This window comes from Dryobates pubescens, chromosome 5, assembly GCF_014839835.1.
Source record: "Dryobates pubescens isolate bDryPub1 chromosome 5, bDryPub1.pri, whole genome shotgun sequence".
Lineage (NCBI taxonomy): Eukaryota > Metazoa > Chordata > Aves > Piciformes > Picidae > Dryobates > Dryobates pubescens.
This window is the reverse complement of record NC_071616.1, coordinates 28,118,219-28,225,155: the sequence shown is the minus strand read 5'-3', so window position 1 is coordinate 28,225,155 and position 106,937 is coordinate 28,118,219. Positions and strand designations below refer to the sequence as shown.

At 40.4% G+C, this 106,937-nt stretch overlaps 1 protein-coding gene across 1 annotated transcript; it reads right to left on the bottom strand.

The window, feature by feature from the left end:
• Nucleotides 1-28,680: 28,680 nt before the first annotated feature.
• CLMN (calmin) lies at nt 28,681-101,135 on the bottom strand. The gene is made up of 13 exons (XM_054161886.1): nt 100,929-101,135; nt 48,851-48,912; nt 46,289-46,384; nt 44,869-44,952; nt 42,190-42,282; nt 40,727-40,917; nt 38,750-38,943; nt 37,690-37,772; nt 34,985-36,289; nt 33,314-33,495; nt 31,955-32,015; nt 30,394-30,455; nt 28,681-28,873 (listed from the first exon to the last, which is right to left on the bottom strand). The coding sequence occupies exons 1-13, from the start codon at nt 101,008-101,010 to the stop codon at nt 28,720-28,722; spliced, it is 2,649 nt and encodes an 882-aa protein (XP_054017861.1). The 5' UTR covers nt 101,011-101,135; the 3' UTR covers nt 28,681-28,719.
• Nucleotides 101,136-106,937: the final 5,802 nt, after the last annotated feature.

Below are 106,937 nucleotides of genomic sequence, written 5' to 3'. Positions count from 1 at the left end.
CTGCCATAAAAATCAATTGTGCCATGTGGTAGTCTGTTTTCTTGCATTTCAACATTTAGCTCTGTAGCAACAGCACATGGTCCTTCAAAATCTAATTATCATATGTCCTTTTTTGGCTAGGGATACAGACAGACAGTGTCTGAAAGATCAGCCTTAGAGTACTTAGGATATATTTGCATATTTTATGTGCCGAAGTAACTGCTAGCTGTGTCCAACTAGATTTACAGTTTTTCTTCCCTGTGTTCCTTCCACATATTTCACCTAATACAGTAACCTTGAAAAAAAGGTATCATTCAAGACATCACAAATAAAAATAATAAAGAACGTAAGCATTGTGAGAGAACAAAAAGTGACTATTCTGCTCTACAAGATTATGTAGGGACTGCAGCACAGAAAATCTGATTAGTACTGCATTCATGCATAAAATAGGCCTACAAAATTTTATTCCTAGGGCTACCTTTTAAATTAATGCTTGCAACCATACACACATCCCCTTGTTACCTGCACAAAATACAGCAAATTGCTGCTAAGATGCAGTGACTAGAACTAAAGTTTATTAGAAGGTATCTCTGTTATGCCTAGGTTATTTATTCACTGCCTCTAAAGCATGAACCAGAATACATGCCATTGAATCACAAAACAGTTTAATAACAGAAAACTGACACATCTTCAGTGAAAAAAAAAAAGTACAGAAATATACTCCACATTAGCAGGAAAAGTAGAAAGGAAAAAGATAGCATTTAATTACCCCATCATATAGCAAATATGAACGTTAGGAAAAAAGTTCCATTCTATCAGTATATCTAATGCCATCTATGGCTTCACACAACAAATTTGTTTTATTCCCTTGTCGTAGATGGCAAACAGAAAGTATACAGATCAGCAGGTAAGATCTGGGATGAAAAGAAAACACATAATTCTCCACCAACCCCAACAATTTCCTTTGGCACATCAAAGACATTAACCAGAAGATTGCAGCTTTAATCGATTGGCAGACATGAATTACAGTAGGCCCTTTGAATGCTGAAGCCACCATAAAACCAGACAGGCCACATTCCTAAGATGCAGTCAAGTTCTAGTACAAAACAGGGAGCTTATATCACATTAGCATCTAAATGGTCTTGGTGCACCCACTTAGACAAAAGCCTGTTGGGGTAGACGACCAACCTTTCCCATCTGCAGGCCAAAGGCATCTGCAGCTTGCCATGATCCTAGTCAAACAATGGACACAGCTAGGGTTTACCACAGCAAATAACACGACGAGCCCCTCAAGCACTTGACTGTATCACTAGAGTCCAAGCTGAAGAGTTTTTTGTTATTGCAGGGATTTTTCTGTTGTGTTTTTTAAACAACGTTAAAGTAAAATGAATTATTTTTTCTTTTTACCAAGACTGAGGATCTCGTTAAAATACAGGAAAAGGGACAAAAATCAATGGCACTGACACTGCTAAAAACTAGATTTGTAGAATATCTTCTACTGAACAGAAACACCACCATTATTTCTTTTTTAAAAAAGGGTTTCTATTAGAGGTCAACATTCACATCTTTTACCTAAAGGCAGAAGGTGAGAATTCCAAGATAACTAGCCATCCAAAGTGTCTAACTAAACACACCACAAGCACATCAAATACTCAAAGAATAAAGCAGCAACATTAAAAAGAAGTTCCTATAAAGACATCAAGACAAGCATCCAAGAAGTAACATACCGGTCACTTCAACAAACCTTTAGTGCTCTGGAAGTCTGTAAGTAACCTCTAGTCACTTCTGCAAATCTCAGCCAAGATATTTAAGCATCGTGGCGATTTGCTAATACAAAACACAAATATCTATCAAATAACATACAGAAGAAGAGATCAACAGATTTTTTTACTTCCTGGTTCTGTAACTCAGCAGTTGAAAATAATCACATGAATATGATACTTAACTGATGCTATTAAAAAAAGATTGTCAGAAATCAGAGGACTGTAATTTACAGTTAAAGATCTACTAACATACTACAGGCTGAATCAGAAACAGACTACCAACATTCTTGCTTTTCAGCATGTTTTACCTTCAGAAACTCTTCCCTCCATCCCAATAATTATGTTAATATTTCATTAAACCATTATTCAAACTGTTAACTTGGAAATTAAGTTCTTGTCTTGCAAGAAGATCTATGCAATTGAAGTCTTAGGCTCACAATAGAGCTATGGTGAAGTGAATTATCTTCATGCAATTGCAAATGAATTCCATCGAATGGAACAGCAACAGAGGGAGTAAGGTAAAAATTACCATTATGACTGGGAGGAAACATTCTGTCTGGGTTGGCATCCTGTCTCTCTCCATAATTATAGCTGGTCGAAGATGCTGGGGGGTGGGAACAGGCAACTTTAAAACAGGACTTATCCTTCTGTTCCATGTGTTATTCCAGCAATCTTGTATTTAATTTTTTTTCCTTTAGTTTATTACGGTACAAACAATGTTAGTCAGAAATCACAGTACAAACTCCTTACTGACTCAGATTAACTCCAAAACAAAATATTCTACATATCCAAGGAACTAAGCCTTTTCAATGGAAGTCAGGGGGGAAAAATAAAATTAAATTACACTCAGAACACACCTCTCTAAATTAAAAAAAAAAAATAAATAAAAAAATCCAAGCTACATGAACACTCTGAAACATACATACTTATTATTTACTTTATATAAAGGTTATGTTCAAGCTTCTCAAGTACCTAACTGGAAGGCAATTAAGCAAATGCTAGGCTAGGGCATGGACTTCTCTCTTCCCCAGTCGGGGTACAAGCTTGGAGGCAAGTACAGTTCCAAGGCACCAATTATTGTTGCTTATATAAGTAGCAGCTGCCCCCTGAATATAACCCCATGTGGGGATTTAAATCTCATTATTTCCATAAACATAAATCCTCTCTCTCCATGTGGCAAAAAGTCAAGCTTCCCAAAATATGGATGTTTGACAGTTTCCTATTATCTCTGTGCCAGAACATCCAACATTGCTAAGAATCCCACATTACAAAAGGGCTTTCTCTGAAGTTAATAACCATATTGATGCAAGACCTACAGATACTTGGGTTAAGTTACTCTCTAGAATTTCAACCAAGCCTAAACCAAGAGTTTATATCTCCTATGACTAGTCATGATATTAATATATGTATGATGCAAGAACTGGTGATAGGCTAAGTTTCACCAAAAATGTATTTATTATTAACAGTGCAAACAAATCCACTGTAATACAACCTAAAATACAGAAGTGTGGTGGTTTTGGGTACCAAAAAAAAAATTGCACACCATGAAATACTTCACGTAGTTTCCAGGTATTTTGAATTTTCTAACTCTAATAAATTAAAATAACCTTTAGCATGAGTAGTAATTAGCACTTTCTGTCTGAAACAAACTAAAAAAACCCTGCCATCTTCAAGGCAGGAGCTTTCTATCCTACTGAAGAGTTATGGCTCAGCATAGAAGCAGTTACTTTAAATCATACACACCTAGCTGAATACCATTAACATCGTGCTAAAGAGATACAACACTTTATAGATACTGTTATTTCCCTCTGTGTAAATATATTCATTTAGAATAGCACATGATCCTTCTTTAAATTCTTTCCAGTTAAACTAATACAAGACTTCAGCAGGTCATATCAATTAGCAACGTCTATTTATTTTCACAGAATATTAGGGATTGAAGGGACTTCAAAAGATCACCTAGTCCAACTCTCCTGCCAGAGCAGGATCACCTATTTTGATGCATAAATCTTCATTTTTCAGTATTATCCAATAAAGCACACAGATTTGAATACTGCCTGAGATTCCAGACTGTTAGGAAGCCACAAATATTACAGTTTAACAGTGTAAGTTTCATGTAGTGTTTTCATGCCACAGGTTATTACTGTTGACCTTTGAGAAGAACTGACATGATACTGAAACCGATTCAGATATATTAAAAAAATTTACTTGGCAAACAAGTAGTGATGGGAAAGCTGTAGTCCTTATCTGAGATGAAGTGTCAAAAAATAACAGCATGTTATGAGATATGCCTGTTTTCGATATTCTCAGTCCTGAACTGTACATGAGAAAAACTGGAATGTCTAGCACTGTATGCCTTAAAAGTTTTCATTGAATAAAAAACACCTACATTTTTAACAAATGCCTTAAATGGAAGTCTTAGGTTTAAAAGTAATTGTGGAATCATGATTGACTTTGAAAAATAAAAGTATTCAAGAACCACATAATACAATTGCAACACAGCTTCCTCTTCCCAATATGCAGAATCATAGGTGTCTAAACACTGGCTGAGAAGCTCTAAATTTTAAAGCTTTTATTTCTCCTTTAGAAGCTTTTAATTCTGATCAACTCTAAAAGACAGCACCAGGTCAAATAGTCTAACAGGTTATGGAATTGTGAAGTAATCCGTTCATAAGGGTTCCTCAACTCCAATACTGGTGCAACTGTGCATCAGTAACATTTCCAGTGCAGAGAAAGAAATTAGACAACAGTCATTCTTGATTCAACCATTGCCCAGTCTTACACAGCAGCAGAATAAATGCAAGATGAAAAAGAGTTAACTGGAGATAAATATCCTTGAGAAATTTCTCTGAATGTATACAAATATTTACCTTTGCCTAATGCTAAGTCTACATTAGTTAAGAATCTTTCAGTCTCATGCATCATTCATCCAATTTTTCACAGTAGCTCGGCACACTACATATGTTGTAATGAATACTTGTAATATCGGATAAAACCAAAAATATCCAGTTGTTCCTTCTTGTTGAATGAATTTTTAAAAGGGCAAAAAGCTTCAAAACTCTAAATAAGCCATTTTGCTACAGTCATCACTTTAAAACAAAGGGAGAGAGTGGCGAGAATTTTTTTACTGCTTTTTTCTCAGAGTGGAGTGAAAGCTATTCTTACATAAAAGCAAAAGCATTCCCAGCTATGCAAATAAAATGAGGGTTCCAGACATCAAAGCAGTTGTGGTTTACTGAATACATCATTAATCATTTAATTATTAAGGCAAGTCAGAACATATTGTTAAACAATTTCACTTCTATATTATCTAAGACCAGCTAGGACTGAGAAGTAATGCTTTAAAGGAGTTAAATCTCTTTAAATGGTGTAGTTAAGCTTTTTACACAAGTTTGGAATCTGGAAGCAATATAACTAAATTAATATAATACGGCACCAGCCAATTAACTCTTCTGCAGAGCACAACTCAGAACTCCTATGGTTCTTTAAATTGCATACTGTCTGAATGACTGGCACAATACTGCACTGGAAAGAGAGACATACACACAGGAATATGGTCTGCAGTCATCAGTTGAAAGGAGTCCCTCTTCTGTAACACTAAAATGTAGTCCTGTGATTCAGTCAGTCCTGAACTGCATTTTCAGGGCAGAACACAAATACACTAGTTTCAGTAGAGTCCCTTTTCTAAAAGTATCACTTTACATCTTGCTTTACCCGGAATTACCAGCTCTACAGCACTGGTTGTCATAACGGTGCTATCAAAAATATAGAAAATATGAAGCAAAAGAAAGAATTCCATCCTGTTCTTACCACATCAGTTGTACTTTGTGCAATTGTCAAATCACATGTCATTACGTCTAATATCTAATTATCAGAAGTGTAAGAGTAGCCATTTTACATGTTGATTGTAGCAACATTAGGCAGCCAATGTCAAGCAACCATCAGCAAAAACTCTCTACTTCAGTAGTTCTGAGTTTTCTGAAATAATGCAGCCAAATTCTTTGAGTTCTCTGACAGCTATATCAGCAGAGCTGGGACTACCTTCCATTTCTGCAGATACCCTCGCATCTTACTCTGGATACATTATGATCTGAAAAGAGAAAGTGACAGTGTAGCAGGTGTATTCACTGCAGAAATCCTGGTGATTGACAAGACTGGGGAAGATGACAGAAGAATCAGTTAAGCAATAGAACACATCTCCACCATTTTGAATTTGGAAAAAGAAAAAATAAGTACAGATTCATGTATGATCATATAATTTTTTTGATCTGGGCAGCTCTACGAATGCTTCAATACTTTCATCACTCAGTGATGATGTGTAATGGAATAGGAGTATTTGCTCCTCATTTATTCTCACCATATCCCTGAGGATACTCAATTCCAGCAGGTAGTCAGACCAACTGGTTCTCCAGAGGTCAGCCAAATCCAGACTCTCTGAAGAAGACATCCATGAAGCAATACAGAAGGGAATGGATCAGAAGAAACTCTGTCACCACTTAAATGACAAAAGAACTCAATCTAGTTCTGAGGGAATCAAAGAAAAGGAGCAAGTTTCTAGAATCACACCAGAAAAACATGAATGCAATCCATGTCTTGGAATGATTTTAAAAATTCCGTCTCATTTAAAGTCTGAAAGTACCAAAACATTCCAAGTAGGGAAATAATCAAGCATTTTAAGGTAAATTACGCCACTTTTACCTTCACAATAATAAATCTGGTTAAACCAATGGTGTTAATATGTTTTAATTTTGATTTATATTGGGAAACTATACATATAATGTTTTTTACAGAACTAAACTTTCTATTAGTTACTAACTTATTTTGTTGTTACAGTTGTCTTAGAAACAAGTCTTTCCATATTGATTGTTATTTACCTTGGTTTGCAACTATTAAATATAGGCATCTGATCAGTTAGGAGGGTAGTGTCACAGCCATTATTAACATCCAAGTAATTACACCATTCAGCTTATTAACCGGTATGTTCCATTACATAGAACAATTTCCCCTCTGCCTATCACACACATTACCACATATTTTAAAAGAATTTACAGCTCAGTGCAAACATCTCTAAAAGTTGGGGGAAAAAAAACACACACTTTAAATTATGCAAAATAAATAATTAAGTACAACCAGCTTTCAATTTCAATGACAAATAATCTGCTTTTATCAGTTAATGAGCTGACTTATTTGAGCAGGCACAAACTGATGCACTAAGATGCATAAAGAGGCAGATAATTGATTTGTATGACTTGCAGAATGGTTTAAGCAGATTACACGCCTACATACTTTCAATGAGATTGCAGAGATATGCCACTTCTGCCTCAGCACTGTTTTCTCAACTCTGAACAACAGGAAATCTCTCACTTCTCCTTCGTTAACAGATTAATTACACCTCCTTTCTTGCACAATAAAAACCAAAAGTACTGTTTGGAAAAGCGCATAGCTAGCTTTCACTATTTAAAAGACTGAATAGGCAGAGGTAAGATACAATTCCAACACTCTAACTGGTTAAAAACAAAAACAAAAGCAACAAACGAATCAAATGAAAAAAAATCCCAGGCGATGTAAGCCCAGTCCTTTTAAGATCATAAAATGGCTTTGAAATGAAATTTAGAAGGCATATAATTTTAAAAAGTTTCACTGTGAGGTACATACAAGATCTCAGAGAAATTGAGACTTATCAATCAAGGAAGACAAGTTTGCAAAGTAAAAGTGTTTCTTAAACCCTTATTGGTAAGTCATCTCTAAGAAGAGTGACCTTATTACTCCACTTCCAGTAGGATTACATACAAGGCATTTTCATATAGCTTAATACACCATAATTTCTCTAGATTGGTATTTAGTTTTAGTTCTCTCAAATATGTTTATAAAAATCTATGCACAGTAATGAAAATATGAAATTCCTGATGCAAACTACAGGAAAGTCACTTCATATTTTATCACTTTCCTTTCATTTTCACTCAGCAAGACAAAAATGCTGTATGAGAAAAGCTCCAGGATCACAGCTTAGCATGTATTTAATACAGTGCTATCATACGTACAAGAGCGTCACTCTTATTAAAGCTATTCACTCCTCAACCTACATGCTACCTCTAGCCCTCTTGAGTTAGCACAACTGCTTCCAAGTAATTTGTGAACACATCTAGAGACAGATTGTAAAGAAATCACACAGAATAAACTTCCTTCTTTGACAAATTAGTCTCTTATGCCACTTTACAGTACAACCTCAAAAGACCTTGCACCAATAAAGCTTTATTAAAAAAATGTATCTTAACTGTACTATCACCATGCAATTACATGTTTTAACAAAAACTGCAGTTTTCACCGTAAAATTGAGTTTAGCCTATTGGGAAGGGGACTGGGGGGGGGGGAGGGGGCAAGGGGGTTAGTCTAGAAAATGCGTATAGCCTAACCCTGCCCTCAATTCTATGCTGAAGGCAAGTTTATGGGGTGGGGACACACACCTTTACTCAAGGCATGGGACAAAAAAAAAAAACCACACCAAAAAAACCCAAACCCCCACCAAACCTAGAAAGTTTCCCTGATTTACAAAAGTGACTTGCCTCTCTCAACTAGTCCAACTTGTTACTTTTGCATTTCCCAAATAATTAACGCATTCTGTTGTGGATAATATGGGGTCTTAATGCTTTGATTTTAAATGAAGAATTACAAATCTCCACCATGTTGACTACAAACAAAGTAATTGTTTGTATGCTTTTGTTTTGGGTTTTGTTTGTGTGGTTTTTGGGTTTTGCAGGGTGTTTTCTTTGGTCGGGGCTTGCTTTGTTTAAGATCAGGCCAACGATTTGCCTTTTCCTCACTGAAGGTTAACCACTCCGTTTTCAAGAACTTCTAAAGCAAATTAAAGTATGCTGCAGAACTTGATCACACATTACCTAAAAAACCTATCCCATCACTTTCAGAAGAATGGGAAATTGGATAGGAGTACATTCATTTTTACATTATTTTTATTTGTATTTGACTACCTTACTGCCTTGGAATACATAATTACTACATTTGAGCAAAACTGGAAAAGATACCCTAAGATTTCAATTGGTTTCTTCTACAGCCATCTAGTAAATGGATTTACAACTACAAATTAATGATAGATAAAACCAGGAGGTATTAAACTGGGCATAACTTTGGATCCAAATTTTCCAAGGTAACAGCTAGGGTCTAAATGTTCCACATTGAAAAATGCATTTTCTGACAGTTGTTAAAAAACTGTTAAAACCTTTAAAAACTATACTCATGAAACAGATGTTGTTAAATCCAACTGCATTTTTATTCTATTTTCATAAGACACCATAAGCTTTCCCCCCACACTTTGGTTCATATTATGGATTTACTACAGCTGATTTTCATATACAAACCCTCAAGATTACTGTGATAATACACCTGTTTATAACATCAAGTCAAAAAGTAGATGATCAAGGAATTAATAGGTAAGAAGAAAAATCAATACTCAAAGGAAGACAATGAAGTGGAAAGCAGCATTTTGGGATTATATTTGATTCAATCCCCTGGCAATTGAGGGCTAAACCCACCCTCACAGCTCCTTTCCCTCTCTGAACAGCTTTGATGCTTGTCTGACTGTTTGGGTGAAAACCAGTTTGGCCACTAAGTGATTTTTTTTTTTTACCTAGGTAAGTTTTTTGCTCATTCAGCAATATTAAGTCAGTCATTGATGGGGATCAGATGAGTATTAAGAGTCAGCATGCGGAGACAGTTGTCATTCCTTTTGACAGCCACTAGACTGCCTGCACTATGGGATTCAAACGGTTCCGACTGTCACTCAAACCCAGACACCAGCTTCTGTTCTCTATTGCTAACTCTTGCTGAGCTGTGTTACACTAATGTTAATAAACCTAAAAAATCCAGAAACAAAGAGTTCTTGCTGTCTAGTCCAAAACTATTTGAATGCAGCAAAAAAAAAATCCCCAAAACACCTAGTGGCAGCAAACAGCAGTAACAGCATAAACCAAGATTTTAACAACTGTTAGTATAATCATAAAATGGTTTGAGTTGGAAGGGACCTTAAAGATCATCTAGTTCCATTCCCCTTACCAGGGCAGGGACACCTTCCATTAGACCAGACTGCCCTAGGCCTCATACAGCCTGGCTTTGAATGCTTGCAGACAGGGGACAACCCCAACCTCCCTGGGCAACCTGTTCCAGTGTCTCACCACCCTTAGTGTAAAGAATTTCTTTTGAATATACACTCTAAATCTACCCTCCTCAAGCCTAAAGCCAATCCCTCTCATCCCTGTAAAAAGTCCATCCTATCCTGGCTTTCTTGTAGGCTCCCTTCAGACACTGGAAAGGCCACTATAATGTCTCCCAGGAGCCGCCTTTTCTCCAGACTGAACAGCCCCAACTGCTGGCAATAGTTGGCAGTCAGTGTATACATTAGCAGTATTACTGGCATGCTACTGAAAATCCTGGCCAAAAATCACTACAGGCCCTAAAATCATTCACTAATTCCTTGCAAACTCTCATCCACTGAGATAACTGGCCAATTACCAGTTTTAACAAATAAATAATTTTGTCACTGAAAACTCACTTTCTGTTCAGTTTAGACAACACAGTTTTGAGAAGACCATTTTCCAGACAATTTAGTATTAATCAAGGCACATTTCACTTCTCAACTTCTACAAAGAGCATTAACTATGCAAAGATTACCATAGGGAAAATTAAAGTCCTGGAAGTTCATTTCACGTTTTTCAAAGACCCAGGGAGAATATAGATGTTTTTGGCAGTCTTCCAGTCCTTTTTCAACTACCTATTTCAAGGTAAAAACGAAGGCCTACGTTGCCCGTGATGTTCATAAACCTACATCACCTCCTCCAGAGCTTTGTCATCTGTCACAGCTCAAACTCTTTCCTCTCAAATCCCTCAGTAGATGATATAGACACTTCTTCAGAGGAAAATTTCACTAAATTATCATATTTCTGATTACAAAATAAATAAATATCAACTGACTTATTGAGCATATAAACTTATGGACTTGAGTATCTGGCTATACTTTTATTTATTTATAGTGCCTGAAAGTATACAACAGACAGCTTCTACTTTCCCTAGGAGTTACAGCTATGTTTCTTTAGTGTCAAAATAAGTCTGGAGGCTGCTGCTGACAAGAGTTCAATATTCTTTGGAAACAACAAATAAAGAAAAGCTCCCCTCCCTCAAACCTCCCTCTCCCCCTTCTGCCCCCCCACCCCTCCTTTTTTTCTTTTTAAAGTAGTAAACAATTATAAGGTGGTCCATAGGATTTTTTTTATTTTCATAAGCTAACCACAGAAGTTGCTTACAATAACTGTAGAAATAATGAGAAAGAACAGAGGAATAATCCCATGGCTTTTTGTAACATGCCCCTGTCACTTCCTTGTTACTGTCTCTGTCATTCATGCTGAGTCTGTTCACTGCAGCAGAAGGAAATATTTATTTCCTAGGGTCAATTTTCCTCTTATTTTGCCTCACAGCAACAGGAAAGCAAAAGTAGAAAGAATAAATTAAGACTACACATAGCTTCCTGGGGTCTCACAGCAGTGAGTACTAGCAGTAGTGCACTTTTTCATTACAATTACCTACATACAATATTAATTTGGTTTCTAAAGTCTTGAAGATTATTCAAACACCACTCTGTTAGACAGCAATAGTAAAGAAAAATTATATTCAGGAACTGGGGAGGATGTGCTTTATTTCCCCCAAAAAACTAACAGATTTCATAAACTTCTTAATAACTGTACAAAGCAAAAAGACAATATAAGCATTTAACTTTAGTGAAAAGATGGCAAAAGATCACTGAAAAAATGTGAGGCCAAAGCTTTTAGTAGTACTATGTGTGCTTACTTTCTTTTTGTGTCCTCTTTCAAAAGAAAAAGCCAACTAGCCATTGACCATGAAGGTAGTAAGGCAGAAAAGTTCATGTGCTCCAAAATACAAAGTGTGGTACTAAAAGTTTTGCTATCAGTAAGTGGGTAGTTTTAAGATTCCAAACCAGTTTTCAAAACCAGAAAGTTATTAGAAAAATCCTGACTGATTTGTTTTTATACCACTAACCATCTATCAGAAATCAGATTCTAAAAGAGGAGACAGGCACTGGAAACCAAGTTTTAATAATTAACAGTGTGAGTTTGACTTGGGGTTGGGGTTTTTTGCATGTACAAGGGGAAAAAACACCCCACACCAAACAACAACCACAAAGATATTTACGACCAATTTAAAACAAAGCAAAAAGTAAATCCCAATGCCAGCTAAAATACCCCCAACCTGACCATCTCTGTCTCCAGTAATCAGTCTCTCAAGTCAACATCCACCCCACTGCATCTCAGATATAAATACACACTTCCTCAGTGAACCCGAAGGAACTCATCCTTTAGGAAGAGTAACAGAAGATGTAAAATATCGACACACACTGACCATGCCAGCTTGCACAGCTTGCACAGCACAAGACAAGCCACAGACATAACAGAGAAAAAGAAGAGAAGCAGAGAAATGCAGTTCTTCTACAATGCTATCACATATTAGCAAGCACCAGAATAGAACACTTTTGAGTTCCTTTGTAAGAAGGGATCCAAAAGTAACACGTGCCAACCAAAACAAGGATCACAGATTCACAAGTGTGTTGTACAACAAGAAGTACTAAAGTCTCTTGGATTTGGGAGTATTTACACAAGGAAAAGTTTGAGACTATTGCTCTCCTTTTCTCACTGAAGATGAGCATTTCAGCACCTCCAGCTGTGCAACAATGCAAGTAATTTCTTGATACTAGTTTCAGTTCTCTACTTCATGTCTGTAGGAATTTGAAGGTGGTGAATGTTAGGGTAAAATTATTTAACTAATGCGATCTGTAATACAGAATACAAATAATAAAGGAGTTTGAGATATACTACCAAACATTCAAACTTGAAAAAAAATGACGTTACTAGGTAAGGCATGGAAGAGCTATCAAAACAAAGAATTCATCTAATAAAATACCATGACATATATTAAAGCGAGCACTGTTTTGTCCTGCAGGTTACATCTTTTAGAACAGTTATTTTAATTACATTCTTACATCCATCACACCCTCAACTGAATGCCAAGACATGAAATCTTCACCAAAGATTCCAGCAGCCAGCTACAAAATGAACTTTTATTTTTCACTATTAGGTTTCTTCTTTGCTGGTTTATCACAATATGTATGGAAGTCATGAAAGGCTAAAAGACAAAGACATCTGGATGGTGTAAAGAAAAATCATGCTTTGTCCTCTACTCAGATCATTCTGAGCCTTCAGGGCAGAGTGTTCTGAAAGCATATTGAACAAAACTATATAGAAGCTCTTGTTCTATAATACTGTAATTATACTTCTGCTTTCTTTAAAGGCAGCCACTTCCCGGAAAAGTAAATAAATAACATTTCTGTGCTATTAGTCTGAAAACATCACTGTTGAACACAAGGTGATGAAATACATCACTGGTGGTCATTGGTGGTCACTGGTTACATAGGCATTAAGTCATAGGAACCATCTAAGCATCACAAGAACAATCTATGAAATTCAGTATAGTCCCTAGTTTATATGGCTACAACAGAAGAAAAAAACACAGGAATTCCTCACAGAAAATTATGGAATAATGGAACAACTCATCTCAAATAATGTTTTAATGTTCTACCTGCTGACTGATAGACTAGACTGTGCCCTGAAACAAAACTCCTGGCAGTAGTTGAAGCATTTACTACATTTATTATCCCTGAAGTGTAGAGTTTTTTTTCATAAACTTCCTGAACTCTCGCTCTGGTTTATGTTCTATCCCTTACCCAAAACGAAATCAGAATATCTAAACTCCAAGTTTACCATATATATTTAACTAAATAGCTTCTTGCCCCAAGAAGGATATACATGGTTTTGTACTTGGTTTTGCCAGTAACTTGTATGTTCTGTTAGTTCATACTGAAAGCAAATGCAGGTGACACAGTAATAGATTCCAATCAGCTGTGCTAAAGCAACTTTGTACAATCCATTAACCTTTCTGAAAAACAGGGAAAGAGCTTTATGAATTTTTTTGAAGCAGGAAATGAGAAACATCTATGGGGTAAACAAAAACAATGAGAGCAGTTTTATTTAAGCTGCAGGTTCTGCTTTTTTTCCTCATGGCCTAGAGGGATCAAGACATTTCTAAAAAAAAAAACACCAAACAACAAAAACCACACCACATAACCAAACCAATATGTAATTTCTATAACATTAATGCAGTATTATGTCTGAAACAGCAGCTGTCTAGCTTGTTAGCTTCCCTCTACCACTAACCAATGGAGGCCATTTATGAAGGAGTGTAATAGAAGGGCAAACAAGAATACCTTCTACTCACCAGTCACCTTGCTTTTTGAGTCTGAGAAGACACTCCTGTATTTCAGTCAGAGTCTCTGACCTTTCCCGCTACAAATTAACTGTTTCAATTTCCTTGCAAACTTCTGGTTAGACACAGTGTAAAGGAGTATCTAACTTGTTCTGAATCTAAGTACCTAAGTTTTTCGAAAATAAGAGAAAGAAAAACAAACCTCTGAACAGCTCCCTGCCTCCTTTCTTCACAACCAAGTTTCATGTCTCTTGGGCCTCCACTAGTATGTCTTTCTTTGACTAGGTGAAAAGCCCTAGTCAATTTTCAATATACCTTTCTCCTGGGCTAACAAAACCTTCTTGAAATAGAAAGGAGATACAGAAGAAATACCCAAACTGCATTTAGTATTAAATATATGGCCCCAGGAAGGATTTATACAATAGCATACTGATGTCATTTTCTTCCCAATGGACTGTTAATTCTAGCATTATTCATTTTCTGACTGCTGAATACTGAGCTGCTACTATCAAAGAACTGTATCACCAGGATGCTTCACAAACAGCAGTAGCTAATTCATAGATCAGCACTTCCAAGCATGTATTTTTTATTATATATTAATCCATACAACTAAAAATGATTACACAACTAAAAGCACCTTCCAGCTGAAATTTTCTAGTAGCATCTTCTCAGCTCTTTTGTAGTCTCAACAGACTACAGTATTTCCTTTACAGATGGACAACAGGAAAGACACTCTTAAATATTTAGAATAATTATGGCATAATAGAAATCAGTTTCAGTATGTGTCCCAGATGAACTTGTTAAAACAAGCACCACCCAACCTACTGAACACACATAGTTTGCACTTCAAGAGGCCATTCAAAATGGCTTATTAATTAAAAGAGGTAAAACAGTACAAAACAAGCATCTGCAAAAATGGTTTGATTTTCCTTTTTGTTGTTTCTTTAAATGTGATCATCTCCCAGCCAACAGAATTTCACCACTTCAGCCAAGTAACGTTAAGTCTTAACAACAAAAATACTTCTAACCACCTTAAGCACCAAATATCCTCCAGATTTCTTGCAGCTGAAGTTAGCTGAATCTCTAAAGAGATTCGTTTTTAAACAATAATTTCTAGTTAATGATAATACGTAACAGATATTCATTTTTCAAATGTATCATAATCCATTTTCTACTCATTCGGAAATTTTTTAGATTACCCAACACTGCAGCAAAGTCCAGTGCAAAAAATATTCGTCCTTTTAACCTTTTTTTTTCTTTTCAACTTGCGATCACACAGCGCAAGGTCTGCTTTAACAACACTGCCACTACATTATTTTTTTTTCACTCCATGCACTGCCTTCATTTGAAATTGGAGAGAACAGAAAGGAAGCAAAGAGCTAAGTTCTTATACAACCTTTAACATTAGCGCTTCAGAGCGGTAACTCTTTACTACCTTACCCTGCTTCCCACAACCCCATCCGACACGGCAGAGGGGCTCAAGAGACCCCCAGCCCTGGGAGGCAGAGAGCAGACACTCAGAACGCACACCCTGGCAGGCCTCCGGCGCAGCTGCCCGGGGGGCGCGGAGCCAGAAGAGACAAAGCCGAGAGGGGCCAGAGCGCGGCCCCCACCGTACGGGCTCTCCCGCCACCCCACACGCTGGGTTCGGGCCTTGCCAGCGTCGGTGCCCACAAGAAGTTGCCGCGGCTGATCCTGGGGCATGGAAGTCAGCGCTGGCTGCTCCAGGACCCGTAAAGACAGGGCCGGTCGCTGGGACGGAGGCAGGGCCCCAGCAGTGAGAGGGCAGAGAGGGAGCCACAGCCGCCATCCCAGCCCGCTCGGCGGCGGGGCCTCAGACTGGCGCGGGCGGCGGGCTCCAACACCCGTGCTCGGCCTCCATGCAGATCGTGAAGCTAGGGGCAGGCGTACGGGGGGAGCCATCTCCTACCTGCTTGGACGGGACCCAGCCCGGTGCTTCCCCCCACTACAGGCCGCGTCTCATTGTGGTGGTGGTGCTGCTGCTGCTGCCGCCGCCGCCATTTCGCCGCTGCTTCACTCCCCCCAACTGTCAGGTTCCTCCATTCACCTGGGCCCGGGACAGCCTCCTTCCCCCTCCCTTCCCCCTGTGCCGCCAGCCCTACGCAAACGGAGCACTTCCCCCACCCCTCCCACCCATACCAACGAGGGCCGCCCAGCGCCCGCAACGCAAACCTGCTCCGAGAATTCCACTCTGCGCAGCTCACACGCTTCACATCCTCACGCTATGAAAGGAACCAGACGATTGGCGGCGAAGGCCGGGTAAAAGGTGAAAGGTTCACAAGGCAGCCAATACACTAGCGGGATACAGCAACCGCCAGGGAGCTGCCGGGTGGTCCAGAGTCTCACGTGTGTGCGCCCTCCCCTCCCCCGCGCCGGCGGATTGGGAGGCGCTCGGCCCCCTGCGCTACCCTGCGCTCACGCGTTTGGGCGGGTCTCGCGCGCGCGGGACGCGGCGTGAGCGGCGTGAGCACCCGCCATCTTGGAGGACGGGCGAGACTTTACTGTGTGTGGAGCTGCCGACGCCACCGCAGGCCTACGGCCTCCTGCCTAGGCGAGGCTGGTCATGAAGAGACGGATCTAAGGGAATAGGCTTGACCTGTCGTACAGTTCCAGGCAAGCCATCATTTTGGTAGCATCTGCCTCGAGGAGCACTGAGCTCTCTCATCACTCTGTAACTACATCTCACCATCTTGTACACACAGTAATCATTTCCATCAGAAGTAGCATTCCTTACAAAGGCCCAAGTGCACCAGGAAGATGGCGCCCTCACTATTTGCAGGTGCTAGGCCCGGAAGGTAGAAGGACTGCTGGAGATGGCTGAGTTTATGTGTGCTCCCTAAGCAGCATCTCCTTGTGCCAGTGTAAGGCAAACTGACTAGCTGGACCACTGGTATAATTTATACCAGTTTCTTGTCAACATTCACTGGCTTGAGTGATGTTACTAGCTACTACTGATAGACTTGTTTTTTTAAGCGCCCTGAAATTTCTTGGATTAGCTGCAGTAAGGTTAACTTTTTCATCATTAAAACCCTTTAGCCATAGAAGAATAACTGAATGGAAATGTGTGGTGCTGAACCACGGGAGCAGTGTTGTGTCTTGCATAGTGCCGTTTTAGTTTTCTTTACAATTGATGTAAAAATCTGGAAGGTGCTTGGAAAGCTCTGGGAAGAGACAAGACAATGAGAAAGCTCTGAAAAAACTTATCTACCTAAACTGAAATACAGTGCCAGATGTAGGAGAAGGTTCTGTTGTAAGTGTGAATAATATGTCAAAAAGGTAGGGCACAGAGCTAGAAGGAATCAAGTTTATGAGAGCTAGCATGGTTGGAGCTGCCTCCCATGGCATCACCTGCCAACACCATTCTCTGTGTGACTGGTGAGAAGATCTGATCTTCCTCACAAAGATAGAGCTAATAACCAAACGTCCAGAAGTAATTACTGCATGACTTAGATCCATAATCGCAGCCTGGACCAGAATGATGCTTAGAACAAGTAAATGGATAACTCTTGTAAATTCAGATTGGAGTTTGAAAGTCCCTTGGCATAATCTAAATCCTCACAGATTGTCAGAGAGGTGCAGGCATCACATCTTATTTGCAGCTGGTAACATTCCCAAATGGCAGTTCTTTGGAACCAGGGAGGAATTACCTTGCTCGATACCTAGTCATTAATTATAATAATGGTGCACAAACCTGTGCTTCATTTCTGAAGAGCTGTGTCTGAAAGTGACCATGAAAAAGCTGTGTCTGGCTCAGATCACTCTATCTGTTCTTCAGTGCATTGTGCTCACCTTTTTGCAGTGTCAGTGAATGTTCATCAGTGTCAGTGTTCAGCTCTTAAGGTTATCCAGTTACTCTCCATGGAGTTAATAGCTCATCCTTTTTACCTTGATGTCTTTTTTTTCTTAGTTTCATTTACATTACAGAGAAAGGAAATTGCTGATCAACAAGTAAGGATTTGGTTGTGGCTTAGTTTTTTGTTGGGTTTTCTTTTCAGAGCATGGTAAAAAGAACTGTACCCAAAAAAGGTGGTGAAAATCTTTACTGTTAGAGACCCCGGTTTGCTTTGGTGTCATTTTAACTGCTAAATACACAATTATTCACTTTTCAAGATGAGCTCTTCCTCCCAGTCTTCCTCTCGCATATAGGTCCAGAAGCTCCATTACTTTTCAGTAGTTTTCTTACTTTTTGTGCAAGATAAAAAAAAAGATAACCAACTTTACCATAATTTACCGTTGTGATGGGATATACATGCTTAATCTACAGTGCTAGGGAGCGGTCAGATCTATGGACTGACTGCTCAAATAACCACACTGAAAATGTAAAGATACATGTAAAGATGCATGTAAAGCCTCCTGTAGGCAATGTGATCACTCTCGTGGAAGGGTATCTTTAAATAATGTAAATATATACTGTTGTCTTCATTCTGCTTCCTCCTGGCACCTTTCCATGGTGGATGGATTTGGATGTGTTGTATTTTGCTGATCCTGGTTGCCCTCTTGCAAAACCTGCAGGGCGTACAGCTACAGAAACAGTTACTCTTACATTAGCAAATGACCGAGTTAGAGTCTCCTAACATCATATCTACTTCAGTAAAGACTGGAGATCATCCTTGTTTCTTAGTGAAGAAAACAACCATAAATACAGTGCAGAGTCACTTCTGGCCAGCCACTGAAACAGTGTGCGTGCAACAGAAGATGTGTCATTGGAGGTCCAGCCTCTATCATTCCATCTGCACTCTGTCAGGGACTGACCATCTTCCTTAGTATAATGTACCTACATAATTGGTACAAGAAGACAAAGCTAACTGGAGCACTCTCAGGTTCATTTAAACCAAGGTTAGTACAATTATTTTAGATTAAAAGTGATACAGAGGCCTAGGGCATTATCAGAGTAAGTGTTTTCTTATCTCAAACATCTGTTGCCATGTATAGCACATCTTTTTTTAATATCCATGGTGTTAAATAATATAATATTAGAGATTTTTATAGTATTGAATGGGAGTCTTTCTGATTTTTTTTTATGGTTGGAAGAATAATTATATCCTGTGACAAAAGCTTAGGAAGAGAAGCAGCTGTTCTGTCTTATCCAGTGGGAGCTGTCAGAACACATGGGTCTATTTTTCCAATTTTAGCTAAAGTACTGAAGGAAATTGGCATTCTTGATTATTTCTAACATAAACTAGAGCAGAAAGAAACCCTCCTTAATCCTGTGCAGGCCATGATTAAATAATGAATTTTATCCAATTCAAGTAGGTTCAAAGAGAAGGCAAGCAGAATATTTAAAACACAGAAAACAGACCACATGAATTCCAGGAGAATTCTGGAAGTTATTTTCATATACAAAAGAGTGTCTTTCTCCACAGCTACTTCCTCCTAGAGCGTGCCTGCTGACAGGAGTTTTTGATTTAAAAGCACAGTTATGGTAAAATTTGTGCTACTCATTATTTATCACCACTATCCTCTTTCCATTGTAAGAATTGGTTATTTCATGTCATATGCTTGTATAATGAAGCTAACCTTCAGACTTTAAGACCAAATAAAAATTTGACTTTTATATTAATTTCACAAATTTCTTACATAGATTTTAAGATTAAGTCATCAATGTGATACACAACTCTGAAATTCCATGTACTTCAAAATGCTTGCCATTCAATGTTTGGTAAAAACCACACAATCAACCATAAAAATGAAGCCAACAGGCCATTGGATGAAAAGAATAGAATAGCTCAACTAATTAAAATCCAGAACAGAATAAGTAACATTGTACTGAATTAGAACTTTTCCCATGTGTTTAGCACTGGAAATACTGTGATGTTTTATTCCATAGGATAATTGTAAGGCAACAAGAAAACAGAAACATTTATCAGTTGTTGCCTCCTGTTGATACCTTCTGTAAGCCTATTTTGTCCTTGTATTGCATGCTTTTTCAATAGCACACTTTGAAATGAGCTGGCAGTCATTGTGAAAATATGGGCCAGAGTGTTGCATTTAAGTTTCTGGCCAGGAAAGGATGTGTCTGTTCTGCACTCACTTGAGAAAATGTAACTTGAGACTTTCCTCTCAAACAGCCCCTAGTCTGGCTACCAGATTTTTCAGTTCCTAGCTGTGAATCACTGCAGAAAGAGTGTTTGCAAACAATTTAAACCACAGTGCTAATAACACCTGTAATGCATTATGAGAAAAAGCTGCAGGTATGGTTATGGAGGAGGAAACTGGAAGAAAGATAGACCCTATTTTGAACAGATTCCATTCCTAAAACTGGAGCTGAGATTTCAAAAAGGTGCATCAACAGATCCACTCTTCCTATGCAGGGACTTGGCATTGATGACTACTGCCTCAAAAAAACGTTCCCATTTCTGATTGTGGAAAGCTGTCACTTACCAGAAGTGTAACTGGGAATCTCTTCCCACTCATCACTGACTAAAGTCAGTCATGTAGTATCTGCATTTCACAAGCAGCTGCACTGAGAGTACAAAAGATCTATTGTACAATAATTAACAAGACTTCCCACTGTCCTTTGATATGCACTTTTTTATGCTCCTTTCTGCCCAAGAATTAAGAAATATAATTTTGCAACACATGAATGTACTTAGATGCTGTAATCATGCTGATTCTTGGTAGCATGCAGAAAATATCCCTTAGCAAAGTGATATACCAGTTATCCAGGGTACAGATCAGCCATAAAAAAGTAATGCCAAAATGATCAGTTCGAAGTATTTACAGCAGATGGAGCTACACATTTTGCTCTGATTACATATTACATGATATTCCAAGGTGAAGTGTACTGTTTGACAAGGGCAGAAAACTATACCATCTAACCAAGGAATGGAGTTAGTCAGTACAGGGTATTTCATGAATTACTGCAATTGACTCGATCAGGAATAATCCATGTAGCATCGATAAAAACAGCAATTCAAGAAAAGACTATTGCTGTATTTTAGTGTCTTAATAAAAATCACATCTCGATTCAAAGGGTTGGTTGTTACCTGTTCAGCAACTTGAAGTTACTCCTGCCTCTGCTGGCTTTTGTTTACAAATCAGGGAAGATAAGCATTGAAGAGAGAACAAAGGTTTCACTATACAATACTATCAACCAGAACATATGCATGATGTCCAAAGGTTATCCACTGGGGGTCTGGACTCCCACCCAACTGAAGAGTGTGTAGTTTGTGTGCCTGTAGTTCCTTACCTGAAATGACCCTTGTGCACGTCTCCATTGCTGTCATGATCGAGAGGGGTATGTTTCTTACGCTACAAATGCATCTCCTTTAAGATACTAAAATACTGTTTACACAGCAAGAATGAGGGAGATTATTTTTGCAGTTTCTATCAGAATTATTTTTATCCCAGAGCAGTTAAAAATAAATCAAACCCAACAATTCCTTTCTTACTGTGTTTGAATTTGAACTGAAGTTTCAATCCCGTACTCTTGTAAAAGCTTGCTCCCACATTTTGAGGTCACCTGTCTTGCATATTTGAAATTCACCTCTCCCTCCCAGTCCACTTGCAAATTCCTAACCATATGGGCATTTGCAAAAAAAAAAATAAATATTACACTATTTTTTTTAAATCACAAACATTTTGTGCTCCACTTAAGTATTACTCATGATACCAGTAAAATTGACTGGTTTCAAATTGTATCTAGAGATTTTTAAGTAATGGTAATTAAGAGGTGGTGGATGTCCCATCCCTGGAAACATTCAAGGTCAGGTTGGGCAGGGCTTTGAGCAACCTGATCTTGTTGAAGATGGCCCTTCTTATTACAGGGAGGTTGAACTCAATGACCTTTAAAAGGTCCCTTCCAAGCTAAATTATTATGTGACTATAGAGTAAGCACTGCTAATGACTGGGCCCAAATATTCCAAATTCTCAACAACATCATGAATATTCTCTTACTGCCTACGAGGTTTGGCTGTGGGGGAGAATGGTTCAATAGGCAGGTACCAGCTACTCCAGTGGTGATGAGAAACCCAGTGAAGGCATGTGAGACTGATTTTATAGAAGGACCAGAGGAACGATTGCAGTTCCTAAGGCGTGATACCCACCAAACTTTATAAAACTGGAGAAGAAGTTTATTTTCTTTCGCTGTGTTTCTCACATTTGGTTTTTCAGGAGCAGGATTAGGGGGCTGATTCTGAACTGCACTGCATCTCTGTCATACTTTTGTTTTCCTTTTTTCTCATATACTGCAGAGACAATTAAGGTGTACACAGGGGAACACAGTAAAAACAAATCAGTACTGCACCCAGTAATTTACTAATCCACAAGTATAAACACTTACGTAGAAGCAGGCCAGATAAACCGAATTGTAAGAACAGTGACTAATTCCACACAACTGTTTGGTAAGCTTGCCCACGGCTTGTCTATAATGCCAATTTCTGCGCATTAGTAAATTAATAAATCTTCACTTTTCTAAACATTAAAAATTCATTCTGTTTATTGACTGAAAGAAAAGCTTAGATTCTTCCTTCAAAATTAGAAGTCACTTTTTGGGTAGGTGGGGAAACACTGCACTTTATGAATTTGCTGTCTTTACTGAGATCTCCTCTGCTTAAAAGGTAATACAGTTTCTAGGCATGAAAATCAATCAATAATATAATATATAATCTATAATATGTAATGAACAAATAAATTCAATAACAACGTGGTGATCTCTCCTGAAATTAGGTGTTTGAAGATCTTTTCTGGGAAGGACAAGGACAAACCCACAGATAGCAGATTATGTACAGGAAGCCTGTCCATTTATTTCAAAATTGGACACTTTATAAAATAAAGTGGAACTATTCACTAGTAAATACTATTCTTATTACAGCGTAACAGTTTCTAAAAACATTTTCTTCTCTAGTGTACCAACTATACAGAAGAATATATTTCTTTCTCACAAACATTAGCTTTAAGCAACAAGTGCAAACATCCAGTGCATACCACTGATTGAAAGCATTCAGAAGAAATGTATTTGAAAGTACACAAAAATGCATCTCCTTCAGTATGTCTTTTGATACCACTCAAATTCCTGCAGCATTTGTTGTTCAAGGAACCATCATTCCTCACCCCTTGCCAAAGAGAACATGTATTTTAAACATTACATTCTTTACTTGCAAATTATTTCTACGTGATGTAAGTTTCTCATTAACTCTTTAGCAAACTAGTACTTTACAGATTGTGTTTTAAACTGAAGAACTTTAACAGGAAGGGTAGAACACTTTCTGCAGCTCTTTACACATCAAGAGTAGAATAGCACAAAATAGTATGCCTGCTAAACTATGTTTTGTTTGAGACAAAAGAAGTTGAATTTTTGTTAAAATAAAAATCCTCATTTGAATTGTCTATTTGGCATTAAAACATGACTGCATTGTTTCTCAAAAAAAAAAGAGCAGCATATAATTTGAAAGTCTGTGGTTTCAATCAGACCAGTCATTTCTAACAAAACAATGGTGATTTTATGTTACAGTCTAGTAATGGCTGTGGATCGGATCCCCCTGTTTGAATTTGCCCTTAAACACTGAGCAAATGTATTCTGCGAATCAGAGATCCCAGGAAGGCCCAGTGAAAGGAGTGAAATCTATTCTGGGAATAAAATATTACCTGACCTGAACACAGCAGCGAAGGTCAGGATCTAGCCTTTCTTGGAACGGTAGGTTTCACCATTTCTCATCGAGGTAAAATTATTTTTACTGCCCCTTTTAATCTCTTCATGAAGAATGAAGTGTATGAATGACCTAGAAGTCAATCCTGTGTTTCAGACACAAAATTAGACATTCTCTTTATGGTGAGAAAGTAACACAGTTCTTGTTTTCCAGCATTGGCAGTAGCAGCTGCCTGGAAAAGTCATCAGAAGTGTCACTGAGTGGAAGAGTCGAGTCAAGTGATGGACAGAGTAAGTAAGCTATGCCATTCAGAATATGACTTTTCCATATCATTTAATGTGCAAACGCACTTCACAATCTTGGGACAAGCCACATTTCAAGTCCTGTTTAGACACAGTAAGTTGGGCAGTTGTAAATTACTGTTATTGGTGGTATGCTGACAGGATGAATTTGATTTACCTCACAAAAAACTCCACAATGTGGAAATACAAAAACTTCAGGGTTTTTTGCCTCCTTTCAGATCCACTACCTGTTAGCTCAATGGAAGACAGTGGGCAACCTATTATCAGGGTAAGAGGTTTCAGCTGCAGTGGTTTGGGAACTTCCACAGCCACATCTCAGCCTGTAATCTCACCCTTGTCTTCCAGCCGTTCATTTCCCACTGCTGTATTCTTAATCAAACATGGAAGTGAATGTTACCTTCCTAAAAGAAAGAGAAGGTTGATCCTGCAGAATTTAGGCAAAAATGTGCTATGCATAGAATGGGGTTTACTGAAGTCAGTGTAATTGTGTACATTGGATTTGAGGGGATCTGGCACTAAGGGCAATGCATAGGCTTCAGCTAGTTCCTGGCCTATGGGATTAATGTCAACTGAAGTGTCCTCAGGGCCAGATCCTGTAGTGTGTGCTTAGCACACAGATGTGCTGTATTGACTTCCACAGAAGTAGAGGAACTGAACACATCACTGGATGCATTAAAGTTTGAGCTCGGCAAGAAGGGTATCCAAGTACTTAAAGCTAGTGGTAAGTGATAATGCACTATTACAACTATTACCTTGTTAGATACCACATACAGTGGCCAAAATAATCTTCTAAAGCTTTGATACTCTGGGGACCGGTGCAGAAAACCCTAAAAATACCCGCTGGGTATTGCATGCCACCCCCATAAACTCAGTGGAGTACTTCTTAGGTAAAGAAGTCACAGTCATACTGAACTGGAATGAATTGAGAGTCTCCAGGTGATGTAAAGGATTTAAGTGTGTTTAGACACCAAATATCAACATATAGAAATTTCAGCCTCAGGAAGTTTTAATGGAAGAAAATAGCTTCATCACTCGGAATATTTTGCAACTTCAGCTGAAAGTTTAACATCACAAAATGACATCCTGCTATGCAGCTTTAAGAATCACACAAATGCATTCAATCGCTTCTGATGTTTTTCAGTCTCCTGTTCACTAAAAACTCTTTTTGATCCCAGTTTCCAGTTTTCAAATGGATGACACAACAGATGCATAGCTGAATGTTCATTCTCATGAGTCATAATTAATAAATAATCCTATCACATACATGGATTTTTACAGGTACTCTTAAAATCTTTCTATTAAATATATAGATAAAATAATCACTGCTATATAAAAAATCATTTTAAAACAGCTGAACTCTCAAGCTTTGCATAAAATTCTGTAGACACATTCATTACAATCTAGAAACTCAATAAAAATACATTATAGAGCTCAATCCATCAAAAATATTCATGGCATTAAAAAGTGATTGTCATTTTTTTACTGTAATCTTTGCTTGCTCTTTTTGCACTGATCATTTCCTACAATTTAGGAAAAGCTATATTCAATTCAGCTTGTAGATTATGTGACTGTTTAACTCATTTCTTCAGCTCTAAGACATCTGCCCCATATATATTTAGCAGGGTTCTGTTTTAATAGAGTATCTTTTCTTTGCACTTTCTGTAAAATCATAATGAAACACTTTGCTTTTAAGTTACACTACAGTAACATTGAATCATCCTGCTACAGCTGTCTCTCAGTCTTTAATGGTGCTCTGGGAACACCAAACATCCTTTATCCAGTGATCCTCAAACACTCCCTGACACTTGCAGTTGACAATACTCTGCTACCCACACATTTGGCCAAGAACAATGGGGGTTAGAAACGGTCTTAACAGATTGGTACCCTTGTGTATCTGAATTCTGCTAAATCAAATGCAGTCAGCTCAAGCTCAGCATTTTTCAAAAACCTAGGCAAAAAATGAGGAAAAGCTTCCATATTCAGATAGTGCATGTTTCTCTTGGAAAATGGATGGTAAGATTCCCCACCAATCTTTAAAACCTCTCCTATTTCAAGGCAGCCCTCTAGCCAGCAAGCTAAAACAGGCTTTGCCATAGCAAATGCTTCAGAGTCAGGTTTTTGGACCATAAGCTCAGAATAGGACACAAAGACCAACAAGAAGCAAGGGCACTTGCACTGAGGGATTGGATCTTGCAGCGTGGAAGAGTTTCAGGCATGCACAAGTCCGTTTAAATGGACAAAGCTGCTGCTTACGCAGATGTAATTTTTTGCAGTTCCAAGTAATGGCAAGCCTCCGGAAGAGTTCAGGCTCTTTTCATGCACAGTTGACTATACCAGCGTAAATCACTCTTAGCTCTCTACCTTGGATTGTCTTACCCATGGAATGGTTGAGTAAGGTAGACTGCTTCTGTTACAGCAAAAACACAAGCAACCAACCCCACATATGGCAAATATCATGGACTAATTTAGTGTTTTTTCATCTATTTGGCACGGAAGAAACAATGTCCATCTCTTAATGGATTAGACTGGAAAGTGTTACATCAGTTTAAGCACTACACAAGATGATAAAAAAAATTTAAACTGCTCATTTTTCTGTTTCAATCACTGTTCATCAGTAGGAGATAAGAAAGAAAACCCTGGGTTTTCTCCCTCTTGGAAGAAAATATTGTATAATGAAGTTGTCAGTATCAGTGCATTCCCATTTATTTGTCCATTATATATGGATCTCAGTTGTTTAGATGAGACATCCAAAGACCTCTTCATTGTGATTAATTTTGTTATGAGGTAAAAGAGAAGACAGAGGGATCTTACGTTATTTTGATTGCACTTTGACAGCTGTAAAGTTTTATGAAGAGACTGTAATCCAGCTCCAGATAATCTTTGATGGAGACTAAGAAACATGGAAGAACAAGAGAGTAAGATACAAAAGCTCAGAAAGAGTTGTCATAAACTAAATGAGCCTATAAAGAATGGCACCTATTAAAGAGTTACCAACACTTTTGCTCCAAACTAATGTACCTTGCTACTTGCTGCTATTAAACAGCTGCCATAGCTCAGCCTGGTATTCACTGGTTTTCAGGATAAGGATATGAAGTGTCTTGTATTTTGTTCTATTCTTTCAGAGAAAAAGCACTAACTTTGCAGCATGAAAGTTTCGCCTACTTCATGGAAACATTTTCAAAAATTCTACTAAAGATTTTCCTTTGGAAGGAAGTATGACTGACATCAACAAGCACAAACAGATTTATGTGTCACAGATTTAGATCACTCAAAATGCTGAACGTTTTAATCAGCAAGATGAAAGACTATTTTTTTTACTTATATTGATTTAGACTGAATTAAGTTGGGAAGATTGGATCCAATCATTACCAAGCACAAAGGATCTTATTTTTAGGTTCATGGGGTGAATCCATCTCATGTCAACAGTGACAGGACAGAATAGGAAACGTTTCAGCTGTCTGTTGACTGAAAGAGGTTCAGAATTTTATCTTCAGTGTTTAAGATCTCCTGCTGTGCACTGCTGAATTCTAACAACTGCATCTCATAAGAAAAATCCCAGGGAAACAAAAAGCTTACAAAGAAGAGTGAAGTGTGATGGACAGTTAGGATCACCCCAGCAGATAACATGCCTATAAACAGGTTTTAAATACCTGCAAATAAATTGCCCTATATGATGATGTGTCCTTATGTTTTCATAAATGGAGGAATTTAATAATTTCTATCAAATGAAAGTTAAATGTTTTGGTTTAGCATAAAGTGTATCTTTGCCCTGGCTTAGTTTTCAGCTGAACTAAGGAATCTTCACGTGATCTGGTACCTGAGAGCAGCATAGAAAAGGAGAAGCAACCTCAGAAGTAGTGAGTTACTTTTTAAAAAAAGCAAGACCAAAATCAGAGTATCTGTTTCTGATAGAACTATTAACCTTCCTGAACATCTTTTCAAAGATGGTCACCATTAGCAACATATAAAAAGTGTGTTTCTTCAGTATTCCCTAGAGAATTTTCTGGGATGAGATTTCTTGTATGATCCCTCCTAAGAAGCAGCTAGCATGTATGTTCCTCATGTTTCTCCACACCCAGCCTATTCCTGAAAATCAAACATAACAAAAGGTGTAGGGTGAAAAGTAATTGAAATGCTAAAAGCACCAGCCTCCCTTACTGAAATAAACCCCTCAGCTTGATTTTGTTGCTCTGCTGGATTGCCATAGGAATTACGATCAATTACTGGGGTTCCAGTACCTGCAGCTCTACTCTGCCTCCAGCTCTCTCAAACAATTCCATCGAAAATGGAATTCCTATGGCATTCCTAGCCTTGCAAGTGTGTCACATTCATGGACAAGTCAACATCACTGCTCTTCCACAGCTGTCAGACCCTACACAAGTAAATGAAGCCAGAAGAATTATTTTTGAAGACTAGAGCTCTGAATTGTTGATATTTCTACTGATAATTATCTGGTTTTATTTAGCATCTTATAAAGCAAGGCACAAATGTACAAAATTGCGTCTACTAAATCAGGTAATTTTTATATATATTTACAAAATTATCATCATATAAAATGTGCCTAGACACTGTCAGAGCACAGCAGTAGAGGAATTAAGGGCAACCTGATAAAAGACACAAATACCAGGTCCTACATTTCTGTTTGTGCTTCACCTGAAGTTACATACTCATATGCAGATACACAAAGCAATCTAGCCAGCATCCTTTATTTTTCACACCTCACAGAGATCAAACTTTGTTGCTAAGAAGCTGTGGAAGAAGCAAAAGGCAGTAGACCAGCACCCAGAAGAAAATGATGAAGTAAAATAGCTCAGGCTGCTCAAAAATCATAATCTCATGAGTTGGTGCTGGAGTCTCACTTGGTTCCGAGTCCTTTCTCTTCCTGAAAACAGGAGAAAATTTCATAAGAGGCAGGAAAAAGATCAAACCCCACTTACTGTTAATATTTACTGTGATGAGGGTGGACTAAAAGACAGCAGTTTGACAAAGCATTTCAGTCTAGTCAGTTGGAGTCCAATCTAGTCTAGGAGGTGCATAAAGGGCTTAAGCAGTTTGTTCTCTTAGGAGTAAATAACAATAAATCCTCTGAAAAGTCTGGACAAATTATCAGGTAGTTTAACTACATGCCTTTACAGTACAATCCTTTGATGTAAGGTGATCTCCACTAGTCAAAAAGATGCCATTTGATACTCAGATATGTGTTGATCTGGGGGACACATATCACATTTCCATGATTTTACACACTATATCTGCCTGATAGACTTTCCGCAAATCATCTGCTTTCAGAGCTTCTCATGTCAAATGCTACAACACTGAACAGAAAAGGACCAAGACTCCAAGACTCCAGAATTCCAACTTTCCAAAATTCCAGATTCGGTTCATTAAGGACAAAGCCCAATGAATTCTGCATGGACCACTGAGCTCTCACAAAGACGAGAGAAGGTCTTCTTGGGAAAGGTACATGATGGTGCACTCATGTTATAAAATGAGTTATAAAGTTATAATGAGTTATAAAATTACAACTCATGTTATAAATTTATAATACTATGTGAATCACTCTCTGCTAGACTTTGTTTTTTTTTTAAATCTGCTTTTTGAGAAAACTGGGTTTTGCCCTGTTTTAACAAGCCTTTTTTTCTGGCTTCTAGCATCCTACTTGCTCAGATACTATACTATACGTGAGCATTACATAAAACTTGCTCAGTATGAGCAGTCTGCAAATGTAACTGTGACTGCTATCATGTATGTTTTTTAACACAAGCATGAGACCTAAACACTGGATCCCAGTAATATTTTGTGTGTTTTTCATATTAAAATGCAACTATCATGTTAACTAGAAGTAAAATAGTGGTATTACTCAGTATCACAGAGAGGGAAAACCTAAAGCAATCCTTGTTTTGTGTAGATATTAAGACCCTAATAGCAAAGGGATACGCATTCTGCATTCAGGATCTAAACGCGCACTCAGATTACAGAAACTCGTGGGTGCTCTAAGAGAGGCCATGACTTCACCAAAGTATCATCTTTCTCCAGCACTGACCACACTGAACAGTCTTGACAGTCTTCCAAACCTGTAAAGTGCCATCACTACCAAAGGACCTCAAATTTGAAGTTCTCTCACTCTTTTCTTGGTCTGAAATATCCAGCATGTGGGCAAAGTGTTCACAATCTTGCTTAGGAAGATGAATCTTTCAAATCAAGGAAAAGCATTTTAGTCAATGGGGAGTTCAAGCAATAAAGTTTTGTATCTAACAGCTGTGGGAAGTATGGACTTCAAGCCATTACACAAGATATCCTGTCAGCCTCTACCATTATAATTCATTTTAATATCCCTTTATAAAATTGTTAGAAGTACCTAGGAGTTAATGGATTCCTTGCTTTGTTTGAATAATAATGACTTACCTGACGTTTAATGGATTTTCACCCATAGCTGTCATCTTCTGTTCACTTGCACCATAGGTTTCCTTAAAAAAAAAAGGAACAGATTATATTAGAAAAATAAAATGTGGCATCTCACAAAAGTGGTAACTGTGTGTGTATTTCATGTAATTTGCTCAAATAAGATGAAAGTGTGCTTACAAACTTATTCCCTGCCAGCACATTGTAATGGGTTGGGGCAGGTCCCCTCCCCACCACAGGCAGAAATAACGACTCAGGCAAACGGATTGCAAAAGTGATGAAAGTTTAAATGGAAAGCGGTGAATGTTACAGAACACCCAAAGCGCAGTGACAAAGATCCCATCCCCACCTGAGGGTGCATGCAAAACCCCCAGGGCTCCTTCTTCCCCCTCCCTCTGCTGGGCTAGTCTCAGCTGGCCAGGCCTGAGACTGCCCATCCCCCTGTGGCCTTGGGCCCAATCAGGCCCATGGCCGGGAGATCTCTCCCCCAGTTACCAAGTCTCGGAGAGGGAAGGAAAGAGGAAGTGCCAGACTCCGCACTGGATCTTATAGTGGTGCAAAGAATTATGGTAGGAAATACACAATTTCCTGTGTCCATCCCTCTGGGCTGGACTTCTGGACACAGGAAGTGAATGCACCAGGGGGGCACCCAGCTCAAACTACAACACACATCCACTACAGTCTGGTATGCACACAGAAAAAGAAAGAATTGTGAAATCAGAAGAATTTTTTGCTTTCAACTGCTGTCATTCAGTTGAATAAAGATGCCCTCATTCATACAGATTTCTAGTAGCACTGACAGCATTGCAAAAAAGCATCTGTGTGAAACTTGTTTCATTGAACATTGGTGGCAGCACTTCTTTAAAACTCCATGACAATCAGAATTCTGTTTTGTGCTGGAAAGAGCCATATTCCTGTTCTTGCTCAGCCTGCCCAGATTGCTGCTGCTGACTTGAAAAGAAAAATCCAGAGCTAAGTTTTATAGTGTGTTCTCAAGAAACCAGTATGAATTACATCTGATATTAAGGATGCAGCTTCACCCAACAACTAAAATTCTTTTAGGGTTAGCTGCTGCTGTTGAGATAATGTAATACATATTACATAATACACTATAATAATACACCACTAGTATGGAGGGAAGGGAAAGACCCAATCTTTCATAGAAAGTGCACTTCAGGAGACACCCACCATTTTTGCAGGGCTATGACCAGGACACCGACATACATACAAAGAATACACAAACTAAAAAAAACTGGAGCAGAAAATAAAGGCAGCATCAAAGAACTGAAATATTGCAGCCATATAGTTATGATGAAGCAAGCCTCAATAGATTGTAGTATTAGGTAGTCCTTTGTGGATTGTTCAAGGTTCAGTATGGTTCCATTCCCTCTATTTAGGAGAGCTCAGTAAAGCTTTTCAGCTGTGCTTGGTTTTGGCACTAAAATTATTAGAAATCCCAAGCTTTCATATTATTACAGAGAGAGTAGACCCTTCTACAGTATGTGAACTTTTGGAGTTTAAGAGAAACAGAGAAACAATGTTAGGTGAATTTCCGCATCCTTACCTCTTCAGAAGTATTAGGAGATCTTTTCCGGAGATAAAGGTTGGAATCACTGTCACTGTTTCTGAAATGGATGTAAAAGCAATGTTTTTAATGTCATAAAGCTACGCTTCGTTTTGACTTCAAAGAGAGCTCCTGTGATTAAACATGCTGGTTTTAAGCTATACAAACTGACAAAAATGGATGTTTGTATGCGTGGTCTGGAATTTATCAGTAAAAACAGGTTTGGGAAAATCAGACCCACGATGAAAAAACTGATAGGCTGAAATTGGAATCTTTTCCCCAAAAATGGTACTTGATAGGTTTTTTGCACCTTGACATCATTGACAGACCCTGCATGGAACAGAAAGTATGAAGGAGATGATGTTTTTTTAATAGGGAAAATGTTTATCAAATTCATTCGAGCGCTAGTGATAGGAACCAATGAATTACTGTTCACATCCCACTCAAGTACAATAGCTGAGAACATAAAAGGGAACAGAAGTGAAAGGAGTAAAATTAGTCCAGTGTCTCTGTCCTGTGTCTGCAGTTACCTCTCCCCACAGCAGCCCTATTTACAGTGCAGTGTTTTGTGCTTGTTACTGGAGCAGAGCTGGTAACACACCAGTGTTTCAGTCATTGCTCAGCAGTGTCTGAACAGCATCAAATCCTCCATGTCCCAAAGGCCAGTAGGCTGAGGCTGGGCAAGAGGTTGGGAGGAGACACAGCTGGGACGGCTGACCTGAACTAACCACAGTAATTTTCCATACCCTATGATGTTGTGATCAGCCATAAAAATAAAAGAAATGAAGAAGCTGGCTGAGTGGGACACACATGCTCTTCACTAAAGCATTTGTCTCTGGAGCAACTGTCATGCTTGAGTTCTATGAGTTTTTCATCTTCTTTTGTCCCTGCATCCTGCTGAGGATGGGGAGTGAGAGAGTGGCTTCATGGGCACCTGGTGGCCAGGCAAGGTCAGCCTACCACAATCTCATTCAATTCTTCAGAGACAAAAAAAAAATCCAATGTCTGTTGGAAGGAAGCATTGTCACACTTCTACATGGCATCACAATGCACATGGATTACTTCATCTATACTACAAAAAACTCTGTTGGAAAAAACCAATCATAACACTGCCACATTCAAAATGCACTGTGGTTCCACTGGATTTTGTAAAGCAAAATTGTGCAGTAAAATCAAATGAAGTCCCATTGGCACTGAACCACTCAAAACATTTATGAGAAACACAGGAAGAAGCCCATGAGTCCCAATACACTGCTCCTAAAAGAAGCCTACAAGAAACATCCAGTGGGTAAGACACACTTCAAAAGACTAGGCATTCACAACAATTAGGTGTATCTAAGAAAATTTAATGTGGAATACCTGGTAAATTCCTGACAATCAGCAATTTCTTCCAGTTTATCTTGTGGCAGAGAGGAAGTGGCAACTTCCAAGATCTGCAAGTCTTCTGTTTTGATCATATTTTCCCCTTCTTCCTCCCTATTACTATTTTTTTCTGGTCTCTCTATGGCTATTGATAAATCCTCTAGATGTTCTACTGTGGCCTGTTGAAATTAAGAAAGATTTAAATTAGATTCTGATTCTCCACTGTTCCAAATGTCTTCGTGGTGCAGCCTACTGAGATGCTAAACTGAATTTAGTACAAGATTTAGAGTCTTACTAAAGAGAATAAACAGCAATTAATTTCTTGAAAATACTTTTTGATACATTGAGTGATAATAGTATCATCAATTCAACATGCAATTAGTTGTCAGTTCTTTTTTAGACAATGTCATGACATGACATGGCCTGCATTAGGAATAGTGTGGCCAGTAGGAGCAGGGAAGTCATTGTGCCCCTGTACTCTGCATTGGTTAGGCCACACCTTGAGTACTGTGTCCAGTTCTGGGCCCCTCCATTTAGGAAGGACATCGAGACACTTGAATGTGTCCAGAGAAGGTCAACAAGGCTGGTGAGAGGCCTCGAGCACAAGCCCTATGAGGACAGGCTGAGGGAGCTGGGATTGTTTAGCCTGGAGAAGAGGAGGCTCAGGGGTGACCTCATTGCCCTCTACAACTACCTGAAAGGTGGTTGTAGCCAGGAAGGGGTTGGTCTCTTCTCCCAGGCAACCAACACCAGAACAAGGGGACACAGTCTCAAGCTGCACCAGGGGAAGTTTAGGCTCGAGGTGAGGAGAAAGTTCTTCACTGAGCGAGTCATTCGTCATTGGAGTGGGCTGCCCAGGGAGGTGGTGGAGTCACCATCCCTGGAGGTGTTCAAGAGGGGACTGGACGTGGCACTTGGTGCCATGGTCTAGTCATGAGGTCTGTGGTGGCAGGTTGAACTCGATGATCTTTGAGGTCTCTTCCAACCTTGGTGATACTGTGATATGTGAAATTATTCCCAATCACTCTTTGAAGCTAACAGGAAACTGACTTCATTACTCTAGTGTCAGGACCAACATGTCCAAGCAACATGTAGAGCAACATTAAATGGACACTCATTTCTGAAAAACACTGCAAATTGCCTAAACCAAACACACAGAATAATTATTGAACATCCTCCCTTTATCCTCTTTCAGTGTAGACAAGCCTTCATTTTAGCCATGTAATTTATGCTACTCAAATTGGTTTAAGTTTTTGTAGGCAAGCTTACTTGGATTCAGATAAAAAGTAGCTTTGCCTGTATCTTTTCTGTATCAGCAGTACTACTTTCTGTTAAGCTCATTACAAATTATTAGAAACACCCTCTGTGATAATCTTTTATGCCTAGGGATTATACAGGAGCCTCAAACTACTTTAAAACATAATTAAAATTCAGATATTTGCAGTACTCTTAGCATTAGGGCTTATTTTCTACGTTAATGTCAGGGATCTGCAGTTCCATTTATTCCAGTAGAGGGCTGTGGCAAACAGCATTACCCGATAAGAAAACAAACACATTCTACACATTTCTCCAAAGTGCTGCAAAATGAAAGCAAATGAAAACCTTGAGGTCAGATGCTAAACCTCCATATATATAAAAACCAATGCTTATAATCAAAATATAAAATACCTCAGGATGCTGTGGAATAGAGGAATCTTCAAGGTCGGTGGCCTTTTGGCTAAATTTTTCAGTTTCTAACTCTTCCCCTACTAGTAATGGCACTTCTTTTTCTGCAGAAGAATCCGTGGGACTGTCAATATCTGTTGTTTCCTCCTCATCATTCTCAGTATCCATTTCTGATGAAGGGACACCTAGTTTATCCCCTAAGTCTGGCTCCGGACCATCTTCTTTGCAGTTCTCTTCTAATAAGCCCTCTTCATGTAAACTATCAGTTATTGTTTCAGAAGAAGCTCTGTCATTTCTAGTATCGTAATCCTCAATACAAGGCTCAAGGTAAGCATTCAAAACTGCCGATATGGGAACATTATAATGTGGATAATAAAAGAGATCGTGGGGGATTACGGATACTTTTGAAGAACTGGACAGCACTTCAGTTGAAGACTCAATTTCATCACAGCTGTCCAGATCGTCAGGATTTTTAGGTACATCTGACAGAGAGTCATCAGATGTTTCATTCTGTATAGATAGTTCTTGGCTTTCGAGGTTCATTGAACAATGGTTAGTTTCTGTTGTCTCAAAGACAGGTGATTGCTCTGTATCTTCATTTTCTGGAAGTTTCACTGTTTCTTCATTTAGATGAAGAACATACTTATGCGTGTCTTCTTGTTTTGAGGTATCTTCTGGTAAAAGAATTGAAGTCTGGGGTTTGCTCTCTTCTACTTTATTTATAGATTCATCTGTAAGTATACCTGAAGTCCAGGATAATGGACTCAAAGAAGAAGTATTGGCTGAGAGGCTCTTAGTTTCATTATCATATTCAGTAGAGGTTTCTTTAGTTAATTCTTCAGAGTAGTCTTCAAAAGAGTCTACAGAATTCTTCTGATTTGTCAGAACAGCTGGAGAAAGGTCATCATTCTGTTTCAATGGATCATCAGATATGCTTCCTTCATGTGGCATGAATTTATCACTTAGAACCTCCCAAGAGGAATTGGATTCAAAACTGACAGATCCAGTAATCTTCAGTGAGGTAGGCCTCTGAGGCTCCTCTTCAGATGTTTCCTGCAAATCACCTAACACTTGACTCAATTTTCCATTACATTTTTCAGCAGCATTTTCTGATGGGATTATCTCAGGGGTGTCATGAATATGAACCTTTGGAGGAGCAGGATGACTCATTTCGTGGTTAACAGTATACATGTTTTCTTCACTTTCACTTAAAATCAGTATCTTGCCTTCCTTTTCTGAAGGTGTGTCCTTGATGCGGACATATGTGGACTCAATTGGAAGCTCCTTGTCAGGATCTGTAAAATCTTCCTAAAAGTGAGGATACCATTAGGAGATAAATCGTACCTCAAGATATCATTTTACTTTTCCCAAACACTACAAAAAGGGTAGCTAACTAGCCCTTCACCCCATTACCTTGTGAATGGCCAATTAATGCACTCTCTTATTTTGAAAGCAGGAAAACCAATTTGGGAAGTCAAGTGACTTGAACAAAGTTCAACATCAAGAAGCCACTTGTACAGGAAGATTAGAATGCAGACAAGCCTACTCCTCAGTTGTTAACGCATTCATCGCTCCCTGCTGCACCTGTGGAGACAGCTGACTTGGCTTTTTGACACACTCCCACACCCTGGGATTATAATAAAACTAACCTGTCCGCTAAATCCACCATGAAATACAGTAACGTACAGGATGATTCCATTCCAACAGATTGTATTAAAATGCCCATAAGTTTGCAAACAAATCTTACTGTTAATCTAACCTAATAACAATTCTATAATAATAATAATTCCAGTGACTTCAGTAATGCTCACCAAATTTACAAGCTACAAAAGAAGTATCAACTGGAACAGTCAGTTAAGAAATATGAGGTGTAGGAGCCATCATTTATGTGCATGTACTCTAGCACCAAAACTTACCCAGATACTCAAGAGACACTGAGTCTCTTGGAGGTCCTTTCAAACCAAAACCACTATTTGGAACTAACTTTGCTGGAAGCACAAGCAGTTCCAGGACTGTTTTTCAATTTATGAGGATCTCTTTTCCAGTTCCTGGGACTTCCAATTTTCCTCCAAGTTCTCCATCTCCTATTCTGTAATTCTTCCATAAGTTTATCCTCTGTTTCTCCAAAAGACCTTTGTCAATCTATGACACTATCAGTCCATGCTTATTCCTCCTTTTCTTAAGTGTGCAATGGAGTCCTGGTCCTTCAAGCTGCAGTTTACCATGCTTACAATGAGTGCTTTTGACTGCCTGCACTAACAAGTCAGCTTCTGGTGTCTGATACGTGCTAAATTCAGACAGACTGTATTCCTCAAACTTGAGAAGATAGAAGTCAAAATGAAACTTAAAGTTCAATGAATCATCATAGAAGAAGGGATAAAATTCAGCCTTATTTAAGACTAACAAAAGTAAAAAAAAGTAAAAAAGTAAAAGTAAAAGTAAAAGTAGTTGAGTCCTGTGTAAGCAGATCCAACCTCTGAAAGTTATAACTGGATGTAAAGCATTTAAACACACAACTCTACCTAAACCATTTTAGGAATTGCTGATTTCACTGGATTAAACAAAAGTGTAGAACATTACACCTGAGTTTATGGTTTATTTTTAATATCTTAGAAAGAAATCTAGAAGATAAATACAACAATGTTTGACTTGATGAAGTCCACCAAAGCCCATTAAAAACATGACGTAACGTAGCAGTAAACACGTACCCCTTCCAGCTCCGGGAAGTGCTCCAGAAACTGCGCCACGTATGTCACAATTGACTGCTCATCGGGTGATTCCACCATGATATCTACAGAAACACACAGCTGTCTTGAGCACACACAATTTTAAAGCACAATGGCAGAGGAACAGATCATCAGACTTTTTATCTTGCCTTTATGATAAGAGAAATAACAGTTACAAATGCTTCCCTTTTTCTGACAGTTAAGAGAAATACTTTTCATTGTTGATGCTACTTTTGAAAGAGTTCTCAACATCCTACTCACACTATTTTTTTCCTATTTCCAAACACATACTGAAGCATGATCAGCATCCCTTTACATCCACCTTCATACTGTCATTTATGTTGTTGTTACTAGACAGTGATCTTACTGAGTGACACTACAGAGGTTTATTTTTAGCAGAATTGCCCAGTCTTGTAACAGGTGACCCATGAAAGCAGAAATATCCTACCTGTGCTTTCAGTCATAAAATCAAGGCCTAATACTTGTCATGTAGAGCTCAGTCAAAAACACTGTAAGAAGTTCCTTTTTATATATATATAAAAACACATATGTGCTTATGTCTACATATACGTGTGTGTGTGTGTATGCACTGTAAGGAAACATTGGGAGATGCAAATACATTTGAATAGTTATCTACCCATCCAGCTGGTACAGCAGACTTGCACACATCATCCTTAACTGACATTTAGTCTCTGCAGGTTGTAGGCATTTCAGAATGGTGCACTGTAACACACAGCTCTCAGCACAACTGGGTGGTGATTAACACCTGCAGATGTCACATAGCACCTAAACAGTAACCAGAACCAGCGTACCTACCTAAAATGATGGCAAAATCTCTCCTACCAAGGAGCTTACAAACAGGACTGGAAGCATACAACTATAAGCCAGTGATCAATTTTTATTGTTCTTACCAATCAGCCCAAAACACTGCTCGCATCATCAGCCTGTTCACAGGGAGGATTTTGGGAGGTATCACAATGCAATAGTAAAGAATTCATTATAGTTTGAATGCTGTCCAACAAAGTTGATGCAGGCATTTTACCTTCTGGTTCTAGGAGCCGAGGAACACCCAATTTATTTTGTGCTATGCTGAAAGCATCCTCCAGGTTTTCTCGAGCCGATTTCTCCAGTGCTTGCTTCATATCTACCAAAGTAGAGTCTATTGCTTTTATGACCGCTAAGAAAGCAAGGCCACTCCTCCAACTGCTGGCAAAGTCCTGAACTGCAACACCATACCTGAACAGAGTTAAACACAGTTTACATGGGTGGTTGTGTTACAAAATCCAAAGTAAAGGCTTTACCATTTTCAAAGACTCCTGAAAGTTAACAACAAGGTTGCTGAGTTGCACTAGTCACATTTGCAATGTTTTTGGATTTTAAAATGCACAAAATATGTCCCTAAAACACAAGCATTCACAAGTGAATTGGTGTGGCTAACAGCTGACACCAATCCGCTTGTAGGAAATAGTTAGTAAAAACAAAGCCCTCAGGAGCTCAGCAACCACATTTAACATTCACAAAACCAAAAGTCTCTGTGATTCCTGTTTCTGTTGCTCTCCAGCATTTTAATACCATAGCTTGGGAAGACTGCCAGCACTTAAGTATTTAAAAACACAAGCATAAATGATTCACATTCCTGTGTACTTGGCCTTCTATAGCAGAAAATTGTCCTTTGCCAAATGCAAGTGCTGTCGGTATAAGTATAATGCACAAATGTGTGAGATGACCAAAATTTCTGAGGAGAAAACAACCATTAGGCTTTCAATGAAACACAGCCCAGGAACAGAAAATTCTGCATGGCTCACTGCATAAAAGGATTATAATGACACCATTATCTTTTTAATAGTGCACTTGCAAGAAAAAAATTCTCCTATTAGATGTTTTCAGTTTGAAGTCTTTGGACTCAAAAATCTATGGCCTTTACTTCTCTGGTCCTCACTGTCTTTGTACCACCTCCCTGTTAATGACATCATCAGCATTATTTTGGGACTAAGACTATGCCTCGTTTATGGTCTGCACTGGCAACAGTGAATTGCACATCTCTCTGGGACAAGTTTAGCTGCACAACAAGCACGCTCAGCTCCACCAGAGATTACCAAGGGAAGATGCAGCCCACAGGCTCAAGTTTGTAAATATGAACAATATAGAAATGTGTGTCTTTGACACTAGACACGTAACATTTGTGTTCACAGGCAGATTTGAACATGTCAATCCATCAACAGACAAAAATGCCAAGTACTCAGCTATCCGACTTGTATAAGTAAGTTTAACCCATGCCCTCTTTGGCAGTGCAGTCTTCACATCAGGTAATAATGTAAGCAAAATACACTCCAAGCATTTACACATGGTCTAGGCATCTTATATTACAGTTTTTTAACTCAGCAGTAACAGGCAGGTTAAAGCATCACAAGAAAAAGTGCTTTGGCAAAAGAACTGCTTATTTATTAAAGACAAGAGAGATGTATTGAGCAATGGAAATAGACCCAGAAATTACATGTTCATGAGGAACAACTTAAGATTCATCCCCCTCTGAGGGAAGAGGGATTCTAATAGGGTCTCTGTCCTTCAAGGCACTCTGCAGCACTGCGAAGCACTCTCAGGGATGCCGATAATGTAAGAGGCTGTTGCTAAAGTCTTTCAATATCTTTTTCAGTTCACCTCTTGCTTTTGCTTACCCTTTAATTAGTGAAAAGCAGCAAATAAGACTGCATGAAAGCCAGGAGGTAGGGGGAGGAGGGAACTATCTTGTTTTAGACAGTGCCAAGCAGATTAGTGCAAGTTAACATTTAATACTCAAATTATGAAGCTGGCAGCACAAATAGCATCAAGGTCAGACAGCCACTGTAGACACATGGCCATGGTGATACATACCCCTGCAGAGACCATGCACCTGCAAACTCAGAAAGCAGAAGAATCCACAGCACAGTGTAATGCACACATGGAGCAGGAGAGGAAAGAGTTTCAGCTTCAAAAGGGCAGGCATCAAAACACAGTTTTATAAAAGGTTTTGTTATCTTACTTCCTGGTTTTCCTCTGAACCCAGATTAAAAGAGCTCTGATGGCTTTCCGCTGATCCTTCACTGTAATAGACATGTTTCTCTCCACACTGGGAGTGCTGGGGTGGGATGTGTCTGACTCTGGACCACTGGGCCCGGAGGACAGGCTGGATGAGGAGGAGTTCCTGTTGAGGTTGCCTGTTAGCTCTTTAATCTGTAATAAGAGGTAAAGCACGCATAGCTCTGGTTTAACACTGGCTGCACAGAGAACTCAGTGCCTGTTTTCATACAGACGTTAAAGATAACAGTGCTATAATTGAATTTTAAGAGGTTATTATAGACCTGCCCATTACAGCTCTTGATTTGTAGTGCAGAAGCTGGACAGCCAGCAGCATCTCAGCTGCAAATCCCATGAGACAGAAAGGGAAAGGTATCAGTTCAGGCTGAACTGAGCTTATTTGTACTAAACAAAAAGCAAAACCACATGTCCTTGAGAGAGAAAAAGTAGTTTAACTGAAATTGTTATCCACACAGGACCTGTCTGAGTAAAATATTTTAAGGTAAGAAATGGTAACCTGCAGCAGCACTCCTGCCCTTGGTCAGCATTCATAGTTGAGCCTAAATTATCCACTTAGCTGCTCTTCAGCCCCCCATGCCCTCTGCTGCTGGGGGTTCTGGTCGCACTTTCTCTGCCTGCAAGTCCACCTGGCCAAACTGGTGCTGTGCACCACTGTTCAGCTTGAGAAGCAGAGCCAGGGAGAGAAATCCCAGTGCAACTTTGAGATTATTTTCTAAACCCATAGCCATTTTTAAAATAAACCCAAGACAAAGAAAGTGCTTTATAGTCTTACAGGAGTTGACAGAAACCTCCATGCATTTCTCCCTGTTCGAAGAACTTGGTATTGTCTAGAAGGTCACTTGCAAACTACGTGTAGGTTAGGGGGCTGTTTTAATCTAAGACTGTGGCTAAATCATTTTCCAGGCTCAAATCAGCTCTGCCAGTTCCAGGTCCTTCAAAATCTTTCAATTGGCTGTCTTAATCAGTTGTAAATTTTTGCCATGTTGAGTCAGTGATTCTACAAGGAATTTCCCACCACACTGGACCAAATCCAGAAAGGGTTATTGAAAATAAACTGTGACCTGGAACCAAACCTGAGAGGTTGGTTCAGATCCAGGGAATCTGGAACAGAACCCTGAGAAGGCACAGGAGACAAGGGAAAGTAGTAATCCGAGGCTCTAATTCTGGTCCAAGTCAAACGAGGGTTTAAATTGTCTCCTGCTTACACCAAAATAGGTCCAACAAAGAAAAATGAAAGCAGCTGCAGGTATAAAATTACTGTCTATTAGGAGGAAAAAGCTCAGGTTTATCATGCTTCATTATGTTCTTTAGAATTAAAAATCAGTTTTAAAAAAATCAGAATTCAGCTGGAATAGATTGATACCATGAAAATTGTTTAGTTCACTTCAAGTATTCATGTTTCATTACCTGAAAAAACAAGATTATGTTCCATATTAGTCCAAGTACCAGAGAGGAATTTCCATCTGCTATTTCTGCTGCATCGATGCTAACAAGCTTTACCTGTAGAAAAGATCATGAGTTCAAAGAAGGAAGGTAAATACAAAAAAGGCACTACTGGGTATGTCCAGAACACCTCTGTCACTGACTGGCCAGCCAAAAAGCAATGTCGAAATGCTGTGTCAATGATAATTTGCCATGATTGCAACTAGCCTGCTCATGGAACTCTTAGCTCAAGCCCTCAGCATAGTTTGCACAAGAGAAGAGAGCCCAGTGCTGCCTCCTCAGGACCACAAATGCATTTCCTCCATACAAAAATGGAAAAAGACAGCGCCTATTCTGCAAGAACAGTGGATCATAGTCTTAAAAGGTAGACAGTCCCTTCTTATACAAAAATTAAGACCCTAATAAGATCTGCTTGCTTCCATTTTGCTATGCATCTCCGTTTTCCTTGCTTATCTTGCTTTACGCAGCTTGTCACAGAGTTCTGATTCAGTCAATTAGCAAAGGATAGGGTTGCCTAATCCAAGCAAACCCTAGACTTACCCACACCGAAGTTTCTTCCACCTGATAACACCAGGATGTTATTCACTTTGACAACACAAACACTGTGACTTGGTTTTGGCAAAGGTCATGGAGGAGGGAGGAAGCAGGGAAGCTGTCAGTACTACATATGGCACCCAGATTGAGTTAAAGCCCAGCGTACAGCCCATTTATCACTTAGAAATCCAGTACATGATGAATCACTTAGCAGTGCTGTATCCTGCTACCCCAGTTCCACAGAAGCGTTTGCTGATGTGTTCCACCCACTGTGGTTTAATACCTAACCCTGAAGCTCTTGGCAGCCAAGGCACTCTGCCAACACCACCTTTCACTAATCGGTTGGGTTAAGCTTAAAAAAGGAAAGCAGAATAATTTTTATCTGGTGGTTTGCACTACAGATTTCAATCTTAGCAAAGAAGACACCTCTAGCTGTCATATTTCAAGGCTCAGAATTCTTGCAAGCTCCAAGGTATTTGGCATGGCAAAACCTCTAAGACCTAGAGTATTTGAACAGCAGTTTCTCCAAAATGGTGAACAAGTGGCATTCATCATTAGACTGCTCTCAGAGTCAGTTCTGTCCCCTTACTGCTGCTTATGCTTGTCACTCAGTGCAGTAGAGCTACTTGTCTAGAAGACACTGTCTGCTTACTCTTTTAAGGAAACAAGAAATCTATAGAAAAGTAGGTGATTTAGCACTATTAATTAAAAGGTCTCCACTGTCCAAAGCTCCTCCTGCCTGGTCTTGCTCATTTAGGTTCCAGGTTGTCCGTTAGCAAGGCCCTGGCAATCAGACACACTTCAGCTGCAGCTCTGCAATGTGTTGATATCAACAGAAAAAGTCTCATCTGCTAGTGCACCTTAGCTGGGAAACTGTTAAGAAATACATGAACATGAAGTATTTCTCAGCAGTTCTATAGCAGGACATGTAAACACACATGGTTAGGGCCAGATCAGCCCCTGCTGGTGGTTTACAAAAGGAGACTGGAACATCTGAAAGTTACCAGACACCTGCTTGACCTTTCACATACTGCTAAGGAGAAAAAGATAAAGCAGGTTAAGCCATCCACATCTATGAGGTTGTAAAAGATCCACTAACACCTCACATCATGCTCATTCCTGCAGTGGAGTTTGTAGTGACTCTCCTGAATTACTAACACTGCTTGCATGATCTCTGGAGAAGAGCTAAGCTCACTGCAGGGAACCAGCAAAGTGACATCAGTTTCTGTTGTAGCATTCCATGCAAGGTAGGGCTCTGCCCCCATGCACTTAATAGATCCCTTCTCACCCAGAAAGTTTAAACTTTACTATAGTCCTTTATAGGACACAGTCCAGTATTTGTTTTTTCTCTTTCTGATGATCTAGGTGTACCATGATCTAGTTATATCTATGTGTTGTTACATGGCTGGAATTCTCATGACCTCATCACTTCTCAACATTTTTCAAGCACAGAATTTTCAAGACACAGGCCACATCCTCAGGGCTTTGGGAAAAAAGCCCTAGTGGGAGAAATTAAAAATTGAAAGGAATGAATCTTTTCAAGCTGCAAGGTCTGAGCTTCCTTGGTCACTTACAGCTTTAGGAAGTGATGTTGAAGTAGTGCCACACTAACTATGAGGGAAGTTATATCCTTAGGAGGCTTTGATTCTTGGAATTATGCATTTATGTCCTGTTCCCAGATTTAATTTGCTCTTGCCTTTGACTCATAATCAGTCCACCAGATAAATATGTGATTTGCATGACTGAAAGTGTTTCTGACAAAAGTCATCTACCTTCAGCCTAACTAAAGTAATGCCACCAAGATCCAGTTCATAAAAACTACTCACATCTTTTTATTTTCTTTTAATATTGGGTTCCTGATCCTTTAATCCTGTTGAACTTTTACATTATAACATGACCAAATAATCCTTGGTTTAGACTCAGTAGGTGTTCTCATTGCACATTTTCATGTGGCTTTTCAGCCTTGCTGCTAAGGTAAGCCACAGTGCCTTTAAGCAGTACGTTCCTTTTAGGTACAAACAGTGCGTCAGACTAGTTGCAATTACAAGAATCAAACTTTGCAACATACATCAGAAGAAGACATTAAGACCAGGCTTTAGAAATACTCACATTACTGTCCTCCAAGAACTTAAGTGCTTTAGCTATGTTGTTCAAGCGAAAAATGCGATGGGTTGAAGATTTGTATTCGTGCATCTAGGAAAAAATAAAAGCCACACTGTTTTTAAAATGATGGAATTATTCACTGTGTCATACAACACTTACAATCACAGAGACAATATAAAGCCAAGGAAATCTACCTATGTAAAACTATTGCCATATTTCTGATCAGTCAAGTGCTTCAACTACATGTTCTGCCCCAATGTAGCAAAACAGAGTTAGCAAACAGCTTTCCTGCTCTCCAGAAGTTATCATTTCCTTGGACCTGTAATGTGGATTATTTATGTAATCACTCCCTAACTATGTTCACTCACAAGATTGAATTTACCTGAAAATTTGTAATGATAGTTGCTTTTTTTTCTTTAATGAAATTATCCTAACTAGGAAGTGTGAGCACTTTTCATAGCAGATACAGGCAAGTGGGAGGCAGAAATGAAACAGGTTTGCTGTATGCCTGTCTCCCTGCAATTTCACCTTGGCACACTTTTTTATCACTTATGCAGGAACACCTGACTGCCAGCACAAGAAGTTTGGCCAGCTGACCTTACCTCCTTCCTTGCCCTCCTGCCTGACCTGGGGCGTAACCTGGTGTAGTCTGTGCGAATGCATACAAAGTCGCTTCTGCTACAGCTCCCCAAAACTGCAGGAATGTTAAAAAATACGTGGTTCTGAATGTGTGACCACAGTTGCCATCCTGGGTGCAGTATGAAGATGGTTCAGTCACTATAGAGCATCATCATGTGATTGCAAGTGCATCTGCAGTGGTGAGACAGCTGCAGAACAGGTCTTTCCTCTTATCCAAGTGTGATACCCACACAGAAAAGAGTACTTGCTGACCAAATTGATGTAGAATGAAAAAATGAAAGTCAACTGTAATTGGTCATTTGCAATTGCACTTCCATTTCTAGTATATGGAACATCATACAGCTCTTACAAAGAAGAGAGGGGAGAAAAGGATTCTGATAAATAAAGCTTTGCCTTCTGATTTAAACCATATCAATAATACTAATGAAACTTGAGCCAGGACTAAACTCAGAAGTACCACAAGCATCAGCAGACCTAGCAAGTGCCATTAGTGTCTTAGATAAAATAGAATCAGAATGTATGGATTAATACAGCAAATATGTCTTGGTAAGGTTACTTAGGTGATCTCAAAATGGAACATGTAAGCATTAATGTATTAAAGCCTTAAAAACCCCTGAGAGTTAGGAACATTTACACTGATCACAAACCAGTCTGTAATGTAAGGAAATCACAACAAAATTGGTGGAATTCTTTACTATACCCAAGACATGAGACCCTTGGATGTCCTAGTGGCTCAGAACACACAGAGCTCCATAGTCAAGGGGGTTTCACCCTGTTGTATACACACCAGCTTTTGTCCTGACAGGACTTCCAGTAGAGCCATCAAGATTTTGCCATCTTGTATATCAATAAACAAGTCTTTCACTTTCAGAGGAGGCTTGCACTGTGAAGAAAAGAAACCATGATGCTTTTAAAGCAGTACTGCTTGGTAAGTCACTGTGATCTCAGTGAGTAAGAAGGAGAATTTTACAAGGCAGAGATACTAGAAGTAAATCTTAGCCTGCAGGAAGAAAGGGCTGCTGTTTTTCACATTAGTGGCAATTCTGTCTGTTTAGTTAGAACTAAAACTGAGATCTAGTACTCATGTAATTGAGATCAGACAAGGTCTTACTTCAGATTTCCCATAAGAGAATCTCACCCTAACTACTCTGTCTAGGAAGTGACCACCTAAAGGTTTGGTGCTGATCCCTCAAACTAAGACAAATCCAGCAGAAGCAAATCCTACTTCATGCTGAAATAAGCCTATGACCCAGCTGCCCACAAGTGCTGTCTCCTCTGTAAAGTGTTTGGTGGTGCCACTCCATTTCTCAGTATTTTCTAAGTACTTTAAAGAGCAACTTCTTGTACTGTGTCTCTCCTCAGCAAACTCCTCCAAAGGGAACCACCTCCTCACTTCACCAAGGTGTCTGATGATGTGCGCACTGAGGCGCAAATCCAAGTCAGCTCAGCCATTAGGAGCTGTCTCAGCTCCAGCAATTATGCTTTGTTCAGGTGTCACTCACTCATGTGTCCCTAAAGAGCCCCATCGTTTTATCTTCACCTGGGCAACGCACTGTTGTTTGATTAAGCTCTGCTTCTGGCAAACTGGGGCCATACAACTGGTCTTTAATGTAGCTAAAAGTACTAAACAATGCTCTCTACGGAAAGAAAGCAAAGTTCTTTTTTTTTATTCTTTTAGTCCTTAGAAGAAGGACCAGCACTCAGAAGACGCAGATGACTGACAATTATCCCATGACCAGCAGAGCTGCTGCTCTTAAAAGATCACCCAAATGGCATGGTCTGCTCCAAATGGGGACACACTGCACTCTAAGTTTCCTGAAGAAATACAAGCAGAATACTTCACCACTGCCTTTAAAAGAAAGAAGTCACTCTGCAAGAAGTGCTTCTCTGAGGATAAAGGCAGAAGCCACCTTCTCTAATGGGTGTCCTTGGAGATTCACCTGTAATTACAGGGAGCTTTTGTGAAGCTCTTGTTATTCACATGAGTATGTTTACTAAGCTCCTTCCAGGAAAAAAAACAAAACATTAATGTAGCAGCAGACTTCTACCCTTTCTTCAGGAAAGCTTTTTTTTTTCGGTTGAATCAGAGAGGGGAAAAAAATGTATGCACTCCAGAGAAAACCATTCACCTGCCCACAAAGTTTATAAGACTTTATGTGCTTGGCAAGGCAAAATTAACAGCACCCTACAGCCCTTTTCATGATCTAATACCTTCTGTAAATCAAAGGCCTTCTCCACAGTCACATACTTGACAACCTTTTTTGACAACTTCCAAAACTGCAGTTAGTTTAAAGCCCTGGGGCCTGATTCAGAAAGGCATCATGTAACACTGTCTTTGTTCTGAGAGACCTTTGGGAGTAATTGCTAGTCAAAACATTTCCAACTAGCCTTACTCTGATTTTCCAGAGAGATTTAAGAGGATCCCTGTATTCCTTCGACATTCACTGCAGAGTAGTGGACTTAAGCGACTATACATGTGATACCTTCCTTCTAAAACACTTTTACTTCACCATGTCTGAATTGCAGTCACTCTCCAAGAACCAGAGAAGTTAAAATGAGAGTCAGCCCAAACTTAGTCCCTGTCTGTACTTTATGAAATTTAGCCACAGATACTAAAAGAACTGTGAAGCTCAAACACCACTCCAAGCCAGGATTTGGTCTAGATCAGGAAGCTGCTGTCTCAGTCCTATTAAGAATACTTTTTCATCCTCAACAGCAGGAAAATAGTTCTTTGGATGGCAGACTAGTCAGGAGTCAATACTTAACTACTCTCAATAAGAACAGTAAATTAGGTTTAATAGCCACATTATGGTGTGATTAACAATTGCAGCTTAAAAATATGATGTCCAAAAATTAGTTCCCCATTGTTATTAGGTACATAAAGATATCATATAGCACACACACACCCCCAGCATGACGGAAAAGGAATTAATGTTTCCCATCTGCTGATCTGGGATGAAGCCAGGTTCTAAAGAACATATGTCTTTGGCCATGATGCCTCAGATGTTTGAGCTTCCAGTCCAGGAAAGAACACTGCCATCACCACCTCAACCACATTTATTTTATGTGGGCATGTTCTATGGGAATATTCTAGCCTCATTATAATAGTCAGTAGCATTAAAGACATAAAGGCACCTGAGAGAACTAAAGTCAGCCAAGCATTTGTTTCACCTCAAAAGGAATTGTCTTTTACCCAGGAACATGCTTTCAGCTTCTCCTCATTCTCCTCCAAATGTCTTCATATACAGAAGTCATCTTACTTCCAAATTTTAACTGCTTTAAAAGGAATTATCTCCACTGTGCCTATGGTTGTGTTCTTGAATCGCAGTATCAAGACTGTCAGTCTTACCTTTCCCAAATGTAGGTTTATCCATCTGGTAAAAGTCCTCTTCTGTACATTTTCTCGTTCCACTAGAAATACCAGAGACAAAACACAGCACTTAAGTTTCCAGAAGAGGGAAAGCTGATAGGAAATTCCAAGATGCACACAAACATCAGAATTCACGAAGGCCTTGTGAATAAAAACAAATATATTCCACATCATCAGACAGAAGATTGAGCTATGGTGGTTTATTTCATTTCTTTGCTCAGACATGACCTATACACTTGTAGATGCGTTCAAAAGGATGTAGGGAGAAGTCTCGCCTCATATTGCAATCTTCAATGTAGCTTTTGAGAGGTGAACATTTATGTGTTGTGCACAGCTCCCCAGTGGCATCAGCCTCTGAGCAGGCAGCTTAACCCCTCTATGTCAATTTACAGGATTATTGCTCTGACATCCTTAATGTACATTGGGTTGGGGTGGATTCCAATGTACTTACTTGCATGCACACAGCACTGGCCAACACAACAGTTTTGTCTTCAGTCTTGTGAATGGAAAAACCTCATCAAATCTCATCTTCCAAACCTCCTAACTACTGCATTTAAAGTCAAAATTCCAAGTCTCTACATTGAAGTGCCATTTTATTTATACTGTAATAAGACAAGGAGTGTTTGTTCCTTGCCAAAAGTGCTGTATGCTAGGTGCTGTGAAAACAGCTCTTGGGCCAGCTGAAGAGTTTTTAATCACATCTGCCATTTCCTGAATCCATTTCCATAGTGAAAAAGTGTAAGGAGAATCATATTACTGACCAACTTTCATTTACCTTCTAATATAAAAAAATAAACCATATATTTAATATAAACGAAGTAGACTGACAAAGTAATATTTCATTTTAGAGGCAATTATTCTCAAGTGGTTCTCAAATTTCACTTAAATTAAGGAAATCTGGCAATTTATGAACAAAACCCATTAAAACTAGTTATATGCTGTATTTCAATATACTCATAGAGCATATCAAATATATTTTAAAACCATTTTGTGTTTCTTCAGCCCTACAAAAATAGCTACCCTATCTACTGGGAAATCACATTCTGTAAAAGCCTGGTTTGTTTTTATTAGTCAGGCTAATTATAGGCTAAGTAGTAGCTTCTGTAAATCAAATTTTAATACTGTTCTTTTTGATCATTTTTAACTGAAGGGTCAGCAGCCTCTAATCATATGTACAATTGTTTTCCTTATTTCAAGGCATTAGAAGAGAGCTTTCAGCATGAATTACATGTCACTGATTGCCATTCAGGACTTTTAATTCCTCTTACTCCTGTAATATCAGATTTTATGTAAGATTGGTTAAAAAAAGTCATTATCCCTTAAGTGCTATAGAAAACATGGAAAATGCCAAACTAATTATTGCTGTTGGCTTTTCTTTAGAATATCTTAGAAGAATGTGCACAGATTTGAAACAGCTCTCTACAAATCAAACTGCAAATTGTATTAGGGTTCCAAAATATCTGTTAAAAACTCACAGCATTTCCCACCTACAAATCTCAAAGTACAATAAACTAAGAGATGTGTCTCATCTTTCTTGGGCTTTCCTGCCTTCAGCACTTCAACCTCAAACTGGCTTTCCATGCACTTACACATCTACAGCTGAGCAGCAAGAGTGCTATGTGTCACCCAGCATGTAACTTCAACAATCAATCTGTTAAAATTAACTTTTGGGGGTGGGTGGAGGTTAATGTTACACCAGATCTGTTCCCAGATAAAATTATTTTTGTTCAAATACATTTGTTGGTGGAAAGGGGAAGGTAGAACAGGCACAGGAGCTACTGGCAGGCAGTGGGGCCACCTCTTTCTTAAGCTTGTCTGAAATACTCAGGAATGCTCAGATGGGCAGTGTCAGGTTTTGTGGAAGACAGGAGACCTTATCAAACAGGCTGGATATACAGACTTCCAGTGCTGACCAAAATCAAAGCAGAAACACAGAAGAGTACACAGACACAAAATTAATGTTTTCTGACTTCATCAGAGGCTTGGCTTTGTGGTTTCAGGTCCCGTTTTTCAGCAGACACTTTGGCAACCTTCATTTTCAGGGTAGATAAGGATGCAGAAGACAGCTAAGAAAGCTGTGTTTATTTACAGATCATCCATAAAACTGAGCACACATCAGCTCCTAATTTTGCTGCAGAAATTGTGCCATTGATGCAAATTAGAGTTGCACACATGCCTCAAAGGATGGGTGAGCCAGGCTGGTATTACTGCTTCAGGAAGCTCAAATACCAAAAGGAAAAGAAGAAAATAAGAAAAGGCACACTCAGGAAAGCATTTGCACACAAGCTTCTAACACTCATCAATGACATTTTCTGCAGTGAACAGTTTCTTTCAACTAAGAATGATGACCCCAGAATGGACACTATTTGATTCTCTGATAGTCTAAAGCAGTAACAACTGGATAGGGAAGAGGAAGGGGGAGAAAATGTGTTTATGAAATCCCTAAGGCAGACAACCCCCTAATGCAGTCCATATGCTCTACATCACAGTTAATGGGAAAAGTTCAGCACAGATATTTACTGATGCGTGCCTTTAACTATTATTCTTCTCCAGCTTCACGGACCTCCCAGTTTTGGTACAGGCCCTCTTCTCCACAACCTTTTCATTTGAGCCGATTGTAGAGACTCTATAAACTTTATGCAGTTGCTATAAATTAAATGGAGTAATTTTTTCTCCTTCACACCTACCATTGTGTAAAAGTGAAGAAAATAATTCAAGTCTAAAGTTCCTATGCTTATGTATATAGTTTACTGAAGCTGCATCGGGTTTACTGGGCAGCTAGAGAGCAATAACACCATTATAAAACAATTACACAAGCCATATGGCTGGCCTGCACATGGATCATATACTGGAAAAGAAGGATGCTTGCTGTGAGGGTTGGATTCAAAGATGTAATGCTGCAAGGCTGTAGAAAGTTAGGAGTCACCATTTTTGTTCAGCTCAGTTCAAATCTTGACATAAGAAACAAATTATAAATAGAAATTTTGACCATCACACAAAAGCTGGGTCTTCCACACTCTTCCAACAAGCTCAGCTGCAACACGTCTGAAGCTGTTGCAGAAGCACAGTATTTATATCAAAGTACACACTGGCACTGACAGGTATTAGCTGCAATAATTTAGAGGGCAAGAAACCCCCAGAGAATGAAAAGGTAGGAGGATGCACCTATTGTACATAATTCACACAGTTTGCTGCCCCACAACTGTGCCCTAGAGGAGAGCATAATTTGTCTTAGCCACATTATCTGCACCCTAGTCAGTCCATCAATAAATATTCACTACGATACATATTCTGGTTTAACAAATTGTATGGCAAAGGCAATTAATTTGTCAGAGAGACAAACCAAGATAGTTCAAAAAACCACTTGGGCAAATTCAGGTTTAAGCTGTTAATGGATGTGAGTTCAGCTGCTTTCCTTGGTAGCACTATTTCCTTCTTCTCCAGCCTAGCAATTCCTCAGGCAGGTATTGCAAATGCCGTTTCTTCCTCATTCAAATCTTGTCAAAGGTCACCACTGTTGCAATACCTATGAGAAGCCAATCCCCTAACAGCCTCTACACCACCAGCAAATTGAACACAGCAAATATTGATTTGTGTTTAAATACTATTTATTCTGTTGTTGTAGAATGGCTATGAATAATCCTGTGAGGCACACCACCACGGGGCTGGGCACATGAAGGAACTATTAAACATGGAATCTGATTTCAGTGGAACATTTGTCAGGGTGTAATTACACAACTTCAGAAAATTGCTTGATTTGCATATATGGATATTACTCTCAAAGCAAAGCAGAAGGTTGCTTATATTTGTTTCCAAAGCAATTAGCATTTCATTTAGGATATCATCATCAGATGACGTTGAAAATCTTCACAACAGGCCAATCTGGTGTTTAGATCCACTTGCAATTTACCTTCAAGACATCTTGCTAATTACTTGCTATATAGCATGCAGAAAAGCCAGCTTCCTTGTTCCTACTGCAAGTTATAACCTCTATAGATACAAGATATATCTGTTATTAATATTAGGCAGATTTTCAAGAAAGAAATGGTGGGTTTGGCCACCTAACTGTGAAAAAAGAATGCTTTGACTGCCTGGGCCTTCAGCTTCTAGGAGAATTGTCCCATATCCACTTCATCAGCAACCAATGGCCACCACAGAACCAGCTCATAATGTGTATTGGCCCGGAGGCATCTGAGCATCTACCAGTCTTAGATTGGCTCAAAAAGGAACTCCTTGTTACACACCAAAAATATATGGACAAATGTATATTTAAATACTATGACCTAGCTCCAAAATTAAAGGACTAGTACAGACACCCTAAGTCTTGGGAAATGCAGATTCCTCTTTTTCCACCTTCCTCACCCCAAAACTCCACTTCACATAGCCAAGCAATCAATCAGCCTCTAGCAACACACACTGAACAATTTACTTTTGAACTACTCAAACTTCAGGCCACTAAATAAAATGAAAACTGGATTTTAAACTGGGCTTCATGGTGTTCCAACACTGTGACTCAGCCTAGGTATTTGTGATTGCTAGTCATCACACAACCAAGTCTGAATACTGGTTTCTCTGCAAACTTTATGTTTGTGAAGGAAGCCAGACTAACATCTTACATAAACATGTTTACCTCCAATTGCTCATTTGCTGCTCACAATGTTCCAAGTTTCTGCTTCTGTGTCTCAAACACTGAAGACTGCACTTCCAGACATGAAAGCCCATGTCTTTTTCACAGTTCATGAGAAGGCTGCCAGCAATACCATTAGTTAAAAAGAACCTCTTAAGTTTTTGTTTCAATTAGGTGGTTGTACCTTTGTGTAGACCCAGACTGATGGCACTCAGTAGCTATGTTGAATTTCAGTATCAAACCAGCAAAAAGAAGGTGACATCTGACTAAGATCTGCCTCAGTAAGTTTCTGTACACAGTGCAGCTGTGTAATCCTGGCATGCTGTTCTACCTTTATTTGCCTCTATAGATGCAAATAATTTAATATGCCATAGAGGCACATAGAGGCCATGCCATTAGTTATAGTCGGCAGTCAGGCATTAGATACAGGTCGTGGATGATAAGTACGGGTAAGCAACAGCTGCACAGAAGCACAGATCCTTGTTTGGGAGACCTTTTACTGTTCAAACACAACACTTAGGACAAAGTTCAGATGCAAAGACAAAAGACAAGACACATGCAAGCAACACATCCAACACGAGAGAGGTGATTAGAGGCAAGCTGTAATAGGGAGGGAAAAAAGTGGGTGTAAAAGGGAGACTGAGTTGAGGAGTAGCAACTGATGACAAAATAAACAGAGATTTTAGGATGAAATGTGTAGAGTAGAGGAGAGAAAAATGCAATTAAATTTTCTACCTTTGATTAATCTTGACAGAGTTATACCAACCACACTGAACTATGAACCCTCAAAGACCTAATCTCTATGATATATTTTCACAAGAGGCAGAAAAAATACCTTACAACATAAGATAACACATAGGAGATCACATTCCCCTTACGTCTATATGGTGCAGCCAAGCTACGCTGTACAGTGAGCACTCAGGACTTACAAGAAAATCTCCGCATTTGTAGGAGCATGGAATTTAATGGCATCATCAAAGTATAAGGAATACTTTTGTCCAGCTGGCCCACAAAATTCATTTTATAAGCTTCTTAATTCTCAGGAATTGTAGCTTTTCTTTGTGCTAAAGAAACCTCCAAACAGCTTAGAAGATTAATATAAATTTTCTTTTTGATCTATACAAGAGTTGAAGGCTCTGTTGTGTACCATATGCCAATTTGATGTAATTTGGAGGACATGAAATATTGAATCTTAAAAACTCTGGTTTTCTAAAGGAAACATTAACTACACTATATAACATGAGACTGTTCTCAAGTTACCTCCTATGAAATAGGGCCTCTAAGCCTTCCAGATGAAGTTGTTCAGTTAATTGTTTGTTGAAACCAACCCATTTATTAGACTTCTTATTAAATTTGTATGGCAGGTGTTGAAAGCTTGAGGCTTTCTCATTCCATCAAATTTGCAGTCTTGAGTCTTACTGGTTCAAAAATCTTTAAAACTCAGGCTGGTGTTGCAGAACACAAACATTACAGGATCACAAGCATTACATTTTCATTAGCTGCAGCAAAGCAGGTTTCTTTTGGAGTTCAGTGTCTGGTTATAGCAAAGTATTTATTGCTGCAACTGCTATATGAGGATCACATACACTAGACAAATATTGCAGGATGAGATCTCTAAAAATCTCTTAGTGCTTCAATCCTCATAATGTCTGAGACATGTTCTTCTTAACAAAGCATTAGAAAGATGAATTTACTTGTAAATTCTACTGGGCTCTGGAAGAGAAATCCTACATAAAATATTACTATTAGAGCCGATCGAAATAGCCTCCAATGAGAGGGATTTAATTTTCCTCACTGAAAACTAATTTGGTAGTAGCAGATGGTAAAGATTCCCCTCCCAATACCCTTCAATCACAAAGCAAACATCTTTGTTCTCATGACTTTCCATGCACACAGAAATGTTATTGAACAGATCAGCCACATTGCTGATTTATATAACAAAATCTGACAATTTAAAAAAAAGAGAAATACAACTCTGTTCTGAGCACTTAGAATGAAACAAACATCAGTGTTTATGAGGAAGGTTACTGGACCCAAGGAAGTAGTAACTAAGTTAAATTCAATGGGTTTGGAATTGATCTAATGACTCAGTTAAGCATTGATCCAGCAAAGTGTTTTCAGACTGTACACACCACTTCCTGTGGTATGCTACATGCTGTACAAGGAGAATAACACTTCCTTCTCTACATGAAGATCAACAGGAATTGCTATTATCAGCAATGGCTACTAGAAGCAACACACATTTACAATGTCTTCATTGAAGAGTTCCTCCTAGTCCAGGATTTGTTGTGTTCCAGTGCTGCACCAGTACTGGTTTCCATAAATGGTTCACCTTCAGAGACTGCTGATGTTTCTTGGGGGTATTTAGGCCCCTAGCCCTGCAGTGAGCAAAATGTCCAACCCTTCCCATTGTCAGAGAGCTGAACTCTGCTTCAAAGGGCAACTTAATTTCTTAACTTCAATTTCAACTTGTACCTTTTTTGCCTACTTCTCAGGTCTGATTCTCTTTACTTGCTCAAAAATAAAACCAGTGTTGCCTTTCTGAAACTAACAAAGTTATAGTCAGCCAGGTACCAGGTAGCTCCATCTTCTTATTAGTTAGAGGAATGGTTCTTGAATCAATTTCACACAGGCATTTTTTTATTACCACTAGCCCAGTCCTTTCCCTCCCACATGGCGAAGTATGTCCCGTACATACACCAGTATCTGCACCAGTATCTATATCACTCCCAAATTAAGATGTCAGGGTTCATCCTACAGGCTCTAAGAAGAAAAGAATAACCTCTTCCAGAAGCCATTCCACCTCAACCAAGAAGGGCTAACCACAAAGTCCAGTCTGTTTCACCTCCACTGCTCTACATTTACCCTTATTTGTTGTGGCAAACCTAGAAAGCTTAGACTGTGAAGCATTCCATATTGTTTCTGTTTTTTTTCCATTCCAGAGAGGAAAATAATCCTTTGTTGAGACATCTGAACAGGTCCCTGCTGACTGGACAAAGGGAAACATAACCCCCACTTTCAAAAATGGGAAAAGAGGAACATGGCGAAAATGATAAGCCAGTCAGTCTCACCTCTGTGCCTGGCAAGATCCTCCTGACAGCCTTGCTAAGGCATACAGAAAATGAAGAAGATGGGAATGGTAGTAAACAACATGGCTTCACCAAGGGCAAATCATGATAAACTTGGTGGCTTTCTATGATGAAGTTACAGCATCCACTTCCAGCAGAAGTACTAAGCAGCTTTCTGAGCAACTTTACAAGAGTCAAGCTTTAACACAAAATTTGAACTCCTGCAATCAGTAAACAGGACCTTCAAAGAACTACAGGATGGTACAGAAGGGCTGTGGAGTCAGCAGACAGAGACATACAATCTTCTCTGGAATTTGCTTTTACCCATGGGAAACTTGTACTTCGTAGTTTCATTTTCTAAGATCGAGCAAGGAAAGGCAACCATAAGCATGGTATGACACAGATCTACCTTACAGAAGCCATAAAATCACAAATAATTGCCTGCTTGGGTGCCTGTGGATTCTCTATTTCTCATTTCTGCTTCCCACATTGTCCCCAAACAATTCAGGGACATTACTCAGCCAGTACATTATCCAAAACAAGAAATGCTTCTGGAGCCTTCTGAACGGGCCACTGCAGCACCAGAAGAGATTAAGAAGAAAAGCTTAACTATATGTGTGCAGTACTGCAAAAACTGTATTAAAAGCCAGAAAGAATAATGCACTGCATGGATCAACAAAACCTACTGGTATGCTCAAAAAAAGGAATGGCCTCAGATGAGTCTCTCTAGTGAAAAATATACAGAATCTCTGCATTCTGCCTCTTACCCGTCCATTTAATGTCTCTCTTCAAAGCCATTAAGCAGCACAGAAGAAACAGACTGAGGAGCATAGTGGTCACAGAATCACAGAATCTGTCTGGTTGGAAGAGACCTTAAAGATCATCCAGTCCAACCTTTGACCCAAGGGTCAACACTACTGAAGGGTCCAACACTAAATCATGTCCCTAAGTGCCAGGTCCACAAACCACTTGAACACTCCCAGGGACAGGGACTGCACCACTGCCCTGGGCAGACCATTCCAATGTTTGATAACTCTCAGAGAAGAAATATTTCCTAAGATCCAGCCTAAACCTCCCCTGGAGCAGCTTGTAACCGTTTCCTCTAGTCCTGTCACTTGTTATGAAGAAGAGACTAGCCTCCTCCTCATTCCTACCTCCCTTTGGGTAGTTGTAGAGAGTGATGAGGTCTCCCCTCAGCCTCCTCTTCTTCAGACTGCACAACCCAAGCTCCCTCAGATGCTCCTCATAGTTCATGTGCTTCAAGCCATTCATAAGTCTTGTTGCTCTTCTCTGGACACACTCCAGCACCTCAATATCCTTCCTATAGTGAGGGGCCCCAAAATGAAGTCAGATGAACATTAGAAACATGCCGAAATACATGCAACTCTAATAGCAAAAGACTGAAGAGATTTATAGAGATTAATATTAACTAGCACAAAATCCTGTGGCTTTGGAGGAATAAGCAGATGCTTTGTCCATTGTGGGTCAGACACATGATCTGAAGTAGAAGGCACAAGGCCATTCTTGAAGGGATGGAAAAGGTAAAAAAACCCAAACCACCACTGTCACGGAGAAAGGCAATTGCCACTTCAAATGGATGCAGACAGAGTGTAAGCTGCCAAAGTCAGATTAAAATGGCAAAAAAGCTGAACTCCTGTAGAAGTCCTTTTTAGAGATGCATTACAACATGCAAGAGGATATCCCTGAGAAGTTGCCATTTGTCTTGGAAGATCTTCTAGGAGGTATGCTTTGAATGTTACACCTGTTTTTGTAAGAAAAGGGTAGCTGCCACAGAAGAATTCACAGGCAGATCAAGAATATTAAACTTCTGAGTGTTCACTAAGTCAGTCATGTACTGCCACCCCCACCCCAAGACTCTAACACAGGCTTTGTGGGCAGCACAGCAAAAAGCCTGGTGCCCTCTGCACGCTGGCAAGCTTTGTTTTGCACAGGGAACCATGAGTGGGAAGTCCTGGGCATTATTCTGAGTGATGCTATCAAGCCGCCAAACGCTAGCATAGAAATTATTTTTCTGAAGTCAGTAGCAGTCGTTCTTTTGCTCCAGCAAGATGTGAAACCAGACTTAATGTGCAAAGATCATTCAGAAATAGCACTGGCACATCCTACCAATTAATCAAAATCAAAAGGTGTCAGACAAAGCCTCAGACTGGGCTTGGCTTGAGGCCTGCTGTAATGCTGAGGATCCCAGTTCTTCCGGAGTCTCCCTGAATGTAGCAATGCAGCCCTCAAGTGATTGACTGAAGCTCTTGATGAAGCCCCACATTTTTAGCTATATGCCTCTGAAGGCAGGCTCCTGCTAATCTGCTAAGGTGACAAAACAAGGAAAATAAAAGTTCTGTTGTCCTGGTTCTTTTGTTCTGAGGATCCAATGCTAAAATAGTAGCATTTTTTTGGCATTAAACCATTGCCATCAAAAAAACAGAGCACAATGAGCTGTAGACACTGCATGTATTTTCAACGTGACACTGTCATGCCTCCTGACTGACACTAAATAATTCACCTGTAACTTCCAGGACAACAACCACTGTGGCAATGGTAGCAATAAGCAGTGTGAGCAATCTGTCAGTATAAGCTTAGAGCCTGACATGGTGGTAGGCCATGCTTAGCGTAAGTGTGGAAGTAGCTAGCAGTTTAGCAAAACAGTGCTGTGCCTGCAGCACTGTAACTAAAGCAAGGTACTGGTAGCTATAAACAGAGAGAGTTATCTTGGACACATACATCGATCAACAACCTCACGTGCTATTAGTAGTTTAACCAATAATCTATAATAGTATCATAGTATCAGTCAGGGTTGGAAGGGACTACAAGGATCATCTAGTTCCAACCTCCCTGCCTATAGATCAGGCTGGCCAGAGCCTGATCCAGCCTGGTCTTAAACACCTCCAGGGATGGGGCCTCAACCACCTCCCTGGACAGCCCATTCCAGAGCTTCACCACTCTCATGTCCAGCCTGAATCTTCCCACCTCCAGCTTCATTCCATTCCCCCTAGTCCTATTACTACCTGATATCCTGAGAAGTCCTTCCCCAGCCTTCTTGTAGGCCCCCTTCAGATACTGGAAGGCCACAATAAGGTCACCTCGGAGCCTTCTCTTCTCCAGACTGAACAGCCCCAAGTCTTTCAGTCTGTCCTCATAGGAGAGGTGCTCCAGCCCTCTGATCATCCTCGTGGCCCTTCTCTGGACACCTTCCAGCACCTCCATATCCCTCTTGTAATAGGGGCTCCAGAACTGGACACAATACTCCAGGTGGGGTCTCACCAGAGATGAGTAGAGAGGGAGAATCACCTCCCTTGACCTGCTGGCCACACTTCTGTTGATGCAGCCCAGGATCTGATTGGCTTTCCGGGCTGCAAGTGCACACTGAGAGCTCATGTTGAGCTTCTCGTCCACCAGCACCCCCAAGTCCCTCTCCTCGGGGCTGCTTTCCAGCCAGTCACTGCCCAGCCTGTAATATTACGATAATATTACGACGTGGGGTCAGTCGTGGGGAACCAACGCTGCTCTGCGAGTCCATATAAGCTGTAGAGGTTCCTTTAATAAACGAACAATACTAGAACATATTGGTTGTCCGTATTGATTCCGTTCTCCGTCGTCAACAAACCACCTTTCTATTTCTCTATTTTTGCAACTCTTGTCCAAAATTCAAATGAGAACGTGGCAGGAACCATGAAAACTTACCCCTTCTCTGTCATGGCCCACACTGAACAGCCACCCAGAAGAAAATGCAAACATGAAATTAAATTGACTTAGGTGCCAAGCAAATATTTGTCTTATTTATGGACATTTCCAGAAATAAAATTCAGCAGAGGCATTCCTCATATACAGTATTATTGATATCAAGACAATCTTCTTTCAAGGAAAAACCTGTTACTGCATAGCTATATTGTGTTTGCACAGTACTTTCACCCTCATGAGCTTTGTAATCCTCCTTATCAGACTTCCACATCCTTGTGGACAAGACTTAGCATTGTCTCCTGTTATGAAGGAGAAGATGGGAGAACAAAGAACTTCAGAGAGTAATTACCATGCAAGCAACAAGCCTTTCCTATAATACACTCAATGGTGCTCAAATGGCATCACACCCTTCTAAAAGACAAGGTTTTTTTCAACAAAGGTCATGGAAAGAACACTTCTTTTGTTGCTTTGAATTGTGCTCAAGATGTGTAACGATTCTTCCTGAGATGGATTGAAGAGATATACTTCCAAATGGGGCATAAGCCATTTTATTTGCTATGTTAGCTTGTACGCTGAATGGTACTGAGACATTCCAGAGAAAGGTGGAACTTCAAATATATGTCATAGTCTGTAGCACAAGAGGAATAAAGACACTTTGGAAAGACAGGGAGCTTCCATCAGAGGGTCTGCTTTCTATAGCCCCTTGAATCAGTTTGCTACTTCTGTTTTTCTTTTAATGCCAGTTAAAATTATTTTTTCCAAGCTTCCTGGTGCTTTTTAGCTACCTGCCAAGATTATTAGAGAGATGAAGACAAGGAACTGTTCAGTCACTGCACTATGCTTGGGGGGACTTCAAAGTTGCACCATGTGGAAGTGTAGTTTCACATACCCTTTAACCCAGTCCATATCCTCATTGCCACTAAGAGGCTTAGCAAAGACTTTGGCCAGCACGAGGGAGGGTGTCCAACAGTGTTTTGGCAGCAGATCTGGCCTACTATGTACATCAGCCCTTGGCCCAAATCTGCTTATATGTCTAAACACTACCATATTAGTTCACTCTCCCCTGCTGCCCCCCACATTGGTCTTCCACTGCCTTCCATCTGTCACCCCCAAGCTTAAAAGACAGGATTTGGGTTAATGTGTGTTCCTTGCAGTTTTTTATCCATTTGCCACATCAAATCATGAATGTTGTGCAATGGGAATAATGCAGAGCATGAGGACTGACAGCATTCCTACTGCTGTCAGAAGAGCTCTAATCAGTCAGTTCCTGTTCTCTTTTTCTCACTCTGACAGGCAGGCACATCTGCTAGTTTCACCACAGAAGGCTGCTGGTATGTAATGAATATGGTTAACAGGTGATACATCCACCTTCTTTAGGCCTGCAGGTACTTAAGAGAGCTGGAACATGCATGTTCTCCAACAGAAAATCACTATTCAACCTCCATTTTTCTCATTCTGTAGGGTGTGAGATGGATGGATGAGCAACGGAAGAGGACAGTGAGGACACTGCTGCTTTTGGAATTATGCACTCTAGTTCATTAATGCAACTCAGATGGATGATCCAATAAAATAGGAAAAGACACTAAAAGCACCAGGAAGGCTGTACTGCATGCAGCACTGTTATCAACAGCATTGAGATCAGCTGAGCTAGTGCAAGCATAGAGATTGAATTCTGGGTGACAGAGGATGACAAGATGTTATCTTCACTAAGGCTATGTCTATGTTTACACCTAGAGACTTCAAAGATGGTTTATTTGTGTAAGACTTGTATGGGATTCATATAAAAAAAGCCATGTATCTCACAGAGCCATGTCAGAGCCAAGTCAGCTACTCTGTCTTTACACAGTGCTTTAAGCTGAGCTTCTGCAGATGGGCAAGGTCCTGTGCAGCAATAACAAGCAATTGCCTAGTTTTGAGAGCCTGCTTTTAAGACAAGAAGCTTAACTCTGGTGAATGGCTTCCACTCTTTACAGCTGTATGAAATGATCCAAGGCAAACCAAACATTTCGGGAGTATGAGACCTGACTCATAGGTTTTGAAAGTCGGAATCCACGTATCCCCAAAGTCTGTCATTTGGGGGTCATGGAAAGACATCAAGTATTCCAAGGACTGGCAGGTTTGAAGTGTGCATAGCAATGAGCTTCATCAGAGTACTCAAAGCACACAGGGTGCAAATGAAGTCAGACCAGAGAACTGAGTAATCTGACTAAAACATGGTCATGCACTGAGTTCCCCGAGGTTTAGAAACACAATGAAATATTCACAGGGAAAAAAAAAATCAGGAATGCAACTACCTGATTGCAGCCTCTTGCATGGGAAACCATGAATCTTTTAGCAGAAGATGCTACTTTGAAACTGGAGTTTCATTAAAAAAATAAGAGAACTCTAAATATCAAAAAGCATTTAGACCCTGCTACAACACATATTGCTAGGAAGGTTATGGATGCCAGAGTATGACCTCTCTTAAAACATACTATGTTGAAGTTAGCAAGGAGAAGGCTTAAAGTCTTAAATTTCTGGAAGAATCCCTTTCAGACCTTGGGCAAATTTCTATTATCTCAGTGCTTCCTTCCCATCTTTAACAGTGGAATCATTTGTTCTTTGAAAGGATCTTGAAATCAAACCCACAAACACTGACTGCAAAGACAGTCAAATACTCTGGTAACAATTACACATGCTGAGAAAATAAGCAATGCTTAGAAATAAGCAGTTCCTAAGATGATGCAGCTATCCATTATCACAACTTCTGATCAATAACATACTTTACACAGCCAAGAGAAGAGTGCAAATAGGACCACTCCAGTGCTAGTTTTGTTTGCACCTGTATAAAGTTCCACCCCAGAGCAGTAAAGCTGTAAAGACAGCAACACCTTTAACCTACTAACCCTATCATACGGGACATAACTGAGGAGAAAAACTTGCAACTGAATCTCATCAGAAGGCCACTCTTCCTTTGTTCACCAACATTACATTCATAAGCAAGTCACTGGAAAAGTCAGGATGGAAACTCTGCAACTTCACTTGGAAGAAGAAAGTGAATTTTGTCCTTATTATCTTTTAGTTTATTTCTCCATTAATTATAATGACTGCAATTTAGCTGCAAAAATGGCTTTGAAAATATGCCTGCTTTATTTCAATTTATTTCTACAGCTGCAGAATTACATTGTTTAACTTTTCTGTCTTAAAAGGATTTCCTTTGGCTTCAGCTCCCATTTAATAAAATGATGGGTTTACTGAAAATAGCCTTTGCAGTTTCAGTGGCTTAGTAAGGTAAAGCCCAACTTGATTGAAAAATAACTTCACTCCATGTTGCTTTACTGCCCTTCAGCTCACACTATTGACCACAGCTGCATCTGGCTGCCAGACCACTTATTTCACTTTCTGTTTGTTTTCAAAGGGTCAGCAATAACAATACCAATAACATGCACAATCTTCTGACATTCTGTGGTGTCCGCAGAGTAGGGAGAACCATCTGACTGGAGACAGGTCATCATAAGAGGGCTATTCCTGCTTTGCTGGAGAACAGCAGGTAATAAAAGCAAAGAAAGGGTGGACCAAAGATAGCAATACAGTTTCTTAAAATTTTGTGCCACATGAAACATGTGGGTGACAATTAAGTAGAAAAGGCTTGTCAGAAATCCCTAAGCACATAATTTAATCAGGATTTGCTACAATGACACCACAACATGCTGCATACCTCTTCCAAGGTCTGGAGAGCCTTCATCCCCAACTCGTCACACATCCTGCAGTGCTCTGGGCACAGCCATGTCTCACAGAGACTCTTTCTTGACAGTACCCACAGCTTAAGGCAGACATTAGGATTTAGCTTTTAGTTGTCTTTTCAAACAATCAGATATAATGTTAGCCTATTTTATTATAACATAAATAAGTTATTCTGCTCCTTCAACACTGAAAAGCTTTAATTTTATAGCTGTTTTACAGACATTCCCATTAAAACTCACACATGAGCTAACAAAGACTCTTCAACATCGATGGATGAGAAGCAAGGACCACGAGTCTTTCATACTCACAGGACAACTTTTCTCTGCCCCCTCCTACTCTGGCCAGAAACTAAAAATGAGGATAAATGGTGGCTTTTACAATTGCCATTCTTGGTTTGTATGTCTCTCTTGGAGCAATAATAACAGGCTGATTTACTTCCATGTCCACTGAACACAGAATTTTAAAGCCTAATTATGTAATTCTGCTTTACATAATTTCAATACCCACCCCCCCCAACCCTAAAATCACCACAACATTCTACTATAGAATTAAATTATATAGCAAAGGGCTTATGTCTGCCATAGACAACATGCGGGCAAGATAAAACTTTGAGTTTCTGAATAAGTAAATGACAATTTAAAAAATAATGACAAAAAAAATTTATACAAGATCAAAGGATTTGCAATTTCAACAGAAACCTCCTTGGTTTAAAGAATATAGGCTTCACTAAGTGGGAGCCAACAGTTTTGTACAGAATTTGCCTGGTAAGGAAGCTGCCAAGGGGTTAGGAGACAAAACTGATTTGAAGAGGGAGAGTAAGGGAAAACTTCCAGGTGGTATAAACTGGCCTTTTTTTCCTATGAATTTCCAGATGCTTAATAAATTGATCATTGCAATTTTGTAAGCAAAGGTAAGAAATTATCACTACACTGATTTTACATACAAGTTGCAGATAACTGATTTGTTTATCACACAAAAGCTACATCTTGAGCCTTGCTCTTGAAGTCACACTTTTCATGGTATGTAAGGATCTGCTCAGAAAGTGCTGATTTGATTTCAGTTGCTATGCCAGCGACAGATCCTTAAACTGCAGCTTGTGTGGGCCCTTTTCTTAATGAAATCCACTGAGATACTGGAGTCCACAGTTAAAATAGGTTTTACCATACAGGTCTGCAATGGGTAAATCTGGAGCAGAATGTACCTGCTATAAAAAGTAAGGGGGAAAAAAAAAGTCTTCAAACTTAAAATTTGTCCCAAGAGTCACATAAAATTTCATGTCTCAGGGTAGTCTTCCAGAGAAACTAATGTTTCCCTGGAAACATGTTTCTAAATACAGTTGCTCTGCTCATATCTTGTACTAACAGTTTGTTCCTCAAGTACAGAGGCAGGCTAATCTGTGCTGAGTTAGTATCAGCAGGCAAACCTCCTAACTTCTCAGGATCAATCTATTTTTAATAACTGAGAGAACAAGAGTAACCGGTGGTCCAATTTACTTCCAGAAGTCATAAGAAGCCATTAGTGCTTCTCATGCATTAAGAGGAGCCCTAATGCATTTTTGACCTCTGGCATAAAAACAGAGATGCACTATTGCTAAACACTCTTCAAACCTGAGACAGCTGGCACTTTAGCAGGCCTTTCCTGGGTGCCCCAGGAAAGGCAAACTACCTTGCTTTCATGCAGTCCCTGGCACTCTGGAGCAACAATCACTTGCTTATAATAGAGGGATCCATAGCTACACTATGATGAAATACATATTTCTGAGAAGCTACTGGGAACCAGTGAAGGAAAGCCATGAAATCACCAGTGTTTGGTTTCAGAAGATCTGTTCTCTTTTTTTCCCAGGCACTTAGGTAAGCTGTAGTATTAGTTTTATCATGGATAAAGCATAAATGCTGGTAAATACTTCTCTGTTAAGAGTGCAAGAAGGAGGTGCATATTTCCAGCATACCTTCTGATTGCCATGCACTGAACACTTTGCCAAGATCCACCTACAACTAGGAGGTAGCACTGCTTCTGGCATGTTTCCCAACAACATCTCCAAGTTGCAGTGGGTTTGGCAGAGTGGTTGCTGTTTTGTGTCTCTCCCTAGGAAGAGCCAACTCTGAAAAGAAGTGAGTGGGTGATACCAGCCTTTGCCTTGCCTTCTTTATTGCTTTACTAGAACAGAGGTGCTGGGAAACATCATGTTAATCTCTTGTGACTGCCCACCCGGCAGATGGATTTGTTCAGTGACAATTACTTGATCTGAAGAAAGGAAAACTGAAGACTTGTTGGAATTTTTTCTTTCTGTTAGAGGTCTCTCATGAGTTGCACTCAGAGTATTATTTGTTGCTGTCTCTCCCATCAAAAGAACTAGGAAACATCAAATGAAAACATTAGGGTGCAGGTTTAAAAACAAAATTAAAGGCATTTGCTCTTCACATACAACATAGTTGCATTGTGTAAGTCTGCACAGCCAGACACTGTGGATTCAACCCATTTAATGAGGGCTTAAGGGGAGGCACATTCACAGAAGGGATATCCACCCATGTTTATTAACTACAATGAATTCCCTTCTGACTCTGGAAGTCCCTGGTTGCAAATGGCTGCAGACTAGATGAGGAAATTGTGAAAACTGCTTGCCCTGTTCTTACACTATATGGCCCCTTTTGGCTGCTGTCAGATAGAGATACTGGGCTAAACAGACTTTTGGTGTAACTACATGGCCTCTAGTACATTCTTCTATCATGCGTACGGTGGGCAAGTCTCAGCTGTGGAAAAAGCCACAGAACCTGGGCTGAAGGCACTGCCATACCCATCCTTAGGCTGACACAAAAGACCACTTGGAATGAAAGGCCCTGGGAAGTAGAGAAGAAGTGAAAAAACTTGTAGTTTCATGCTTTTATAGCAATCCATGTGCTCATGGGAAGGCAAGAGGTTTGGGTTTGATTTTCATTTCTACTACTGCCCACTCTGTCTGGACTGCAGTGGTAGAAGTCCTATGGTAGGTAAGTAGATGACTGTTGCAACATATGACATCAGTTTACAGTCTTGAGTGATCCCACCCTTAGACAGATAGAAACATTTTAAAAAGAAAAAAATCAGGGAGGAGGAAGGACCTGGAGATAAGACGACCCTTTTGGCTACCTTCTCCAAAATCATTTTATTCACTTTTACTGATAACACACCTTATTAAAGTCAACTGCTTTAACAAATTACTTTATTAATTTAAAATGTATTACCTATTTATAGAACAGCTGGCCTTGTTAAACCAGCCATGAAAAAATTCTGCAGTGTATGTCTTACAGGGTATAGCTATTACTGAGCACACAGGTGGGAGAGACGTACTGGCATCTGAAGTTGGACACACATAGAAACATCCCTATGGTAAGCATAAGAACCAAAGTAAATAAATAGGTCTCCTGTCACACCCTGTAGGTTGCCACCACCCAGAACTTGCCAAGAAAAACACATTCCAGATATGAAACCCTTCCTTGCCAAGACAGGACTGCCACAATTACTCCCAGAAACAGGTCTAATTCATCAGACTCCAGATCTCCATGGGAAATCAAAAGCAGAAATAAAGTCAGGAAAGTGAATGCAAAATTTTTCTCAGACAGGCCACCACAGGTAATATTCTCAAGCCAGGCACAGCCTCCTTTATGTGGAGTGCAATGCAAAGATCGGTTCTTTTCTATTACCTTCACAGCAAGCACTATTTAACTGATGCCAACATGCTCTGGAGATGGTTTCTCCATCCTTTTGCAGATCTGTTTAGTTCAGCCTGCCCTTTAGTTGTGCCTCAGATATCAGAAGATGCCACTTTAGGCTGCTTTGCCTTGGGCTGACAAGGCTGTATGAACACTCCTCTTCTTTCCCTTCCTTCACCAGGACAGCTTCTTGTACCAAAGCACAGGTTTGCTGAACAGCAAGAGATATAGAAAATGCTGCTATTAAAGCTCTTCCTAATGATGTAATTCCTTGACAGACAAGGTCACCATTGTATTTACTTAGTTGAAAAAGGGAACATTACAGTATCAACTCAAGTGTTTTTTAAAGAAACCTGCAGCTTCCAAAAGTGTCAGCACCTACTGTCCATTGTACCTGCCTTTGGCCCAAAGAAGCGTCTTAGGACTTTAGAATAAGCTCTGAGCAGAGAAGTTACTAGTTAAATACCAAGCTAAGAATTCGACTCTGATAGATTCTGTCTCAGTGGTGCTATACGAGAATGCTTTTCCAATTTAAAGCTTCTCAGTGCTGCCTCTCTTATTCTCTGAGAGAAAAAAAACATTTCTTAACTAGTATTTTTTTCAGGAATTGCACTTGCAGCAAAAGAGAAGAACCCCATAGTTATCAAATAATGATTCTGTGTTCTTAGTGAGAAAGCAGTTCAGTCCCCAAGCACTGCACCTACCTGTCTCATAATCTACACCTAAGGTGCACATCCAAGCACCTTTCCCACAAAGGCACCTGTGCTGTACTCACAAGGACATGTCCCCTTCATACCACCCCTTGCAGTTTCTGAGGAGGAACTTATCAGTCTTTAAATCTCAAATCATCTGCATTGGTTGGCAGACATGCTTACAAACAGTTTCTTAAGGCTTTGAGACTCCACTTCAGACAGACATTTCTTTAACAGCTTCCAGTTCCTCAGGCTGTAACATGGATCAGTGAGAGCTCAGTATCCAGTGTGGCACACCTGAATTTTTACCTTCAGTTTGGAAATACCATCCCTTAGATGACCTTCTAGTTCTTGCTTCAAACTGTACCAAAACCATGATGTCTGCAGTTGACTGTACTTAGGTTTGTAAGTGGTATCAGGTGTTTCAGCTAGCTGTGCAAGCCAGTATACTCATGCCTGGTATAAAACAGTGGAACTCTCTGGCCTGAATAGAGTTGGTGGTATGACTATTATCAGGCATATCAGTCCTTGGAAATAGATAATTTCTGTCCTCTGCTCCATTGCTTTAGATAGAAAAAAGAAAGTTTATTCCTCACTATGAAGTTATAGGCCCAGTGAGGCCTAATTCAACTATCCACATGTCCTCTGGGCACCCATTTGTAGACGCATGCCCTTGTTCTCCACATCACTACTGTCAGCGTCCCAGATCACTGTCCCAGATTTGTAACCTCCTGCCAATTCTTCTCAAAACTGCTGAGAAACTCTCTGTTAACCCTCCTCTGTCAAAACAATCCCCATTTGCTAAACCGTTCGCGCACACAGCAGACAAGCTGCGCCAGGATGTCCCAGGCCCAGAGCAGGGCAGCAGGGCAGAATACCAGAGCAGCAATGCTGTGGCCAGAGCATGCATCAGCCCAGAGCCAGGTTCCCCAGACCCTGCAGACAACCAGTGCTACCTTGAGGGCGTTTCTGCCATGATGGGGCACAAGTGGTGCTGTCCTCTCTTCCTTCCTTGCCTCAGTGAGGACTTTTACTTCATACTTTGCATACTAAATTATGCAAAGCGAATTAGATGCTATTTTTTCTATCTTTGTTAATATTTTTTAGCTCCTTTAATTGCAGCGTGGAAGCTTTTTCCACCCTAATGGCTGGTATTACTTTATCCTTTCCCTAAAGAGTTCAGCTGCCTTTGCTATTTACAGTCATTTCTGTAGAGCTGAATTGCGATTTTTCCTGGGATATAGAATTACATGCTCCACAGATTATGCCACCATCCATCCCTCTTCTGCTTCTTGAATCAAGTCAGAAAAGAAAAAAAACAACCTCCCCACTTCGCTCTTCCCAAAAGTAGATAGTACATTCTATGCCATTAAAAATGGATATAATAACATAAACTTCAAAAGGCAGAAATATTGCAGGTTCACCAGTATGTCATCTGTTCCACCATTCTACCACTAGACAATACAATTAAATAAGGCTTAAATAAGGCTTTTAAATATATTGATTTCCACCCCACCCATGGTCCCCTTTGCACTCAGGCTCTCTTCTTTTTTCCATAAGCATTTAAGTATTTTTTTTGCCAATAATCCCACTTTCCCAGTCAGTTTCTGATGGGTGCATAGTCTTTCTAGTTATTGCGACATTGCATTCCCTATTCTTTATTTGCAAAATTGGTAACTTCAACTCTGTCATACATACCAACTACCAGAAAAGGTAAAGTTTCAGAAAAGATCAGAAAAGGCTGGCTTCAGAGAGACCTGGGCTAATCCCAAAACCATCTTGTCAAAGCAGTGCAAGGGTGACTTCTACCTCACTAGGTGGACACAGAATTTGTTGGTGCTTTCCAAATTCTTCCCTTCTGTAACGTGTTTCTTCTTTGAAGCTGAACATCAATTGCTTCCTCTTGCTTTTTAGCAATTCTTTTTTAGCAGTTCTCGTGATCCCTCCTAGAATTACTACTTCTCTGTCTCTTTCTCCGGGTTTGATAACTTGACCTGAAGTAGGAACATCCCTTTATACCACTGTGACAAAGTATCATCCCGCTTTATTCAAGGGCAATAAAAAAATTTGGATGCAAATCAGGAGCATTTTCTATTTCATTCTTTTTTCTGCATATGTATGAACAGTTAGAAAAACAAGTATGGCAGATCAGCATTGTAAATAATTCTTCTATAGAAGCATCATTGTTTTACACTGCTTTCAGTTTAAATGTTTTCAACAATTAGAAAACAGCTGCCAATTCTTTTTAAAAGCAGCATTCTCATCAGTAAGTACTTTATTCCTCAAATGACTAAAAACTGCTATTAAGATTTCCCTAAAGACCACTGACTCCTGTTGTATAATTTGGGTATGACTCCTTAATAAGATTAATCAGCAGATCAGTTTGTGCAATGCGCAAGTGTGATATATCAAGAAAAGCCACGCAATTGCAAAGTGATGGAAAATAACACTTTCCATGTCAAAAGGGTCCTGGTTGAAAGGAAGGAAGAGAGAAAAGGAAGGATTTTTTCATATTTGTATCTCCAAAGAAAAACTACCCAATCCAACTGTAATTTACTGAGGCATTAAGTTTCTGTAAGTTTTAGTTGAAGTTACACTGTGCTGCTAATGTTTATTTTTTTTTCGTACGAAGTGTACAGGTTGTTTTCTTAATCAAAATGACTTTTCAACTAGTTTATTCTCTCTACCCCTCCCTCAGAAGAAACTTTTTTTTTTTTTTTTTTAATTTCAAAACACAAATTCTAATCCTGCTAGTTGCAAAACACCTTTAAACTGTGAACAGGATATAAGCCCTGCAGCCACATTTGCAGACAGATACCAAAACTCCTCTTTTGGCACAGAAGCAGGAAAAGAATGAGATAAGATGGTGCCAGAGGGAGACTGGTGGTATTCATGGGAAAAGGCAGATATCCTGTTGCACCTCTGGAGCCTAAAGCATTATTGGGAGTATTTAGGCCACCTATATGTTAGGAGCCCAAACAATATAGCTGTTGTTTAACAAACTGTTAAAATAACTCACTGGGTATTTCTTCAGTGTTCTCTGGACATGATTTTTAAAAATAGGATCACTTCCATCATCTTTTACTCCTTTGCTGGCTTAGTTTTTATTGCATTCTGAAACAGCTGCAGTATCTGCTTAATGCTTTCAGAAAAATGCACCCCTACCTTTATGAAAATGTAATCTTTTAAAATATTTATTGATGTTCCAAGACATATGACAAAAAAAAGCAATTAGAGACGGTATCATTTTTCCCAACATGTATTCAATTTCTCTATTTCCCACAATAATTTGGGTCCCAAATGGAGGCTTTACAATTTTCCCAGAAAATCATTTAAAAAATACTCTCAACTCTGGGCTAAGGACCATTTCCCTAGCTAAGAGTTTGCCTCCTAAAACCTTTGCAACACAAAGTCAATTTTTATGTAATTTTCATTATCTTCAGAGATAAACATAGTAACTTAATAGCGTAAGCAGCTAAGAACACCACTGTGGTTCATCAGCACAGTAAATCCACCCTGAAGCTTGTGGAACCAGATTTCTTTATAAAACCCACATCATAAAAATTGCTGAACTAATATACTTAACCTGGCAGCTTTATTATTTAAAAAAAGATGCAAGTTAACAGTCTACCACCAAGTTTTAGACCACATCAATTATTATATGGTCTCCTGTAGCCAGCATGGGTAGAGCTGCCATACTCTTCACTGCATGTTCTGGTGACTTCAGCAAAAGTAACTGTAAGCCCACCTGTGATCTCAATCACCTCTGTGCTGCTTTATTGTACAGTAACAACATATATTCAATATTAACAGTTTTGGTCTAGGTAGTGTAAAAATAACCCTTCATTTTGATGAGATGGGGCATTAAGAAACACTTTGTTCATGAGTCGAGCTGTCATCTATTAGTCTGTACACCATGCTCTGGCATCAAACAGAAGAAAGAAAAAAAAAATCAGTGTCAAGCCTGCTTTCGGTTCATCTTGTACTTGAGCACAGCTAGTTGAGATCCAATAGAGGACAGCCTCAGACCTCCTTTTATACTGACTGTGGGAATCCAAATGCAGAGCAGGAAGAGAAGAGTCTGCCTGCCTTGCTTAGCCCTCAATTCCTTGCCAATGAAGATCTGGATTTCCTTATACCTATAATATACTGGCTTGGGAGTGCTTGATTCACGAGGAAAGAGATACTCTCATGGGAGGTGGGGAGAGACAGCCTTTAAAAGCAAAGAAGTTTTATCTACTACTTTTAATATGAATATCATATTTTAATAGGTTTATAACTCAATCATATGTCCTTCATTATTACTTGGTCTTGGAAACTGAGGTAGTAACTAAAACATTAAACTATCTCTCTAACTTAGAAATGTTAATGTAGATGGATGCAAATTTTCATCCTAGAAAGCAACCAAAAGAAGACATGCAGAAATGAAGAAATAACTGCCTACAACAGGCTTCATCAGCCACATAATAGGCATCTCATTTCACAATTGCAATTCTGCAATACCAAGAGAATGAGACTTATTTTCTTTTCCGTCCTTTAGTGCCATACAAATAAACCAAATGTATAGTGACACGTCTATTTTTCTTTACCTTTATCAGACTCAGAATTTACATACCCAGCAAGGGCATGCAGAGAGACCTTGAGTAAATATTGGCTTAATGTTCTCCAGCAGGTCACAAACTCTAATGTCCTGTGTAAAGTGGGAGACAGGGAAGAGCAGTCTAAATCCTTCTGTGATACTACAGGAAACCAGATGCAGTATTTGATGCCAGCTAAAATTAACCTGGTGGACAAAAGGGTTTATTTTGACTTGGTCATTCAATCCAATTTACTGCACAGTCACACAAACACTTGTGCCTCTATGAGCCAAGGGGGAAAAGGGTGTGTTATAACTCTGCCTGTCTTGGCAGCAGCACTGGTTTATTTCTATTTAAACCGTATGTAAAAGTATGTCTAAATAGCCCTTGAGCCATTTTATTTAGTCTCCTGAGTCACACACACATCACACAGATTTTTGCTGCTGTCCCCACTAGAGACACTTCATAAACAAAGCACGAGTCCTCACACAGGATAGAAAATTAGTTTGTGTCTAATCAAATATTCAGAGACTGAATGGCTGTGAAGAATGGTTGCATTTTCAGCAATACTAGCCCAGTAGTTTGAGCAGAGGATTGCTGAGATAGGCCACCAACATGAGAGAAACAAACAAGTGATTTGTAATCCGCGCCCTCCACTTTTCCTAACCACTTTGTAAGGTCCCAGGATGAAAGCCAATTTTTTGATTGCATGTCCATGAAAAAATAACTCACAAAAACTTAAGACTCTTGAGAGTCTTAGAAACATTTTAAAATGCAACAAAGCAGTGATACAAACCATTTAAGTGTAATGTGGTAACAAGGCGGCAGTCCTTTCCTGTGTGTTTGCAGGGCTGTCCCGAGACAGCATTCTCACACCATCAGTCTTTAAATGTTTGTTTATTTTCTCTCTCCCTTCTGTCCCTAATCCTAAACTCTGCCTATCCTGTGATAATCTACAGAATAATGTATGTGTACTGTTGATTTAGAACTGTTAAATTACACATTTTGTTAGATGCTCATCCCAGTCCTATTCCAAATTATGTAAATGAAGGAACTGGTTTTGCACAAGTGGCTGAAGGCATAAAAATCAAGAACCACCTTCCTCCTTGCTTGCTTTTTATCATTCCTACTTCCTGTTTTGCTGGTGATGGATTTCCCAGTTCGGTCTTTGATCTTGTCTGCAATCTTGGTACACAGTTATCAGTTCCTCTTCTTTTCTCTATTCATTCTTTCTGTCTCACAGCAAGTGAAGTGGCACAGATCTACAGAGGTAGTTCCCTTCCTTACCGGACAAGTTGGAAAACAAGAAGAATGCAAAACCATTTCTGATGCTGCTCCAAGACAGTTGTGGTTAAAGGAACACTGCACGTACCCAGTCACTCTAGCTATTACATTTCAGGTCAGAACAAAATGAACAAAATGCCCTTCAGGTTTCTATGCATTGCACTGCCCAAAGGCAGCAGCTGATGCACCATCTCAGGAGGCCTAATAGCAGGATTCAATCCCTGTTCACAGATTAAATATCAGACTCACAAGGGGCTGCTATGTTTTAAATTGAGTTAAATATAAGAGGATGTTCTCTATTAGATATTTCATATCTGAAGGAATTAATAAATAAAAAGGCAGAAGGCATTCTGTACAAGAACTAAATCTTTAGGTATGAGCAGAAAAACATCTAAAATATATCAAGATTTTCATATGTAAGAAAAAACACAGAAGAATCAAAGATCAATCTCAGATGTAGGCAGAGCTGGCTGATGTGCAAAGCACACACCCACTGCTCCTGAGTCACTCTGGCTCCCAGCTGGGCAGCATGTTCATTGCACAGGCACATTCCTGCCTTGCACAGGACTCACACAACTGCCTGTTTTCCTTTTCCTGGTGGCATGTTACAGGCAGACAAAGAGCCTTTTCTTTTCAGTGTGACTTTACAAGCTGCTCCAGGATGAAATGGTGAAGCACATGGTTAAGTAAGAGCTGTGCTCTGGGTGTGGGATTTGACTTGCATTAGCTGCAAGATGCCACAACGGTGGAAATGAAACAATAAACTTATCTTGTTCCAGTGACTTAATACTGCACAAACAGAAGCTCGCTAAATATAGACCATGCCTGCAAAATCACTTTCCATAGGTGAAGCCTACTACATTCCCTCCTCTCACTCATGCTGGAAAACTTGCTGCTAGCTGATATCCCTGGCAGCCCCTCCAAGAGGGCTTGGTACTGCCAGCCCTGTTGGGACTCACTGAGATTGGCTGGGCACAGAGAGCATGATCCACACCTACCCAGACAGGATGAGAGGTGGAACAAATGCTTCCCTGCTCCAGAAATCTCTGCTTTACAGCCTGGTGATGGAGGCTGGCTCTGCTACCCTCAGGTACCTGTGAGGTCTATTGTGGAGTTGGCAGCTGCACTTTCCTCCTTAATGGCCTGACAGCTTTGAAGTGCCAATGGCACAGTCAGGAGTTCCCTCATCCTTGTTAGTGGGAAGAAAAGTACTGTGGATAGATGTCAGGCTAAAAGGTAAATCTATCATTTGAGGCAAGGATGTGAAAACAATAAAAATCATCAAACAGTTCTTGGAGACAAAGTCCCTTTGAATACCCAGCTCATTAAATGGAACTAAAACTCCTGAAGACAGATCATGGAAGAGTCCTCTATTCACCTCCTCTTACGAGTCCTCACTACCATAGGACAAAATACTTCAGTGTCAGCAAAACCAAATATTCTCCAATGACCCATCAATTGTAGTTGGCATTTGCCAGCTGTGGGAACACTAGCCTGAAGTGCAATGTGACAAGGAGGCATTGGGCTCAGGTGCAACTCTTGGCCTCTGGAAAGAAATTCCTGAACACTTACAACACAGCATTTCTTTTAAACAGGGCAGGCAGTTTCCATAGCATCACTAGCCATTGTTTCCATGATTCTTAACTACCTATTAACATTTTTCCTGCCTTAGCATATTTTTTCAAGTCTCCTTTGAGGGTTCTAGAAGAGCAGCATGAAACCACAGACCATGCAAATGTACATAGAGTCACTCCCCATGCAGCCACAGGCATGCAGAATGGAAGGGATGTTTCAAAGCCCATATCCCACAATATCTTTTCCCAGGACACATTCTAGTCATCTTACCATCTTTGTAGTCCACTACTGGACCCTCTCCATATTCTCCACATTCTTCCTAACCTGGAGTGCGGGGCAAAACTGGAAACAACACTCCAACTGTGGCCTCCCCAGTAACCAAGGAGAAGGACATTATAACTTCCCACTGCTGATAGAGACCTTTTCAGTGTAGCCCAGTAGGCAATTTGCCTTGTTTGGAATCAGGGTGCACTGCTGGGTTATTTGCAATCTTCACACCTACTGGCATCTTTTGGCATGCATGGCAACACCCACACCCGTATCAGCTGAGCTACAAGTCATACAGTCACTTCCCAGTGTCTACCAGAGCAAGTGGTTGTTCTGGCCAAAGTGCAGACCATTTTGCTTTTTCTTACTGAACTCCATGAGCTTCATGTTGGCCTAGTCCACATACTTATCCCTCAGGGCTTAGGTTCTCTCATCTTCTGTGTTCAGCTGCTTCCCCTAATTTAGTGCCATCAACATCTGTGGGTAAGGCACACTGTCTTCCCTAGCCTGCAGATAAAAATGTCAAGTGGCCTGGACCTCAGCATCAAGCCTTTAGTACTCTGCTCACTACTTGGTGCCAGCTGGATGTCAGCTCTTTGATCTCTTGCAGTCCAGCCAAAGGTGGTCCCATCAGCTTTCAACCCACCTAACAATCTGTTCCACCAGATTGTGTCTGCAGTATTAAAAAGGCCATTTCCCACTGGCAGAATTTGGCAGTTTTCAATCAATCTTTCCCGGCAATCCTTCCTTTTCACTCACAAGCACAAAAAGATGCAGATTGGTAAGAGAAGCCATGATATCTTTGAATCAAATTTTTAAATTCCAGAATAATCTGAGACCTGGGATTACAGAGACCAGCACTGAACTGTACCCTGAATTTATCAGCACAAGACAGCAGTCTGTGTGGCCTTTAGCTTACTGAAAAAGGATGATGTTGTTCAGAGATGAAATTGAGATCCAGCAGAAATTCAGATGCATTTTAGGTGTATCTTTCAAGAATTAAGTGGAGTAATTCCCAGTACCATTCAAGGTTTATCTTCAAAACCAAAGGACATCTTTCTCTTTACTGCAGTCTCATTAACAATTAACAAGATCACACTTTCAAGAAGATCACAGCATTTATAGGAAGAGAGTTTGTAGCTTTCAGAGAAGCCACTGAAAAAAACCAACCTATTATGCAATCCAAAATTGAAGTTAAAAAAGGTACCAAAAACACAGACTGACTCCAGTAAGAACTGGGTGTTCAGATGAAGAGATTATAATTTTAAGGGTACATGTACAAATTAACAATATGTGGTAATTGCTTTCAGCTGCATCTTGCTGTTTTCTTTTTAATAAAAAATTAATAACTTGTAATTAACACTAATTTAAGAACAGATGAAAGCCCATGTTGATGCTGAGAGGAGAAATGCCTGACAGAAAACAGCTACCTCAAATGCAGCTCTGGTGGTGTCAGCTAGAACATCTTGTTTCTGTTTCCAAACGAAAATTACAACAGCTTTAATCTGTCTGCCTTCTCAGGCACTTCCTGCTCATTAATCTTTCCTTTCTGCCCAGGTCTTCAACAATGGTACAAGAGAGGAAGAAACTCGTGTTTCCTACACATGCTGCCAGATAGCCAGACACTACTCCTTGGTATCTCCCCATAGCCTCATGTAATGGCACAGGACCTGCCATGCTGATGTTAGTTACACAACTGGACTTCAGTCTGGAGAAGAGGAGGCTGAGCAGAGAACTCATCGCTCTCTACAACTACCCAAAGGGAGGTTGGAGCCAGGAGGGGTCCAGTCTCTTCTCTTTGGTGTCAAGCAACAGGACTAGAGGAAATGGTTTCAAGCTGTGCCCGAGTAGGTTCAGGATGGATATTAGGAAATATTTTTTCACTGAAAGAGTTATCAAACACTGGAATGGTCTGCCCAAGGCAGTGGTGGAGGTGCCCCTGGAGGTGATCAAGTGGTGTGTGGACCTGGCACTTAGGGACATGGTTTAGTGTTGACCCTTCAGTGCTGGGCTGAGGGTAGGACTGGATGATCTTTGAGGTCTCTTCCAACCAGATGAATTCTGTGATTCTGGGACTTGGAGCATAAGCCTGTGAACCCCACTACCCTGTGATACACAAGCTCTTCTATGGCTACATTAAAAGAGATAAACATATCCAGACCCAAGATTAAAATGAGTACACTGGAAGATTTCCCGGTCATTTCATATAATCTGCCCTGACAACATTTCCTGCCTTGAAATAAAAAACCATACAGCTGCAGACAGTCTTTGGTTATGTTCCTCCACACATTGTTATATGAGGCAAGACTGTGCACAGGCTGCATGATAGACAGGGCAGCCATTTGTTTGGTCATGTCCAGGTGAACCTCCAGTTGTGTTACAAACAAAAGAAACCAGTGAAGCGGCAGGCTGGTTCTCAGGAAGATGCTACTTATCCATTACAGAAGCACAGTTCTGTGGCTCTCACAAGGTCACTGAGGAGGCACATGGGAGAAGGCACCATTCCTGGACAGCACTTCAGCTACAGGCAAGTATTTCACAAGTAACCCTTCCAATGAGGTATAACTCAAAATACAATGCACTTTCAAGTGATAATGTCAAAAGCTTACCTACTCCAATACTCCACCCTGTTACAGGCTTAAATGCATCAGGCTTGTAGACTTACTCTAAAGCTATGTGCTTCCAGCATCTGGTTAACCAAGCTGTAAAATACTCATGCAGGGTGGCTTAGTATGCATTTTTCTGATCAGTGAAAAGGTTGGATTAGATCTAAATGTCCACCTGACCCAGAATCTCATCTGCAATAGTGGCCAGTAGCACATATTTGTCAATACACAGGACAAAGGACAACAGGGACTGGTTCTCAGTTGAGTTTCAAATTATTGAACACCAGGCAGTCAAGAAGTCCAATGCAAGGCAGTGTTGTATCTGTCCTACATGGCTAAGACATGCCCATTTCTTTTAAATATATTCCATCTTGTTGACTATTATTGAAAAACTTGTCCCTGCACCCACAGGAATATTTCTCAAGTTCTTCAGCCCCCTTTCACTGAGCAGGAGCTAAGGTTTGCTGCTGGGGCTGGAACTGTAACTGAGGTTAACTGGCCAGTTTCCCACACCATTCCAGCACACTTCTGGGCTTCGCTAGTGGAGCTGAGCAGATTTAGGTCCCTTTAGTATAACTTTATGGTTCATGTGGCTTCCTTAAAAAAAAATAAATAAAAATTTCTAATTGTTATTCTGGAGCCCCAACCAGACATCCACATTCTTCTGACAGTGGAGAGGATCTCATTTGATCTGTTTTTCTTCTAGCTCCTATTTCTACAGTCTCAAATTCAGTAATATTTTATTAATAAAAGATTAGTCTCTTATAGTCATTTCAAGGGGCTCAAACAGACTCAACACAGAATTCAGTAATTTTTAATTACCAACACTTCACAGCATACAGGAGTTTCACTGTAAATAACACGTGCACATTATTCAGACATTTTGAAGATTTTTGAAGCAGAGGAAGCCCCTACCTGTGACAGTGATTTTCTGTTTAGCCCTGGGTAAAACGTTTAAACTTTCCACACTCCCTCTATTCTATTGATTTTTCAATTAACATATCTTTACCTGTTAGAGACCATTAACAAAGCTCCTTTATTATTTTGAGGTTTTTTGCTTCCTTTCCCTCCCCCATGACATTTTCAGAAATGGTGAAAAGCCTTAATTGTCCTTGGACATCAATGCCATGGGTCCCTATGTCCCTAGAGCTGGAGGAATAAGAGAAGAAGGTGTACTCTGATGCAGCAGAGCAGGGGTGCAGGAAACCAGGAATTTCCCTTTAGGGATCGGCTGCAGAGAATTACCTGGTTGCTTAGAAACATGAGATTAACTACAGCTCAGTTTTCCCCTTCCTTCACACATACACTTAATGAGAGGCTGTAAATCAGCTTCTTGGGAGACTGAGGACTTCAGAGTGAGATGCTGGGCCACTGTGCCAGGTCAGGCAACTGGCAGTGGGCTAAAATGAGTTTTCTGCTCCCCTTCCTGGGCTATGCAAGCTCCTTTTAGTTTGCAACCAAGTTTCTTCTCCCCAGGTTTCGGATGCCAGAAAGAGAGTCAGTCATGCAGCTCCACAGCTGAATTACCTGTGCCAGGATTTCAGCCCTGACGAGGATCAGTTTAGGGAATGCAGCTAGGGCAAAGGAAATAAGAATCTGACAAGAAAGAGAAGCTGATATTTAAAGGAAATTCTATTTAAAGGAAATTCTATTTAAAGCAAAAATTACATCAATTTCTGCACCTCTTAGTAATGTTTTCTACATGAGCTGCAAAAGCATCTGTGACTGGCAGCAAGAAACATGCTGCCCATCTGCATCTTTCACACCTCAAGGAATGAGAAAGAACGACTGATGAAACACACAGAGACCCAACTACTGGTTTGCTTACCCACCTGCACATAACATGCAAGTAGGAAGAAAAAATATCTAGATAAAACTTATGAGGACTCAATCTCACACAGTTTACTGTCAAACCAGTTAAACATGAAAAAGCAGCAGCACTAATGCAAACATGAGAGCACAGCCCACAATGTGTACTCAAGAGCTTAATGAAGTCTCTGCAAGAAGCAAGCTCTCCAAGCCTGACTTAGCAGGTCAAAATATAGATGAACTGACACTGGCCTACAAAGTAACAGAATTCAGAAAAAGGTACTTGAAAGTGTCTGTAATTTAAATGTTTTCGCATCATTTCACATTCACAGACATCAGCTTTCAGGTACAGAATGGAAGGGATATGCTGTGCAGTGTGTACCAAATAACCTTGTGGACAAGAGCCAGTGGTGCGGTTATCATTATGCTGCATAGTTATTACAAGCTGAGGGTTAATTATTAGCAGAGCTTAAAATCAAAGTAGTTTGATCCAGACTGCATAGCTACATGCACACAAAGCTACTACCCTGAAGTGCCTCCAGAGTCCTTCCAGACAAGCTTAACATAGCTTGGATGTGTACAAGGAGGTACGCCACGCTAAGGTGGAAGTGACAGGGAGACCATAGACAGCAAGCTCTTGAAAAGTTAGCACCCAAGTGCATGGGTGTTATGGGAGGAAGGATTCCAACTGTCTTCTGCTCTGTGCTTGCACTTTGCTATTAAAAAACCAATGAACTCTGCAAGGACAGGTTTGCAGCTATCAGGGATTCAATTTCATCAAAAGTTATTTAATGATATTTTATGTTTTCAGGCTGGTAGGTTGAGCAACAATAGGCCAAGGGAACAAAGCCACAAGCAGGAAAAAAAGACCTAAAAAAGACATAAATCACTTGACAAGGTGTTTTTTGAATCAATAGAAACTCTGATTTGATAGAGTAGTTTGCTCTTTCCCACAGCAAAATGTTCTTTGGGCCTGCATAAAACAAGACGAAGTAAGCCAAGTAAGTCAGAGCAGCCTGCCTTGCTCCAGAGATGACCACCCCAACCACACCAAAGGGCTTTTTTCACTTAGTTGTCCTATTAATTCAGCACTGAGAAGCAGGGAAAAACGACAGTCCACAGGAAGTCAACATGACTAGCTGAGGAAACCAAACTTCCAGAAACCTAGGACTTACAAGAGAGAAATGCTACTCATTAAACCAAAATTTTAAAGAGAGTCCCAGGCAGGTTTATGAGACAAGACAGCTAGGTTCAGGAGTTGCATCCAGCCATTGCAAAGTGCAATGAATCAAAGTGTGTGTCATTAAGAGTCACGGCTGTAAGACACACATGACTTTAATAAGTGCTATGTCAACATGAGGGACCTTTCAGGCATACAGTATCAGCAGTTGCAGTGACTGCAGACAGAAGTAGGCTGCATTTTCATCAAGGAAACATTTGCCAAAATAGTTTTGAAGTGAGCAGTCCAAACAGCCTCACTACAGTTTACCTGAAGCTCTCCCAAATGTAGGAACCTTTCATTAGGAAATCAAATCTTGCTTCAGCAAATTAAAGTACATTTCTACTTTGCTCTGCTGGCTGACTATCACACGAACAGAAAAGGTGAACGCAATACTGCTGCTGCTCCCAGGAACATCCAATTCTGGAACAATGGCAACAGCCTGGGAAGGGCTTGGGATATATTCAATCATCTCCCTGGGATATATTCAGTCATCTCCCAGCCTTCACTTGTGCATCCTCCCAGGAGTACTCCTCAAGTACCTTCCATGCATAAATAAACTAAGTTAGGATGAACTTCAAATAGGTTTCACCCTACACAGTCAAATAAGCTAGAGAAAATGTGTGTATGACTTATAATATTTACATTTCAAGCAACAAAACTTCTTGTTTTGCTACATTATACATGCCAGAATTACTAATAAGACTTGCAGACTGGATAGGCACATTTTATGTGTTGCTCCTTATCATGACGTGGCTCTTGGTGCCATGGTTTAGTAGTCATGAGGTCTTGGGTGACAGGTTGGACTTGATGATCTTTCAGGTCTTTTCCAACCTTATTGGTTGTATGACACTATGATTCTATGAAGTGTTGCCAAGTGACTTTTTGCCAGACCAGGCAGACCCTGTAAAACTCGGGTTACAGCAGCATAGTTAAACAATGTTCTCCTTCCTAACATTTTACTTAATCCACCTGTTTGCTACCTATCGAGGCCAAAATATCACATTACATGGGATAGGTCCTGGCTGTGCATTTTAGTTACTCGTCAGTCTCAGTCTGTCGCTGCTGTGATCACATCTGCAGTGATGCTATGGAAGCAATGATGTATTTTCAAGAGATTAGTCTGTATAAATTAAAGAACTTTTTTTTCCTCAATTGTCACAAATTAGAGAACAAAAGCAAGATAACCCCGTTTATACTAACTAACCTTGAATTTGTTTGATTCATAGTTTGCAGTCTGAAAACATGACCACCTGAATCGATTTCTGTTACTCAGATAAGCACACAACCAAAAAAAAAAAAAGTTTAGGTGAGACAGTAGCTTTTATTAGGCCAACAAAAGGGAGTTGGAAAAACAAAGCAATTTATCAACTAACCTAATAAAAGACATTACCACTCTCTACAAACCCTGCCTTGCTTATATCATGGCAGCAACTTCACTACCCAAGTATTTCTCATCCAAATAATTAAATTTTACATTTGCTGGAAGTCAGAGACTTCCAGCTTCAGTTTATAATTGACTTTTGTAACTAAACAGGATTTTCAGTGCAGAAGGGCAAAGAAAGCACAGGAACACGGGTACTGGAAACAAAGCTTGTATAATTTTGCCAGCATGGGCACTGCATCTGCGAGCTCCTCCACCCCCACATGCTGCAATCCTGGCATCCATGGAGAATCCCCAGCAGCAAAACCATGGGCCTTGGGACCAAATTACCTCCCAGCTGACACTGCCTGGAATTACCATCGCTAGTGTGGGTGGGTCTGTATCCCAAACAACTAAGATGAGCTCCCTTCCTTGCAGGCGTGTGGGATTCACTGGGGACTCCTGAGAGGCGGCAGCAGCAAGCTCCTGAAGTGGCTGAAAAACATTTTTCATTCCACATTTACTGAATTAGGAGAGCTTTTTCTGTTAGGCTGGAGGAATAAATCTATCACACAGTCCAGCAAATGAGCAGGTAATGTATAGCCATAGGGCAGGGCAGAGATACCCAGGACAGTTTAGGAAAGCAGAATTCACCCTGGAGCTTTCTGAAGTCTGAACAGAACTAATAAACTGCTTCCAGGAACCAAGCACATTAAGGTGAACCTTGTCAACTGCACAGTAAACACACACACAGAGATATGTGGCCTTTTTTTTCAGTACCCTTGTTATTAGAACTTGGGCATCCCCAGTGAGCTTCTTGTTGAGACAGAAATGTGGAAAAATACTCATGAATTTCTTTCCTAGCTTATTTTTGTTTAGAGTAGCCACACAACTTCTCCTCATTGCCTCAAGGCAGTAACAAAAGCAAACCCCAGACTACACACAAATTAGTCTCAGCCTCACTGCCCTGGCAGGACAGGGCTCTGTGTTCTGACTTTCCAGATAAACTGCTCCTCTGCCTGCCTCTCCCAGCACAGCCTCCAGCGATGGTAGCTGTGACTGAGCCCAGTTCCACAGGTATGGATCCTGACACAAAGCATATGCTTGGCTCAGTGATCCAAACTTGGAGCTCAGTCCTCTACTACCCTCACAGCTTGCTCCGCATCTGTCTCCATTGCTGAAGGTTTTGGTTGACTTCAAACAGGCAGCAACAGACTGGTGCTGCTAACATCCTGTCTCAAGTGAAATACTAGCACAGGAAGAAAGCATCCTTAATTCAGTTTACATTTAACTCTAAACAGCTGAGGTAGAATCACCTTTGTTCTGCACTATCACACCAGCATCCAGAGTAATTTAGTAAACTGACACCAGGAAAATTAATTTGGGTTAATTTTTGAGTGTACTCATGTAGACACACTCTACGTTATTCCTCAGCTACAACATATCAGAGTAGAAGTGGCCAGGCTCATTGCTCCACGGTAGTGTAAATAAATGCTAAATCTGTGTTTTAATGGTATCAGGCAGGCAGCAGCTGTTGTTGCTGAATGCCCAGCAGATTGCTATTGCTCTCTGGACTCTCATCAGGGAAGGTACCAAATAGCCTAAAGATACAATTGTCTGGCAAACAAGCATTTTATTTCATAAGCGGGGAGGGAGGGAAAGAAAAAAAGTTGTATGTTGCAAAGAGATGACGAAAAGACTTTCCTGTTCCCCTGCTCTGGGCACCAGGCTGACGAATTTTTATGTGAGGGAAAAATAAGACATTACAGGATCTGAAAGAGCATGTTAGAGAAATGGAAGGCAGGATACAGAATTAAATGCATAATTCATGGCTTCTGAGAGCCTTGAGGCAAGACCTTTTCGGACTTGCTAATTGCTTTCCTCAGAAGTAGGCCAGAAGCCATAATAATGACTTCCACACCTAGGCAAATACATGCATAAAGCTGTTGTAACATCCACCTAGGGGCTTCCACATCATCACTCTTGCACAAATGTGCTGCTGGCCCATCTACCAACATGCCATCCAAGGACAACTGGATGGAATATCAGGCTGATCCAAAGATCTGGATAATATAATTTCTGCATATTCAGGCTTATGGGCTACAGGTAGATATATATTTATATAAACTGCCTGCAGCCATACTGTAGCCCGTGGAGGCCTGTCACTGTGTGCTTAAAGCCTTAGCATGCAACTCGTGCATGTGAGACCAGCAAAGATGAGTGGCTCCTCCACTGCAGTAGCCAGATTTAGCCCAAATTACCTCAATGGCAAAAAAATCAGCAGGTGCAAGAGAGCAGACCCCAGTCACAGGCAAAGATATTAATGTGACAAGTAGTGAGGATGAAGGCAAGCATAACAGCTTATAGTTACAGAGGTTTGCTCATGCGCATAATTTGGTGGATTTAAGTCATGTACAAAGCATCAAAATAACCAGCTCCTCTTCCATGTGCTCAGCAAGCAGCCTTGGATTCTCTCATCCCAGCAGGCAAAATCATAGCCTTTTGTCTACCTGCACGTTCAAGCATCTCATATTCACATTCTCTCATTTCAGAAAAAACACCATTCCAGCCACTTCTTTGATAATATCCTGGCCGCTGCTGCCAGCACTGCTGCTTCTACTTTGTTAGACCCCACCCGAAGTTATTAGCCTCAAGGAGCTAAGAAAGGCTTCACCATTGCTGTTTCCAATTTGTTGCTGAATCCAGTTAGAACCATTCACTGAAAAGAGGCGGACTTGCCACTAAAGCATGGGGATCAGCTACCTTCCTGTCCCACCAGCTTGTGCTACTCCACAATGCAGCTACTCTTGCTGTCTGTTGTAACCATCTTCCCCTGCAGCAGCTATACAGAAGTCTAACCTCATGGACGATCCCCTTTCACAATAAATCAGAAAGAATCTCTTTTTTAAACCCTTTCTTTCCATTTGGTATTACTTACTGATGTATCAAAATTACCTCAAAAATTCATTAATAAAATGCGTATCAATATCTTCCATGAAGCAGTTTATTTCCAGGAGGTTACAGAAGTACAACTACTGAAAGTGCAAGAAAACAGAATCTGACTCTTAATTGTACTGTGCTGTCACACTACATTCATTAATTTACTCAGGCAGATTAAACTGTTACTGCTAATACCATAATTTACTTACATAAAGATGTTCCATCTATTTCTTGAAGTCAAGAATATGAAAAAACAGAAGGACGAGAGAGTAATAAAAAAGATGGTTAAAGATCCCTGGGTTTGATTGGTTTCATCTGGAATCTATCAGTACCAGCATGTGAAACTCAGTAATACAAATGAAGCTATGATAGTGGAATAAATTTTCAGATCAAGTAAAACATCCTTTTAATGATATTTCAAATCACATGACAGTGAAGAGACAGAATGCTTTGCAACATCTTCTAGGCAAGACTCTCAACTATTAATTTGTAAATGTAAAAGGCCTCACAATGAAGGCAGAAGAATTTAACAAGCAGTTCAAATGTCAGTGGAGAAGTACAGTGAACTTAAGGATCCCCAGACTTAGACCAGACTCAAAATGTCAGCACCTAACTAAGCTACTACTAAGTGAGCAACAACACAACTCAAACCAAGGTGCAACCCATTGAATGGGCAAATCTCACCTATACCACTTTAAATCTATCTATATCATTTTAATTCTAGCAACGTTACCCTTCTCTAGATACTCTCCAATTTAGGTTTTGACATCTACAAGAAGCATATAAGGAATTTGGTTTCCCCACGACCAAAGGTTTACAGCACAAATAAGCAAATTAAAGCCAATACATGGGAAAAGGAAAGTGAGAAAAACAGAAAAATATCACTTAATCTTGTGAGTTCCACCTTTAAAAAATGTTGATAGCTCCTGTATTGGAAGTAAACAAGCATTAGCAGGAAGCATTGTTTGGTGTAGTTTTCTTTTGTTCTGTGACCTACGTATTTGGTCCAAGAGAGAAGCCATTAAAAGCAGAATGGGTCCGTTGCAATTGCAAGACAAAGGGCAGTCTTTCACATCATACAAAGAAAACTAGCACAGATGGTGAATCAACATTTTGCAGGAAAATCCATGTGCTTCCACATTAATGAGACGTGGGGTAGAAGAATACAGTATTATACACTGTCGTCATAACGTCACAAGTGATTTGTTGTCCAGGCTTAGGTATCCAGATGGTACCAAAAATACTGCAAACTTTCTGTAAGCATAAAGCTTTTCACTATAATGAAAATTAAAATTCTGATTGTAGCCTCAAAAATCTTCATAAAAGCTCACAGTGAAATCATGGGATTTTTTTTTTTCACTTCACCCTAGCAGACTCCCACAGGTTTCACTGTGGTTTTTTTCTCTTTAAAGTAAATTACACAGCCTCTTTTAAAAGGCTTGCTTTTAAAGCAGCAGCCTAGAAAATATCAGGCTAAATCTGACATGTTTTCCCCTATGTTTCAAAGCCAGCAAAGGGCTTTTCTGGAAGAAGTTAACACCTTTTCTACTCAAATATACTGAAAATCTGCTGAAGAAAAAAAAGGAGAATAAAAAAGGAAAAAAAAAAAAAAGGCAAGGCAATAAACTGCTGCGAGAGTATGTGGGTGGCAGGATTCAGCCTTTAATCTGACAGGTGTATGTCCGCACTTCTCTGTATCTCTAAGGGATCTAATTGTTTTCCTCTTTGCATTGCTATAGGTTTGTATTGTTTGCTAATGATAACCTTTATTTTTAGATTGGCTTCCTGCTAGTCTGTTTACCTAATGTTCAAAAACCTAACAGATTAACAAATCAAGAAAAGCTGATGCCTTTCTTTACCAATGCATTTATTTGCCCTTCTGAGCAAAGTGACCTTGAAATTAAAAATCCTACCATCAACTATGCAACAGACAATGCAGTCCAAAGAGAGAGTTACAGACTGGTAACTAGGGTGCAGGCAGAGGAGGCAGCTGCTCAGCTGATGGATATAAATAGTAAAATCCTAGTCAACAGGATATTATTGTTCTTTGGGGTTCCCAAAGAAGCCTTAAGCAATGGATCAGCTCCCACACATACACTGATCACAAGTCATTGCCTGTGTGCAGCAAGGAGGCTCTACCCAGGGACCACTCAAGGCTATTTCAGGAGTTACCAGGTTTCAGATCTTTTCATGCTCCAGCAGGAAGAAAGATCGAGAAAAAGGGGGAACGGGCTCAGCAAAGAGCCTGTGATATATTCATTCCTTTATGTATTAATAACTCATCTCTAAGAATCATGAGACTCATTAGCAAAGCTTTCCTCTGTTCATGCCACGAAGCCAAGCCTAAATGGAGATCACCATACAAATACCAAAGAACTTGAGAAACTTGGGAAAACAAAGAAGAAAAGGCTTGTTCCAAGAGCAGGTGAGAATGGCTCAAGCTGTAACTCCATAAGTTACAACTAGCTTCAAGTAAAGGCAGTTTACACTCTCAGGTATTGTAGAACTTCCTTTATAAACTGCATTTCAAGGTGAAGCAATTAATTGCCTCATTCTCTATGGCCATTGCAGTATGGAAAAACAGAATCTATTTCTTGTTTTGTTTCGTTAGCCCTCTGACTTTCTTCTTTTGCAGAACATATCCTTATAGTCATCCAAGGCAGACAGTCATCTTTAGGCAGGCATCTCTACATTCATGCAGATTAATGTGTCTCATCCATGCCCAAAGCAAGCTGTCCCTTGGTCTTCTTCTCTATCCCACTGAACTCTTTCAGACCCATGCACAAGGGAAACTGTGTTTCAGGACAGTGGATATAGCACTGCTCTCTTAAAATAACATTTGGATGATTCTGAGAACTGAGGACTATGATTTGACAGCAAGTTCAGCCCGGGATAAAACATAATCTGATTAATTTATGCATGCAAACAGAAAGCTTTACTTAGCATACATTCCTCAAAGGAAAATAAGTTATAGTTCCTGGACATGTCATCATTAATTACCCTCTTCCAGCTTCTAATAGCAAGTGTTCTTCCTTCCCCATCTCCATTTTACCTCCTTTCTAGAAACACATATTCACCGCAAACAGAATACTGGAACAAACTGAAAGAATAATAAGAGGAAAAGGGAGCACAGATGATTTGGATCTTGACAATTTTAGGAAGAACTTCTTCACCATGAGGGTGTTGAGACACTGGAACAGGTTGCCCATGGAGGTGGTGGAAGCCCCATCCTTTGGATGTTTTTAAGGCCAGGCTGGATGGGACTCTGAGCAACCTGACCTAGTGTGAGGTGTCCCTGCCCATGGCAGGGGGTTTGGAACTAGATGATCCTTGAGGTCCTTTCCAGCCCTGACAGTTCTATGATTCTATGATTCCAATGCACCTGGAGAAAAAAAAAAATTTCCCTGAAGATGATAAATAGTAACTCGTAAAGATTATCAGCATAAGACTTCAAAAACCACACCTTCACAAACAGGAAGAAGTAGAAGAAACCAGAAAGCAGGTTGCTTCCATTCCACAAACATTTAATTCTTCTTGCATTAAAAGAACTCAACCCAACACAAAATGAAATCTGATTGCACTCAGCCGTCACACCAACTGATGTACTCTGGGAACAACATCAATGAGCATGAGTAAGCCCAGAAGGAAACTGCCTACCACCAAATATGGACACATCACATGCTGAGACAAAAGATAGGTTTGCAGCTTCATGTGAATTATCAAGGTGTAAAAGCTTATGATAGATAAGGCAGTGTATATGTGTTAAAGTTCTTGTGAACTGTTAAATGACACTGTGAGCTTTTGCTGCCAGATGGCAAAAGAGAGAAAAAGGAAGATGTGAAGAGAGGAATTTGGTCAGGTAGTTATAATGGTCGCCTTGGAAAGAGAAGATCAAGGTTCAAGGCCTGCTCCACTAAAACGTTCCATGTTCACACACAGAAAAGTATGTCATTAGGATGTCTGAAATAAATCCTTTGGCTTTCAGGTACCTTTGATCCCAACCCTAACATCTAGAGAGAAATACATCAAAACCATGAGACACTCAAATACTACAGAAGCAGAAAAAAAACTAGAATGCGTTAAGAACACATTTCAATTCTAGTCAAGGAAAACACAAAGCAGTGGGAAAGAAAGCCTAAGCAGATCAGTATTATCCAAGTACCAGAACTCAAGCTTGGACCATTTCTGTAAACCCACAGTTATTAAATGCTACTTCCACATGCAGAACAGCCCCATCCTTCTGTAAGGATGCAGCATGCAAGAAAATACACATGTAGCAGAACTGGTAAGCCAAAATGCTGTGGGTAGCCCATGCCCATCTTTTTGTCACACAAGCCTCAGGTTAGCACATTAAGCTGTTTTCCACACAGCCAGTGTTTAGGCTCCAAAACTGATCATTAGTGTGATAAATTAAATATGCAGAAACTTTGTCTCATAAAGCCTGAATGGAAGCAGCCCTACAGTCAGTCACTCTTCATAAGCTCTGATTCATTAGTGAAATGAGAATATGAGAGGTCAAGTGAAAATTTGTTTCATAATTAAGTGAACGACAAAGTTGTCTACTGGCCTGAGTGACGCAACATGAGGTCTCATCTGAGCTTGCTGTAAGCACCCAGACCACCTCTGCAACTGGCTTTTGTCGTTATTCTCAACATAAAAGTGAAGGACTCAATATGCATGAAAAAAAAATTGGGATCCTACACAAAAAAAAAAACAAAAACATGCTCTAGAGCAGTTTGTGGAATAGGCAAAGAAACTATGATTAAACCTTCCCCAAATTAAAGGAAGTCAAGGATTTGAAAGGTACCCAATACCTGGGTACCTTTCAGATGAAACAAAAACTGAATATAACAGACTGTGTTAAGTAGTTTCCAAACAGTCTCCAGGGACAGAGCTTTCCAGACCTTACCCACTACCTCTGGATCTCTCAGCACCTGAGGTTGGCCACTCTCAGTGATGTCCAGGGCTGGACAGGAAGCACGCATTGACCTTCTACTTCAGACACAGGCTACCATCACCAGAGTCACAACCACTTCCTGACTTCAGAGTAGTCACACTGGTGTGACCTCCAAGTTCTTAAGTTAAAATACACTTATGATGAGTGATACTGTCAACTGCAGCATTACAGATTTAGATTTTACAATGTCCCTTAGCTATATTAGCAACCAAAACATGGTGCTTCCTCCTGATACACACAGGTTTTGCAGACAATTAAATCTCCTGTCTTCTTTGATCCTTCTGATAAACATAATGTTTAAAAGTTTTGAAAGGCCAATGAATACATCAAGAAAACTGTCCACTTTCAAAAGAAGAAATGCAGCAGACACAGCAAATTATACTCTGTCTTCTTTCAGCCAAGGCCAATAATTGTATTAACTTCATGGTAGAAAGCTGAAAATAAGTTATTTTTACATTAGATATCTTAGAAACTTTTTTCTTTATAATAGGGAGAAATGGAATAACTCACACAAGAGCCTTCAAATCACTCCTGTACTGTATCCAAGGAAATCTTCAAAGAAACCAAAACAAACAACAACAACCAAAAAAAACCAAACCCCACAAATCAAAACAAATAAAAAAAAAAATCCCACCACCACAAATACCAAACAAAAAAAAACCCAACCTTGAGAGTAACAGGAACTAAATGCTATTTGGTAGCATTAATCTTCAGGGCCAGGAAGTTCCCAGTTCCCTCCCCAGCATGGAACCTGAGAACAGGAACAGGGACTGAACGCTTCCACCTTAGTCTGTACATGCTAGAATCACTGAGGATTTGTAGCAGAAATTGGCCAACTCAGAACCTTGTCAAAAAAGAAGAGTAAATGGGAAATTTGCCTCTGAAAGGTCATCTTCTCACTTGGGCAGGATTTTTACAGTTTACTCATTCGAAGTACTGTATGAAGGTGCTGGCCACGGTCCCTCCTGCACTATCATAAGGCTTCTGAAGACCACACTCTTCTCCATTTGCCCACTTCTGTTTGCCTAGTTACTCTCCCTGGGAAAACAGCCCAGACAGAGGTACGTTTCTTCCCTTATATATATCCAAGACAATGAGTCTAAAGTAGACATTTCATACTATGTCACTTATTGTATTAAGTTATAACTGCAGTTCATGTTCATCATGAACATCAGTAAAACCCAGAGAGCTTTAATCATACATCCTGACGCAATCATATGTCCTGATGCAATCATATGAAGGATCAGTTTTTAACAGATATCTTTGCTGGCATTGCTTTCATTTGTCATGGTGCCAGGACTCTCATGCCCTACCCATTTTTCACTGAGCCATGAGAAGCAAATCAGCCCTTGGTTGTGAACTACACTGGCTGAATATGCAAAACATCTACTGATTTACATCAGGGGATTCTTTGCAAAGTGAAAACAAAATAGCAAACTACTTCTGACCATTAGTGCACAACAGAAGAAAAGACTGCGCACACAACCAGTCCCTGTGCTTTGGCAGCAATTCAGAGCTACAGCTGCAGTCCCTTGAAATGGACAGTTCAGGCTGTGATACAACATATGAGTAATGCATGGACACCTGATCATGAAGGGTTTTATTCTACTGTTACTTGGACTTATTTAAGAAAAAAATAGGAAAAACAGGCTGGAAGAATAAAAACACAGCTTAGCAAAAGCACCTAAGAGTTATGAGGAACTAGCAAGCTTACCGCACAGCAGAGACCTTCCACATGTTTCACAAATACGAACTAAAGAACAATTCTGAGGGACAGGTCCAAAACAGTAAGACCTGACATGTTACCATTTACAGCAACGACAAGCTGGATGGTGAGGGGAAAAGCGCATGTAGGCAGTTTACTTGACGTTCATTTTCTCTCTTACAAATATCTTTTTCCTGGTGTAACATACAAAATACTTTTTTCTAATGGGCCCTTTCTTAACCCACAGATGGCCACTGCTGAGCCACAGTGAACAACACTCACTACAGAGAATCTCAGACCCTCTGAGGGAAAATCCCAAATGCAAGACCTAAGTTGGACCCCTGGGGGTCTCAATATAAGAATGAGAGCATAGTGGAATTTGCCATGACAGTGGTTAATTACGTGCTCAAGCCTCATTTCACGACCAGGTAACTAGAAGAGTCTCCAAATCTAACCAAAATATGACACAGAAAACTGAGATATCCAGTAGCCCAAAAAGCCACAAACCCACCAGTACAGACAAGCATAAAATTATTTACTGCCTTCAGACAAGATTTGGCCTTGTGTTAAAAGTCCCTTTTCACATGAAGGCACTGGTGCTGCAATCTGATCCAGCTGGACCGTTTCATGGGTAGAGCACCACAGACTTTCACAAGGCTCTGGATGGACTCAGATATATGCAGACGAGCCTGGACAAGAGAAGACTCCAGGGGGACCCTGGAGTCTTCCAATCCATGAAGGGAACCTACAGGAATGTTGGAGAGGGACTTTTTACAAGTGTCCACTGATAGGACAAGGGGAAATGGATTACAACTGAAGGAGAATAAGTTTAGATTGGATCTTAAGAAGAAATTCTTCACTATGAGGGTGAAAAGACTCTCAAATTGATTGTCCAGAGAGGTTGTAGGTGTGCCCTCCCTGGAGATATTCAAGGCCAAGTGGGATGGGGCCTTGAGTAACCTGGTCTAGTTGAGAGGCATCCCTGCCCATGGCAGGGAGGTTGGATTAGATGATCGCTAAGGTCTCTTCCAGTCTAAGCCAATCTACATTTTTATGATTCTAAGATTACTGGAATGAGTGAGGCAGCACTGGAGCCTGCAGGACCTGTATGGTAGGGATGGGTCTGGCCAGTGTGCAAATCTTAACATGCCAATAAACAGCTGTGTCTCCTGGTAACAAACACTGCACAAGAGCTGAGGCTTCATTGCCCATCTTGAGACACTACAAGAGGCACTCATCCCCCATCTTAATTTGGATAGGATGCAGATCCAAAGAGATGCACTCATTAAAGACAACAAGGACTGGAATATGTATGCTGCTACTTGAAAATAATCATGTAGCACATATTTAATCAGCATTTATCCTGTAAACAACTAGAATACTACTACCAATAGAAAAAACAAACAAACAAAACCTTTAAAATCTCCGTAACAGAGCAAATCAACAACACTGGTCTAGGAAGGTATCATTTAGCACTACAAATAGTGTAAGGTGCTAACATAAAAAGTATAAAACCCAGAGTAACTTGTTGATGAATTCACTGGGTCTGAATTAGAGATATATATCTGGAGTAATGTTCAGGATACTCCAGCATAAAGTAAGTTTTTTATATATGTCTGAATTAGTGGAAAATCATTAACAGAATCCCTACAAGTATTACACTGTTTTGACACATATGTGTAATGTCATTAAACCAAGTCATGGGCATGGATATCAGAGTTATCCTTGAAGTGTTTTTGATAACATCTTTTCAGGTTCAGCAAGATTTCTGGCTTTCTACAGACATTCTCTCAGCTTGTAAAAGTTACATGTCCACAGGTATTCACTATGTAGGCACTTATGCTGATGCTCTTATGAGCATCCTTAGATTGATGCTGATACAAGCTTGTGTTCATGGTTATAAAGACTTGAACTAAATCTACAATATAGCTCAGCTGCTTGCACAGAAGAATGCAGCAATTATAATGAAGAAAAATTCATTCTGCAATCCTCCACCTACAGTGCCTGTATTTAACTGGTTGAGGAGAGGTAAAAATAGAAGAGCATGTAGAAAAAGGCACATTTCTTAAAAGGTGCTGTGATGCCCTACATCACCCCAGCACTGGCACAGATGTGACTGCTTATCTAGTAATGTCTTCTCCTGAATACATAATTGTGAGAATCTTTTTGACTTCTACATGACAAGACATATGAAATATGGCTCTTCCCCTTTAGACAGAAGCCCTTAATCATTCTGCAACAACAGGAAGTATAAACAGCATAGGACATAAACAAATAATGTTTAAATGGACACTGACAAGCTAAAATGCCCATGATTGCTTATTCTAGCCCAATAGAATTCTGCCTTCAAAATGGAAAAAGGAAATCAAATCACCCCTTTGTAATATTTTCAAAGTAAATAATAGATATACTTCAGGATGCAAGTACAATAACCTTGTAATTGTCTTTAGGAGAAAGAATTATTTGAATTTCTGCCCAAGCTGAGTGGGCAAAAGAAAACACAAGGAGAAACTATGGGGAGTATATTTTTAAATAGGCACTACTTTTAACACAGTGTTATGAAGACTGTGATTTTTTAACTAATAATATTCAACTTCAAGCAAATGATACAGTCTGAGGAGTCACCAGCTCTCCCAACACCAAGGCTAGCCAGTGTGTGAACAGCCCACAAAGGAAATACAGGGACTGGGATGTTGGCAAGTGACACCTCATCAACCCCATGCCTCAAGTCAGGTCCATGTTTGGATGCCAAACACAGTCTCTCCTACAATGAAGTGTTAATAATATGGGTGTAAGAGTTTGTTTGACTGTCATGCTACTGGGCATGATTTGAATTTGGTGTAATTTCATCCATGCAATGGGACAGACAACCCAGACTCCTAATTTGTTAGAGAAACTAAGCACTGACCTTGTTAAAACTGCAAGCTGAAACATGCAGCCTATATTTTGTCTTACCTCTCACTGCTCCTTTATTTCACTGCCAACATTTCCTACATCTGAAGCAGGTAAGGTTTCCTTCCATTGCTGACAAATGCTGTCAAGTGTGAGAGTGCCCTTACAAACACCATCCCCATCAGAACATTTAGGTTTCCAGCATGATCTTTAGCTTCCTGTACCTGGATCTGAACCTTTATTTTGGGAGTTCACATTTGTAACTCTCAGACCTGTTCACCTTCACCTTTCTATAAAATAGGATTGCTTTGTAGTTCTTCCAGGCTTTTCTAGGATTCTCCAGGCAATTTAATCTTTCCAAACGTCACTCTAATCTACAAAGAGTTCCACTGAAATGAACATATCTACAGGCAGAAAGAAATCCTGCTGAATGTGGTGACAAGTTATGGAAGAGTTAAAGTAATGAAAAGTTACAGCACTTTACTTTTGTCAGGATGAATGGATACATTAAAAATGGTTACTTTCTATTTATGAAATTTCCACAGTTTTAAAACCATGTTCAACTACAGCAAATGGGTTAAATGCTGCTGTATCTGGTAATTAGAAAAAAAATTATTACTCTTTCTATTTAAGTGCAAAAGTCCTAAGAATTATGCTTTATACATAAATGGATAAACAAAAGATCGACTACAGCATCTGCCTTTAGTTGTCAGTTACAAATGCCAGAGTTAACTTTTATATCAGAGTTAAGCATCCATATTACCTCTTGAGACATATCTCTTGGGACCTGTTACCTCAAAGGAAACTGAGGCTCATATAAGCAACTACTATAGTTACTACTGTTCAAAGTTTCTAAAATCTAGATCTTAAGAATCCAAATGACATGATAAGCAAAATCAGAGAGTGCTGGAAGTTTGTGGCTAAGTGATTCATCCACAGGTACAAACTAGGACAAGGACAGTGAACGAATTAGGCTGGTATTGTTCAGTTTAATTCCTCCAACCTGTCACCACTTTCCCCACTCCAGCCTCCCCCCCCCTGCCTTATTTCTGACAGCAACCCTCAACAGAGCATGCCTGAGACTCAGGAAAGTATTTAAACATACTGAAATCAAGGAATAAACATCTACAGATTTCTGTGGGTTGTGCACCAAACTCTGCAGCAGAAAAATTACAAGCAGCTGGACTTCAGAATCCTTATCTAATCCTCCCATAGAATGGTAGAGTTCTACCATCCCAGCCCACATACTCTATTATAAATATACAAAATGAACATTCAACCCATAATTATTTTTAAGTGGTGGCAACAGCACTTGTTTGCCAGAGATGGACAACACATCTGACTAAATAAAGTATTCATCTCTTCATATTTCATTGCAAGGAATGTAAGGAAAGATATGTACTGTTAAATATACTTCCAGATTATTGCAAAGCACATGATCAAAACATCATCTAAAAGATAATAAACCCTGTGGAGGATGTTGCCTCTTTCTAGTGAGTTGAATTCACCACATAAGAGAGTATATTTTTGATGATCCTAAATCAAGCTTCCAGTAGCAAAGATTTTAAACTGTTCTTGTGTTGTAACAAAATGTTCCCGCTGGTGGTGTAATGAAAGAAAGAAAGAGAAGGGGGAAAAAAATCTCCTGGCAGGAAATTAATTATTGAGTTTCCATTGCTTGATGATATGCTCCTACATTCTGCACAGGCTCCATTTTTCCCTTTCAGTATGTGGACAAATTTGCCATAGAGAATACAGAAATAGAACAAAGAGTCTGTTAAATATATTTAGAAACTGAACAGACCTGGAATGAGAAACTTTGTTTGCGCATCACCACACCTGGCACTTATTTCCTCTTTACATTCCCTTTTCCTCTTCTCCATCAGACTGTCACTTTTGCTTCTGTTTTCTGAAATTACCTCTGTTGAGAATGGAAGCAGTGTGCCTGGCTTTTAGCATCACTTACCTGTGACAGATTTGAACCATTATTTCCTTCACTGAAAAAAATAAAATGTCAAGTCTCAGATCTTGATGGAAAGGGAACATAAAAGGCCATCATTATATTCCTATGTCTAAATATCCAGATGTAAATCCATTTTTAAAACCATCCTTTTTTCCCCCTATGTCCAGTCTCTTTAGCGTGTTTCACTCCTTGCTGTCAGTTTTAGTCTCCCTCTGAAAAAGCTGAGCATCCCACGCATGCCATAGTTTCACCCACCAGTTACATGACAGAATATATACTTCCCAAGGCTACCTCAGCACCCAGCACACGCACCTACAACAACTAAATTCAGTGGGGTCATACCACTGCAAAGGCACTCCATAAGAGCAGGCACTTCCCAGTACCATGCATCGTGGATCTTTCCTGGATGTGGGACTACTGAATTAGAGAGGGAAGATGCAACAGACTGAAACAGCATATGCTATCTTCAAATAGTATTTTACGTCAGTAATGCTCAACAGCTTAGAGAAGAAAATGAAGAACTTTTCAAGAGAAATCAGTAATTTAGGTTTTAAAAAAAGAGGCGGAAAAGGTATGTAAAACTGCTACAGTATATGGCTCTGTAATGCCTGCAGAAACTTTAATAGCAGTTAGGTTGCTGAGGTGTTAGTGGTACTATTTTGCATGGTCATCACCAATTAGGTTCACCTTCCTGGGCTCTTCCATCAGATGCTGGGTAGGATGGCTTGGACACAGCATGACAGTAATGCGTCCATTTGCCTTCCAGACCTTGTATTTGGCTGGCTCCATGCACCAGCGAAAAATCTCCACCTCTGCACACAGAGATGCCAGTGTTTTCATGTGCTGTTTATTATCTGCAAATATTTAGGTGCTGCCTCTCATCCTCTCCTTACAACATACTCCCTCTTGGGTATATCACGGGGTACTATACCATGAGGCCCCTAGACACGAGAAAGCACTTTCACATATGTAAAATGTCCCACTGTAAGTGTGGATTCTGGAATAAGACAAGCTGTCAACTTCATTGAACCTACCCCAAACATGTCTTGGAAGAGAGTGCTGGAGGAATGGGAGATGCAGCAGCAGCAGCTGGAGACCCTTACCACTTGTGATCCTTCTTGTGGCCCTGCTCTGCTGGTGCTGCTGGAAACTCTGCATCATCCCCAGCTAGTTGTTCATCCCAGACTCATGATTTTCTAGCGCATCAAAACCATTATCGATTCTGCCACTGACAAACAATGATACTAGCTGTGATTCCGATCACATTGTTTTGAGAGGATAGAATGAATCTTTAATTGTAAAGCAGGCACAAGTTTAATTACAACATATGAACATAGAGCATATGCTGCCATTTTACAAGAAACGACACTGAAGAGAAGTGCCATGCTTTGCCACGGAGCTCCTGAGTGACAAAAATCACACTCTGCCGAGTATCAGCCTCACCATCTGTAAAACATTTCTCATCTCCAGAAGATAATGCGAGAACGTGTTACAAATCATAGGTACTGTAAGTGATAGATATTAAAACGTCCTTTGAGGCAGCACCTTAGAAGCAATGCCCTTTGTCCCCTATAATTGTCCACACGGGGCAAAGAACTTCTTAAAACTCAATTCAATAGTATAGGTAATGTGACATCCAATATACCTCTCAAAATTCTTCTTGTATGATAAGAAGGGAACAGGAGGGTTGGGTTTTTTTCATGAGCATCATGTTATTCAAAGGAATTTGCCCAGTAGGAAGATATTCTCCTCCAGGACTACAGGAATTTTAGAGAAGGCTGTGTGCATCTGTATAAATGCATTTTAAGTTCCACAAGGGGAAGTGCGTTTAACTCCTTCTACCACAAATAACATGGGGCAAAGCCAAAAACGTGTTGTTCTTCTTAAGAAGAGTTTCATTTTCTGTACTCTCTCAAAAAATGCCCATGAACTAAGGATTAATCTGGTTTAATTGGTACAGCTTCAAGCAACCATGCTTCAGAGGCAGGCCATCCTTGCTAACACACAGAATTGGAAGAGACAGAGCTAGGAGTGAAAAATGTAGAAATTACACTGTAATGAGGATGTGAAAATTCAAGGGGAGTTCAACCTGGAATCAACAGCCCTGTCTGTACCCAGAATCTAAATTTCAGAGATTATGGTGACGAGGTCAAGATGCTGTGGGGAGACCCCATCAGCAGTTAACTGCATTAATGCAACATTAGGGATGAATCAATGGTTCATTTGAGTCTCTTCTCTGATAAATTATCCATCTTCTATAATGAAGCTAAACCAACACTCGCTTCCAGAACTGCACTGCCTCTGCCAGTAGACAGTGCTTTAATATCATTATGCACAAACAGGAAGAGATAATGACCTATAAGTCAAGTCTATTATTTTTATGGAACATGAAGATACATTGCAGTCAGATCTGAGCTGTTGATTAAGATTGGTGTTAAATGAGCTGTTCTCCCATAAAGCACTGCTGTTGTTCCTTCTTTCATCAATTGTTGCTCACGGAGTTGGTTGGTGAAGGGAAAGCATAACTTTGCAGGAACTACTACACTGGTATCGAACTCATTCAAACCAAGGTATTTGCATCCTTTTCACCAGCACAGCCTGTAGCAGAATAGGAGAGTATCTCACAAGTGATTTATCCAAAATCTCTGTCCATGTTTATTTAACAGTATCTTATGAGAAGGTGCATTCAATGGAATACCTTGATAGCCCTCGGTTTCCCTCCAGACTGCGCTGTTAAAAGACCTAGAGCAGTATCCTGGCTTTGGCCGAGTACTTCCACATCACTAGGTTAGAGTGGCAGGGTGGGCTCTGCCCCCCAACTTGTGGGGCGCCTTTGCTTCTGAGAGGTCAAAAGGCGAGGCTCCCGTTACCCGCAGAGGCAGGGTGCGCCCCGGCACCGCTCGCTTTGCGCCGCCCAGCCGGCGAGGTCCCCCCGAGGGACAGCGAGCTGAGTCGGAACCTGCAGCCCCCCTCCTCGACGGCCCCCAGGGAAGATGCTGTGGGTGGCACTACCTGCCAGATCGGGTCCCGGGGCTGTGCTGTCCCTCGCCCCCGCAGCATCCCCAGCGCCCGCGGAGCCCCCGCGCCCTGTCTCTCCCTCCGGGGCCGGGCTCCGCTCGCACCGGCGCTGGGGCTCTCAGCGGGCTGGGCGGGCCCGGCGCCGCAATCGGGGTAAACTTTGGACCCGCTGTCCTCCCCACTTCGGCCCCGCAAGCCGCATCGCCCCCCGCTTCGGGGCGCCGAGGGAGTCCGAACCGCGGCCCCGGGGGCGGGCTGGAGAGCCATCGGCAACCCCGCGCCAGGGCACGGGCAGTGGCGGAGGAGGAAAGAGCGGCGCAAAGCGAGGAAGGGGAGCGGGGCGGCCCGGAGGCGGAGGGAGGGGTTTCTCCGGGGGTGTTGGTTTACCTTGGAGGTTCTGCACTCGGATGTCGCTGATGTGCCCGATCAGCTCCTCGCGCTGGAACCAGTCCCACTCCTGCCCGGCCATGGGGACGCGGGGCCGGGGTAAGGGGGCGGTGGGAGCCGGCGGCAACGCCGCCGCCTTCACCGCCACCGCCGCCTTCACCGGCACCGACGGCGGGCGCGGCGCGGAGCGGGCGGAGGGGGGGGGCGGCCCCTCTCCGCGCAACGCTGCGCCCCGCCCCGCGGCCCTCCCTTCCCTCCCACCCGCCACTCTCCGCCCGGCCGGCCGAGGGCGGCGGAGCGCTGAAGCGCAGCGGGGCGGAGCGGGGCAGGGGTCTGGTGGTGTCCCTCACCGCGGGCAGTTGCTCGCCTGCTGCCCCCTTCCTGCTTTCACTGGCGGCAGAGAGGCTCCCACAGCGCCTCCCTGGAGAGCGGCGTGGGCGGTGGCGCGGCCCCAGCACCAACAGCCCTGTCGGGCGCAGCCTGCCCTAGCCTCATCGCTGCGGATACCACCAGCCCCCGGCCCTGCTGGGAGCGGTGCCCTCGCCGCCCAACGCCTCATCCCGCTCGGGAGCGGCCTGTTGGCTCTCTAAATAAATACGTTTTTCTTGCTGAGGCGGCAGTGGGGTTGCAAAGAATACCGAGCTCTTGTCTGCTTTATCTTGTTGTGCCTGGGGAGGGGAGAAGTGTCATCCCCCAGAATAAATCACCCATCCACGGCAGAAATGGAAGTGTGAATGGCAGAGAAGTTTTTCCTCGTGGAGATGAAATAAGCACCACTAGAAATTAAAAGCACTAAAAGTCTGTTTGTGTATTCATTTATCTGCTTTTCCTAGGCTGTTCAGGCTGTCGAATTTCCTTTGTGATGAATTTTCAAACGAATATCTTCATTTACACTGTTTTTCATCAAAACCAGGCAATAATTGTTATCAAGGCTCTTCAGTAGCACTAAAATGGGTGCTCTGCAAACTCAGAGCAGCATGAGCAGCTCCTTCACGTACAAGGCATCTCATTACAATGTATCACTGGTTGTATTTTCATGCCTGTTGTAGTTTCATGCCTGTTTTCAAACCATGATGAAGACTGTATAATGTAAACAGAAAATTCTGACACAATCCAGTCAGACTAGTATAGCACCATTAGTTAGACTAGCAAAACATACTCATTGAAATCTACAAAGTTAAATATAAACAAACTGGGATCTAGAGATTGTGGTTCTTTGAAGTTGGAAGTGTTTGTGTGATCCCAGGTAAATGCTTACTCCATGCAACCAGTTGTTTCACCCAGCTCAGGAATGTAGTGCTCTTCCCACAGCCCGCTTGGATGATTTCTCTATTACGATTTAAAATTAGAATGAGATGGTGAGAAGGCACAGTCACCCATCAAGCATCTAATAGGTGAACTATTCCATCACTGCTATAACATGCACCAGTGAACTATCCCAAAACCTGGTCTCCAAGAGTGATGGATAGTCTTTAGCTGTTTACGTATGAAGACTTGAAAGTTTTGCATGAATGTAAGGACAGATTAATACCAGACCAAAGAGTTGATAAACCTGAATGCAAGGAGCAGAAGAAACAGCTTGTGAAAAGAAAAACATATCTGAGGTTAACCAGATTTGCACAAATCAAGCGCCTGACTTTGACTTCATTTTCTGTTGGGAGGATCTGTTTTTTTCCATGAGTTAACCGAGTGGGCTGAATGCATGAATACCGTGTTTAGAGGTGGAGCTGGAAACTGAGCCAGTGTGGCTGTGGGAAAAGCAGGTAAATAACTTCCCTACATTAGTGAAATACTGTCTGTAAGGGACAGATGGATGTCCCTAGTCTGTACTGCTGCTCAAAGCAGAACTACTGCCAATGTCAAACAGGAACAGCCAAGGCATTGTCTCATCATATGTGGGCATCCTCCAGGAGCTGGGATTTCATGTGCTCTCTAGAGAGCCTCTCCACCCTACACTGGCTTGCTCATGAGACCTCCCAGTGGCCAATTGCTATGGTCAGTATGCCAGCTGGAGAAAGGGAGTTGGGAAGCAACTTAGATAAAAGAATAAGAAGTGGACCAGCCTGAAGCTTTCAGCAACAGAACCGTAGAATCACAGAATCATTTAGGTTGGAAAGGACCTTAAAGATCATTGAGTCAAACTGTTAACCTAAAACTGTCAAGTCCACTACTAAACCACCTCCCTAAGTCCAACATTACACGTCTTTTAAATACTTCCAGGGATAGTAACTCAACCACTTCCCTGGTCCACCTGTTCCAGTGCTCAGTGTGGTGAATAAATCAATCCAATATCCAATATAAACCTCCCCTGGTGCAACCTGAGGCCATTTCCTCTTGTCCTGTCGCTTGTTATCTGGAAGAGACCAATACCCACCTGTCTACAATCTCCTTTCAGGTAGTTGTAGAGAGCAAGAAGGTCTCCCCTCAACCTCCTTTTCTCCAGGTTAAACAACCCCAGTTACCTTCATCCACTCCTCATAAGATTTGTGCTTTAGACCCTTCACCAGCTTCATTGCCCTTCTTTGGACACACTCCAACACCTTTGGACGCACTCCAGCACAGTATTGGAGGTGCAGCCTCACCAATGCCATGTCCAGGGGAACAACCACTTCCCTAGTCCTGCTGGTCCCACACTTTCTGGTACAGAAGTGGACAGTGAAGTGCAGCAGAGGGACCAAAGTCCAAAGATCAGAGGAAGCAATTAAAGAACTCCTCACTGTCAGTCCCACGATGTGTGACATTACACCTGTGATTTACTGCTTTCTGCACACTTTTCTGGGGCTAATTACTGGCTGCACCCTGCTCCCTGTCCCTGCACAAGAACTACCCAGCTCCAGTATCAGGGTGGAGGAGAGTGCAGCCTTGGTGCCTCTGACATCTCCAGGCCTGCCAGGCAGCTGCATTTAACCTGCACAGTCTGGGTCTCGGGGTCAGATTGGGTTAAGATGTTGTAAATTATTAATATTGTGGGCATAAGAACATTAAAACTGCTTAGGGAGAGGAGAAAAGCATTAAATCTTTCATACCTGAGAAAGCATCTGCTCTGTGCAGCCATGTCTTCTGAAAGCAAAATGGCACTGGCTGGGACTGCCTGCTCTTCCTGCACGGATGGGAAGGCCAGGGTATCAACACAGCCTGCCCTTTTCCTGCCAGTGAGTCAGGGAGGACCTCAGCCCTGACTTGGGGTCCAGGCCCATCTGGCAGGTTTGGGCACTCCAGTTTCTAGCCAAGTACGTCAATATAATCTGCATTGACCTCATCTTACATTAATATGCTGGACCATGTGCTGCTGTGAATGAAAACTCTGGTCTAGTTTCACTTAGCCAGTGTGCAGCTCCGTCCAGGGAGACCGCAGCCCTGTTGCCTGTATTTGTCTGTCCAAGACTTTCAGATAGCTCTTCAGCACCTTCCCAAACGAACTTGGCAGTTAGCAGAGGCCCTCATAGTTAGAAACTCCTCTGAAATGGTTGTAAAACCCCTGCAATGTATGCAGAACTGTGTGCTCCAAAGTAAAAAGCTAAGCCTCTAAAATAGAAAGGACACTTAAAAAAAAAAGAAAAATTGAGATCAGCGAGGGCATCCTTTGTAAATATTTTTCCTTACATTTTTACTTTCTTCCCTGCAACCATGAGATCTGTGAATCAGCTGCAGAAGAAAGTATGAAATCTGCTATTCTCAGATAGTGCCTGAACTCCGAACAGTATGTTACTTGTCATCAAATCTGTAAATGCTTGTGGGAAATCATCTGTGAAAAATACTGTATCCCATCTAAGAAGTGACTGATTATATACAATGAGAAGTAAAGGACTTCTCCAAAACAAAAAGCAATTTTGGATTTCATTATTAAAGTTCACTTACCTTTTGATATTTAAGGACAATTCTATAACTGGAAAAGAGGGTTACATTTAATTCCCTTGGCTCAGACTTGTTACTCAGGGCAGCATTAAACACTTGGCAAAGACTCTGAACTATAATAACAGGTTTATTAGTAAAATATTTCTCTTGCATATGAGAAGACAAAGAGTCTAATAGGAAGTTCATGAAGAGCTTACCACTAATAGGAAGTTCATGAGGAGCTCACCTGCATCTTTTGCCTTTTTAGTGTTTTCAGAATAAAGATTTTAAATTTTTTTTTTTACTTTACCATTCTTTGCATATCTTACCTTTGAGTGATTTAATGAGCTGAATTCTCAGTTTGAGAAGAAAATGTCTGTTTTAAGATTGTCTGATAATAGCAAGAAAACCCTCAAATCCTACAGCTAAGCTTTGTGTCTTTCCAGAGAGAAGGTGCCCCGTGGCTCCTGATAAAACGGCAAGGGGAGGTGTCTGACACAAAGGAAGCTATTTATGGAACTAAGGAAGACATTTATGCCACTGCAGCTAAATTGTTTTGTCTTTATAAGCATAATTCCTCACATAAACAATTAGTCCAGGAATGGATTATATTCTGGCTTTATTTAAACCAGTTCCAGACCAATGGTAACCAGAAAAAGGCATTGTCTGTCTTGTAATAGGTATGTCCATGTGAAGAAATCATGTATATTCACCCCAAACCTCAGAGAAGCATCATTTCTTATGCAGATATGCCTTAGCCATCCCTAGCTGCTCTGGTCAAAGAGCTGAAAAATGTCTTCAATCTGATCTCTGCTAGACTTCCCTCTACACATGCTTCCAAAACATCCATGTTGAATGCAACACACCTGCAATGGGATGCTCTGACCACAACAAATAGTGTTCCTGGAAATGTGATGGGAATTTGGGTCCTGCCCCTAAACCACTGGTATAGCCCGTGAGTCTGTATACTTTTCTGGTCCCCCTGAAAAGGGGCTACAGAGAAGGTGAGGATCTTATTCAATCCTTAATCTGTTTTTCTGAAGTCTTCCTGGTAGAGGATTGAAAAAGGAATTGTTCTTACTCTCTAGCAAAATGAGGAAAAGTGAGGAGAGTTGAAGTCTGTAGCACAGGAAAGTAATCAAAAATCTTATTTAACTCTCATATTTTACAGATACAGTACAACCTGGCCTGAATGATAACTTCATTTCAAGGCAATAATCAAACCACTATGCCACTCATCAACACTTCATTTGCCTTGTTTAGCCCATATCTGAAACACCAAGGAGTGCCAGCCGTGAGAAAAGACTCATCAGCTATGTCAGATGAAGAGCTAAGTGAAGATTTTGTTTCTATTACCCTGTCCAACAGCAGCCACCCCTTAGTCTGGCTCCTCTGCCCACACACATGTAAACAATGGGAGGGGTACCATGTGAAATAGAATATCAAAGCAAAACAAAAAGTTAGGAGAAAAAAAGACAGTCTAATTTAACCAAGTAAACAGGAGACTGTCAGGAAAAAATGCAAAAGGAATGAGAGATATTGTAATAAGAGAATTAAGCAACCGGAGAAAGTGAGATCATTTAAAAAAGGAAATAGGCCTTAAAAAGTGTTTTATGACTTTTTCTTTAGAAGAACTAAAATGTTCACTAGAATGTGTAACAAAAGAATGTGTAACTTCTGTAACAAAAGTCCTGGGGTGGTGATCAATGGTCTAGTTGGAGCCCTGTGCCTAGTGGCATTCCCCAGGGGCCAGTACCGGGTTCGGTAGTAGGTTCCGTCTTGCTCAACGTCTTCATCAACAACCTGGATGAAGGAAGAGAGTGTACTCAGCAAGCCAGCTGATGATACAAAACTGGGAGAGGTGGCTGACGTACCAGAAGGCTGTGTTGCCATTCAGCAAGACCTGGACATGCTAGAGAGTTGGGCAGAGGTGACCCTCATGAAGTTCAATAAGGGTGAGCATGGAGTCCTGCACCTGAAGAATAAGCCCGTGCACCAGTATGAATTAGGGGTTGACCTGCTGGAAAGCAGCTCTGTGGAGAAGAACCTGGGAATGCTGGTAGACAACAAATTAACCATGAGCTAGAAACGTGCCCTGCTGGCCAAGAAGGACAACACCTGGAGTATTGCATCCAGTTCTAGGCTCCCCAGTTCAGGAAGGACAGGGAAAGAGAA

What these genes read in the sequence shown, in the direction of transcription:
- CLMN (XM_054161886.1), bottom strand. Translation starts at nt 101,010, where the DNA reads ATGGCCGGGCAGGAGTGGGACTGGTTCCAGCGCGAGGAGCTGATCGGG. An exon ending in TCCTGTCAGGACAAAAGCTG is followed by an intron (nt 44,953 to 46,288) that starts GTGTGTATACAA and finishes ATTTTTTCCTAG; the next exon opens with ATGCACGAATACAAATCTTC. An exon ending in CTCCTAATACTTCTGAAGAG is followed by an intron (nt 30,456 to 31,954) that starts GTAAGGATGCGG and finishes TTTTTTTTTAAG; the next exon opens with GAAACCTATGGTGCAAGTGA.